The sequence below is a fragment of the Serinus canaria genome, chromosome 3 (genome assembly GCF_022539315.1).
Source record: "Serinus canaria isolate serCan28SL12 chromosome 3, serCan2020, whole genome shotgun sequence".
Taxonomy (NCBI): domain Eukaryota; kingdom Metazoa; phylum Chordata; class Aves; order Passeriformes; family Fringillidae; genus Serinus; species Serinus canaria.
Genome location: NC_066316.1, coordinates 73,385,973 through 73,530,151, shown reverse-complemented (window position 1 = coordinate 73,530,151; position 144,179 = coordinate 73,385,973).

Genomic DNA, 144,179 nt, shown 5'->3' with positions numbered 1-144,179 from the left:
GAATAAATGTTTAATCTAATAATAATCACCGGTTCTATCATTCAGGTATGGAGTTTTTTGCCTGAAACTAGGAAGCATTCTAATTTTTAAATGAAATATTAGACTCATTCAATTTTGAGACAAAAAGCTTTCACGGTCCCTTTTTCAACATTAAATCATCTGGCTTATTGGAAATAAACTACAGGTCTTACCTTTCAAAAATTATGGTAAACTTTGACCTCAGTCTCCAAGTGTTGATTGATTTATAATCTTCAAAATTTCTTTAATATACAATTATCAGTTGCTGTATTATCAATACATAGACACACTAATAATTGTTGATTGATTATCTCCTTAGACAGAAACTTAGTTATTGAAAAATATATGAATAAATAGATGGGGGAAAAATTTCCCTTATTTTGAAATGCAAGAATCTCAAAATTTCCTCCCCTTTTCTTCTCCACTTTTTTCTCCATTTCATTTACACCTTTATCTTTCATCCTTTTGTCAGTGTTCTCAACTGCCCCAAATGTTGATCAAATCTCCTGAAATTTTGAGAGTGTCCTTCTCCTGAAGCTCTAGGAATGCCTAAGTCCAGAATACCAGAGATGCTACACTCTGTCTTCTAAGAGTGCAACAAAAAAGAGCAGGGTGTGTTCCTTTTCCTCACCTTGAATGTGGAATTGAACCTTCCCCGTTAAAGCTTAAAAATTAAATTCTTCATTTTAAAAATGCACATTTTTTGCTAAAGATATTTTTGTATTTGGGGTCTGTCCATTTTCACGTTTACAAAAAGCAAATGACCCAAGCCCAAGAGTATTTCTACTCTCTGTGAACTTTAGGGAAAAAGTTAAAGCAAGCCATGGGACTCATTTTGTGGAGGCCAGCAAGTCAGGCAATCACAGCCAACCCCACTGGCTTTAGAAATGGGAGGTACACCAAGTGCTCCAGAGCACAGCAGCTTCTTGTAGGAGTTCAGCTTCAGCGGCTGCTTCTCTTTTCAGGCACCAACTTATTCTGAAGAAGGAAAGGTCTACCAAGTCATACTTTCTGCAAGTGAAATAGAGTAAAGAGATGCAACATTTGATCTCAGAATTTCTGCCTGCCCAGAAAAATGGAACTTCTGATGACAATTGAATCTCTCTTCCTGAATATAGAATGTTTTTCTTGCACAGATACATGAACCTAATAACCATATCAATCAGGGTTCTTGAAAGCAACGCAATACATTCCACTGAAGTGTCTGAGGAGACGCTGAGGTTAAGGATATGTTTGAATTTCTGGATGAATGACAAGGTTGTTTTTGTTTCGAAGTTAACTAGGAACATGAAGAAGCTGTGAAATACTAGGCAAAGTATACTCAGAGAAGGAGCTGAAGTTTGCAAAGAGAAGGAAAAATCACTTACATGGAAGACCTTATGTGTCAAGTGCGCCTGAATTCACACGTACGTAGGCAAGTCTATGTAGATTTATAACAAGGGTGGTATGAGTGCAGCAGTTGCATTGGTATATTTGGAATCAAAAATACAGCAGTAGCAGGAACACTGCGAAGTTGTAGCATGTTCACGAGCTGGGGGCATAGTTCCGATGTGCCATTACTTCAAATCCAGCAAAGAAACTGCACCCTGGGAAGAAAAGAACCTGAAAGATGGAAACAGGGAAAGAGGTAGAAAGTGCCAATTTAGGTACAGTCCTTGGCTTCATTAGGGCTTACAATGATTCTTGGATAATAAAAAGAAATTTAATTCAAAATTAAATAAATTTAGCCTTTGGCCTCAAGTTCCTCTAACTAACCCTGTGATTGCTTGATATTTCATGCTCATAATTTTCCCCTTATTGTGAATGTGGAGCATCCATTTTCCTGGACTTTTAGTTCTTTTGGTGAATTTTTTCTTCTCTTTCAAATTCCTTGATCAGAAGGGTATAACTCTCCCTGCATATTTTATTGAGTTACTACTAGAGACAGACTCACCTCAGGGTAAGTCTGCACAAGAATGTTGAACATTTTGAGACAAAACAATAGGACCATTTAGGCTTCAGCCTCCAAACTTTCCACCCAACAGGTTCCCCAAAAATTAAAGTTAGTAGAGTGCTCAAGTTATTTGCAGCTTTTACTGCCTCAGTTTCCACTTGCAGGTATTCTCTAAAGTATTTCCCTAAGAACAGGTGTCTCTTCAGCATTAAACTGTGGAGGGAAGAGGATAGCTTTGCTTTCAAGGTCCTGCAGAGTGGAAGCAAGTAAAAGTTGCTGACCTTTACAAAAGTCTATTCACTTTTGTGTTGTTGCTTGGATAAGAGCTACAGATACACTGACAGTGAGCATTTATCACTCAATCTTCACAAAAGTGTAGAAACTCACCACTGATGGCTCTTCCCGAAATGACAGGCGAGCAATTGTGCAAAAACTGTTTTTCAGTGTTTGTTAGCCCAAGAATGAATAAAAACAATTGATGATATGTCCAAATTTGAGAACACAAGATCCCAAAAGCTGCTTTCTTTTAACTGCCACAAGCAAAAAGTAGTGAAAGACAACAGCTTGTTGGAAGATGAATACCTGGAGAAGGTTGAGGCACTGGAGACCAAGGTAGCAACAGAGCAGAGCAACTGCAGCAGAAACTGCTGAGTCCATACTTCTGCTAGCCATACCTGGAAGATCACACCTTTAGTCTTTCACACATATATACATTTGGACTATTTGATGGCATTTTTCTAGAGTAAGCAACTGTATTTTCCTTCTTAGAAAACCAGGTGTTGGTCTGGATTTCACAGCAACAAAGAAGAAAAAGATTGGGCAGAGGTATGGGCAGAGGTAGACAGATGTGGGCAGAGGAAAGTGCTTCCAAATGCTGCAACTTAAGCAAGGACTGGGACAGTGCTGGGCTTTCAACAGACTTGGTTTAAAACCGGGAAACAACAAGTCGGATCCACATCTCTACTTCAGATCTATCACATGAGAAAGCAATCATCTCTTCCCAGCCATGAGCTTATCAGGTGCATTCCTCTGGGTTTTCATCAAAAGCTCTAGACACAAGCTCATTTTAATATAGAAAGAGAAATTTTCAGATGTGTGAAAAATATTTGTGGAATGGTAAGTTTTCCCACTGGAGCTTCAAATTAGGTGCCTTCATGCATTTTCCATACTAAAATAAGTGTAAAGCAAATAACCTTTTTTGTTTAGATAAAGGTCTACAGAAGTGTTTGATGTTATGAAAGATAAGAATAAACTTTGTGTCTGTTCACAGGTTGCATTCCTTACCAGCCTCTCCCAAAATCTAATCTGTAAGTAGCCAATACCATCATATGGTGGCCAGTGGCTATGTCTGTCAGCGAGCTCAGGCAGGTGCTGATGAGGTCCTCACACTTGTTATATGCATTTCACATCTTCTACTTCATTCAGTATCTAACCTGGTCCCCTGAACTGAACATCCCAACCACACACACCATTTAACACTCCTCAGAGAAGCAGGCACTGGAGTTTCTCCTGGTGACTCATGCACTGAGACAGAGTTCTTCAAAAATAAAACAGTTCACTCATCAGGAATGATTCTGTGAAGCAAAGCAAACTTCAGTTAGCACAGATATTCAGAAGATTTATTTCAAAACTAGATTTCTGCTCAAATCAAAACATTAATGCAGACACAACTTGCATGACTGTATAGAAAAGCTGAATATTTGAGAATGCGAGCGTGAGTCTTGAATTAAACATTAGCACTGAACACAATTCATAACTTCCTGAATTTGAAAGTGTACAGAAGGAATTAGAATGTATTTTTAAAACTTTAAAGGAGCAACAAAATTTCAGCATGCTCCACACAAACTCTGTGTTGGAGATTAATAAAACACTTTCTTGGGAAAGTGCCAAAAACAAAGTAATGACAATTTGTCTGTGTTATCTAACTTATTTTGAGTGAAAATTTACAGGAGTGCCAAAGGTTTTTCCTCTTCTCTGACAGGTGTTAAAAGGGTAGTGATTTTACATAACATCTTTGTCTAAGGCTGAGTAAGACCTTTGTGTATTTTGAGATCAGGTTCATTTTGAAAAAGCACCCAAAAGTTCAAACATGCATTTGAAGCTCCAGAAACCCTCCCAATCCAAACCACACATTTGTCTTTCTTCCCCATCCAAACAAGTCCATGACTGTTACTTCTCCTTCAGCAGTCCAAATTTAAAGTACCTCTCAGGACATCTTCAAAGAGATTGTCTAGGCTGATAACCTTATCCTCAAGAAATGGTCAAAATGCCTTTTCATCCTGGTCCTTTCTGGTAAGTTTGACACCTCTTTCTGCAGACCTTCCTTTCTCTCCTTGGCATTTTCTTCTTAGCACACCCATAATTACTCCTCTGGGTCTCACCATCATTCCTTTCAGCCTTTTAAGTGACTTGGTACACAATATGGTGTGCTAAAATTACCTTCTCATACAAGACTGTAGAAAGAATTTTCTAAACCTTTCAAACCAGAAAAGTTAACCTGATATAGAGCAACTAAAATGTTGTTCAATGTGTTTATAAATTGAAGGCAAATAGTTTGATCCTTTCCACACACAGAACAGAACCCCATTAAAATCTTTTATTCCATTCAAGGAGCTGCTGGAAACCTGACTGTTGTGAACATTAAGGCAGTACTGACTAATTTTTCTAACAAAAGAGTCAGATGTAGGTTATACAGCATTTGCTCTATTTACTATTATTGTAGTATATTTTACTTGTGTTTAAACCAGAGACTCAAGAACTGATGTTTTTTCCTCTGTATCTTTCTTCAAAATCCTAGTAAGTTTTGTATTGGCAGGTTTTTCTTCCATCAACCCCTCTCTGTTACTATTTCTTCAGCAGATGATGAGAAATGCTGAAAACTCTGTACTGCCTGTACTAGACATAGAAAATTCACACAAACTGAAAACCAAAATCTGCATTCTGACACTTAAGTATTTCATATTTGCATTAAATAAATCAGATATCCCCTTCATCTTAGGTCCATATGTCTCATATGGAGGAAGAAGCAAAAAATCTGTAATATTTATTTCCCCCAAATTTACTGTAGGCTGAACTTGCTCCTAACAAAACAAATGTGGAGTTTCTAAGGAGTTCTGTTAAATTGCTGAAAGCTTCCACTGAAGTTACATAAAGAAAGGAGCAGGAAAAAAACTAATATCTTGATGTGATTTTATCTGGCCTTAGTGATCTCTGAGTGACAAAGGACTGGAATGGTCTGCCCAGGGAGGTGGTGGAGTCACCATCCCTGGATCTGTTTAAGACAAGACTGGATGTGACACTCAGTGCCATGGTTTAGTTGAGGTGTCAGGGAACAGGTTGGACTCGATGATCTTGAAAGCCTCTTCCAATGTTGTGATTTTGTAATTCCGTGATTCCGTGATCTCATGAACTTCCCTGTGCAGCCTTTAGCTTGATATAATTTGACTTTCAGATGCTCTTCTTCATGTGTCTACCTTGATTCAGCAATATGAAAACTGTTTCATTAAAAAACAAAAAATCAAAGATGTGGCCTTCTAGAACAACACTGCAACATCTGAGTGGTTTAAAAAAAAAAAATTGTTTAAAATCTCCTCTGCCAACATGCTCACATGCACACATGCACATGCTCCCTCTCATAACCTTTAGGAGATGGGAATGTAGTTTAAGGAGTACCTGAGGGAGTGAATACAGTTTTGGGCAGACTATGGTACTCCTGCAGTTTCTTTTGGTGATAAAATTGCAAACACCTTGGTGCAGCCAGTCCTGAGATTTTGTGCAGTGTGCTGCACTCCTGGGCCGTATGGCCTGAAATCAAAACCCTCCTATTGCTGGATTGTTTCAAGTAAAATTTGACATAAGTGGAAAACTGTTGCTAAAGATGTTCATTTTGTTCTGCCCTTTGTAAATTTCTTGTGATGTTATTCTTGTTCAAATATCCTCTCTGGGCTATAGCTAATGGAGAAATAAAAAGAACTTTCCTTGGCTTTTTTGATTGGTCTTCCTGGTTTTCATTCATGGACATCTTTATGATTCTCCTGTATTCATTTTTCAAGGTTGTCTCTGCAATTATGACACATTATCAAGGCAATTCAAAATAATATATAGACTTTTTAGCATTTCTTCTCTACTGATGGCTTCCTTGTCCTTTCTCTTTCTTTTTTTTTTCTTTTTCCCCTGATGATGAAACACAGTTAAAAGCAGGCTGTGCTTCTTCAGTTTTGTCCATGTTCTCTGACTTAACATCTCTGTATCATTCTTGATTTAATGAAGTATAGGATGCAAGGCTGTTTATGAATATTTCTTTTTACAGTACACAAAGAGGAATGAATATCAAACCAGAAAAAAAACCAGTCAAAGTTACAGAAGGCTGTGTTTCTTTTTTCTTCCCTATTCTTATGAAAGAGAAGGAACCAGCTCAGCTGGGTATCAGTCATCATAAGATTCTGGTTTGATTTCTGCAGGTGGCAGAGGTAAAAGACTTAGCTATGCAGAGCCTGGGGATTCAAAGAAAGAAATTGATCAGATGTTCTTTTACTTCATCAAATTCTAATGGAGAATGAGTAAAATTTACCAGATTTATTTTGTCTCTCATTCTTTCTCTCATTCTTTTGCAACCTAGAGTATTATCAGATAATAGGAAAATGCTGACCAAAATATCCAAACTGAAAAGCCTTCTGTTGAACACGTCTGTGCTTGCTAGGGATGCTTTTGACGTGCAAATCCTGAAAATCCTGCCCCCTTTTTTTTTTTTACAAGAACCATAATAAATTCAGCATCTCTAAAGATGCTTTCATTGCTCCTATATGAAACTAATGAAACAAGAGGTTAATTTAAAGAGAGATATTTAAATGTTTTCTTTAGAAGACAAAGAATCTTTACTTAAAAATAACATCAAGAGAGGCAAAAGAGGACCTTAAGGTAGATATTCCTATTCACATGATGCACAATCTTACAATCCTGAAATTATGACAAATATATACAATATTTTGTGAAATTATTTAAATTGGAGTCATGGTAAAGCAAAACCAATATAATTGTGAAATATCTTCCTCAGAAGCTGAATAGTAAGAATATCACTTGTAGTCTGGAAAACTAAGGGGGATGAAACTGATTTTCTCATTATTATCTTTGTAAACATCTTATTCAAATTTTTAAAAATTCACAAGTGATTCTGCAAAAAAAACCCTGAATTAATGCAAATGAAAAATATATGAACTGTGTTATTTCTGCAATAAACAGCACATGTTTGAGGATGGGGTGATACGCCTTCTGTCTTAGTTTTTCCGATAGCATTGCAATTTTGATATTTATTTTAAATTTACATGTCACAAATAATCTGATTTTTTTTCAATTAAGCATGATTAACCATTACCTAATGTTCAGTTTGACTTCTCAAAATGCCTTCTCCCTTAAATGAAAATAATAAGACAGAAGGCTAAGAGGAACAGGAGGCAAGTGATTGTGAATCTTTTTAGAAAAATTTCTATTAAAAAGAAATCTTTCTGATACTCATTCCTCACATAAAAAGAGGATATGGACAAATGTTGAAAATTGTTTCCAATTTATAAGGCCCATAATTGTTTAGCACAGTGAAAGGTTCAAATCTGTTTCATTATTCACCTCTCTGCTGTTAGACCTAGGCTTCTGGGGTGGAAGTGCAGCAACTTAGAGTGACACCTACCACCTTTCTCTCTGCATTAGCTCCTGGAAAAGCCTCAGGGTTGTATAGAACTCAACAGACCCCAGAATTATAAGATGGAACAGATACTCCATTAGCCATGTGCTAGAATTCTTTCACTGCTTTAACATATCTGTGTAAAGAATTTGTTGTTGTTATTGTCTAGCCAACAATTTTTTAACTAGGATCTGGAAAGGATCTGCCTGCATTATTTTCACTTTATATTCCATAAAATGTGAACTTAAAGTGCTATGTCTTGTACACATATCATTATTTTAGCACTTGTTTTCAAAAAGTCCTTGTATTTCTTTTTCTGAGGAACAAAAGGGTCTCTTTTATCCTATCTGCTTATTTAGGAGTCAAAGGAAACAGTACTCTTTCTAAATGCATTTATACATTGTCCATATTGCAGTGCATGTCCGGTTTTAGCTTCTTCAAGTCTGTTGAAATATTTTTTAGAAGCTGAAAAAGAAATGGGTTTTTTTTCAAGATTTAGCAAAAATTTTGAAATTGGTAAACCACGATGTTTCCTTACAGATGTCAGTGATTGACTTCTTTGTACTTATAGAAAAGAAAAGGAATCATCATATTGGAATGACTTCATTACCTATTTTCTACCTTTACAGTAAATCTGGATTTATATCCTAAAGAATATCTGATGGTGGTTTCAACTGCTGAACAACTGTTTTTCTCCTGTTATCACTCAGTTTTCGCCTGTTGCATAATGTCACATAAAATATTGAAATAACATATGCTAGGACAGATCCCCTTAATGCTGGGATCTGGGTTTTATTTTTTTTTTAATTTTTCAGGACATTCTGAGATACTATCCATCTTTATTAGCATGTTATATTACTAATTTATGCATGGAACTCCAATTAGCATAACTGGAGCATAGCTGAATAGTAAGTACAGTACAGGAAAGTAAAATATTACAATCCAGCACCAACTTTTTAAATTATGTGAATGTTGACAGATATGAGATAAAATTTTAAGCTGGAGAGAAAACTTTTGGGGATTATGGTGTAAATTTCCTTATTTATTTAGTAAATCAGTCTTTTAGCTTTTAATCCTTTGCTTCTTGGATGCCCTGCTGGGAAATTCCTTCACTCTTCCAGGTTGCTCAAATCCCCATCCAACATTGCCTTGAGCATTTCCAAGGATGGAGCAACAACCTCTATAAGGGTCTCAACTACCCTTGTTGTAAAAAGACGTTTTCTTTATGGCTAATCTGAACCTGCCCTCTTTTCAGTTGAAAACCATTACACCTTGTCCTCTCACCAAGGCCCTGATAAAAAGGAAAAGGAGGGCAGAAAAAGCTAGCTCCTGCTTCTTACCAAGAGTGAGGAATCATCATTATTCTGCCTGGCATCAGGAAACAGGGACCTCAGTAATCTCCTCACTGTACAATTTTCTTTAGGATCTGCAGTCTTTTCATAGCAACTCTGCACTCTGCACTCAGCCACTCTTTGCTACTGTTTTAGAGGTGTGAAAATCCTGGAGAGAACCAAACCTTAAGGCAGGAGACCTTTATGACCTTCATCATAGACATCATACATTGTACCTATTCTTAGCAGTAATAGGTGGTACTGTGCTTTCCCTCTTTTCTGCACACTGTGCAAGATTAAGGTCATGCAGAGGTAAACCATAATAAATTAAGGGATCTGTAATGGAAAACAGTTTTCTAAGCAAGAGTCTAAAAAGGCAGGAAATCCTGAACAGTGGCTCTTGCTGTACCTACGTTTCTCTGTTTCTCTGATGAAGAAGTTTGCATTCAATTAATCAAAATGAGGACAAAGATTCCTCTAAGCTTGCTCTTTTTGAAAAAGCAAAGATATTAAATACTTGGAGAGAATTGGGATAGTCCCACAGCAAATGGAAATGCTTAGAAAAGTAGATCCCACAGTGCAGATTGCTGTTTCTCACGGCTGCTGAGTAAATGTGTTGTTTAAAAGCTTCTAGCAGATTACAGATACAGAGACACACTGTCAGAAGAAGAAAGCTGGATAGCCATGCTAAAAGGCACTAGGAAATTGCAAAGTTGTAGCAACAGAAGCAAGGGTTGTCATCTGCTCAAATTTTGTTCAATAGAAAGGTGACAGAACTCTCATGGAGAGATGATATAAGAGATTTTTAGATACAAATAACCAAAAACTCTTACAATTCAAACATAAGTGCAACAAGAATGGCAACAGTGGTAACAAATAAGAGGCAAGTCAGAAGATCTGTTCACGAAAACCCCAAAGCCCAGAAGGTAAAGAAGCAATGAACATTATTGTAACTATATTTTTTAGTTAGGTCTCAGACAGGAGATACCTGCATCTTGAGGCATGGCCAAATTTGGGTTGGCCTTGCATCAAGATGCAGCTCAACCAGAAATAACTTCAATGTCTGACATCATTTTTTGTATTTATGAGGGCATTTTTAGGTCTACATAATGACAATAGACATTGGAGGTGCTACCTGAAATCCACATTCAGCTTGGTTGTTAGAATATTTCAAAGTATCCTTAAGTCTGCCTTATGTTGATATTGATTCTTTGCTATTAAGTTTATTTAGGAAAGGAGGATGTGAGGAAGTGAATCTTTAAGATCTTTCTAAGACAATTAGGGTTGGTTGTTTCTTTGTGTAGAAGCTGCTGTATTATAGATTATTGATCACCGGACTAGATAAAGTAGACTTGATGACTGAATAATATGTATGGGTGTAAGACATGAAAATATGAAGCCATGGTAGGTGGAATAGGTAGAAACAAAGAGCAGCCAGTGAGCTACAGAAACTGGAAGCTTCATTCAGCTGCAGATCCTTGTTTTCATCGCTCTAACACCCCTCAGTAGTTTACAGAATGGTTTATTGCTGCATTTTAAGTGCAGTGCCAGGTACTCACACCTACTTTTGATTTGTATGACTGAAATGTGCACAACTCTTAACATGCATGTTAAAGGTCAGGCCATAATTCCTTTCCTCAGTGTTTTTATTTGTACCATCAACAAATAGCATTTCCTTACATAATTCACAACTATTTTATAAACCTTAGAAAAATGCAGGAAAACCACCAAGGAGATGAAAATCACCAGAAATTTAACCCTACAACAATGCAACTGTGACATGTGTATAATTTGTAAAGAAAATATAAATAAATAAATATACCTGAAGTTAACATGCATATAGAAAGACACACAAAAGTGCAGGTTCTTTGTTTCATAACAGGTTTTTTCTTCCCCCAAATTCTTCGCCCTCTGATGATTCACCTAGGCAAAACTGCCCCCAGCTGTGTTCTAAAAATCAGTGGCTATATTAACCAAGAATTAAATTAGTCTAGCAGGAAAAAGTCTATCTTGTAATTTTATAGGAAAGTATCGTAATGAAATCTGAATATTCTGCTACTTCTAAGATGTTTGTTGATGCAATAGTGCTGAAACATTTTAAAAGAGAAAAATGAACACTTACTCTGATTTAACAGTGTAATTTTATTGACTACCAAAGAGCTATTTCTGATTTATACCACAGAGATGAAAATCAGATGCAGTTCCTCTATAATATTCTTCCTAACATCTCCTGTATAGGTGGAAATCTAAGTAAGATTATGGGGTTTCATGCACGCATTTTTGGCAGCCTTTTCGTATTTATTGGTGTAGCAAATATCATTTGAATTTGGTGGGTTTTTTTTGCTAAAGAGTCAAATAAGTTATTTGCTGTATGAATAAGTATTTGATAGCAGATCAGACAAAGATAAGGCGTGAGGTATGAGTTTGCAGATGCAATAAAATGACTAAAAGGCCAATTCATCCCTCATGTAACATCGCTGAAGTCAATGAATTTGATCTTTATGTTGAAAATCCAATTTCACACTTAAATAGATTATTTATATCAGAGTTGTTTGTTTTTTGTTTAGCACTAGCTCTTGTAAGGATCCCCTGCAGGATGAAACCAGTGATATTCACTTGTAACTTTTACACGTGCAACAAGCTGTCTGTTTTTTTCCAAAATATACCCCCGCAACTCATGTCAAGGAAATTCCAATGTACTTGCACAGTACATATAATTAGTGATCATTAGTCCAATTAGTGAAGATTAGGGATTTAGATGAGATATGACATTTGAGCTAGAGAGAATTCAGAGAAATCAAAAAGCTGAACTGATATCAGGAACTGTGAGGAAATACAGTCTTGAAATGGAAGAACCACAGGATCACTAAAACAGTGGGACAAAACTGGACTAAGCTGAAGGCTGGAGGAAACAGTATTTGAGCAAAGAACAGTGGCTGTTCCCTAATAAAGATATAAAATAAGAACAGTTTGTGCATTTGTAAATCAGCAAGATTTAGGAAAAAAGGATGTGCAAGTAGAAGGAGCAAATTTTAATGATACAACAACAATCCCAGAGGTACAATAATGAGCCAAAAGAACATGCAGAAATGGGTACTCATAGAAAGTGGTCAGTCTTTCTATTTTTGCCCCTGGACTCCTCCTTTCCACAGAGAAAACTCTGAGCGGCTGCAGTGTTCCCAGATTCTCAGTCTCCAATGCTCCTGTCAACATCAAGACTCTTGCTTCTTTCTTCATTAAATATTTCATGTCTCACCTCAAACTGGTCCTTCATTTCCTCTTGAGCATCTTCCTCTGACTGTTTCTTCCTAAACAATTTCAAGTAAAGAATTCTTATGGACAACAGGTAAAGCACGTATCTTGGATTTGTTCAAGCTTTTTTAGAGGTACAGGATTTGGAGGTACCATCTCTAGCAATTCCTGGCTCTTTATATCACTTTTAATGTTTATGAATTTTAATCAGAGGTGATCAAAATACTTCAAATTAAGAGTGAAGATTTAGGGCTCCAATACCAATCCCTCTATACACTCAAAAATTTTCTGTCAATCTTCATTTTTCAAAACTTTTTTTCAAATCTGATTAGAATTGGCCTTACATCTAAACAGTAACCTATTTTAGAGTGCTAGGACATTACTCAGAACTAAGGCTTTTAGAGTGCAGGTAGGTTTTTCTTGTGCTAAAAAGAAATTGCTTCTGCTGTGCAATCTGTATTTGTAAAAAAACAGCTATTTAAAAACCTTACTGTCCCCCAAAGTCACAAACACCTGATTTCTTTGAAAAGCTGAGTGTTCATGTTTTGGAAAAATTCCAGAAGATGAAGTTAGGTTCATCCTGCTTTGCAATGTTTGGAAGCTTGCCACCTGCAAAATAACTTGTGTTACCACATGCACTATTCAGTGGTGGGGGTTTGTCTAACTTCCAGTGTCTCATCAGAGGTTTTCCAGGTGGAAAATTCTACAGGTTTGGACTGGGATTGTAGAAATCATTTGCCCAAACCTAAGCAAGTATCTAAGTTCCCTGTAGAGAGATGAGAGAGAAAGAGGAACCTTCAGGTGGTAATTCATCTGAAATATAATTGATCAAAATTATAAATTTTGGTTTTTGCAACTATGTCTATCATATTAATAAATGCAGACTAATGCATGTGTCTGTGATTTCTTTGAAGAATTTTTGCAGCACTGTTCTTCAACTATAAAATTGGTATTGACTCTTCTTCTTATTTATCCACACTATCTCTCCTCTTTGCTACAACTTGAAGTAATTTGCTGTCACAGACTCAAATAGTCTGTACTCTCAGGTGTCCCACACATCCTTTAAAAGCACACATTTGTAACTTGTCTCCCACCAAGGAAATTTAGGCAATAATTTGAACACATATCTTACCTCAGAGTAAGTAATCTAAGCATTTCAAATTTCTGCTAATTTAAAAATTTAGGATTAATATTTTTATTGCAAAATATATTAAGCTGGAAGTTTTGTTTCCTGTTGTGGAAATGTTATTCTTATTTACCATTTTATATTTCTTCCTTGCCTGTATAGCTGGTGTACCCATTGAAAACAGGAACATTTGTTTTATTTTGGAGGCCTGTCTGGATTATTTTTAATCCTAACTGCATCCAAAGTAATTAACATTGTGGTACTTTCTTCAGCCGCTCTCTTTTTACATGTCTACACATGAAATATTTGGTTTAACTTCCTAACCAGGCAAGACTAAAAAGAATTTTGAAATGTTTTACTTTATCACTGTTCTTACTGATTCAATTGGCTTTATCCAGTGAGTTCATCCTTCTACTCTCCCTAGGATGATTTTCCCAAAATTCCATTTTAGGTGATTGCTTCCATAACAAAGTCCTGCACACGTGACCATTTATCCACTTTTGGTGTAATGCATTCTCTTTGATGTTGTCTGCAAAACTAGGCAGGATTTTGGTGACTTTGTCTAAACCACCTTTTGGCTGAAAATACCCAGCAACAATTTTGGTGTTCCCTTCATGCAGTCCCAATTGCTTTAAAATCCATGTTCAAACTGGTGTCATCCTCAAAACAGAAAACGAAGAGACAGAGGGTATGGAAAACATGTGTAATTAGCAGGGAAATTAACTTAATGCTGAGAGGCAACAGGTGCCTAATCGAGCATCCAAGCAATCTCCTCATTTTTAGTTCTTCAGGGTTTTTTTCCTTGTTAACTGACAGATGAGAGGTAATGATGATACTGATGAAAAAAGTAGCTATAAAACCTGAGGAAATCCCACAAATAAGCAAGAAATGTCTGAAAGACTGGCAAGCCTGCTCTCAGCAGCAATCAGAGAAGGATTATCTAAGGTGATAAGCAACAAAAAAGGGAGAGAAAGACACCATCTGTCTTTACCCTTCCCACAGAAAGGTCAGACTCCTTTGCTTTGGAAATACCCAGCCATGCACACACCAGCCCAAGGCGACCCCAGAGCAAGAGCCCTGAGAAGCAGGCATGTCTAGACAAGAAGCTTCCAAAGGTAAGACATTTTTTTCTTATTTATCTCCCATGTTTTAGGGCCAAATTTTGGTCCTAAAAGAAAAGACTTGTCCTCATAATAGTAGAGTCTGCTGGTAGAGCCTGCTGGTCCAGTCCCCTGGCAGTTTTTTCTCCCAGTTGATACTCAGCCTCCTTAACCTGTGAAGAGCACAAGCACTCAGAGGAGACAAATGTTTACTCATTGCAGGCAGAGTGCAGCAATGTTTCTAGTAAGGATGCCATTTAAGGCTTGAAAAAACATGGAATTTTCAAGCCATTTGAACCATTTGCACTTCCTACAAACCCCAAGTTTCGCATTCTTCAGAATGTACCCTTCTTTGGTGAGTAATGATTTCGGAGCTGTTAAATCTTTACATTACCCCAACAACATGTCAATTAAGGGAGGCATTTTATACAGATTACAAAGATTTGTCGGAGGTGGCCACAGCTTTGTTAAAGCTGTTTTGTGGACATCTTCATAATTAATGGAAAAATCATTAGGAATTCAGTCTTTATTAACCCCTGTAGCTGCAGGGGCCCATTTCATCTTAATTGCATTCATTTGGCACTGGCAGTATTATACAGCATAATCACTAATAAATGATCTTTTAATTTGTACCAATCAAGAGAGCTTGCTTTCATGCCAATATTCCTGTTTCTTTGATGTTGACCTGTCTTGATTTTTGATCATTTGAACTTAAGATGATTTACTGGAAAATCAATATCAATACCGAATCTGCCGTATTCATACATCTGTGGTTAAGTTCAATTTGACTGTACTTTGATTGAAGTAAGTAGAGCTTGATTATCCATTCAGATTTCATGAAATGATCAGGTTGGGAAATCTAGTCCTGTATTCTTATTCAAAGGCAAATAATTAGAAACTGTAGGAAAACTGCAGAGCTGGGACAGCATTTGAAGTAACACTTCAGATCCCACTAATTAACCAACTTTGTCTGTAATCTCCTAGAGGCCTCCACCAAGAGAGTAATATGCTATTACCCATTTAGCGAGGCCGACAGGGGCTTTGGCTACAGTTGTTAATAAGAAAATCTGAGACACTTTCTCTCATTATACCCCCTGTCAGCACTGTCTCTGCAGTATAAAATAGCCAGCATTGTTCTGTTGGTCAGTTAACCAGAAACCAGACTACTGTAAAAAAATACTTTACAACTAATTGAAAATGACTGAAACATCCCCTTATCAACAAGTTGCTTTGTGTTATTTGAAGAAAATATAAATGTTAGTGAAGGAGGGCAAACACAAAGTTCAGTCTCTTTAATGAATACCCCCTGCATGAACTAGAATTACTGACTTAGCTAAAGGATAAAAAAAACCCTTTCAGCTATTACTTCAACCTCATGGTTATGAATTAAAGGAAAAAACACCCACATGATCTCTTTCCTAATATTATAGCACTTACTCCCTAAGTACTGAATTAATTTATTGAGAATTTACAAGTAAATCTGTTTAATTACTATGAGCAATACGGGTCTTGTCTAAACTCTTACTGAGCTGTTACATTGCGATACAGCTCCACTACTGACTGTGAAATAAATAAATAAATGATGTAGCACATTCTGAGGTGGGAGGGAATGAGCTGGACCACGGCAGCTGCATCATGGGAGGGATTGTAAGGGTTCCTCCTGTTCCTGGGTCACTGCCTTGACCTTCACTGTTTTGCTTGCAGAAACTTTAGTGACCTCCTTCCTTAAGTCTTTGGTGATTTAGGGCAACCCAGTCTGAAACAATCCCCAGCTGCCACAGGGGGATGAAGTTGGGAGTGAGCGCGCGCGCGCGCATGTGTGTGTGTGTGTGTGTGTGTGTGTGTGTGTGTGTGTACATGCAAGTTAGATGACATTTTATTTTACCTCATTACAATTTTCAGTGTAAATATTAGAAGTCCATGAAATGAATAAGCAAGATTGAAGAATTGAACTCAAGTTGTTGAGATACATACATGAGGGAAGCAAATAAAGCAGTTTTAACACTGTCAGGCAGTGGTATTGCAGAGAAGACTTTCCAGGTTTGGGGGACGGAGAGGAATGCAGAAAACACTTTAATGTGAAACTGCAAGCATGAAATTGCTTCCATTAAGCTTGACTTCCTGATTATTGTGTAACATTATCAAAAGGCACACTTAAGGCTGTTTTGATACCCTAAGTGTACATTACCATTTCTAAACAAATTTAAAATTAATAATGACTGCCCTTGATGTATAATGCCTGATAGTTACTGTGGTTTGGAGGGGTTTTTACAACAGTTCTGTGAAGTCATCTGTCCTAAAAGATGGATCAGTATTCTCACCTTCAAAATTGTTATACTACAGCTACTTATTTGGGAACTTTGGTGGAAGAATATTTATAATAGCAGCAATTCAGCTTTTGCTGCTGCTGGGCTGGTTTCCTGCCCCCACAAAGTTTTACATATCATCTCTGTAGAGGAAGGAAGACAGCATTCACTCCAATAATAATTATTCACATAGATATAAACACACCAAATTTATTAAACTACAATAATTGGGGGTGGGGGGAGGGGAGGAGTGAAATCACCTTTATGTATAAATTCTGTAGCTCATAATTACTTACATCAGTTTGGGCAGTTTTTCAGATTCCTAACTGAAGTATTTCTGTATTTTCTACCCAGACACCTCTGATTTCCCTTTAAGCGTGGGGCAGACAGCTGATTTTTCATTTTCTAGCCATGCCTTTTAAAAGATCAAGCAATAGCCTCTAATTTCGTCTGTCTATGCACTGATCTTGGTCGAACTGCTTTTATTTGTCTTGTTTGTATTCAGAAGAGCTCTTTTCTCCAACTGACCCCTCTTTGTCTAACTCATACTCATCACACTTTTGTTCTGTGCTCACCTCAGTGAAAATCCCAGACTCTTGCTAACTTTTTAATACCATGTATGTAAAAATCTTTCCTTGTTTGCTGACAATCTTTTGGATAAACAGTAACATATAGAATATGTCACCACATATTTTATACTGTCAAATAGACTCTCATGGCAAGGCTCGTGCACAGTTTGCTTGTTTACTATGACATGTATTGGACATGCCATGTGATTGGACATATTTTATTCTGAACAAGACCATTAACAGCTTCATTGGGACTTTTTTCCAGCATTGAATATACACATACACAACATTCCCTTGAAATCTTTGCTTGTCTTATCAGAGAAGTCTTTGGTATCTCCTCTTTAAAAATGTGCAATGTACAAAATATATTCACTTTTATGGTCACTCAAGAGAATAAAAATATCTGTCCTAAAGGATCACATGCTACTTATTGTATAGAGCTACATATAATTTTGCTTGATTTGGTTCCAAAGGGCTTTCTGGAAAAGCATAACAAATATTCAAGATAGAATTTGAAAAACTGAATAAAAAAGACTGTCTTCCATGCCATTCTCTGCACGAAGTTTGCTTTTAGCTTTCAGCAAGCTTGCAACCTCATAATTCTCACCCCTAAAAATTATTTTTATGTAAATTAGAGCAATGAAGGCTTATGAACTCTAAAACTATTTTTAAGTTGTATTTAATTTTAATGACATGGAAAGATGAGCAGAGTGATTTTATTCACCAGCACATGCCTCTACTACTTGACTGAAGAGCAGACACTGCACATCCCATCAGAAAAACTCCAATCTTTTTGCCTCAGATCCTTGCTGGCCATGCCAATTTTTTGCACATTTATTATCCTCATCATGGATGAGTGTTTATATCCATTCTGAATTTGTTCTCCTCTAACTTCCTTTTATGTTCCTCTTGTCCTAGCTTCTTGTGCTGGTCTGAAAATAGGAGCTCATATTGACATTATCTATTCCATTTAAAATTTTAAAGACTTCAATTAAATCACCTCTTAAGTGATTTTTCTTTCTAGACTTCATAGATTTAGACGTTCAGCTTGTCCTTAGAACTGATGCCTTCAACCTTGCCACCATTTCAAGAACAGCAATATCACATCTATAACACGTATCAAAGGTAACATTTGTGTTAGAGTGTTGTCTCCACCATTCTTAAAGATATCTATTCTGCTGCCCTGGCTGACTGTCCTAGATAGCATGTCTTTGGAATCACTTCTAAAAGGGTCTTGTCAAAGTCAACTGCATTACTTATATCCTATTCACCTTTAAATGTGCTTTATATTTATGATACCAGTGCTCAGCACTTTTTTTTTTTAACATTAGTTCTTATAATCATGTAAATATGCATTTAGTGGATGGGGAAAAAAATTAGAATTTACCTTTAATGTTATTCATTACTATTTATTCTCTATATTTGGAATAGCCTTTCTTAATGTGCTGTGTTCTTATAGAAACCTACCCATTTCTAATTAGTGGTTCTTAAACTCATAGTTACACACTTTTAAATTCTTTTTATGCTATTTCCAAACCAGACACAAGTCCCCCAGTAAATTAGCACTACAGGCACATTTTCAGATTTTATAACAAATAGTTTATGCAGAATGTAATTTGTAAAAGTACTGTAATAAATTACAGGTCTATTACAGACAGCTACTTCCAGTTCAGTATCTAACCAGCAGAGGACTGCCTAATTTCCATAATGTCGAAAAATTCAGAAAGATCGTGGAGGCAGTCTAAGGACAGCAACTCATCTGTGGAGAAAGTGTCAAATAGAAGGTAACTGAAGTGCAGACGCCTTCCCTTGGTGTGCTGTAACTACAAACATGTCCCTCACATGCTTCTATCTTCTGTTCATGCCCTGCCCTGTGTTGATACCAGGGCTTGCCCTACCCAGGCGCAGCACATTACATTTGGTCACATTATACTCCATGACATTCCCATGGGGCCACTCCTCATCAGCTGTGTCAGCCACACCACCCAGCTTGGTGCCACCACCAAGTCTGTGAGGCTGCACTCAATCCCTTCATCTCTGACATTAATGAAGATATTTAATAACACTGGTCCCAGGATGGACTCTGGAGGGATATTACTCATCACTGATGCCCATTAGGACACTGAGTCATTGACCACTGCCCTCTGGACGTAACCATCCAATCACTTTCTTATCCAACACTTCACTCATAAATCCATCTCTTTCCACTTTAGACAGAAGGATGTTGTTGAGGACCATGCCAGAAGTTCAGATATGCAACCATTCCTTTCTCTATTTATGCAGTTACTCCATCATAGAAGACCACTGGTTGGTCAGGCAGGATTTGCCTTTCATGAAGCCATGCTTACTATCTCAAATCACCTCCCTGTCCTCCATGTGCCTTGGCTTCTAGGAGGATCTGCTCCATGATCTTCCCTGGCAAAGAGGCAAGGCTGACAGGACAGTAGCTCCCAGGGTCACCCTTTTTAAAGATGAGTACAGTGTTTTCCCTGCTCCAGTCACATGGGACTTCACTTGACTGAAATGACTTTTCAGGTATCATGGAGAGTGGCTCGGCAACTACATCAGCCAATATTCCTTGAAAGGGAGAAGCTGCATTTCCTGATTCACCTTTGTTGCCCTCCGCTGGACTCACTGCAGTACCTCTATGTCTCTCTTGTCCTGAGGACCTCATAACGGGACATAATGTTCCAGATGCAGCCTCACTAAGGCTGACTGGAAGGATAGAATCACCTTCCTTGACCTTCTGGCAATGTTCTTCCTAAAGCACCCTAAGACACCGTTGGCCTTCTTGGCCACAGGGACACACTGCTGTCTCATGGACAGCTTGTTGTCCACCAGGACCTCCAGGTCCTTCTCCACAGAGCTGCTTTCCAGCAGGTTGGCCTCCAGTCTGTAGTGGCACAGGGAGTTATTCCTCCCCAAGTGCAGGACCCTGGATTTCCCTTGAATTTCTTGAATTTCAGACAGTTTTTCTCTGCCCATCCCTCAAGCCTTCCCAGGTCCTTTCCAAGGGCTGCACAGCACCATGGGGGATTGGCCGCTCCTCCCAGCTTTATCTCAGCAGTGAACTTACTGAGGAGGCATCTGTCCTTTTCATCCAAGTGACTGATGAACAAGTTAAAGACTGGCCCCAGTGTTGAGCTCTGGGAATGACCACTAGCAACAGCACTCTGGTTGTGCCACTGACCAAAACCCTCTGGCATTTGCCATTCAGCCAGGTCTGAATCATGGAATGATTTACATTGGAAAACACCCTTAAAGTCATCAAGTCTAACCATTAGCTCAGCACAGTCAAGTCTACCACCTAAACCATGTGCCTGAGCATGCAGCCCTGGCAGCAGAGCAGCCCCATCAGCTGAGACACACAGCTCATTAGCACAGGTGGAATGCCTGGCTAACAGCTTTGACTGTTTCCTGGAGCTCAGAAGGTTTCTTTGCAAACTTTTGCTGTTCTTCACAGATGTACCAGCTTGCTGAGACCTAGCATGAGACCCATTGCAGAGTGCTGCACTGTGCAATTTAGGCACAAATGTCTGACCCTTAGATAAAGGTCTCAGGGACCTTCACTCACCCATGGTGAACATCCAACCTCCATCCCAGCTTAGAGGAGCCCTGAATATCAGAAATTTGTCCCTGGCTGCCTTGAGTCAGTTGGTAACTGGGTCTGTTAGCCTCCCTTTCACAACATCCTGCTTCCTCTGTAAGCTGCTGGAGACACTGCACAGAGACAGCCACAAAGTTCCATCACCACAAATTCTCTGTGTAAAGGAAAAAGACTCTGTTTCTCAGCCTCAAGTTGCTCAGTAAAACAGATTGAATGGAGGGCAGAATCTGTCCCTAAAACACGTGGTTATTTCCTCCTCATTTGAACTAAATATGGAGGCAGACAGATTTACATGAGAGTGAATTTGAAAAAGGGATAAAATGTTCAGAAGGGAAAATGTTGTTGTCATCTAGTTCTACTGCCTACAAAACAGATGAGAGATTTTGTTTTGTGTTTCTCCTGTGACACTCCGCAAGACACAGCAAATGTATTGGATTTGTTTAAAAGTTGCAAATGCATGATTTGGAAGTATCTTTTAAAACTCTTTTTAAAAAAAGGGGATCCCATCTTACAACTAGCCTTCACAGTGTGCTCTTGGGCACCTTTTTTGGAATTGTGCTGTCACTGCATTTGATTTGCTGTCTGCATGTGATGTTATGTGCCATATTGTCACAACTTAGGAAGAAGCAGTAAATTGAAGTCGAGTCCTCATTGGAATGAAACTCCCATTTTAAGGAGAAATTCAGATCTATTCAGTTTGACCTTGGAACTTGAATTAAATCTTTAGAAACTCAACTTTCTCAAGGGAAGTATGAGATTTGTATGAGACTGGGTATATTAAAAGCTTGTACAGCTCTGGTATAGTGCACGTGCTGGGATGGTTAATTTTTGATTTTAGGAGACAGTGAGAAAATCAAAGGGTTTCACCTGAACTAATTTTCACAGAGCTAATTTGTTATACTCAAAGCTGGTTTATAAGCATTTAACAACCCATTAAAAGCAGTATTAAAACTCAGTTGTGATTTTTACTGAAACATTTTTGTATGTTTAACCTGATTTCTGAATGGATTTTTTATAGTTTGGGGTGGTATCATAAAAATTCACATAAGTCTAGGCTGGATTCCAATTTTGTATTGTAATAAGCAGAATTTTATGTATGGGTCTGTATGCACATTCAACAAATCATTCAGAAAGAAAAATCAAGTGGACGTGGTTATTGAAGATAAGGATGGCATTTACCTGCTTGAAATTTGATGCATATAATACATAAGGAGCTGTCCTTGCTTCAGTCATAAAACTAATCCATTTAGATTGTCACGTCAGGGAGTTGGGCACAATAGGTTTCTGCAAGACTACAGCATGTCACCACCTCAGTGCAGCAGAGCAGCACTCACAGTGGAAAGGACACTTGCTCCTGCCCTACCTGCAACAGGGTGCTAAATCCTCTCTCAGGACTGGGAAAGTGTACTTGCTCTGCTCCCACACAGAGAGGCAAACCCTGAGATTTCTACCAATGTTTTTCTCCTGTTCTCTATCATTGCTGAGTAAATGCTGACTTATCTTCATTAAATCTGCATGCAGCAAATCAATAAGAAGTTGGGGGGCTTGTTTGTAGAAGTATCAGAAACATTTTGGCGTGCTGTTAACATGTTGATGACTCATTTTAGTGTGAATTCAGGAGTTGCCAGGAAATATCACTAAGGCTATCTAAGTCTGGCTAATGCAGAAATTATAGGTACACTGCAACCCATGTGTCATAGTAAAAGAGAAGGAAAATAAAAATCTCCCTGTGCTTACAATTCCTTGAATTGCAGTAAGACATGAGGCTTTAGTCTTAACTGCATTTTATACCTGTGCTTTTCTAGAGGAAAAAAATGGACCAGTGTATTTTTCTCACAGTAAGGAATGTGGTAGTTTAACCCCAGAAGTTCCTCCAGTTCTCCAAAGTAGCAGATGCACCATTTGTAATGTGTGATGCTCTGTGAGTGCTGCATTTTTGTGCCCTGGAGTGTAGGAATATGACAAGGAGAGAAGCTACCCACAAGGAATGAGGAAGTGGAACAAGATGGAAGTGGATGTGTTTGGTGCAGGATGCACAGTAGATGGTTTAACAACCTGGGATAAGTCACTCAGTATGGCCAGCCTGGAAAAACACTTCCTAGAAGCATTTTGTCAGGCACTTTTTCTTTTTTTTTTTTTTTTTCCTTTGGGCATAATGCAACGTAGATTATGGATTTATCTGCTAATCGGCAGAAAAACATTATTTTCACCAGCATCAATGGCCATAGCTCATCAGCTCCATAATTCATAGAAACATGAAATGGTTTAGGATAGAAAGAACCTTAAATACTAACTAATTCCAGCCTCCTGCCATGGGCAGGGACACCTTCCAGTAGACCAGGATGCTCAAAGCCCTGCCCAATCTGGCCTTGAATCCCCTTCCAGGAATGGGGAGTCCACAGCATCTCTGGGTAAAATGTTCCATAGCATCACCACCCTTTCAGTGAAAAATTTCTTCCTAACATCAAAATTCACTTCTTCTCACATTATTGCCTCTCCTGAGCATGGAAGGAGTTCAGCATTGGCAGCCCCTCTCCCTTGGATGTTCAAGACCATCTGTGCATGCTAATTGCAGTAGTGACTTTCTTATGTGGATTTTCCAACAGGCTCAAAGATAAAGCATCAGAAGGGTGATACTGAACCAAGGACCTAAGAGCTGAAGTTTCTGAATAAAATCTAAGTAAGCTATCCTCCTGAGTTGTTTCCCTCTTACTGGAATGATAGTATAAACACAAATGTGCAACTTAACATATGTGGATTACCCTGGGACAAAGGAATTACTGTTTGAGACTTTGGAAGTTCACAATAATAGCCACAGGACCAAAGTATTTCTAAAGGTCAACAGAACTCCAGTAATTTATGCAACTCTCTTCTGAGAAGTCATTATTAAATGATCATTTTCATATGTAATTACCTTTTTCCTTTTTGATGATTCACCTTTTAAACCCTTCATGCCTATGATTGGGAAGCATCACCTTGCACATAGAGAGGAAGAAAAGATATAGTCAAACTATATATCTGATCTATAAGTCTGATCTTTTAGTCAATAGAAGCAGTTTCTGATCTTTGTCACTTGCACAGGGAGAGGGAAAATTCACTGAAACAACCAGTGATTTTTTTGTGATGGGAGAAAAGTCAGAAGGGGGTGGGGTAGGACACTGAGAATAGGAGCCTTTGTTCAGTGAAACAAATGTTAACACCAGAATACAGATAAAACTTTATGTATTATTAAAGAATACATTTTGCTGTTGGAAAAATGTAATGCAACCTGGAATCATTTATTCAAACTGGTAATTCTTTTCATGTTGTCACATTACAAAAAAGTCTTGATGTGTCTTGTGTCTGACTGAAAGTATAAAACACTGTGGTAAAGGCAACTAATAAGAAGGACTATATTTTCTTTATCTTTAACACCAATGCAGAAAGACATTACCAGGAAAAAAAAAAAAAAAAGGAAAAGCCCCACATAAATTTATGGGAAAGGAGAAGGAGGAAAAAAGCAAAGATATTCTGATAGGTCATTTTTTTTTTAATACACGAGCATTTAGCCTACAGTAATCTACCAGGACTGTCAAATTTGATTGAAAGATAATGCAAGATTTTTTTTCTTGACACAATTTATAGCATGTATCCATTAGGAATAATTATGGTTGCATGATTTTGCTAGCTGTTATCTCTACAAGTGTTACTAATGGTTTTATCAATTACTCCCTGTCCAATAACTGCATGGTTGTAACCTAATTTAAAGACACTCTATCACTAGGCTGATTTGTGTAGTAGTAAATGACAGCATTTGAGACACCAGCCAAACGACTCACTTCAGTGACTTAGTTAGTCTCTAATAATTAACAATTAGTAGGTACCTAGGAAAAGCTCAAGAGACTAGAGCTCCCATCTTTCCCTTCCTTATCTAAATACAAGAAGTTACCAAGACAATCTCCTGTAAACATAAACCTTTAAATAAATTCTCCTTCTGCGGCTGATAAAAAATGTGCTTTAATAAAGGTGAAGAGTTGAGGAATAAAACAGGACCGAACTTTAGGACCCATGGTTGTAAGACACAGTGACAAACCAAGGAGGAGATACAGAATTATACTTTGAGGTTTTGCTGCTAGTGCTGTAGTTCAAAAGCAAAGCCAGTGTGCTAAAAGGGGAATAGTGCTGGCAAAATTGTGCTATTTCCTTGAACTTTAGAGCAAAAATGCTGGATATGCAGAAAGGAGCACTTCATTACAGATCATTAGTGAGGTTTTATGTACAGCTCAGAAAGGTATTGCCTGCTCAGAACAGACTGGAAAGAAGTCTATTTTAAATGAGTGTAAAAGATGGTATTCCTCCAAGGATGTTATCTCTGAGGATTTTAAAGAAATTTTCCATTAAAAAATCACTCTTCTTAAATAAGTCTTTGAACTTTAAGTTTAAAGCAGGATCTTGTACTCTGCAAGAAACTATTTCTATGTAGGCACAAAGTTATTTAAAATCACAGTGAGTGTATAGGGGTTGAGATTTTTACAGTGCACGGTCCTTTGCACAGTCCATTAGTATATATGAATCTAGCTTGATGGGCAAAATTGCCCAGAATAATTCATCATTTGGGTTATTGTGTCAGATCTTAGTACATCATCTCTTTCAGATTATCCGAGATCCCAACATAAAAACCTTTCCCTAGGAGCCTTGAGGGTTGTATGTTTATAAAATGCTGCACTTTACCCACTCAACAGTCTGATGACATTTTCAGCCTTACATGCAAAACCAATATCTGCTATGAAGCTTGCACATTCTTCGTAGGAACATAGGAGCTGCCACAGTGGATTAGATCAGTGATCCATCTAGCGTGGTCCCTGTCTCTGACAGATGCCAAATCCCAGCTGCTTTAGAGGAAGGTGTGAGAAACCTCATCAGAAAAAATCTCTGGAAGCACCTGCCTGTAAAGGGAGTTGCTTCTTAAGCCCTTAGTAAGTGACTGGTTTATGCCCTAAAGCATGGCTGCATATATGCTTTCAAAATTACAGGGTTTTTGTTATAATTACAGGAGCTGTCACTATCCTTATAATATTTGTATTATATTCTTGATCTCAAGGCTGTGTCTAGATTCCACTGCACAGTCCCACTTGCCTGATCATTATCCAGGTTGAGGGCTGACCCAGACAGGCTGTCGTTTGCTTTTAGGCAGTGCGGTCAAGTTTCTTTCTCCTGGGATCCGAGTCCTGCCCAGAGATGGGGGAGATAAAGAATGTCTAGTTCCCAACCTGACATGGGCTCTCAGATCACACAGTTTAAAATAGTCACAGAAACCAAGCTGCCGTTAATTAATTCAGTTGGGTTGGTTTGGATATTTTTTAAGTCTCTTCTGTTGCATTTAAACTTTCTTTCTTTTTCGTTGACCCCATGCTTAGAATACATAGAAACAGTAATCAGCCAGCCTTTTTTTTTTCCCATTAAATATTTTTTATCTTTATTGCTCTTACCATTTTCTGTCTTTCACGCAGTCTAAAGCAAGACATTTCCCTCCTCTTTTCTTTTTTCTTTTCTTAACATATATTCATCCATCTAAGCATTTCATTCCCGTTTTAGAAGCTCTTTATTTTCTGAGATGCACTACATAGTATGCTGAGTGTAACATTCATTTATCTACAGTCATGAAAATAATTTTAGTTCTGTTCTCTGCCTCCAAATGTATCCATAATGTAAATATTATTTAATAATGTTAAATGACAAAACTCATGCCTCTGATTTTAGCTTAATCTGATGACAATATCCATCAGATAGCAGAGCATTGGTCCATTCAGTGAGCTGATAAAATACTCTTAAGTCTGGGTTGCCAAAGACAGAGATGGTCTTCAAAATGTAGTTTTAACCTCACCCACCCTTCCTGGTTCATCTGCATATTCTTTTGAAAACCACTCATTGAGTATCTGTAGCCCAAATGATGTCATCAGGCACAGCATGCAGCCACTACAAGTGGGACAATTATAATTTTTGTAGCTGATTAATCATCATGAAAAAGTAACAGTCAATTGACTCAATCATACATCCATGGTGATTAATCACACTTCACTTGTGTTTTTTACAAGTATTTTACCGACAGTGCAGATGTTGGATGATTTTTCTCCTTGAGCCTTTTCCTTGGTCACAGATGTTAAGTAATCACCTTGTCCTGATACTTGACTTACCTAATTTTTTCTTTTTCAGGCCCTTAAAACAAATGTGTTTCTTATATAGAAAGAAAATGTTAAACTAGTTATTAATTTTTTTACAGGTCAATCAATGTCTGAAATCACCGCAATTGTCATTTGTAGTCATAGGTGTTTTCAATAAGCACATAGCTCTTAAATCTTTTCTCTGTTATGCATGCCAGCAGGAGTACTAATAAAACCCTGACAGCAGCAGGTAGCAGAGTCCATCTTATTTTTAGACCACAGTTAGAGTTTCTAATCCAAGTGTATGAAGCTCACTTGATTGTAACTAATTGGCATCCAGGCACACAAACAAGCAAACAAGAATCTTATGACACCAAAATATTGAGTTTCAGAGATACCGGCTGGTAGACTTCAGTCTTAACCTTGGTTAGAAAGGTAAGGGAAATTGCTGAAATGCCGCATCAGATGAAAGTGTAACACACAGCTAAAACCCTACTAATGATATTTTCCATAGAATTACATCTATACTGATGAAGCCATGAGAATTTACAACCACTGTCTCTCTTATAACCATTATATTCTATTGGGACATGTCTCATGTGCATATAGAGAGATGATTTTGTTTTAGGGCGTGCAAGTCAATTTCTAGGTGATTTTCAAAGATTTATTTCAGAGGACCCCTTATAGATAAAATCTATATATTTCCCAGGCTGCCCTCAATACTGCAAATGAAAATGTGTAGGGCAAATAAGTTGTATACCTCAAACAATGAAAGCCTAAGTGACTCTAACCATGTTTCATCCTCCAGAAAAAGCCAAAGATCCTCATTCTATTTAGAAAAAGTATCATACCAACCTCTTTGCCCGGCCTTAGATCACTGTTAAGATCAATGCATGCACTGGAAATTGCTTTCACGAAAAGATGACACAGCTGCATTGAATCCTGTACTAGACCAAGCCTTGATACTGTTAATAAAGAGCCTAAGGTTGGGTATAATTGTTAATACACTAATTCTAAAAATCCACTCAAATGTCACTTATAATCAGGATTTTCTACTGTGCTAGGACCCCTGGGGAAACCTTTGAAGCTGTGAATGGTGTGCACGATGACAGGGATGAACATAAGAAGGTAGAAGGCCACCGATGTTGTTTAGCTTAGTTGTATAAAACTATCACGTATAGAGCAGCTTAGAAATACTGGCAGCTAGGAAGATGGGAAAGCAAAGTGTGAGATGGAGGAAACACACAGATCCAGAAGGAAAAGCTTTACACTAAACCCAGTTATATCAAAGCATTAGGGGGAGAGATGAAGAAACTGTATGGCTTGTAATTTACAGCAGAAGGACTGAGGCAGAAAAGACATTATAAAAGCATTTCATCAAGAAGACATCCATGACAGAAAACTATTTAAAACAATAAATCAAAAAAAATTAGTCATTTTATTAGCAGTAGAGATGAACTTTACAGCAGATGTGAAAAAGTGGGATGGCTGTGAAACCTTGAAAAGTAAAAGGAGAGTAACAGAGTAAATTAATAAGTAATATCAAAAAACCCTTTGAATGTAAATCAGAGATTGCAAATTAATTGGCTCGTAATTTTATTAGAGCTGCACACAGATTGTCTCATTTTATCACATCTTTGATATTATTGCATAACATTATTATTATTATTACTATTATTATTATTATTATTATTATTATTATTATTATTATTATTATTATTATTATTATTATTAATCCATAACATTTTGAAATGTAATTTTGTGTACTTCCTCTCAGTTCTTGTTTCACTTTATTTATGATTACTGCTTGGGCTTGTCTGAAGAGAATGCATCTCCCTCAATAATGAAGTACAGAAGAGTTAGACAGACTTTTCAGAGTCACAAGACCTGTTGTACAAAAAATCCCTCATGAATCTTTCACAGCTATAAGTAGCCCGGCACAGGTAATAGCTCTACTGCTATGGGAATTTTGACTGAAAATATTTTTTAAATCTCCTGAGAAAAAGAAGGTGTCAGGATACATGTGTGGTGGTGCTAGAAGAAGTTGTTTTCATCAAGGGTAAGTTTTCTCAGTTTTTGTTTGGAATAACTGACTGCCACAGATCATAGCTGCTTCCTACTTGTAGTCATACAATCACAGAATGTTCTGGGTTGGAAAGGACCTCAGAGATCCTCTAGTCCCAACCCCCTGCTGTGGACAGGGACCTTTCAGTAGACTTAGAGCTCTATCCAACCTGACCTTAAACATTTCCAGGGATGAGGCATCCACAACTTCTCTGGGTAGCCTGTTCCAGTGCCTCACCACCCCCACAGAAAATATATTTTTCCTAATATCTAATCTGAACCTACTCTCAGTTTGAAGGTCCTGTCACTACATGCCCCTGTAAAAAGTCTCTCCCCCTCTTTCTTGTAGGTGCTGGAAGGACAACACAGGGTTTTCTAATTCTTCCAACAATACTGTTAAATTTGAGGTGTAGGTTGCTCATTACTCCTTGCATGGATTTCTGCAGAGGGAAAAGGAGCTGGGTTTCAAGCTTCTCTCCCAAGATTTCTTTTTAGTTAGAGTGCAGACCACATAGGAGATTTCAAACCATTTAATTGATGGCAGAATATGGCAACAGCAAAGAGAAAGATAAACCGATGGTGGAGTAACAATTAATGCCGGAATAAAAATTGGATGAGGAAGAGGAATTTTCCCACTGTACAAAAGTACATGAAGAAAAACAGACTGGAGATTAAGAAAAGCCAGGAGGAATGAGGTGGGACTTGTGAGGGCATGAGATTAGGACAGGAATAAGACACTCAGAGAGTGGCAAAAGCCTTTTTCTGAGGTGGAAATGCAAATGAGGTTTTCTGGATGTCCCTGCTCCTCTAGTCTTGGTGAGTATGTAGCTGTGAAACTTGCTGCCAGTGTGACCGGTTCCCTTGTAGGATCAACACTCTACTGACCAAGGCCATGGTCAGGGGCAATCCTACAGCTCACAAAGTCAAGAGGGTCTGAGCAGAGGGTCACTTTACAGCCCTCCAGACATCAGCAAAATACCAAGCAATGAGACCTTTTGATGTAGACTGAAAGGGGAGCAGGATTCAGTTTGTGTTTAAGCAACTAAACAGGAGAAATTTAGGCAAGTAAATGCAAGCTTTCCAGAACCCGGTAAAACTGTAATTAACTCTACTTCCTTTACAAGACATACCTCTACAGGTATGGCTTGTAACTTTGGTGCAGCAGTTAACATGTCTGAGGAGCCAGTCTGGAGCCTGGACCCCTGAGACTGTGTAAGAGACCCAAGCCTACCTTGTAAGGAGGTGAATGAATCAGCAGGGGCCAGGCAGCCTGTTTAGCAACAGTCTCTTGGTTAAAATTCTCACGTCGACACAGACTTTTTTCACTTTCAGCAGCACAGCATTTTCCAAAAATGTGCTGATCAGCTCTAATTATCAAGGTTACAAACTGAATCACTCAAAAGGTAAGAAATGCCAGAATCTGTGCTGCCTGGGTAACCTTGCTGCTCACATGCACACCCCTTGCACATGCCTTATGATATAGTCTATAATTATCTGATTGCTTGTTATTTTTGCCCCTGTATCATTGGAGGCATGGGATGCACCTGCAGCAGGGATGAATCAGAGTTAAGTGGTGAAGGTGGTTGCTCTCCTTAGACATCCTGTTTTGGTTGGTGTAAAGACATGTAGGCTGAAGACAGTGGGGAAAGAAAGTTTAAGGCACGAGTTGTGGCAAAAAATGCTGGTCAGAAGACCTAACTCTAGCCAAATCTCCACCACAGGATTCCTCCAAGGTTCTGGTCAAATCACTTAAGCTAAATATTGGACAGGTGATTCTTCAGAGGAGACCCAAACTACTGTGAAAAGCAATGCCTCAGAAGGAGGTGAAGGAGATTTATGAACCCAAGGAATACCACCTTTATTTTGTGCCATCTGTGTACCTCGGTTTAGACCTTGGGTTTTGATTTACAGAGCTTTGGAGCAGTCACACCTGCAACCAAAATCAATAACAGGAGCTGTAGTTTGACGGCATAAAGCATTGTACAGTGCAATGCTAACATCTCTGGGGGGAAAAACATCCAAACACAGATCCTAAACACGACTAGCTGGCAACTCAGAGCTAATGGAAAACCTGGACCTTCCTGTCCCAGTACCCTGTTTCCTCACCTAGACAGTTTGAATATAATCATACCCCTCACACACCAAGGACATAATGAAAATAAATTTTATGTATATCTGAGAAGCATACAGACTGTAAAATAAAAAAGCCACAAGCAAATTAATAGCTTTGTCTTCAGAGCAGAAGAGGCAAGGGGTAACCAAGGCACAAGCCAAGAAAAGCAATGAGGAGGTGCCAGATAGCTAAAGAGCTCATTACACAGCACCGATGCACACTGCACCCTGAAGGAGAAAGGGATCCCAGGGAAAAATAACAGTGTCTTTTCATCCAACTGAAGATTGCATCAGAAGATGGATAGGGAGAGGTGATGGCCAGTGTTTGATGACACAGTAAATCCAGTTTAAGGCTCCTTAGAATTGGGAAATAGGCACAGCACCTTTAGGTGCTTTAGGTTTTTTCAAGTATTATACTTTTACTGAAGACAACGTGGAAAGACAGGACTGACACAGGCTTGGCACTGAGTGTTCCACCTAGTTTAACATTAACAGTACTTGGTTTGGAGTTTGAAGTGCTTGGTGTGCATACATTGCACTGCTAGTGCTTCTGAAGGAAGCACTAAACAGATTCTAACAACCCAACACAGATTCTAAAAACCCAACACAGATTCTAAACATTTGCTTGTCTTCGTCTACTTGACTTTGAAAATATAACAAACTTAACAGACTTTTCCTCCACTCTTCTGTCTGTTATATGGAGGCTAGGTAGGGTTGCTTGAAACAGTCCCCAGCACAGGGGCAGCCAAATTTACCTACTTGCATCACTGTACTCAGCAGATAGCTTCAAATCCATTTTTACCCTACGTTTGAAACATTTGTATGCAGAAAAATAGAATACAATATTCTAAAATAACTTCATTGTTCTACAACTTCAGTTAAATGATTACTATTACCTAGTATAAGAAATTTTGAAAAACTTGAAAGATACAATTTTATTTTACTTTGCTGATGGTTCTTTGGAGAAATGGTTTTCTTTTGTTCCTTCTGAACTCGTCCATTATTCTGAATAATCCTTTGGATCAGAAGAAAACTTGAGTGTGAGGGATTTTTCAGAAAACTATTTCTTTTGCAGATAGCTAGACTTAGAGCAGAAAAATTCTGAAAACAACATTCATTGTTATTCTTGCTCAAAATCTTCAGGTTTTTCTTTTTGCCAAGTTCAAAATTTTCAACAACAAAAATTCATTTTGAAGCCTGAAATACTTTTTTATCATTTCTTTTCTCATTCAGTACAGAACTGCTCTGTGCCAAAGATGAATTAAATCTCCCCAAAGCCAAAACTTCGAGTCAGTTTTTAACCACATTGCACATTCAATCCTTGAAACAGCAAAGACAGAAACAGAACAGCATTTCAGTAGGCAGTTACCATCAGGACGTTGTGGCACACTCTAGTTTGTTGAAAAAATATAATATAATATCAAACTGAGGCAAAATCTGTTCAGTTCCTTGGCTGCATGAATTGCTGGATTAGACAGTGCAGGAGGGATGGAGGCTCCTCTAACTTCTCTTGTCGCTTAGGTCGCTTCCCTTGTGCCTGTGAACCAGTACAAACTTAAACATAATTAGCTAAACTTTATCTTTTTCCCTGCTAAAGTAGCAGTAATTTTGAGCTGCCAGAAGGGTGTATCACAAGAAACAGGGTGGCCATTTGATCTTGTTGTAACATCATAGTGCTCTTCAAATGGGACATAACTTTAATCTAAACCTACTCTACAGATATTTCTGCTGCCAAGCAGGCAACAGAAGCTTTCATTCCAAGGAGAACCAGGCCCAGAGTGTTTTTCCTCAGTAACTTCCGGAGGCATAAACTTATAAGGCTTTTACTGCTCTTCCTAAACAACACAAGCAGTGGGCACCCATTGGCCAACAAGCGCTGAAGCCCAAGCAGCGCCTAGAAGGCTGCCAATGGCTCCAGGGAGGCAGGGCAGGAGGACAAAGGCAGTGCTCAGTGTGCAGGAAAACAAACCTTGTCTCTAAAAAGCTGGAGCACATCCATCCATGCTCCCAAAAATCCCTTCTCTTACTCCTTCTGGGCACATAAAGCCAAAGACCACCACATAGAACTTTCTTTTGAAAAATGTCTTTGTAAGTAGTGATCTGTATAGAAGTTTGTTTTCATGGTTGTAGTGGTTTGAGAGCTCAAACCATGACAATGGTGTTGATGTTTTCAGTCTAAATCTTTAATTGATGTTTAATTTCAGTCTAAATCTTTGTTGATGTTTTCAGTCTAAATCTAACTGAAAAGCATTTCAAAGCACTTGGTGATTGCACTGTTAAAGATCCTCCCACAACATGCTAGCATCATTCCTCTTCAGGATAAAGACTGTTCTCTCAAATAAATTGGTTTCTTGCAAAATATTTTCAAACTTTTTCGGCTAAAATAGTATCCCAGTGGAGGAATTTATCAATTTCACTCAAAATCAAGCACAAATGTTTTTAGAGTCTATAAAATATCAGTTTTGTGCAACTCCCTCACCAAAAATGGGGAAATGGGGCTCTGACAGTGAAATTTCAAGGCTTAAAGTGCTCAGTACAAGTAACCAAGTTCAGGGCCTGAAGTGAAGGAAGTCACATGAAATAAGCATAAAGAATCTTGCAGATAAACATCCGACTGAAATTTCTATTCTATTAACCTATTCTATTCTATTCTATCCCATCTTATTCTATTATTCCATTCCATTGCATTCCATTCTTTTTAATTCCATTTTATTTCTTTCTACTCCATTCCACTCCATTTTGTCTTTCTATAAAAAAAATCTTCATGGAGAAGATTCACAGAGGAATCTCAGATGTCAGTTAAGTAGCTTTCCTAGTTTACTTTTCATTGTCTCATGATCTCTACTATTGAATTTTATTTGTACAACTTATATGCATTAAATTCTTATAATCAAGTGTTAATATGTGCCATAAGTATGTATAAAGTCTTTGTTTCTTCCATTAGGTTTTCAGTTCTAGAAACTCAGCAAGAAAAAATTCAGAACTTTAACAACTGACTAATTTACTTGCATTAATATTCCTTTGTATATATTTGGATTTACACTTTGTGTATTTAATTTTTGCTGTGTTGTTTTGCTGTGTTGGCTGGAAGGACCCTGCTAAAATTCACCTGCCATTCAGTTTAATTTCTTGTGTTTAGGGCTGTACAACATTCCATGTAAAGTTAATCAATACAAGGATTTATGAAACATCGAAACAGAGCAGTCTAAAGGAGGAAATTATAGTCAGTTCCAGTTATTAAAGATTTCCTATACTAAATTTAGTAGAAGAGAATCCTTATATATCTTCTTTTAGGGTATTTGTCAAGTGCATAGACTGAAGAAACAATTGTTGTTGGTTCCACTGCAATGTGTCTTTATTTGTTGCTTGCTATTTAATGCTAGCTGGAAGGAAGCAAACCATGTCATGTGGAGGTGAAATACTGATTCGATTTTAGTCACTAGCAGCTCTTCCTTTAATTTCTTCTGAAATTTACCTGATGTGCAAAACCCTGTGCAATGGAAAAAGAAACTGCAAATTTTATAAAATGAAAATAGGATGAAAATATACATGACTCTGCATCCTTCCTATATTCAACTGTCTCACATTGCAAGCCTGCCTTAGGTACATCTATATATACATATTCATACATATAGGCATCTACAGGCATTTATATCAGGTATATATAAGAAGAAACAGCTTTGTATATAATTACCTAGTTTAAATGCAGGATTTGTAGTCACAGAAATACATTGTTTCTTTCCAAGATTAAGAATACATTTGCTAATCTTGTTTACCTTCAATATTTATCAAAGACTTTTGCCTCTACTTTCATTCCTCCTCATGACTAATCAGAATGCTTTATACTTTATACAGCAAATTTTATGAAGATATTTGTGTCTCAGAACACTTTGACTACCTAAATCTTCTAGACATTTAAATACTTATTTTGGAGGAGTTGAAGACTTTCACAATTTTGGGTTTTGTATTTTAGTTTACAGACAAAAAAATACTTTAAAAAAATGTCACTTTCAAGATGAATTGTCCATCTACATTTTATATATACATATATATACATATATATACATATATATACATATATATACATATATATATATATATATATATATATATATATATATGCATGCAAATACATATATTTTTTCTGCACATATGCAAGCACATACAAACACATGTACTCCATGAAGTTTGGTTACCTTATAATATATTAGAAGTATTTATAACAAAACGCTTACCTATCACAATGAACTCAATCTGTGTCTTTCATAAACCAACTTGTAAAAAATATTTCAATATAAGAACATGAAAATCTCTTAAGAACTTTGAAAAAGGAAATTATCTGCACATGTCAGTGCAAGTTGAGTTACTTGGCTAATTTGTCCATTTCTGTAGGCATTGACCTGAAGTTAAAACACTTCTTTTTTTTTTTTTTTTTGTTCTCTCCAAGTTTAATCTGAAATCTAATGAGTTACTTGTTCTGCTTTTTGGAACAACTTCTCAGACCAAAAATCATTGTCTGGCTTCTATTGTTTCTCTCTCAGCTGCCTAGCATGTCTCTGGTACTCCAGGATACTTTAGGAAGTGAGTTACTTCTGAGTCATTCACGATTTAAAAATATTTTTTCATGAAGTTCTGGTTTTCAGGAAGCTCCTCTTGCCTCTTGTCTTTCCTTCACTTACAAACTGGAATGTGATGGGACCTGTAAAGAGAAAATAATAAACCATAAAAAACAAATCTCATTGACCTACAGACCACACAAAAAACTATCTTATGCACAAGGCAGAGTGCTCAAACTATATGTTTTCTTTTCAACATTACAGCACTGCACACTAGTATTATTAACCAAAAAGTTTAATAATGCTGAATAGGATAACAAACCACAAACAGGAAAACAAGGTCTGGTTCAGTTTTTGTTGTCACTTGTTTCTATCAGACACTGGTCAGCAGGCAAAAGGCAAGTTTTCAACCCTCCCAGTTTGCTCACATTAGTACTGCCCCTGTTCCTCAAAATGACTCTTTGTTTTACAAGAAGATTCTTTGGAAACAATTATCAACTACATTGTGGAGATCAGCTTGTACACAGAAGAGCAAAACAGGCATTTTATCACTGCAATTCATATATATTTAGAAGTGGAGATGGCCTCCCTTTAAGTGCTCAAAACAGCTTAAGATAATAAAATATTTACTGTAGCCAAAGCTGGATTGTTTGTGAAAAGGAATAATTTTGGGGTCAAGCAACAATCTTCTTGCTTCAGTCCTCAATGAAAAAAAAAAAGTCCAGTCTTTATCTTGCAATGTTTCTATTTTCAAATCTTTATATTTCCTCTTGGGACATATAATATGGGTACCAGAGATAAAGAAAACAACAATAAAAAGAAAAAGATTATATGGTAGTGAACATTATCAGAGAGTGAAACTGCAGAATAAGTTGCATTGAAATCTGTGTCTGGTGACATAAGAAATATGCTGAGAAGTACTTAAAAGCATTAATAGGGATGACACCCTGTCTTTACAGCTGGATAGGATCAGGCTCCATTTTGGGCTCACTCAGTATGTGCTGTAAGTATTCAATGCCAATATTCAAGACACAATCCTGTAATGTCATTACAAGGTCCCATCACAGTCACTTGTACATTTCCTTTGGCACAGCAGATTTTTTTTTTTTTTGATGGGGGACAGGGTCAACAGTCAAGAAATCCCTGCCCTCTAATAAGACAGCAGGAGAGAAAAACACTTGCTAAGCACTTCAGCTGTTCTCAGATTCATAAAAAACATCATGTTGTGGAGATGATAATGTTTCTTTTTCCTGTTGGTTAGCTGCTGGGAAACCTTCAGGAATTTGCTGGGTAAAAGCTCCAGAATCTCTGAGTTGCTTCTTTCACTCACCTTGGCACAGGAGTTATGGCAGAACTTCTAGTGCCAGACACACCATCACAGGCAACATTTCTCATTATGCTGGAGGGTGGAACAGGAGCAGCAGTCCTCTCCCCGACATTAAAACTATTAAGAGCAATAAGGAAGCTCTTCAGGTCTTCAGAATGCTGATGGAAATCACAAAATGCATGACAATGTAGGCAGTGGCAAGACACTGATTCCCCCAAGCAGGGGAAGAAATTTGGGACCAGAGGAGACAAGGCATCTGAATAATTCAGTTTGGAAGTTTGGTTTCAATTTGTGCTCACGCTCAAACCTGCATCCCCTGGGAATCAAGACAGCACATTTCAGTTTGTGTGTTATGCTAAAGAAAACCCAGTTCTGCTCTTTCTCTAGTTTTGCACCTTTCACACTGCAGGAGAGTCTTTTTATCAATCTTAGTCTGTATCCCAACCTTCTTGCGTAAAGGTTAAAAAGAATGTATTGATTATACTGTGAAGTGTGCCAATGACATTTCTAAGGTTGTGTCGTACAAATCTATAGATAGCTAGGGAGTGTTCATGCTTGATCAAGTTCTTGTTATTACTGGGAGAAGCTCAAACCTTAACAGATGAAAGATGTTTTTCAAATTACCTAGCTCTGTAAAATATTTTTCCTGATTCAGAGCATTTTAACTTCCCCTTGCTCTTAATGTACAACAAATCACAGAGGAGTCTACAGAAAGGAACTGTGATGAAATCCTGGTTATGGGAGATCTGTCACTAGCTTCAAAGTGGTCAGTATTTCACTTCAGGTTCTTGATATAAACAAGGAATATAAATCTTCACTTCTAAGCAAACATTGATCAAGGTAGTTGTGTCAGGTCTGCTCCTGCACCTTTTCTCTGCCTGTTTTGCAGCTGTCACATCACCCCTGAAGCTATTCTCCTCTCTGCTTCTGCAATGGGACAAGGAATTCTGGAGGTTAGCACCCTACTGCTGTCTTACTGGGCATTAGGAAGTCCAGGAAAAGTAGATTTGGTGAAGCTTGGCTTCTCATGAATTTGCATCTGACCATAGTCAGATCTTCCAGTGCCTCTGTGTGGAGGAGCTGTGACTGATGCTCTTCATGCCACTGAGGCATCACAGTGCTTCTCCTCCCAGGCAAGATCTCTTGTTTGACAAGGATTTCACTGCATTTGAAAATTTTCCCTCAGGTTGACAGAAGAAGGTCTCCCCTCTCCCAGCAGTCTATTTTTGTGAACTTTTTAGGAATCTTATGAGTATTAAAACTGCCAGACAGCTGAAAATCTTCTGTGAAACTTGTCTGGTCAGATAGATACATGTACAGAGACTGGCAGACACAAACATTTAAGACTTGCTTCTGTAGAAAGACAAGTTACAGAGATTTAGACTTTTAGCACATTTGTGACAGGATTCCTCAGCAGGCTTTAGTCACAGGAGCTCAGAAAATTCCATCAGCCCTATCCACCCTGGAACAGCTCTGTTTCAGGTTTTTGTTGCTGTTACAAGTCATTCTGAAGCCTACTGACAAAAGGAGAGAAAAAATGCAATAAACCTTCAAGGGAATAAACAAATCAACCTTCCAGTCTCAAATGAGTGCTGAGACACAGGTCTCAGGGCTGACACTTGAGCTCCAGACTTTAAAATCTGCTTTGCCTGTGTGTCAGCTGTGGCTGTGAATACCGAGAGGCTGAATGGCTTTCTTGCCATCAGGAGCTGAGTACGAGAGCGGTTCAGTTCATGAGTCATTGGCTAAGCAGATGTCAGAAGGCATGATATCTAAAGTTGATTTCTGATGGAAATGTCAAAGGAGGTGTCTCTAATGCTGAAGTCACTTCTCAGTGATGGCTTGCTACTGGTTCATAACTGCTTTCTGCTCTGCTTCCATCTACCATGAAAGTTGCCGTGGAGCTACCTTGCATCTGTGCCCAGACAGAACTGGACTAGATCCTGTTAAATGAACTGGATAAGCCAGTCACCTAGCCAAAACTGATGGCACACTTAGTGTACTGAAACTATCCGTATAGCTATTCCTTCTTCGTGGGCTAAATATAAAAGCTTGGAAATGCAGAGTATGCTTTACACATAGGAAGGAGAATCCATGCCTTGTGATTGTTTTCCTAGCAGTGATTCTCTCAAAAGAAAATGAGGTCACAGATATAAATTATTGGCCTTATTCCTGCACCCCCATCTCAAAATATGATGTCACAGAGTCAAGTTCACTAAGAGCCTGCTATTAGGGAGGTGTACACCAAGCTTTGATCCAGGACAAGATCATGTCTGCAAGATTTGCATATAAAGGAAGTGCTTTTTCTTCCCATCTATTCAATCTCCTGATCTTTTGTTGTCCATTTTTAATTTTTTTCTGTCAAATAACTAGGTACTACTGCTAAAATATCTGAACCATTCAAGTAATAATAATAATAAAAATAGTAAAGCTGTGGTTTGATTTCAGACTTGTAGCTTGGAGATCTTGAAACACTTCACATAAAAAGATTATTATTACCTTCTTTTTATACATTTGGAGTCTAAAGCATAGACAGGAACTCTTTCAAGCTAGTCTGCAGAGGTAAGAATGTAACTAAATTTTCTTTCATCCTCATTCCCCACACCATCCTAATTCCATAAAATATTGGCAAGTTATATGACAAAACATACATAGATCTCATGTTCAAATATAGAAGGCAGGAGTAAACAAGCTGAAAGAATTAAGAAATGCTTCTCAGTAAATTTTATCTCACATGCTAGGATCTGTGTCAGCTCTACTAAACTGTTTTCTCTGCTGTCCACACAAATTTCCGTAGCTTAAGATCCTTCACATTTCTCTGTACTCAGATCCCTTTTTAGAAATTCACATATTTTTATCTGTTCTATCTGGAATTTAATACTGTGGAGTTTTTCCTCTTTCTGAATTTATCAGTTCATCACCTCTCAAAACAGCCACACTTGTGGTATAGTTATCACTTCATCTTGCAGAATGTGCAAAATGCAGACTTTGCTAGGTCCCTCATCAACTTATTCCCTACAGTCCAGAATTTTTATTTTTTTTAATTGTTTCAGCTTTTTATTCAAATAAGTTTATACATTTACCAGTATTTTCCAAGCTTCATGACTCTCCCACAGAGACTAAACTTCATACACTTGATGTTCTTAGAGTTATGTCCTTTCATCTTTCCAGAACAAAGCCATTTTGAAAATCTCTCAGGCTTTTTGTAGCTTTTGGTAATAAATCCAGGGGGATTTTTTTTCTTCCCAGAGGCTCTCAGAGGGGTTTCAACTTGTGTGAGGGTCTCACATGCATCGAACAAACTGTCCCTCCCCTCTCAATTAAGGCTCACTTTACTGAGGCTCAGGCAACATCTTTAGCTTGTTTTAGGGGAATCCTTAGTTCAGTGCTGTGCAGGGCAGCTGCCTGGAGCTCAGTTCATGTGCTCATCAGGCATTGCTTCAGGATAAGAACTTCTGCATGAGGTCTCCTGGAGTTGTTAATTAGACAAACATTTTATTGCCTGCCTTTTTGTGAGGTAGCTGCATACCGAGGGATCAAGGTGGCCCACTGCTGGAAGAACAGTCTTGTGATATTTAAAGTTCCCTGAAATACTTTGGGGTAGATCCCTTGTTGCCTTTCTGCCCCCACTGGTTTAGAGTCCTTTAAACCAAGATTGTAGAGACAACACCACCAGGAAACTGAAGCTACTTTGCCTTTTTGCATTCACTGTTACTACATACAGGCATTTCCATCCCTAGAAGGCATCTACCTCTGGCTTAAATGACAAGGGTATGTGTTTGTGAGGTACACACACAAGTATGTAGTGAGATCATGAGGCCAATGATGACTCAATACAAGTATGACTCCCAAAAGTCATGCCATAAAGTGATGTTACTAGCACACCTGTTCCTGATGACCTTCACCAATGTGGCTTTTATGTTCTGTTTTACTGATTTTGTAGGTCCTTTTTATTTTTCTACAAAATGGACTTGAAGGAAGACTCAAAATATACAAATTCTGCATTCTGATATGTACAGAGTTCAGGTCTGCATTTTGGTTGCATGAGCTGTTCATGGTCATGTGTGCTGAGTTGTTCATTTAACTGCTTACTTTTGCCCCGTTAGTTTTCTTCTAATCTTGATTTATTTATGACTAGCTTAGTGCTCAATACCATGCAGCATTTACTGTGTTAAAGACTGAGTTTAGAATAGGTATGTCATTATGGCCCAAAAATGGCTGGATCCCTCACGAGGATGTCATTGGCAATATTAAGACTTTGCTTTATGCAAGAAATAATTGAACTTGACGAAGTCCACTGGGGAGTTTGGGTTTGAAGAGACCATTAAAGGTTATCTAATCCAACCCCCTACAAGAAGCAGGGACATATTCAACTAGATCAGGTTGCTCAGAGCCTTGTCAACCTGTCCTTCAGTATTTTCAGATAGATACCCTTCAGGGGTATCTATCTTTTTTCTGGACATCTTGCTCCAGTGGTTCACCACTGAGTAAAAACTTCCTTCCTCATATCTAATCTAAATCAATCTCCTTTTAGTTTGAAGACATTATCCCTTGTCCTATCACAACAGGCTCTGACAAAAAGTTTGTCCCCATCTTTCTTATGAGCCACCTTTAAGTACTGAATGGCTGCAATATTGTCCTCCTGGAGCCGTCCCTTCTACAGGCTGGAAAATCCCAACTCCCTCAGCCTTTCCTCACAGGAAAGGCATTCCATCCCCCTGTTATTTTTGGGGCCCCTCTTCTGGACTCACTCCAACAGGCCAAGCTTAATTAAGAGCAAGTCTGGGTCTAAGGTCTGTCTGCTTCCAAAATCTCTGCATAAGTTTAATAATGCATGTATAGACTTTTAACCTCTTGGTACCTTACATGCTTTTAACATACAACCAGGTTCTATGTCTTCTAAACCAAAAGAGTGACAAGATTAACAATTATCTTTATCTAAAACTATATGTCATGGTAATAGAGACCTTTTTGAGAGAGCCTACTTTCAGGAAATTAGTGATTTGAGTGGTCATATGAATTCTATATATTTTTCCAGCTAAACTAAACATCTTGATATCTTAAGGACAGCAGATGATTTGAAGGAGAATATGAGATTTAAATGAGCATGAAAAGGATGAAAGAGTGTGACTTTCCCTACACAAGTGTGTGAGTAATGTTTTAATCAGGGGAACATTTTTTTATAAGCCCAAGTGTTTAGTGTTACTAATTATACCTTTTCAAGTTTAGCCAGCAAGGCACAGATAAAGGGGAACCACAGTACCCTAAAAGTCTTTTTTTTTTTGCCCATCCCATCAAGTCCTAATCAATATCACAGCTTCAGTACAAGAAAAAAAATAAGCTCCCAAAAAGAACACTATAATTTCCCCAGAGGACTAAGGAAGGAGAAAGACCGCTGTGACTATATGGCACTGATTATTAGGAGATCCCTCCAATATAGCTGCAATTTGGTCTTCATGTATGGTTAGGGGAGAAAAAAGCTGAGTCAGATAAATATTTTCCTAAAGTGTTAAGCATACAAAACCCCAGATCAGAAAAGGGCTGGAGCATTTTTTGCAGTGCAATGTACCTGACACATATCTAGGCCATTAATTAGATAAAAACTCTTTTTATTACAGTTGATTATAGGGTCTGGACATTAATATACTTTGAAAGTCATAGGTGGAAAAGATCTGGTGAATTGTCAGCTTCTTGCCAACCCATGGTGCTTCTGAGCTAAAGGATGTAACTGATAATGGATAACCTTTTCTAGGTTCTATTCTTATTTTCCAAATTACAGACAAGGAATAGAAAATAAGACTTGAGATGACATTTGAGCCATGAGTCTTAAAAAAAAAAAAAAAGATTATTAAAGACAACAACTGTGTCGTGTGGGAAAGGTCATGATTTAATTGCAAGATTGTGAAATCAGGATGCTAAGCACTAGGATAACAGGTTTGAGAGACACATTCAGTTAAATGCTTCAATAGAATAGAGGACATTATTTTTCATTTTCTGTGTAAAATAACCTTTCAAAACTCTTGATGAAAATAAACCAAACCTGATTTACCTGAATAAATCTGATTTTTTTAAGTGATAAATTGCATCTATAAGACTCTTCAGAAGAAGATTCCTCTTATTTAAATTAACTATTGCAATATGAAGCCCTCAAAATCTGATCCAGAGATAGTTGCCTTATCTTGATTTTATCAGAATCAATTGCATAAAGAAACCCAAGTAATTTTAGCAACAGTAGCTGAAGTGAAATAACTGAATAGCATGAACAGGGTGATTGTCAACAAACATGCTATTGTTCAAAAAGACAATGCTATACCCGTAATTATGAAAGAATAATATATTCTGAAGAAAGTAATATTTACCGTACTTCAAAATGAAGATAAAGGAAAAGTCTCAAGATAATCTCTGCATTTAGGTAACTTAAAAATGTAAATGGCTTATATAGTATTGACTTGGTCCTTTACTGTAGGTTATTGCAAGGTACTTTTGTCTTATAAAATTTATTTCAGACTTGTAGAAGCTGGATTGGCATCACATGGGACTGAGATCCTCAATTTATCCAAATTACATATATCTTGAAGGCAGTGCAATTTTCCATAAGCTATCCTGTCAACATGTCTCAACCCTGACCTACTTATGGCACCCCCAGAGAGGAGCACACTTTTCAGCCTCCATGTTCATTCAACCCCTGGCTGAGCTTGCCAATTAGTGTCCCTGAAGAAGAGGGAAGGGGAGCTGTTTGATCTGGACACCAAGTGTTGGACCACCAAGTCATGCCCCAGAGTTGTTTGCATTAACCAGCCAACACTTACTCACAGTTTCCTACCGTGATGTCTGACATCGGTTTTGTCCCTTCAGCTACGATGACGATACGAAATCGCTGAGCTGTCTCGCATTCAAACTCGTGAAAACTGTTGGCAAGTGTTAATGTATGTTTTCTTAATTATGACTGCCATACACCTCCGATTAGTCATTACATAATACAATCTGTTCTGTATTTCATTTGGACTAACAGATTCTACTATTGTGGACATATATACACACCTAGAAAGATGGATCGGCCCAGTGCCATGGAGGTGATAGACTGCACAATCCAACAGCAATCCCTGTGTCATTCAGTCTCCTGTTGAGTGTGAATTTAAATCACTTAAATCCTGAATATTTCTGTCCTTTGAATATTATAAAATTTAAATCCTTTGAGAATTTTTCTTTAGAAAAAGTATATTAATCAAAAACAAATTATAGGATTAATAAACCAATTGTTCACTTGGTTTTAAAAATCCATCATGAATTTTCTAAATCTCTAACTGTTTAGTTAGGTTTCAGTTTTCACACTTGATGTGCTTGATCTTAAATCGTTCAGTAATAAAATAGAAAAATTACAAATCAGCCTGGTTAAATTAGAATATTCATAAAGTGAGGTGCCGTAAGAGAGTCATTTACTATCTCAGAAAGTTCACTTATGCAGTTCAAACAGATGAAAAATACTCCTTAATAAAATATAGCGTATATATCAGGATCAGCACCAAGTCTTTTCTACATCCAAGGGATTTTATACATCTCTGAGTATGGAGACTAAGCCTCTACTAACACCAAGTTCCATGAAAGTCTTTTAAACTTCTGGACAGGATGACTGAGGGAATAGCTTCTCCTGGTCCAGCCCAAGCCAGAAGAGAGGCTGAGCAGGCAAGCTATCTGCAGTCCTAAAATTAGAGTGAAGCATGCCACCATCTGTCATTTTCACATTACCTTACGGATGTTAGGATGATTGACTCTTAGAAAGCAAGTACTGGTCCTGAGTGGGACTAGATTTAGGAGTATTTTAGATATTTACACCTTTCAAAATTGTTGCCTTTTAAAATTAAACCTTTTAGTTCTCCAGATTCACTTTTGCATGGCTAGATGTAGGACAGACTACAAAATAATATCAGATAACATCAGGAAATGGATGGAAGAAATTGATAGAAAGCTCAGAGTTTCAGAGGATCCATTACACCTGTTTGATGAGGAAGCCGTGCCTCTAGGACTTGTTTACATTTGCTCTGTGAAAGGCCTTTCACAAGAGTGAACATGTGGAGGATTTTACACATCTCTGATCATTTTATAAAACCCTTATTTGAAAGGCAAGAGAGACATAATCCTTGTTGCTCTTGGTCATTTTTTTCTTCACAATTGCAGTGATTTTTATTCTTTTTAAGCATAAAATACACAGAGGAAAACATTAATTTTTGAAACCGTGGAAGCAGCTCAATTAGTTCAAACTAATAGGGAATCCTTAGACCAAAGGACATCACAATTCTGTTCAATCTTCATCGTTTTCAAAGTGTTTATACACACCAGACTTCCCAGACACTCCTTTATTAGGAGACCATCATCTGAAAATAGTAGGCTATAGTACTGTTATACCAGACTTAATTTATCTTCCAGAAACTTTGCTGTAAACAATAGCACAAAATCTGGTGGAACACAGACTGACCATAGTAGGTGAAAGTGAATATAGAGACCTTTTTTTTTTCTTGTTCCCTCTAACATTCAGAATTTAGCTGAAATTTAAGATTCATCGACAGTGGAGTCAGGAGGAAGGCAACTTTTGCATCAAAATAACTTGAACTATGCTTTTAAGTATTCACACTACAAAAGTTCAAGCTTCTAGTTATAGGCAAGACAAATCCTGAAGGTCTTGAATAGCTAAACTGAAAGTTACTTTCAAGTTCAAACAGTTCATAAATCAACCCCTTTTTTCTCAGCTCTTTTTCCAATCCATTATGGGTTGGAAAATGAAAACCATCTACATCAGATTTTGTGAGAAGATATTTTTGAAGTCAGATCTCACCTGTTTCTTCAACCACTCTGTATCCCAATCATCAAACTTAGAGTATAAGGACAATGTAGTTTCATGAAAGAATACTTATTATGGTTTCATAGGTTCCCATTTTGGACACCTTGGAAGCCTATTTAATATGTAGTTTGTCTAAGCTTGTGTTTTCATTTCAGCTTTCCCATTTTTAGAATGCTGTTTAAAAAAATGAAAGCACTGCTAACAACTCTTCATCATTTTTAAGAATGTCTTCATCCAGACATCAAACAGTCCCTCCCTTTCTAAAACACCCCATTTCCATTTTATCTATAATTGTGCATTTAATTTTCATTCTGCTAATTTAGTTTTCATAGGTTATACATCTGGGTCAGTCCATACCTCAGTCCTAAAAGACTGATTTTGAGAAAGTTTGTTGCTTCTAGTAATCCAGTAGAAGAGGTAAGAATCAACGAGTATGCACATTGTGGTTATTTAATCACTGACCCTCTAACGTGTAGCAAGGAACATGAAGCAGGTGCTTAATGAAGGTAGTGTTACCTTTTGGGTTATGCTTTTGTATTTGGAATTTAAACTAGAACTCATAAACAGACATCTAACAGAGAGGACAAATTTGTATCAGAATAGTCCTCTTCTCCAAATCAACATTACATGAATCCAAATCTTATTCTGTGTGCAGTAGGATAAAGGCCAGAGTATTATTTGAAATGAGGCATCACACTTTTTCTATATCATTAATATATTTCACCAGTTTTTTACATTTATTGTTTTCTTAGCCTAAGACTACATAGTTTAGGTTATTAACATGTTTCCAGAAAGGAAGTGCTGTTATTTCTGAAAAAAAAAAGTCTAATATTTTTGTTGTGAGTCAGTCTACATATAGCTGAATAGTATATACATAAAACTGCAATGGAAGAGGAGAATATCTTGCTTTTACTGTCTCTGCCTCATACACACACATAGACATGCCCGTGCATACAGACACAACAAAAGAACACTTTGGCCTCCAGCTTCCCAAATTATTCTTTTTTTTTAGCAGAAATGCCAATAAACTGAAAAACCCTATGGCCACAAAAGGATGCTATAGCAGGAAAAGGGAGAGGTGAAAAGAGGAGTATCTGCACTGTGACACCTTACCTGGGAACACTAGGGTGCAAAATACAGTCTCACACTGTGAAAAGCAGATCATCGAAGCAGACTCACTAAATCACCTTCCTCTGGTAAGGCACAGGCCAGGCACCCTGGCCCCACGGCAGCCAATAAGCACCTACCTATTTGTAATGCTGCAAACACAGTTAGCAACATATTTGTTAGCAGGTGTCACTGTGATGAGAAGAGCAGACGGCAGTCAGCCTGTAATTATTGTGTGAACCCAATAGGCGTTACACACTTCATTTTGGAACACATCACAGAATTCTTTAATAGCTGGCCTGATTATTAGGATCTTAAGTTAATTTGTGCAGAATGTTATAAAAGTTAAGCAAGAAGATATTAACATTATACAAATGAGCACGGTTCTGCCTGTTAGCTTGAACATACGGCAAGAAACAGAATGACACTATCCAACACTGCGAATTTACATTTAACAAAATCGCTAAGTAACAATTTTACAGTCATCTTAATTTGCATCACTAAAACCTGGCAGCATTTCACCCAAAATGCATTAACAGGAACTATTTATAAGATCAGTATCAAGGTTTTCATATTAAGCCAGTGAATTAATATGATTGTTAGAACAGTGCTTACATGGGTGATGCCTAACTTCCCTAGAAAAGTACTGTTACGGATCACCATGAACACTTCCTCAAACAATTCATAACCAAACAACTGTGAAAAGGTAAATTTTGGTAGAAGGTGACAAAATATAATCCAGCTTCTGAGGGCAAACAAATATCATCATATTGTTTACTATCTAGGGTGTGAGCATAAGCACTTCACAGTAGGGATGTTTTTAATCTATATTTGCCCAACATGGTACAAAGAGAAGCCACGTCTTACATTGATCTTGTCATTGTGTTTGTGCAGCAGGTGTGAACCAAGAGAGGCAGGGTCCTGATTCCTATTTCTCTCTTCATGGCAGGAATCAACCTCCCTTCCAGATCAGGTCCTGCTTTTCTCACCAGAGCAATGGGAAAAGAAGGAAAGAGATTTTGCAGACCTAGGTCTGAGCATGGAACCAGACCACAGCACAAGGGAGTGCACCAAAACTTGGAGATAAGAAGCCTTTCCAGATCCTACAGTTTAAGAAATATATTAGTATCAATAATTGATTTATTTAAAGAAATTTACCTAATCTGGCTTTCCTTTGAAAGAAGGATATATTCCTACAAGGCCAAAATTTCCTCTCAGAGCTGCTCCATAGATTTTAATTACATTAATCTACTATACTGACATACGTATTTTCCTTTATACCAGTTGGGAATTTACATACTTAAGAATACCAAAGCAAACTGCTATCACGTGGATTTAAAGAGAATTTTGCCATCAGACTAAATAAAAAAACCCAAAAACTCCATGACAAAAAAGGCTGAGTTTCTGACAGAGTACACCACTTGTATGCTGCTTTATATAATATGAATAATTTATATTGCTAAAAGTGCTTCCCCTGAAATATGGGTAGAAGCGGGTAATTGCCCATGGATAATACTTTATATATTTTGTAGGAGGAACATATCTCAACCCAAGAAAATACACTGGCACTAGGGCACAACTTTCAGATATGAATGACTCAATGAATCATGAATGACTATGATTTTCTTGGGACCTAATGGTTTAACACACACTTAAATACATAACAAATGCATGAAGAACCCTAAACAATCTAAATTGTGTAGCACAGAGTGGACTGTGAACTCTTCTGTGCACTTCATCTGCTACGGGTTTAAACAATAAATGACTATATAGGTATGGGGGCAGCTTTTATCTGGCTGATGGTGGCATCCATCTCCACTAGAAGTTTATAAATCTTTCTGAAATCTTTCTCTATTGCTCTGTCTTAATAGTGACATGCAGTGGCTGCAAGGTGCAACAGAGGTTTAAGAGAACAGTAGAGCACAAACAAGAACATTTAACACATGACAAGATATCAAATTGTTATACCACACAGCAAGTTTCTACAGACATTGTTTTTACTGGTATTTAAGCAGAGTTACTGCTCATTCACACCTCCATGCAATTGCACTCTGAGAGTACTCAAACAAAAACCACATCTTAACTCTGAGGTTTTTATGGACTACGGCATAGAGCTGCCTGTGTTCCAGGATCCAGCCTGGCACAGAACAGCACCAGAGAGAAAGCAGCAGTCAAGGAACATTCCAGGAAATATGTGATGGTTTTGTATACTGAATATCAGCCTTTGAATGAGGTGATCACTTTGCAGTTGGGCAGGGAGTGAAGTTAGCCCACTTCTTTGTGCTGAAGGTTCCCCTCTCGTCAGGTATTCCTCTTTCACAGTTACTCCACTCATGCCTGCTGCTCTTGCTGGAGTTGTTGTCTCATTGCCTCTGCTTTTTTTGACATAATCATCTTGGTAAATCATGTAAAATTTCATTTTGAAGAACTTCTGAATCTCCTGTGGAATTAGCCCAACAAACCTACAAGGGTCTGAAAATTAAATTGATTGTGCTGGGACTAACCCCTTTAAATCAAGGAATGCATTATGCATTAGGCTGTTTGCTTTGTTTGCTTTAAGTACCAAACTCTGTCCAAAACATGAAACTTGATCAGTCTTTATTCTTCCCTTTCCTGTCCCAGCAGATATTATTTCTCTCTAGTTAATGATGCTTTGTATTGACTCCCAGGGCTTGGCATATAAACATGAGATTTTCCTCTGGACATGTGTTCCTTCCAACATGAAATGATATTTAAACATTATTGTAAAACTTCATGTCTATCTGGAGCAAGATAAGGAAGGGGATGAGCTGCAAATAAAATAACTATTAAAAGCTTGAGGAAAATAGGTGTTAATGAGTTGATTATAGTCCTAAGGAATTTGGAGCAGCAAAAAAGACTTAATTAGGGGCATGCAGTCCAGCTAAGTCCATCTTCTAGCAACAAGAGAGAGCAAAAATAGAATATGCATATTCATCTTTAGGAATTATTGTCAGTTTTACTGAGATTAGAAGTGTGTTATCTGATAGTCATATCTTCCTGCACTGTGCCACTATGAAACACAGTTTCGTTGTTTTGTTTCTTAATTTTTTGATGCCATTTTAAAATGCAAATAATAATTCTGAAATTCCTGTGGCTATAACAAAAATGCACTTTTTACTTTTGTGAACCTCTTATTTCTTCTGTGCATCTCCAGACATAATTTTTCAGGTTAAAGTGGGAAAAAGTTGATTTTGTTTTCTGTGAAGAAAGTGTATATTCCAGGAGCAGAACTGTCATGATTGATACATTTTGCATCCATCAGTTGGGTTACATGGACTATGAGTCAGGGTATAATTCTGCCCTATGTCAGCATTTTCCTTCCCAAGTGCTTGAGACTGTGCATTGCAGAAACATGCTTCTGGGGAGAATACTTCAGAAAATTCTGCTAACTCCTTGGTTCCTTCCATCACCACTATGTCATATTAGGAGGCACAAAGTGACATCTTGATATATTGCTTATAGCCTCATATAAGGTAAAGTCTTATTAGAAAGTAATAAAAGTGACCTCCTGCTTTTTTGTCCATAATCTTGTATTACGTTAGGATGGAAAATCAGAGCTGGTTATGTTTGCCATTATTTTGTTGTATTTAAAATAATATTGTGCAACACCAAGGTTGGAGTTTGAAGAATGCTAAGAAATAATACTGTCTGGAGCAATGTATAAAATATTGATGAAAATAGAAATGACAAACATGCTTCCCCATGGTTCCTTTTGGGTGTGTCTGATGAAGAAAGCAAATAAACTCTCTGCCTTCCTTTTCAGTGTGTTTCTGCTTAAGTAGGCACAATGCTCAAAACACTGTAGTCTAAAAAAAAAAAGATCAGGAAATATTGTAAAAATCAGTTTAGTTGGGAGTGAAATGTGGCATGCAAGTTATTGTGCTCACGGCCTTCATAACACCACTAAGAGTAAAGGTATTATGTTAATACCTTTAACAAGTAGTTAAAGAAGGGGTAAAAACCTTGTGCCACCTTAAATGAGCTTTCTCTGCTACGGAAAACAAGTAGTTTCTTTGAAGGAAGGGTTTGATTTGGAAACCCATCAGGAAATACGACTTAAAGTGAAACTTAAATGAAATATTTTTTACCTACTTAACTTCAGAAATGTCTATTATTATATCTATATAGGACAAAAATATCTATTTAATTTAATGCAATTAAAGTTTAGTTTGTCCTATGATAGGGATGTTACTCTAGGGGGAACAAAACTGGTAGCAATAGTGAAATTACAAAAGTTGTTTAATGTCACATTAGTTAACATATGCAAGCTTATTTAACATGTGGACCACAAATAAGTGTAATTATATTAAAACAAGGATCTGTAGCTCAGAAGCAATAAAAATAGACTAGGTTGTATTATTAATTCTTGTGTTAAGGGTTTTGAGCCATGTTGATTGGCCTGAATTTTTTGATTTTGTTATGGTACAAAGGGATTGTTTGAAGTAATTTGTCCCCGAGAGAGGCTCACAATCCCAAGCGGGTTTCAATTCAGCAAAGCAAATCTAATTTTGTTTGCTTTATGCAAACCAGAAGGGGCTGTGGTTCATTCTGTTTTCACTGGAGGGGAAAGGCGCACTAATGGGACCTGCTGAAATGCATGCATTGCAAACATCATACCCCTGCATATATTAAATTTAGCTATGTGATGCACTGTGTTCATCATCTCATTGTGTACACAGATATGCTTTAGAACAAAGCCTTTAATAGTACAGAACCTTACTACATTATGCCAACACACTATTGTATTTATATTTAATGCTACAAGTGGAATTTTTTCCCTTGGATAAAGCGTATTGATATGTCGTCTTTTTTTCCCCTCCTGTTACTTGTTGTAGTAGACAGTATACTGAGGACATTACATGCTTGAGCTTCAAGCCATCTGAAGATTAATTATATGGAGGTCTCATAATGGTTTTTAATTTTCCTTTTTTTACAGCCCAGAGTCAAATAGGAGACATGTTCAGGATCTGATTGCCAAAAGAGCAATAATCCCCAATCCATCAGATCAGGGCTGGAAGATAAATGACGGGGAATAGCACCTGCAAGACAGGTAATGCTCCAGACAATAACCACTGCTTTGACAGATTGCTACCCTCTCCTCAGAGTGGCTCCTCTTTAGGCTTCTCAAATGTGGTATTTATATTGCACAAAGAGTACACCAGATCTGAATAAATGCTGGCTACAGAAGAAAATCCATTTCTCTAAGAGCCAAAGGAAATGTTGCCATTTATTTCACTGGGAGTCAAAGTGGGCCACTAAAAAAATTTTTTGATGGCAAAGTTGAAGGATGGAGAAATTTATTTGCATATAAGTCACATTATTTATTTATTGAATTTTCATAATGGTGCTATGGTTCACGTGGTGTTGCTCAATTTTTTCCAGGGTGCTTCTGTTTTGAAAACAATTTCAATATTGTATAGAGACAGACACATCTCAAAACCCTTCAATTTGTCATTAGACATTTGGCTGCTTGCCTGTTTTGCTGATAATATTGCAAAACTACATTAATTTATTGAATGATTTTTGTGAATCAGTTCACACAGAATTCAGAATGATACTCGTCATGCATCAGATGATTAACTATTAAAAGCATAGGTTTACTTGTTATGCCTATTGTGTGGTACAGTTCAAAGTTTGCTTAAGTGTGCAATTTAAATTCAAAGATGGCTTAGGAATAATGATTCTCTTCCTTTTAAAATTCCTTCACAAAACACTCAGGAATATTCTTCCCAGTTGTGTTCTGTGTGGCCACCTACCATTTTTAACAGCTACTATTCTTCCTCAACTATTTGTGAGATTTGGAAATCAAAAGATTTTCAAGACACTAACACAAATATCTCAGTCTCCATCCCAGGACCCTGAGCACAGGCAGCCTGGATGGGTCGATGGGTCTTCCTGCGCAGAAGGTCTCCTCATAAGCAAGTCCAGCTACAGTGGCTACAGAGCATGGGATCTTACACCTACACAATTCAAAAGGTGTGACTGCACCCTTGATAGAGAGAAAATACATGCCAATATTTCCTAATCTTGTAAAGCCACTCCGAGGTAATGCAGACAGGTAAGATTTTGTTTGTGCGCTATCACAGAAGGGATATTTGGAAATAAATATATTCTCCATCACCTGTACATTCCTTAACACCTAGATGAACACACACAAAGGTTTGATGCATTCTCTTCTGCTAAATTTAGGCAAAAATTGAGATGTTGATGTAGAATTAGGTTCTAGACAATATTTTAATGGGAGAGTTCCCTCTCTCAAAATGGCAATTGCTCAATTAACAAAGTAAATGCTTGAACTGAAACTTCTAAGAATGTAAGAAAATAAAACTCTAAAAGGAAAAATAGCTGAGAGGGTTTTTTAGAAGATAAATCCTTTTGAAACTGGAAGAAAGACAGTGTTCTGCTCTGCTCTTATGATAACAGAGAGGGACTGGGCCAAGATATTTCCATGGTGTAAAGCAAGACAGGAGATCTGAGCAGCATAAATAAGTACCTGCAGGTCAATAATGCTCTTCAGAGCTTCACACTTTGACAGAATGACTTTGAAACTTTTATTTACTCCAGATGAGAATATGGCTTACAAAAAGAATGAGTACAATTTAAATGGTTTAAAAAATAAGTGCTCTGATCAAAGTACTTTTATTAGCTGAGGTTATTGAGCAAATATCTGAAATAAAGCTTAGAATGAAGAAAGAATGTTTGTCAGAAGAGTTTAAATTGAGATAATTTTACAGAGGTGGACTGGGGAAATGTTGAAATTGCCATCAATTACAGTCATAAAGTATTTTCATGGCTAAATATGATTTATTACTTGCTTTTATTTTTTATCATTTCTCATTTATATTGGACTAACCACTTTACAAAAATTAATAAAATAGTGCATACTTTTAGAACCTTAAAGGCTAACTGAGATGAACATAAAGAGAAATGAAGGGAAGGGATGCAATGTCACTTCAATAATGCAATACATATAGCAAGAGGCAATCCTTGCTCCAAGGGGTCTTCTGTATGAATAGACAAGGCAGATAAAAGAGCTAATATTAATTCCTCAGTTTATGGAGAGAGAACTGAGGCACTGAAAAATCGAGGGACTTACCCGAATTGACAAAGAAAGTCTGTCTGAGTAGACACTGAATCCATTTCCTTCATGCTCTACTTCAATACCTTTCCCTCCCCAAAGGCTGATGTATATTAAAATAACATAAACTTTATACAGTCTGAACTATTCATCAAGATCATCTGGGGCTGAACCTATTTCAGCTTATTCTTAGTTGAGGGTCTGCCAGAGTAAGATGCTCTATTAGTCCCTGGAGTGAACTGATCTGGACTAAAACAAGTGTTAGGGTCCAATTCTGCAAATGATAACATAGTCTAAGATATCTAGAGAGCCTTGTTGATATTTGATCTACAAACAGGCTTACAATTAAGTTCTTATATATGTTTTATTTATTAGCCATTTTTTAAGAAATTATGATTTATTACCAGTGCAGGTCCCACAGAAAATTCTGTCATATTTATAAAAAATATATTTTCAACTTTTAGAGGGGCTTGAAATACAGAAGAAGCAAAAGCTAAATTTCAAACGTTTCTTATTTGTGGAAAAGGAAGTTTAAAGGTAGGTTTTATTTGAATAAACCAGTAAGAACTGTTCATCTAGAAGACTTCAGGAGCCTTAATCAACTTAAGGAATGTTTTAATTCTTAAAACAATTAGAAGAACATAATTCATTTCTTTTCTGTACATTTTCTCTTACAATGTAAATAAAAGTTGGAAAGTTATTGTAAAAAAAATAGTTCCAACTTTATCTACATCAGATAAAAGGATTTCTATCTTCCGGGTACATCTCAGGGTTTATATTTCCCAATATTAATCTGCTAATATTAAATATTAACAGATATTTAGAAAGTTTGTCAATATTTTTCAATATTTTTAAAAATACAAACAGCTCATAGCATCATCATAGAATCACTGAATGATTAGGCCTGGAATGGTCCTTAAAGATCATCTAGTTCCATTGCCCCTGCCATGGACAGGGAACCTTTCACTGTGCACCTTCCATGGTGCACAGTGCCCCATCAAGTCTGTCCCTAAACATCCCCAAGGATGGGGACTCCATAACACCCCTGGGTAAGAGTTCCAGTGCCTCACTGCCCTCACAGCAGAAATTTGTCCCTAATATCTAACCTACTCTCCGTCAGCTTACAGCCATTTCCCAAAAAGATGAATAAAAAACCAAATACAGATAAAGAATCTAATTAGGTAGAAATGACTGCATATAAATATTTTAAAAAAAACCCCTCTGTGCATATGAGTTCTCTTTGCTAGATCCTCTTTTTATGAAAAAAAAAAAAATTTGTTTCTTTTACGAGCAATAATACCTGCTTTGAGTCTACACAAAAAAAAAAAAAAAAAAAAGATTTTGCTGCTGATGCCAAAGCAAAATACAGAGCTTGTCTGTATTAATATATTTTTCATGCCTATTCTTGCTGTTCTCATTGGGAATTCTGGTACAGAAAGTCCTTCAGAGTAAAACCTTCAGATTTTCTGGGGAAAAGCTTCTATGATGCCCTAACTATCAAATGGGAAAAAAAATTCCAAATCCTCTAACACCGTATTGCATAAGGAGTTGGATCAATATTTGGCTTTTTTTCTCAGGCTTTTAATTTAAGATATTTTGGGTGACATTCAATGAAGTATTGCTTCTACAATACCTACGTATTGAAAATGATAAAACCATAAAAGTCAAAGAAAGGAAACAGCCCAGTGCAAATACATGCTTGCTCCCTGTGTTGCAGCTCCCATAGAACAGAGCATGAGCAATGCCATTAGTTGACGCAGCTAAAGGCATATATATATGTGTCTGTGAGTATATGTATATATATATATCTATACACAAGAAGCATAAAATAAACCACAGCTCTAGAAGATTGCTTCAGAGGCCTGGCATGTGCCCAGTCAGGACTTGCTGAGCCATTGTCACAAAGTTTGTACCTTGATTAAGGCAAGCTCCTGACACAATGCCATCTGTTATATTTCTAAATAAATTTGATTTCGGGAATTTTTTTTTTTTAGTTTGGAGGTTTTTTTCTTTTGTTTTGTTTGGCTTGTTTGTTTTTTGGGGTTTTGGGTTTTTTAGGGGGGAGATTGGGATTTTTTGTTGGTTTTTTCTTGTTTTCTTTTGTATTGTTTTATTGGTTTTTTGTTTTATTTTCTTGGAGGAAAGATGCTGAAGTGTTTTTTGGAATATCTGCACATTGTTAGCACAGTCCAAGAGCTAGTGGTGTTTGTACTGTATGTGCAATGTACTGCATTGGATTTTATTGTAGCAATTATTGTAGTTCATTAACTTTATTACAGCTGGATTAAAATAAAATTTGGTTTAACAAACTATAAACTAATAAAACCTATATTGTTTATTCAAAATAATAACTCTTTAAGAGTCAAACCCTGGGATCATTTAAAAAGACTGACAAGACTAGGAGAAGTTAAACTGATCTTCAAGAAATGCAAGAAAATGCCCTCCTCAAATGGAGGCTGCATTGCCTGACATTCCTTATAGCACATTACCTTGTTTATGCAAATATTATGTTCCTGCCTTAACACTGTCTTCAGCTCCGTGCTATCCACTTAAGGACTCCAGCTTCTGGAGATGATGTGAAGTACTGCTGAGCCTCATTCTACAGGACTCCACAGAGATTTGCATGTTCCTGCCAGTTAGAACAGGGATGAGGAGATCAGACAGCCTGAGGATGAAGGCAGACTCAGCGAGCACCAAGTGACTTGAAAACAGACAGAATGCAGAACAGTAGCAAGGGACCTCACTGGAGTGATGGGGAAATCACACCTGCTTCTTTCTTTTCAAATGTGTCATTTAATCTCTTGGCTTTGATTGGTTTGAGAAGTGGACTTGGAGGGTGATCAGACTTAGCAGCACTTGTGCCAAATTCCTCACTTGGCACTTGCCTCCTTAAGGCTGCCAACATTCTGCTGAGGCTCAGCTCTGTATGCGTACCCTGGAGCCCCATGGGGTCCTCTAGGCCTAATCATTTCCACTTATGCTAAGTGTCTGGGCCAACTAAAACACTATCAATGTCTTCTCCAGAGCCTTCTGTATGGGTGCACAGGAGCAACAGGAGATGGCAGCTGGGAATACTTGGAATGAGCACCCTGCATCACACTGGAATATCTACAGAAAAGGCAGCCACTTTCTTTAAACAAATATCAGAAACATCAAATCACATCGGGGAGTTCACCCAGTGGGACACCAGAAAGATGTTCCAGATGTCAGAAATGTTGCCCCTCCAAATGCTGGTGGAACACTGTGTACAAGGTACTGCATGGGGCCGCCATGAGAAGGGCAGGTGCAAAATTAGGGTGAGGAAGCAATATCTTTCTGATAGAGGCTCAAATCTTTGTATATTTTTATATTCTCTACCTGGAGTATTTTTCAAAGGTCTGCTCAACCTCTGTTCATTTTGACTCCATTTTCAGTGTGTATACAATTGCTGCTATATTTGGAGTAGTGGCAGGAAAATACTGTGATATTCAGGGACCTCAGGATCTGTCATATTAGAAGAAAATCTAAGATCTCAGTAAACTCAGCAAAACAAAGCCCAGATGACTGGCTATATACACATCAGGCTGGAACATATCTCGGAGAGTGAAAAGCTATTTACAGAGGTTTAAAGCTATTTTGAAAAGATTGACACAAGAACAAATAGGTATAAACTGCTGGTGACTAGCTTCAGTCTGGAAACTAGGGGATTTATAACCAGGAATGAGGTAAACATCTGGAACAGCCATCTTCTGTTATGGGAAGAAAAAACATTATAACTACTTCTAAGCAGCAGCAGTTTGAAATATGTCTTGTCTTACCAGCAGGTACGGGATGGATTTAAGAAGCAGCAAGTTTTGCTTACTGACCCTCAGATTTGACACTGCTGTTATCTGAATCTTGGAAGCACTGTGGCTGGTGGCATCACTGATAGAGATGTTTTAGCATTTGTGGCCACTGGCAACAAATGGTATTTGATATCAAACTTTTTTAATAGTCAGTAGAGACTGTTTTGCTGACCAGGATGTCTATAGTGAGCATGTCTCACTAAAAACCAAAAGATTCTCTAAATGTCTTTCCTGCATTGTGCAATTAAATCTGCATACAAGTTGCCCTTAATATAATTTGTTGTATGCAAATATCAGATCCAATTCTGCCAGCTTTACTTATGTTAAGTAACCCTCAAACAAATAGTTTCTGTGAAGCCCCAGTGGGATAACTCACATAAATGCTGCTGCATGTGACGAAAGGTGTCAAAGCTTGGCTAGAAATGAACGTACATGTTGCTTCTCTATTATTTTCAGCCTCCAAAGGAATGTGACACAAACATCATTTTACAGCTGATTGTCAAAAAGATTTTTCCTTGGATTTGGATCACCCCAATAGAAAGAAATGCCCCAAGTGCGTGCGTATCTTATTAAGCAAATTTAGAGGCTTATTCCTTGATTTTCACTGTTAAGGCAGGCAGTTGCAAGCCAGCTGTGGGACAAAGGCAGACCAAGCAACAAATTTTGGAAGTTGGTTAATAGTACTTTTCAAAACCTCTCAGCACCAACAGAGTAACTTCCTTGCATTATATCCTCAAAGCCAACTCTGGCACTACCAATCATTGGTGCGTTTTGAAAGGCATCATAGCCCTCTAGCAGTGAATTATGGATTGCACACCACCTTCCTCGGCAGCTTGTTGAACCAGAGTCATTTATTCAGTTGGTATTGAGAGTCTGGGGGCATGACAGTACATCTGACCCCTTTTGGGTAAAATTTGATCTGGCATTTCATTTCACGGGCTCAGCCACCAGTCTGTCAAATCTTCATTTTGCGGGTGCCCAGTAGAACTGCTGACGCTTGTCTCTAACTCCTGGTGCTTTCATCTTTCAGCGGCAATAAACATGTCACACTGCTGAGGTGAAACACAATCTGGAATTAAATTTACTGCATATAAAATATGGTGCCCTCTTTATTGGTTCAAATACTTGTCACTCATAATTTATTTGAAAGTGTATGGCATTCATGAGGCAAGAGTGCTGCTGGAAATGGAGGTGGGGGGAGCTGCAGAACTCCAAGCCACTGCAGTCAGCATGAGCCCTTCTTCTCCTTTAACACCCATTTCCCCATCCCTTGCCAGTCCTGGCTGTTATAAACACATCAAATATGATATCAGTGCCTCAGCCAATAAACAATATGTACCTCAGTAAAAACAAGCTCAGGTAAATTTGGCTCTGCAGCTGCACATCAGTTGCCAAGTGGCTGGAAGAGGGTAACCACTGTTGCCCTCAGAAGAGCAAGTGTGTAGATGCTCATACCTGTACATCAGGGGGATGAAGGGTGGGAAGGATAGGAAGGAGTCAGATTTAGTCCCATTTCAAACTCACTCACCATGCTTTTTCTTTCTGGCACTCAACTTTTTCATGATTTATTCCAAATACTGTCTATCAGCTTTAACTAATACAGTTCTTGTATGAAGCACCTCTCTAATCTCTTCAAACACAGATGTGGAAGCGCGGCTTAGAGCATGGAGGCCAACAAAAGCACTTTGCCTGTACCAGTGATTAGCTTTGATTGACATAGTACACTTCTGCTTTCACAGGCATACTTTAACACCCATAAATGATTGTTTTAAAATGAGAAGCACTGGGTAGTGCAGCTCTGGCTTTAGTAAATATGCAGTACAAACGTGGTAGCAGATAACTGAGAGAATACAAAACACTTGATATTCTTTTCTGACTTTTCTTCTCCTTTTTCAGTTGTGTTCTTTTGGGTTGTTTTTAATCTAGCATTAATTCCTAATTGTCAATGAAAAATTATGGTAAGATGTATTCTGCTAAAACCTGGACTTTTGATCCTGCTTTATGTGCATTTCACAGTTTTTCATAATAAGGCGCAATGGGAAAAGTAGTCTGGTTATGAATAAAATCAAGCAATGCAGAATGTGAGGGTTTTTTCCTGTTGCAATATACAACTTTATTTGTAATAAACTGAAATGAAAATAAGGAAGGATTAGAAAGAGGCAGATTCAGGATGTGTAAAGACATCCAGGCTACAAAGCACAGGGTGCCAGCAAAAGAATGTCAAATATGTGCAGTAAAAAGCATTTGCAGACACAAGTTCTGTTCTGTTGTAATTGCTTAATTGCTAATTTTTTCTAGAATCCTCTTGATGTATTTATGAATGCAGTCATGTGATGCTTGAATACACACTTAAAAATGAAGCACTAAACCAGAGATGATATCAAAAAACTAAAATAACGTCCACCCAATAAGCATTCATAGCCCCTTTATCAATCAATAATGCTCATGCTTTCTTTTCCCCTCAAAAAAAAGCCGAAGTTTGCTCTATGACCTATCAGCCAGGCAGCCCACATTCTGATGGGACAGTTAGGGAAGCAAGTTACAGTTTCCATCCCCTTCTGCCGATCTCAGCCTCCGGTCACACATGAAGAGAGAGGTGTTTTCTTTGGGTATCAACAAACTAAACCATTTAAAAGCACACAAATTTGAACCAGCATATAACACTACACTTGAAAATGAACTGGACAGAAGGGCAGAAAATGGGCCACAGCTGTAATGAGATCCTGGTGAGAAACACCCATTAACAACTGAATAGTCACTGTATGCAAGAGGTGAAATTTCCAAGCGATCTTAAGATGTAGATTTGTATAAAGTGTGTTACCAGTAATCAGTAACCCAATAAGGGAGATACTACTGACAGAATGGGCTCCCAAGCACTCCTGTACTTATACTATGATATAAAGACCTGAATGTGCATTTTAGTTACATGGTTTCATGAAATGATGACACACAGCCTTCTTTCCTTCCACTGAGTGGGATCTAGTATCAAACCTAATTGTGAGACTCCTAGTCCGGCGTGTGAGAGCCAGCAGAGCACTGCACGTAAATACTGACACTATACATAGTCAGAGCGAAAAAAAAAAAAGGAAATGGAAAGATAGCTGATTACAGTACCTCTGCATTCAAAAGGATTTATTTTACCCTTATGAAGATGAAATTTCAAGTAATGTACACAAGCTGGGAAGTCACACATTTGTGGTAATAATTTTATGAGTCTTTAAATGTTTTATACATAAAGCTGTCATTAGTTGGGTGATAAAATCTGCATTCCAAGTTTCCATCTGTGTGTGTGTGTGCATGTACATTCCAGCATTTTTGCAGGTATGTGCACATATGTATTCATGGCACAAGAGAAAAAAAATCAGACAAGTAATTTCTGCTGAATCCAGTGATTTTAATCTCAGTGAAAAAAGACTAAATAAATTCTGAAAGTGGGGATGTCTCATTCTCTTCTTTGTGGAACAGGTTTTTGGGTTTTGTTTTTTAAATAGGCAGTATTGCACACCAGGTGAAAAGGGAAGGTGCAACTGAATTAGTGCAGATGCTGGATATTCATGGTCAAGTTAAACAACTCTCATAGGAATTATCTACACTTTCATAAGAATCTAGACAGGTTTTATATAGATTTACATGCACTTTTCTTGTACTGAGCATACAGTCACCACAATTCAAAAAACCACAAACAGGACCAAGCATCCCCCCTGCAGAAAACAAACATGAGTTCTGCACCTGCAAGGTTCACAGGAAAAAAATCACTATGGCAAATTTTGCAAGAATAAATAATGACCTTTTTGCATGTGGAAATGTTTCCATTCATTCTTTAGCCTTCCTGTCAGACTCCAAGGATACTCTGGACTTCCTGCACTTTGCACTTTGTCCAGAAGCAGTTTGGTTACCAATGCCCCTCAGAAAGTGAAGTCTTCTCGTGAAAACAACATACAATTTGGCTGGGGAGAGAACAGAGGCCTGAACAGCTCTTTTCTGAACAAAGGATTTCTTAAGTGGAAGAAATTCTCTTCGTCTCGCCTGAGTGGCTGGGCTGACATCCGGGGAAAAAGAAAATCCTATTCCCATTGTATGCTGCTGATGGAGAGCCTTGTGCAGTCTTAATTGTTCTCTGTCTGTCTGCTATCTGACACCTTATACAGAATGGTACATTTCAAGTCGTCTTCCAATTTTTGTATTCTGACAGGGATAGAAAATGCCTTTTCATATATACTCTTCCACATTTAAGATCCATGGCGACCCACTTTTCAGGAAAATCAGCAAGGTCCCTTCTTCAAAATCCCATGCAGAGGCCCACAGATCTGACTGTCTCCCAGCCAGATTCAAAATTGTTTCCCCTTGGGTCAGTGCTTTGTGTTGTCCATGACTGGAAAGAGTCCCTGGGTGGGTTTTCTCCAGTCATTTCTTTCTCTTGTATTTATTGCAGCCCATCCATTTTACGCCAGCTTTTTCTTTCATCATCTGTGCTTGTGCTCTTATCTTTCTCCCTTCTCTTCTCCATTCATGGTCTCCATCCTGCAATTTCCCCTTTTTTGCATGCTTTTTGCTCTTGTCCTATCCCTTCATATCTCTCTCCCTTTTGTTCTGTACCTTTATTGCTTCCTGTTCTTTTGCCCTTTTTCCTGCAACAGATTATTAAGAGCCATGAAACCTGTAGCCACAAGCTGTGTCTGACTAGGCAACCTGAAATGATAGCTGATATGTTATTTAAATAGAGCTGCAATCCTCAGCTTTACTTTCTGTGAATTGAACAGAAACTGGGTGTATTCACAAGCAGTCCCTATTAATGGGCCTGGGAATGTCTTAAGAAGCTTAATCTTACTCCCTTGCCTTGAAAATTTTGGTCATTGTCTATCCTGCATAAAGACATTATAGGTATGAAGTTTTATTGGCAGGGTGGGGGGGAGATAGATCTTTTATTTCAATTCTGTATGCTAACTAGTGCTAATTTACATCCCACAGGATACATCAAAACATGACTGAGAGACAAAAGTAACTTCATGCACTTGTCCACATCAACCTTCAGGAGACAATGGAGGGAACTCTATGCCACACAAGGTTTATTTGCAAGCACAGAGATCTCCTAAAGTATTGTCCTAGCTGAACAAACACATAACTGTTGAGGCAATAGGTTGAGAGCAAATCCTTACTCCAAGTCATTGTAACTCTCTCCAGCTGCCACACAATTGGTCATAAGCCATGTTATTTTGCATGACAGGCTTCTGTCATAAAATGTCCTACCCTTGGTGTCAAGTCTGAAGTAAGCCATGTAAAAGGACCCAATTCCTGCTGCACAAAAGAAGGAATGGTAAAATCTGCAGTGTAAACTGAGAGAAAGCTGAATATCGCCTTTTGAGGGTTTAGTGCTTTCAAGTTTTAGATTTGCTAAAAATTCTGTCATGTCACATATCATCTATTTCTTCCTCTTCCCCAAACATTTTGCACCTTTTTTGAGGCTTGGGATTGATTTCTGCAATCCTCCAGGAGAAGCAATCATCACGTTTCTGTTTCTTTTATTAGCATTTGTCTTAAAACTACTAGCACATGTCTAGTTCTCTCTCTTTTTTCTTTTTTTTTTTTCCATATTCCCAGATGTCTATTTTTGGCTCCAGCAATCTGTGTTTCAGAGTGTTTGTCATGTGTCAAGTTAAGATTATAACTTCGTCCATCTAGAACAGAATAATTTTGATCCAGCATTTGCTAGAGAGGACAGGATACTTTTTTTTTCAGAAGCAGAAAAGCTATCTGGCACATCCCCAGCCCCATCAATTCCCACCTTCCCCACAAATAGGCCAGCAGAAAGACTCTGTGCTGCAGTGGCAAAGAAAGGAGATCCACTGGCATCATGCTCATATTTGATGTTTCACCCAAATCTGGCTTGGACATTCTGGAAGAAGTTTTGAGTTTAGACAGAGCTGGCAAGTGGATCTATTGTACCTCAGTAGCCTTCTGTGGTCAGTATGAAATGCAGAGTGTAAGGCAGACCACAACAAGAATTGTTGACAAAACAGAGTAGGAGATTCATGAGCAGCCTTCAGTGAACATGGACTACTCAGTGTATGCAGACATTCCCTATGTTTTTGTGGTTCTATATTGTTTAATGCAAACCTCATCACTTAAAGAACACACTATTGTTCTTCTAGCAAACATCTGGCAAATATTTTTTAACAAAATACATGCATTTTACAAGACTTTAGATCTACTCAGCCTCATAATACCCTCATGGATGATACCAGAATATATACAACAGCAGTGTGGATAGAAAGTCACATGGATACTATTACTTATATTGTCTTCAGTTAAGTTTGCACATGTAGTAGTGTTTAATACATGGTTAAGCACACTTCACTCCAAACATAAATTCCCACTGAAGGTCTGTGGTTTCCTCTGGCACATGCTGGAGTATGTACCATGCTGAAATAGAGGCAAGCCTGCCTTCACTTGAGCCAACCTTAATTAACCAGATTAAATCTAGCCAAATTAAGATTATGCTACTCAGTCATGAATCACATTACTTAAATGTAGCAGCTCTTTAGCAATACGTAGCAAAACAAACATTTATGTATGTCTGTAAGCGTGTGTGTCTGTAGGGATGTGTGTATTAATGCATGCACATGTGTGTCTGCATGTGTGTGTACAACACAGCAAGAAGTCAAGGCATTTTTCCCCAAGGGAAAGTACTGGAGTGACTGGGTTAAATCACTTTCAGTACTGGTCACCAGGTTGCAGCTGTGTTTTAAAAGCCTGGTTGTTTTTTTCATTGACCTCAGCCTGGATTTTAGTTTTTATTTCTGGACTTGCTCCATGTAGGAATGAGATGGATGTAGGAAAAAAAAAGTAAATTCCAAAATTGTTGCATTGCCTACAGTATTCTTATAGCATTTGCGGACACGGATCAAATCTAAAGGTTCTATTAAAAAAATGACACCGATTTTTTTTTTTTCTTTTTTTTCAGAAAAGGGGATAAATCTTAAGAGAAGATGATCACTTAAATAATCATGGATGGGAGGAAAGTGAGACTAACACCTAGGAGTTTGGTGATTAAGAGAGAACAGAATGAATGACCAGATAGCTTCAAACAGTGCTGGGCAATTTTTGCTTCAATTGAGACTGATGGCAATGGAGAGTCTGTGGGGCCAAACCTGTGTCATGCCAGCCCATGCTTTCCCTGAATTAGCTGTCATCCTGTTGACTCCCACTTCTGGCACAACCAGTGTACACTCAGCAATGCATAGTGCCTACACAGCATGTAGCCCTAACTGGAATAATAAAAGCAGCTTAAAGCTGAGCCTTGAATCATAGAATCATAGAATGTTAAAGGGTTGGAATAGACCTTAATGACCATCTAGTTTCACCTCCCACTGCCCTGGACAGGAATACCTCCCACTAGACCATATTGCTCTGGGCCTTACCTTGCTTTGAAGGATGCCAGTGTTGGGGCATCCCCAATCTCCCTGGGGTTCAGTGTTTCACCACCCTCACAGTTAAGAATTTCTTCCTAATAGGTAACTTAGATTTTTTCTCTTTCAGTTTGTACCCATTCCTCCTCGTCATATCACAACAGTTCCTGATGCAGAGTCCCTCTCTGGCTTCCCTGTTGGCCCCTTCAGATACTGGAAGGTTGCCTTGAGGTCTCCACACAACCTTCTCTTCTCCAGACTGAACAGCCCCAACTTTCTCAGCCTCTCTTCATAGGGGAGGTGCTGCAGCCTTCTTGTCAACTCCAAGGCCTTCTCAGGACTTGCTCCAACAGTTCCATGTCCTTCTTATCCTTGGGGGCACCAGAACTGCGCACGGTATTCCGGGGGTATCTCATGAGAGCAGAGTGGAAGAATCACCTCCCTAACACTGCTGGCCATGCTCCTTTTGATGCAGCCCAGGACATCATTGGCTTTCTGGGCTGGGAGTGCACACTGCCAGCTCATGTTGAGTTTTTCTTTAATCACCCCAAAATATGTCTCCACAATGTGACACTCAGTCACTTCTCCGTGCAACATGCAGGTGCGTCTGGAATTGCCACAACTCAAGGGCAGGATCTTGCATTTCACGTTGTTGAACTTCATGAGGTTCACACAGAACCACCTCTCAAACATCTCAAAGTCTGTCTGGATGGCATCCCTTCCCTCTGAAGTGTCACCTGCCTCACAGAGCATGGTGGTGCCAGCAAAATTGCTGAGGCTGCACTAGATCTCACTGTCCATATCACTGGTGCCACCTGCACTTCTTCCAATCCCACCCATTAGTCATCTCCATGTTTTTCCCTATTATGACCTGTTTCAGCAACAAGACCTAGAGCTGTTTCTGGCAAAGGATGGAATCTACAGCAGGGTTTTCATGAGACAACTGTCACCCTGTTTACAGGCTGTGTATTAGTTAATATAATTAAGGCATTGGTGCTGTAAATTAAATAGTATGGAAGACATTTTTCTGGCATAAGATCTGCACAGAATTTTCTATATGCTTGCTTATGAAGAATGAAAAATGAACAAAAATATACAAATTAGAAGTCAAGATGCTAAAACCTTCTGCAAGGCTTTACCAGTACTCTGTTATTTCTGTTCTGAGGAACTTTCAGGAGATTTCCATAATGGATGGTGATGAACTTTTCTTCCTTCTTTGCCTTCCCCTTTTTTAAATGATAGCTGCCAAATTTCATAAATCCTATCATGTTCTGCACTGTAATTTGTTTGGAAGCCTGTAATTGTTTAAGTTTAAGCCAGAAGATAAAGGATGCCAAACCACTTGAGCAGAAAAGTTGTATTAATGGCTTTGTATTATCACTTGCTGATTTATTTAATCTCTTTTGATCAAATTGTGATTCTCAAACAAAAACAAGAAAAACCCAAGCAGTTGTTTTTCACCATGAGGAGGAAATGGGCGGAATGGACACACACACACACACACACACACACACACACACAGACAACACACTGAGACAAAAGGGCTTTTGTGGCTGAAAGGGTGCATCGACAGTCTTGAAGGTCAGTCATGATTCAGAGGAAAATATGCTGTGGGAAGAGTTATATTCAGTAATGACAGCTAAAAATTATACATTTGGTTACAACCAAAAGACTGGCCCTTGTGTTTCTGCACTGTGGTATCCCAGGACATCTTTCCCAGTGTTAGCAAAAACTAGTGCACTTGTTCTAGTAATCAGAACTACATCAATCTGCACCATTTACAGCTATGAAGTGTTCATGTCTCCCTTCATATACAGATTCTTCCTATGCTTTCATAACTGGAGGAGCAAGAGTTTAGCACCAGATGTGAGAAAAGTTGAAAAGTGCCTTGAAAAAAGAATATGAGTCTTTGTTGGCATTTTTATAAGGGTTACAGCAAAGGTCCTTTTCCAAAAGAGTGAAGATAAAGTACTGGAGGGGCTCATGTTATTCATGGTCTACGTGTTGGTGTGCACCATTTACATGGCGGTGCCACTTAGATATTGTGTTATCCTCTTGTATAAGATACTTCTGCAGTAAGCATTAACAGAGGACAGCTCAACACCATGATATAGGAAGCAGTCTATCTAGCTGCTGCTCATCTTCAAGGAGTCAACATTGCATGCTAGGTGTAAACTCAGCTTAAATGTAGATGCGAAGAAACAATTTTGCTAGTTTTAAACACACTCAATTTTCACAAGAGATACTATTATTTGGTTTTATACTTTGTGCCAGACAACCCTGAATGAATGTTTTTTGGTTCCAATGCCACTTTAGCCCATCTCTGAACTTTAAAAATATGGGAGCAATTTCATTAATATTAGATTACTTTCTGCCCCTGAATTCATTACTTTCTGAATTTCCTTAATGGATCAAGGCCTCTGTGAGAAGAAAGTTATACTAAAGGTTTGACATCACTTACAAAGAGATAGTGCTATTTTTATTGCAGACAGCAAGAATTATACTCTCTTTGTATTCACTTTTTAGGGGTGGCTAATGTCAGTCATTGAAGGAAACATGTCCCTGGATTTGCTACCAAAGCTAAAGGAACTTTTCCTTGTAATGGGAGCTCATGAGCTTTAAAACAGTTTACATCATGGAAACTGAATTTTTGTAAAACTGAAGGACAGGTACGTATTATTTCAGATTTCTGGTATTTTAGGTTCTCAGTCATTGATTTTCCATTGCAAAATGTTTTCACAAATAATATTCTCTCTCCTCTATCCAGCTGACATTTGTAATCAGTACACTACCCTTTTGATAAAATGTGATTTTGTCTCCTACATTCCTATAATACATCTCTTAATCTCTGAAAAGCATTTCAATATCAATGTCTTCAGTACAATTCATATTGTACTTCTGGATAGGTAGAAGCATTACAGTATTTCATTTTAGTAACTCAGCTTAAGACTTCTTTAATGTTGAAGTCCTACCAATAAGCTGATTTGAAGACTGATACACAGACCTTGTATAAGACCTTCTGCCTCAGTAGACTCTCATCCTTTATAAAAAAAGTACATGATTCTGGATTTCACATGCAATTAGATAGTGCTTGGCAAACTATACCATATTGCTATCAGGAAGCAAAGCATTAAGTACATGTTACACAACATTAAATTTATGGCATGATATAGATGCAATAGAGAAAAAATTTAATTAGCTGGTATAAAATGTGAAAAAGGGCAGATGCAATGTAACAGCACATCAGGAGATTTCAGTAGACTCTGTAAATATTTTTGATATCTAATCATAAAGACATAATTATCTTCTGAGGGCCAAGGACCACAACATTACATCTTTTAGCGCACAGAAAGAGAGGTATGGGCTAGAACAGGGAGCAATACTCCAAATAAAATCAAAATACTGAGATATGGGAGTCATACATTCTTTGGGCAAGAGGCTGTGAAGAAGTACAAGTCCAGACAACACACTTGAAAAGCTTTAAAATAAGGATAAAGGTCTGATGTTGGGCCAGGTCAGCAGCACCCAAAACCACACAAGGTACAAAGGCACAGGAGATTCTGCACACACAATGCACTGTGGAAGTCAGAGCAGGGCTGCCATTAACACTCAGCCAAAAAAAAGATACACAATTGATGAAGAAGTCCTACATTTTGGTTTGCATTTTGCATTGCAAGATGATTTGCTTTGCTGTGGTACCAGCCAGCAGACCACATATGATTGCTCAGCCTGGGTAGCCACAAAAGGAGTATCCTGTACAAAATGGATACAAAGCCTAGATCATCTCCAAGCACCAGTTCTCATGAATGTCTGTTGATTTAATTACGATTTAACGACATATACTGACATTTACCTGATATTCTGAGGTTCCCTGTTTAAGGAAATTTTTTTCATTACAATGACTAAATTAATTTGATAATGTGCAAACAAAGTACTCTATTTGTAATTATGTGTGTGGGAAACTTTGTTATTTCACTTGAGCAATTAATGCTTCTCCATATGATCCTGCTCTTAGCATTGATTTTTTTAGTACATTTTGTACTGAGCCATCTGAAGAAAACAAATTAAAGGAGAGGATTTATGAGAAAGCTACACAAAATCCCAAAGATGATATCGTCCTTACTGAAATCAGGTGGTATTCAAAAAAAAAAAAAAAAAAAGAGGTGGGGAATGCAAAAAAAAGAGAGAGCACAAGCTCAATTCCAGAAAAAAAAATTAATTACTAAAATCTTACAAGCCTCAGGGGAGACATATGCCTGTAATCAAATTCTGGGAAACAAGCCCCTGCAAACTCTCGCATTTCAACTTCCAACTCACTACCATTTCATGTTCATTTTGTGGCAAAATGTGACTCTTATAAAACAAACAAATAAACAAGCAAAAATCAGTTACAAAATTTCCACTTTTCCATGCAACTGAAAAATCTCCCAAGTTCAAAACAGAGCAGCGAGCTGCCATCCAAGCTCTTCAGAAATGAGGTAATGGCCTTGCGATTTCATTCCTTTGGCTGGAGCAAAGAATAGAAGCTGGGAAAAGAGAGTCTCAAAAAGTGTACTCTTTATCCCATCCCTGTTGGTTGCCTTCTGCAGCTTTCAGCCCCAGGAATGCAAGGGATGATGTAGTGCAGCCGGTATGTACGGAAGCACTTGCAAACCCATTGTACTTAATGAGACTTGGAAACCAGTCAGGACCAGGGCACTTCTTCTTGTGATGCTTTTCATCAAGACCACAAAGAGGGAGAGAAGAGAGGCGTGAAATGTTCCGTAGGTTTTGTAAATATTTAGGGCAGGATTTTTCAAAACTAGCCAGCAGATATCCAAACATCCTCAGCTCCCAGAAAGCTCCTGCTGAAGATCCCATTCCTTTCAAGTATTGTCTGTGCTCTGTTTCAGATCTCAGCCTTGAGGACACTGCTACTGCACTACCAGACCAGCAATCAAGCAGTCAAGGAGGAGATGCAGAACAAAACTCTTTTCCACATAAAAGGAGAGTTAGTGGAAGAGTGTGCTATTTTGAAGGGTTTGGATGTTATTTTCTGTTTTACACTCAGCTCTCTGTGCTTGTCAATTCTACAAACATTTTAATATTCCTGACTTCACAGTTCTTCACAGTGTAAACTCTAACACTACCAACAAAATATGTAGCCTTAGATTACATCAAAAGCCTCTTGTTTGAAGAAAAATGGGTCAGGGGTGTTGTGTCCAGACCTTGCAAAATTGTGAAGTAGCCTGAGCCAAGTCCAAGGTGAAACAGATGTAGCCAAGATTTATGGCAAGTACATAGGCTGCCCAAATAGTTGTCATCCAGCATTGTCCAAAAGCATATCTCCAAAGGTCCACCAAAGAGATAATTCAGGCTTCAGGTGTGCTGCATTTCATTTAGTAAAGGGCACATTCATACCACTGTGCATGTGGATGTGTTTGTAAATATCTGCATCTATAATTTATGAAGCCACCTATTTAAGATTCTAGTCATTTATCAAGATGCTTTTGAGACTTGATTCCCTATTTTGCAGACCAAATGTTAACATTTGATTGAATTTATTAACTCAATTAAATAAGAAGTGTTCCACATTAGAAAGCATAATGTCGGAATTAATCCCCCAAAAATGTGGTGATGCTTTAACTAATATCCTGTGACCTCTTGATACTCTCCAACACTGTCCTGATGATCTCAGTATAAATAATCACATCAGAGGTTTCCCAGGGGTCTCTCTCCAGAGGATATCAGATGTCTCCACAGGGGCATGTGTGCGTCCCTCTTTTGGCCAGGAGAACTGCAGAATGCACCCCCTGTCTTTTCCTAGTCCCTCCTCCCTCCATCCCTCACAGTCATTCCTTAGCAGAACAAGATGCCAAATACAGCTGAAGTGATCTTCAGGAAAATTGTCCCTTTGCTGACTTTGATCCCAAACAGAAGCAGGTTGCTGGAGGATATTAGAAGAATATTTGACTAGGCCACAAAAAGAATAAGTACCTGGGTATAGAAATCCAACCAGACACATACAACCTGAAAATACTTCCTTGTTATTAGTGATCCAGAAAAAGAATATATTTTTGATTATGGTAGCAAACAAAGTAAATGTCTATTCCTTTGTCAATATTTGCCTGGTGCAGATCGATTTTGCACCATCACCAAAAAAACAACAGCACCAAACATATGTGGACAGACTGCCTCAGAATCCAGTCAAGACAGTACAACCCGTCACTGACATCTCACCACCACACTGTCTGCTCTGCTCCTCACCTAGTAACTTGAAGTCAATTGGAAGTGGGACCTTCATCACCAAGCTGACAAAATCATCTCCCATCCCAAGCTCTCCTTGTAGTTAGGCTGTTCTAACAGCCTAACTACAAGGAAATACACTCATTAAAAGCAGTGCGTGTAACAGCTTTCCTCAAAACCACTGCAACTTGTAATCCAGTATGACACCAAAGGCGAATTTTGCTGTGCAAGAAGAAATAATCAGCAACCTATTCTCAGGCTGGCAAAAAAAGTTCTGGAGCAGTCACACTGGGCAGTGATAAATGTCCGGACATCATGCCAGTATAACAACAAACTGTTCCCCCCCATTCAATCACTGAATAACATGAATGAACTTTCATTCTTTTAATTAACATTTTCATAAATTAATTTTCATTTATGAAAATGTTCATAAATAGAAGAGCAGAGAATATGAAGGATCTTTATTCTGTGCCTAGAAAAGAAGATGAAACATGCAGACTCTGGACTTTACCCTTAACATAACCTCACTGAGCTAAAGAAGGCAATTACAAAGGTGACAGAGCACAGGACACAACCATAACAGAGCTCCACAAACACCCAATGCAATCTAATTCCCATTTTGCATTTTAAGTCCCAGAAATCCTTCTGGTCAGGAGTTGAGACACCTTTGGTGGAAAGAGGTATGCCCACTATCCTTTGGAAAGATCATGTCTCAGCTTCTGAGCCGTTTCAGCACCATGCTGGACAGCAGTTATCTGCCAGGTGCATGTAACTCTATGACACACTCCTCAGCCCAAACACACAAACTATCCACAAAAGAATAATACAACAGAGATATGCTGTAGGAAAGGGGTTTTTGTATAATCTTAAGGATTCACAAAGGCCTGGCTGTATTCTTGTTTCTTTCCCTGTTCTGTTATTCCACAGACATCTGATAAAGGATAAAAATATTTTATCAAAAATGTTTTTATACTTTGAAATTCTTACAGAATTTGCCACTCCAAAAATGTATTCTTCAACTCATAATTTGAGGTTGTTGTTAATATCAATTACGTTTGCAATTTCTCATAAAAAGAAAGCATGCTTTGTTGATGCTTCCACCACTCAAGATGAAAGTAAAAATTTCATATTTCCCTTCACATTTTAACAGAATGATTCTTACACTATACATACTGTATATATAAATTATATCTATTTATTTTATATATACTATATACATAAATCAGTATTCTTACAATAATTTCTGTATTTTATCTCACGTAATCTGCCTGCCTGATACAGCTTTTTCTAAATCCTGAAAGACTACTATCTCCTTACGCACTGCTCCTACTCAGACAGAAGGAACCAAGTATATTCCCTATTGTCTTTTAATATGAAAAAAACCCTAAAAATTGATAGTTAATTGTCTCCCAAAGACTCCAACTTAATTTTCACCACTGTCATTGTGGGTGACTTGGAGATGTTTTAGGGGAGCCACTGTTCTGTTGCAGAATGAGTCCCAAACGTAGCTAATGCATTAACTGACTGTCACGAGAAACACAAGAGCAGCTCCCATCAGCTTTTAGTGTGTATGTCCCTGTTTAGTTTAGTCTAGCATCCAGGGTAGCACTTAACCTGATTAGACTATATTTGCATGATAGGTACTTATGATGCTTAAAACATCTTTCTATTGTCATGGCTATGCTCTGGCTAGTCTTTGACAGAATCGTCTCTTTTGTTGAAGAATGCTCTCAACATTGCACAAATAAAATAGATCCTTCTGACACAAGCCACAAAGTCCTTCATCTTGCTTTCTTATTAAGCTTTTTTTTTTTTCCTAGCCACCAACAGTGACTTAAAGTATCATTGACTTTTTAACTTTCCCCTGTTTTCTTAGAGAACTATTTACTGGCTTTCATTCCTAGTGAAAAAACCTCTCATTTAACAAATGCATCATATTCTACAGTCAAATCACTACCAACTCTTTTTACTTTTATCATTTGGCTTAATCCAGAAAATGTCATGTTTTACATAAATCACTTTTTTTTTTTTACTCGAAAGTATTCCTTATTGAATAAACTGACTAAAGTGTCACTTTAGTCAACAAAAATAAAGTACAAAGATCCTAGCCCTCCTTTGGTAGTTTACATTATTTATCCACCTGTAAAGTGGTGTGATTCTGGTGCAAATGAAAGACATTTTTAACTTACATTTTCTCTTCTAATAGAAAATTACTCCAGAAGGCTAGAAATGTTCCTATTTGTGTAAGTGAACTTTCAATTACTGTAATCCCACAAGAACTGTACATGTATATATATGCCTATGTTCATTCAGAGCTCTAGCAAAATTGAACCCATTAGGCAGTGCTTCACTTTGTTCTTGTTGGCACTGCCATCCAGGTGCTTTGATAAAACAAGCATATCGAGCCCTTTTGGGATGACAATTCAGAAATGTTCACTCTCAGCTTTTAGCTTGGATCCAGGCTGAAAATATGACACATTGCAAATCACACTGAGCCAGATTTATGGCATAATGTAATAGATGATTCACCAATACTTTTGCTTGTGCCAGACTGAGACACAGACCCTAAATCAGCTATCAGTGACAGGTTTGGAACTGCATTGTCTATCTTAAAAAAACAAAAAATGAAAACAAAAAAAAATGTCTCCACAGGATATTCCTGTGGTTGTGGAGATGCAGAAGGACCATGATACCAATACTAACATGGAAACCTTAATTTCCATATTTATGTAAATTATCTACTGTAGCTCTGGGACTGTTAACACATATGGTTTCCTTGAACTCCCACATGCAGCCTGAAATACAGACAAAAGGTATCAAATCCTACCTTATTTTATTTTTGAGGATCAAAGCAAAAGGTGTTTTCCATGCAAACACAGTAACTGCTAAACTGTAAACTGGATAAGCAGTCATAGTACTCAGTGATTCACATTTTAAGCAACTGTGTGTTTGAGTTTGCCAATAATATGTTCTGAATATGTTCTGAGATACTGGAAGTGTGTCCCTGTGTGTGTGTGTGTGTGTGTGTCTGTGTGTGTGTGTGTGTGTGTGTCTGTGTGTGTGTGTGTGTGCTGTCATAACCTATCTGCCCAAGCATGGACTGTCTTGAAAGATTAAGTGCACCTATTTTGAACTGGAGGCTGCATGCCATAATTTTTAGCTAACCCGTTTCCTTCTTAGTGAAAACAGAAATAAAAATATATTGTGCACACTTCATTGCTAGAACCTTTGACCTCAGCTGCCTGTCTAGCTGAGACTGTGATGAATGCTTTGTGTCTCTTCATTTTTAATTGCTCATAAATTGTTATCCCATGAAACACAAAACTAGCCTTGTCCTCATTTTAGTAGGGGTTGGAGGTCAGCCTAACAGTAATACAATTAAGGAGTGTCTTTGTGTGGGGGTGTGGGAGTGAAGAGGGCAGGAGGGTTACAGAAGGTTGTGGTAGTGAAAGATGTATTCCTTTCCAAGGCAATACAAAGCAAATTCCACACATTCAAACAAAAGTCTTTAATGTTCAACAGTGTTGAGAAAAGCTTCTGGGAGGGCATTTAGAAGGGCAATAAAGTACACATCATCTTCTACATCTGTATAATCATTCTTAAACATACATGTACACATGGCTTCCTATGATAGCACGATCTTCTCTTTGCAATGGCAGACTTAATCCTGAGGGTCAAATTTTACCCAGGCATGCATGTTCTGATTTGCTGGTTTCAGAAAAAATAAAAGCCTACCTTTTACTCTTCTATAAAATAATCTAAACCACATCTGTGGAGATAACTCTGCAGAGTTACTTCCCCCTGCATAATCTTCCTGTGGTTGTCACACACTTCCTTCCTGTTCTTGAAAAGCTGGACTACTCTTAATTCAAATAATATACAGTTTACCACAACACAAAAATATCTTTCACTTTCAAAATGCCTTGTGATAAATAACAATAAACTGTTAGCTCAGTGAGATAAGGGATCTTTCTGTGCCCAGTAAGGGCATAAGGGATCTTACTTTTGATTTTGGTTGAATTAATGTAAAAATAAAGGAAGCTTACTGAGTTTGCTTTTACCTCACACCACACATAATTCTTTTTAACAAAAGATATTAAGCTTTTGGTAATTGAACATGTCTTCAGATTCCTACAGATAAAACCATTCTGTTAATACTGGGTTCTTGTTGAGATTACAATAGGCATTTTGTTCCATAACAATCCTTGTTTCTTATTTTGTGGTATCTGTTGCAAAGCCACCACATTCTCAGCAACCTGTCACGGAGCTTAGAAACAGTCTTCTCCAGTCCTTTAGGCAGGCTAATTCCAACACATTTTGTTTGTATAAAACACAAATAATATAGCATTTAGCACCCAGTGGTGAATTCTACCTGGAGGACAGAAAACTCCACCACTCACCCATCCAGTGTGGGTCTCTCTAAAGTCTCACTTTAGCAGATTAAAAACATATCAGCATGTCTAGGATTTGGGGTGGAAAAATATATAGTTCTCTGATACATGAGATCTATCATATTATGCTGTAATGTTTATCATGACTTCTGCAAGATTTATCCTTTTACTTTAAAAATCCATTCCTTAAGTCTGATGGTTTTATGAGATTCGTTGCTTCCTTGCTCAAAATGTAAAGGCATGGTACCATCCCTTGGCACCCAATATCAGTTGTGTCCCATGAAGTCCTTCCTCCTTGAGAGGCTGGACAGCTTGCAGTTTAAAACTGAGGAAAGCACTGTGTTGATTTCCTTCACATCACATTCAGTGGAATTGCCAAGAATAATCCCTCAATATCTTCAGAAATGCCCATCCTTCCTCATTCTTTATGTACATATGTATTTCCAGAAGTACTCTCAGGTCTTCCTACATAAAATTTAAGAATATCTTTGTCCCAGATGTTTTGGTCAGACATAAGCTGAAGCTCAACTTGCAAACTCAGGTAAGCCTTAAAATTTACACAACCCTTCTATACTTCTATAGACTTAATTGGAAAAAGCCTAGTATCAGCCAGATAAAAAAATCAATGTGTATGTTTCTGATGTTTTCTCTATTAAAACTTATCCCAGGACAAATGAGAAATCTTGGTGTTCTTCTTGAATCACAACATGCCTTACAGCATTCACACAGAAAATGGCAGACCAGTTACTTTTGTCTTAATAAAGTCTAATATTTCATTCTACTAATGGAGAAGGTTTCTTTCAACACTGTGTACAAAATCTCTCTAAAAATTCAGTAGGGTCAGGTCAGGTGGGTGTTGCTGCCAACATCAGCCGCTCAGCAGGAGTTTGCATCAGTGGGCAAACTGAGTAATAGGAATTCAGTGGGTTCTTCCTCCTAATTTTTCTAAGAAAACTTTGATTTTGAGTAACTTTGCCACTAAAGATACTTTTTTTCCATAATGTTTTATGTGTTCTGTTGTTCAATTTAAAGTAAATATTCAGAATGGAGATTGAATCCTTGATACATTTGTACTGGATAATAAAGGGCTATATGGTGTTTACTGTGAAAAGCCACCTGACATTGAAATCAGATTGAAAGCCAGTTAAATCCTAGAGATTATGTGGCCTGTGACTGGTTTTCACAATGCTGCTGATAAAAGACTCCATCATCTTTTTCCCCTTGCAAGTCCCTTACGAGGGAATGGTAAGGGACACAGTAGCAAAGTCTTCTTAGTCTGTTACTCGGTAGAGGTATGGGATGGAGAGCCACATGGCAGCAAGGATACAACAGTTATTGATGTGCAAGAAACCACAGAAGCACTGGAGAAGGTTCATGCAGGGATTACACTTTCTCCCTCTGAAAAGGGAGCAGGATTGTCAACCCAGCTGAAGTACCTCTACACTAATGCACACAGCATGAGCAACAAAAAGGAGGAAGTGGAAGCCATGCTGCAGCAGGAAAACTGGGACATAGTTGCCATCACAGAGACTTGGTGAGATAAGTCACAAAACTGAAGTGCTACAGTGGATGGCTATAAATTCTTCAGAAGGGATAGGCAAGGAGGCAGAGGCAGTGGGCAGCCCTATATATTAGGGACTGTCTTAACTGTCTGGAGTTTAATGATGGTGGCAATAAGGTTGTGTGCTTATGGATAAGCATCAGAGGGAACTTGTCAGTGCTAGGGTAATCATTGCATGATCTCTGGGGTCTTTTCCATCTCACTGATTCTATGAAAGGCCAGCATGATAGGGTGACTGCTGATGGCAACACTCTGCCAAATATCACTGAGAGAACGAAGGTTAGAGTCTATGTCTCCCTCAAGTAAAACAAACTGAACTAAAAAGACCAGTTCTAGATGAGTTCTTGAAAAATATGTTCCAGGTATGTAACTCCCAGGTATGCTCGTAAAGCAGCTGTTTGGCCAAAAAATATTCCTGATGCGTCTATTCCTTTGGTGCTGGGAAGCCAAACATTTTCTTGTCTTTCAAAACACCACCTTTTAAAGAAAAAAGTCATCACCTTATGACAATAAGCCTACTTCTGTACATCGTAATTAATTTCCTTTTTAAATATATTTGAGCCTCTCATTTGCAGAAATTCATGCCTAGAAATAGTGCATCATGTGTTTTTAAAATTATTTAGCATTCACTATATACTACAAAGGTCCCGAGTTTATGAGATATTTTTCTTTAGGGTCATGGATTTTAAACAGGATGTTTCTCAAAGCAAAGGAGAAAACTAATTTGAGGCTCCAGGAAGTCAGTGCCAGGGCCTGTCTTCTCCAGCATGTGGCAGCTTTGGAAGAGAGCAATCCTGGACAAAAGCTGTCCCCTTTGAGGCAGCAAATTAACTCTTTCAGAACAGAGAACTCAGAGAGAAGAGTTGTTTAGGAAGCAGGTTATGCTTGGTTAGGATGCCCATTTTACAGTCCTAGTGTCAGAGGGCAAGAGCAGTCAGGATTCCAGGGCACCTGCCTCTGCTTGGAGACAGAAGCACGCTGCCACCTTGTATTTTCTCACCAGTCTCACAACGAGAACCAGGAGGGCAGTGAAAGCTGTTAAATGTAGTTCATAATGCAGCCATATCTTTGGCCTTAGCTCCAGCAAGCCCAGATGGGAAATAAGGGTCGTTTAGAAACAGAGCACTTCCCACAAACTAGAGAGAGAGATGTAAAACGTACTCACCTACTCATAATTTTCTTCCTCTGAAGTGGATACTGGGTCCTCTGTGACCCATTAGAGCTGGATTATTCTTCCACTCTAAACAAAGAAGCTATCTGATTTTTTTGCAGGCTTCTCAAACTAGTGCCAACTGCCCAAAATGGGGAGACAAACTGCAAATCCTAATGAATAAACATTTTGCAAGATTAGCCATCTCCAAGCAGGAGATGTTCGCTTTTATCTATTTAATTTATCAAACAAAAAATGGAAATGAAGATGGTACAGCAAGATACCAAAATGATGGAATAGAAGGATTTCTCCCTTAGCTCTCAGCAGGAGTGCTTTCTGAGGGACAAAAGGATGATTAGAGACATGATGCAAATGAGACAGTGTTCTGGGTGGGGTCTCTCCACATCCACTGTCGCAAAGGAAAATTCCAAGCAGGAAAATACATTTTTGCTTGTTCCCTTGTGGGTGTCTGGTGCTCAGTGATGCATCACAGGTGGGACATATCAAACAGTAAAACAAATCTTTACAAGCATAAGAGACATTTAAGATATCAGGAAAATTGAACCCAGAGGAAAGAAGATCTTTATTTGAGAGCGGCTGTGTGTTTTATTATGTTGGGTTCTTTTATTTTTCTTTACTGCCTTTTCACAGCATGGATAGAAAGCTTTCTTTTAAAATGAACAAACAAGTTCTCTAAAAACTGCAGAATTTTGTGCCTACAGGTCATGGTTGGTTTAAACAGTACATAAGGGAAAGCATAAAAGAGCAGGTATGCATACAAGAAAAGAAGCACTGACCTGCTGTAGCCTTTTCCTTGGCTGCTGCCCAGATAAAAGCTGGTCTTAAGTAAACAACCTCGTGGACTAGAAAACTTCTAAATTTATACATCAGGAAATAAATATTAGATGTGCTTGTTTCCCACCCCTTCTTAAAGTTGCCCACATAATCCTAAAATTATATCTGATGTACTTCAGTGATTAATTTTTGCATAAACAGAATCTTTTGTGAGCAGAATCTTTAAGTTCCAACTACTTAAATTCCATCTTAAGTGCTAATATGTATAAATAACTGATCTTCTGGAAATACTCAAGAGCACAGGAAAGGAAAGAAACTTCAAATGACAACTTAAGCATGCTAATATGAACTGAAAATCAGTCAGAGAAGGTGCACACTGTTATTGGAGGTGGAGAGTGGCTTCACCAGCTCTCCTAAAAAGCAGTAAATAAAGCAATAATTCAGTGTAAGTGACAAGAAAAAAATCTGAATAATAGAAAGTTTTATAAAAAGGTTGCCATTTTTAAGGCACCATTAACAGGATTTTCAGAACTCTGTGTAACACCACGATACATGTGCTTGAATCCTGCATATTCGAGATGTGGAAGGCAGAAACTTCTTTTGTTTTCAATTTTAAAATTATGAGAAAGTTGAATAATATCTAGAAATAAACACATCTATTGGCATTCAGGACTTTTAAATATTCTGAGCGAGTACAAAAAATCATGTGAAAGACTACTAGTTACTTCTACCACATGTTAAAGAAACCAGTCAACAATTGTCCATGGAATTCGCTTCCTCCGATTACAACTGCAAGTTACATGATGGGTCTCACAGCTGAGTCCAGAGTCCATGGGCAGGAGGACAAGAACTTCCAGAGAGCAATTCATTTCACACTTAGTACTTCCTCTAGCACTGGATTCAAAATTGGGAAATACATAGCCATTTTCATGAGCTGCACAGGGGTCTTAGATACTAGTCTGCACCACCCCCTTGCCTCCAGATGACTATAGTTTGGCAAAGTGAGCTTTAGCAGTCATGGGTAACTTGCACCTTCACTCAAATCACACAATCATATTAATGTGATTTATATTTTGAGCTCATTAGAACAGAAACTATGCCAAGGTCTGAGAAAGAACTCAGCACTCAATATTTATTTACTAACATTCACTATCCCAGAAACAACTTTACTTTTCTTCATACTACATTTTCATTGAAAATTTTCACTTCCAGCTTGTCTTATGAACAGCAATCAAATGCAGAGTAAAAATATTGGAGTAACTAACACTACCCTTTTCAGTATTAGAAAGATGAAGAAATTTTAGCTTTTAATGTTGTCTATGATGTCATCTTCAATGACTGGAGCCTTTTTATTTAAATTCCTCTGCAATTCTCTACGTAGTCATGTTGGACCAAACAAAGAGGTGTGTTGCCACCATTTCAACATCTATGTATTTGATGTAAGAGCAAATGATCAAGGAATTCCTAAGGAGAACAACAGAAAAATAAATGCACAAGTTGTAGAATGCTTCCTTGGGAGTAGAAATGGTTCCAGTGTTTAGTAGAGCAGCCAGGTATTGGACTCTATAAATATAGCTGGCAAAATTGTAGAGTGACAGCAGCTGAAAAGTCTGGTCAGCACATACACAGATCTTCTACAATGAAGTGTGATGAACACCAGCCAGTGATCTTGCTGTCTTCTGACAAGAAAAGGGCTTTGATCAAGACTAGAAATAGGCCCGCAACAGTGCAAAGCACCCGAGGCACTTCTAGCAAAGCCAGCAAATTGACATGGAGCTCTTTCGTTATACACCAGAGTTTCAAGAAGAAATATCTGTCTAGGTAAAAGTCCTCTGCACTGAAAAATTGTAAAAATCTCTTTTTCCTACCAAGAATATTAAAGATGTACTAAGCGAGCAAGTTAATTGAGGAGAGGAGAGGAGAGGAGAGGAGAGGAGAGGAGAGGAGAGGAGAGGAGAGGAGAGGAGAGGAGAGAGGAGAGGAGAGGAGAGGAGAGGAGAGGAGAGGAGAGGAGAGGGAGGAGAGGAGAGGAGAGGAGAGGAGAGGAGAGGAGAGGAGAGGAGAGGAGAGGAGAGGAGAGGAGAGGAGAGGAGAGGAGAGGAGAGGAGAATGCTTCAGAGAAAAGCTGTGGCTCAGCGACAGAAGTGGAACATCTAAATCTTTTTCTTCCACAAAAAAATTATTTTTATAAAATAAGAATAATTTCTTATTTCATCACCACATTCTAGTGAATCATCATACATTCATTTATTATTTTCTCTTACCCTTCCAAAATACCCTTCTGAGTAGAGACATTGGAAAGTGCTCAGGGCATACAAGAAACATAAAGGGACCTTACTAAGGGACCTGACAAATTTGTGAGCACATATGTCCTCCTAGCAGTGGGAAAGCAAGTATTTCAGTGAGATGTTACACTTTCTTTGTTGTTATTTATTTGTTTGAATAATAAATTACCCTTAGCTGCTTACCAAAAAACCTTTTGGGTACTGTACTGTTTCTATACCAGCAAGACAGCTTGCATGGAATTTACTGAAAATCAGATCAGTCTCTGAAAGACAGCCCCTTGTTTGCTTAGACTGTCCTGCTCCACAGTTGTAAAGTTTGTGTTGTTGCTACATCTGCAACATTGCTGCTGCCTCAGCCTGTGAATTGCTCCTTGATGAGACAGGGAATTCCATTTAAAAAAAAATTAAATAAAAAAAGTATATTTATAGAAGCAAGGCTGACAAGGGGAGGGGGAGGGTATGGAGTGGAGAACAGGGAACAAGCACTCATGCTTGAAACCCCTTGCTTGTGCAATAATGAGCTTGAAAGCCTTGCTGAAGTGGTTTTACAGCTGTGCAACAAAATGGTGCACTCTCCTCCCTTAATACTGACATTTTAATGTAGGATCACAGCTATTCAGATTGTCCATTGGAGCTGGCAGGCTGATGGTGTGAGCAACTACGCACTCTCATCAATGTCGCTTGGATGAAAGCTGCTGTCAGGCTCAATAAAATGGCAGGCTAGGCCAATCTGGCACACATGAAAGGAAACTGGAAGAAAGGCTTAATTGCACCTCCAGCAGATTCCAGTTATTCTGCTGGTCTGTTAACAACACGCAGCCTGGCACGCCAGTCCTGTCCAGTCCGCTGTGCTGTGCTGGTAGGAAAAACTCCTTGAAGGAATGGCACAAATGTGGTCTGGGTTGGACCACCATAACCCAAGCCAAAGAGGTCACAAGTCTTCTCAGCTTAGCAGCAGCTGCTGCATCCAGCAAAACACTGAGAACAGAGAAAGGATCCCTAAAACAAAGGGTTACATTGATTCACGCTTAAGGGACCAGCACAAGATCCACCAGGAGTGGGGAGATGCCAAGATGGGCCGGGCACTCTTCTGAGACATCTCAGGGAAGATCCAGTAGGAAGAGTACACATTAAAGAGGCACATTAAGCCAAAAGAGAGGGACAAGCATGACTGCTGAAACTGAATACTGTGACATTTGCTCTGAGCAGAGTGCTGGGTGGCATCAAGGATGGAGAAACTAAGCATTTGAGTCTTTCATCTGATGGCAGGAGATTGAGGAAGAGCAAGAGACTGGGTTTTATTAATTTTCTAATTTTTGTTCAGTAGTCATGGTGATCATGACCTATTGTTGGAATGTTTGTGAAAAAATGTTTTCTGCTTGTGGGTGGAAGGAGACAAGGAAGAAAAAGGTACTGGATACAAATATCTTTCCTAAAGATAGGGAGCAACAAGACCTTGAAGCCATATTTTACCTCTTAAATGGGACTGAGATAATGGGAAGTAATGAGACAACGCTGGATATCTCCTTTTGCTAGCATCACAATGTGAAACTAAGGAATGAAATTCTCTAATTTAAAAAAAAAAAAAAAAAAAAAAGAGGCTTCGTACTTGCAAGATGAGGCAGAATTACTCTTTTTTTGTAGATCAACATCAGGTGGCCACAGGGTAAAAGATTTAGTCCATCCATTCAGTCTGTGTATGAGGATTACATGATTTCTTAGTATTTTTATTTCTTGCTATTTTTAAAATTTTACTTGCAGGCATGTTCAAGGACCTCATATAGCAGATCCAAGACCGTAATTTTATTACTTTTTGAAGCATGATAAAAAGGAATTACACTGAACAAATATTAACATTTTCTATAGAGTTATTCTTTTGTAGCGCAGTCTAGAATTACTCAAGAATATTATGTACTGTGATACGCTGAGGAAAAAGAATATATCCCTGTCTTGTGATAAATCCAATTTCAGTTGCACAAACCCTTACATTTCTAAATCTGATTGGATCACAACCCTTACTGTCACCTATACTTTGTGTTCTTTTACTATCTAGGAATGAATGGATCTTCTTGCTGTTAGGCACCCAATACCTACACAACCAGGTAGGAGAGACACTGTGGTCATCAATATTGAAATTACCCCTATTTCTGGAACCCTCTGCATAGAAAATTTGAGCAAATGAACTCAGTAGCTCATCCATATAATGGCCTGCCAAAAATAGAGAGCACAGTAACTTCCCACAGGACACGGATAGCTAGAAAGCTGCAAATGCTTCTTCTGTCAGCTTGACAAAAATAAGGAGAAATTCTTATTCCTTCCTTAAAGAGCAGCCTCTCTGTTTAAGTTGGAGTCCCCCATGCTCATATATTAAAGAGCCAAGTTGCCTCAGCTTAAGGTCACAGTCATAAAAAAATTAGACCAAGGAGGCTGTGATTTTTCAGCACTCAGTAGCAGAGTAGGCAGTTTATGAGAAATTTGTTTTGGCTAAGTAATTCTTGTAGGGCACTAGTAACTCTGCCTGCCTATTTACTTCTCCAAAGTACATTATGGCTCCCCAGATCAAACAGTGAAGTCATGCATGTCTCTGGATCTGGGGATGCTGAAACAACACACATTGCCTTGAGAAAATGGAATAGTGGGTTCTACTGCTTCAAAGTGTACTTAACACTTGGGATAATTTCTCAGAAATCCAGGCTTGGAATCAGTTTTTGAGGGCTTGGAAATACACATACCAGAATTTTTGCAGTATGCTTGTGTCTACTGAGGAGTTTAAAGCTTGGCAGCATTGCAACAGATATTAAAAATACATGAAGCTTCCTTTAATGTAAAGTCCTCTGATGGTAAAGTGGATGGGCATTGAAATGGCCAAAGTTGTTCCCTTCAGATGATTTCAGGAAAGAAATGCATCCTTAACTCAGTTGCATATGACACAAATATTCATCATCCTAAAAATGACACAGGGATCAATAAAAACTGAAGGAACTTCATAGACATATCTTTTCCTAATTGAAAAGCTTAACATGACCATTTCAACAAGAATAATATACCCAGATCTGACCTACTTCAAAATTTAAAAAAAATTCATTTTATGGCTGCTTGTGTCACTGTATATACTTGTTTCCTTGAAGATAGCTTTTAAAAAATATAAATATTCCTTGCCAGCATTTTGATCCAAGAGAAAAGTTTCATCCTTCAATAGTGCACATAATAGATTTGGTCAGATTTGAAGCAAGGGAACACTTTTTTATCTTGCATCTTTAATATTTTACAGTTCGGGCAACAGAATTTAACCAAACCATTGGAGATATAACTAATAAGCTCTCCCCACAACAAAAACTTATAGTATAGCCTTAATTTTGTTTCTTGCTTTCCCACTTTATGTGTAGTAAAAACATGGTTTAAATAAGATATAAAATTTGCATTCTTATTTAATTATCTTCTGAAACAATTAATGTCCCCAAAAAATGTCAATTTTGACCACAAAACAGATTTAATAAGAACAAGAATGGCAGCACTAAAGTCAAAAGAAAGGTCTATTAAATCAGTAACCCTACTGATTTAAATAGAACTAGGACTGCACCCTGTGACTTTATGGATACTTATCAGGCAAATTTCCAGAACATCCTAGTAAGCTTTTCATCCTAAGGCACTTACAAGGTCCAGCCCCCAACAAACTGTTTCCTGGAGATGCCCATGTCAGTCACACTTAAACCTCTTCTCTATCCTAAATCTACAGGGTTCTAGAACAAGATGAGAGCTTGGATCACATAACACCACTCCCAATCCTTTTAAAAATATGACATTATGATGCAAATTTTAGGAAAATGGGTTTGTTTAAAATATTTCAATGGTACCTTTCACTATTCCTATAGCAAAATATTAATTTTCAGTCATAAGAAGTATCTCTTCTCAGAACGTTTTTATTTTGATTTTCTATGCCAACAACATCACATATATTTTTCTAACTCACAACATGCCCTGAGGTTCAGTCTTCAGAGAGACATTGAGAACCATACATTATTTTATTTCTTTTTGGTAGACAAAACTCCCTTATAAATAGAGCCACCATGACTAAGAGGAAAGTCCTGTGAAACCAGGTGATAATGAATATGGTATTTTAATAGTGTGGTTTAAAATGTTCTGTGTTTTAAGATTTGTTTAAGATAATGCTAGGAACTGACCAGTCACCAAATGTAACAGGCAAGGTAAGGCAAATGAAATGTAGAATTCAAGGATGTACAATAATCATCCAGCTAAGACTCATTATATGCAAAGTTAATGGCTGAAAAATTAGATGTACTGCTTAATCTAACTTAGATTTCCTCTAAACAGAAGTTTCAGCAGGCAATTCTCCTCACTCTAAAATGGCTTCTGATCAATTGCCTTCCAAAGTGCCAGTCTCTAACCAGTGACTACTGCTGGCCTTGAGACACCTAAGTTAGAGTGGGCATCTATCTTCTGACCAGCTGCTGACACCTCCACTCACTAAACTGCATGGCAAAGCTAGTAGGATACAACGTATCAGTAGGAGTCTGGACGTCCAGTTTCTGTTTAGAAATGCCTGCACCTCTAACAGAGACACAAATGCTGAGAAAACCTCATGAGCAGTTCTCAGGGAGTTTTGATGAGAGGCATTTGCAGTAGCTGGCATGTGATTTGGCTGACTCCAGTGATTTGCATGTCACGAAAGTATGTCATCCACAGGTGACAACCAAACTGACCCAACAGGTAATCCCTGAGAAAACGTATACTTCCAGCAGGGAAACAGGACAGCAAGGAAAACAATTTTATTTTGCTACAGGATGAGCAAAGTTCCTCAAAGTTGTGCTGTAACCCCTTCAGTTTCCTCCTGTTGTTCCTACCTGGAAAATCAGTTTCTTCTCCGGTAGTTTCCTGCCTCCTGATGACAATAGAGAGAACATATACTCGGTATTTAATGACGAGAAGCTGCAGCGCATACTAATGGTGCCATAGCTTCTAATATCATCCAATATCCCCTGCTGGCTTTGCAATTACATACACATGGAGCAGGGAAGTGGCATGTGGCACTCCCAGTGAGGATAAACAGGTGTCTAGAATTACCTACTGACATCTCTCAGAGGAAGAAGGTAAGTGTGAGTTAAGTGACCCCACACACAGCTCTGAATGCCTTGGGGTCCCTAATGGCAAAGGCTGATGTTGGAATAAGGGGAGTCTGGTCTGTGTGTCTGAGTGACTACCCTAAATTCCCTTCCCCCTCTCCTGGTCAGGAGGACACTCTTCATACTCAAGCCAAAAACCAATGTTTTGTCACCCACTATTGCACCTGGTGTAAAGGTATTTAGTCAGAACATATTTAACAAAAATAATCAAAGCATATGTAATCAGGGTCTTCATCTTCAGTTTGTGGTATTCCCTTCCACTGAATTATACATGTAGGAGTATGTAGTTCAGGAGAAACAGAAGTGTTCTCACCTTGGGATTGGGAAGATCATTGTATTTCTCCTGTGTACTTTTTACCCTAGACAGAAAAAAATCAATAAAAAATGGACAGAGGACAACTTTTTAAAGAAGGTTTTAATTGTTTCTAGGGTTAACAAACCAACAGTATTTTGTGTCTCCGCTGTTATTTAATGCTGCAACCTGTACTAGATTAAATTACATGGCAGGGTACTACAGTGTATTGGACAGCAGGCAAGGAACATCCTACGCTCTACTCATTACTGTGCCCTTGACTAAGTATGTGAATTTGAGCGCACCTCCATTCCATAGAATCCTATATCCTATAAAGAATATTGATCCCTGTTTAGAGACTCAGTTATCAAGACCAGGCTTCTCCCTTAATTGTACAAGAAAATACATGGCTGGGTCACTTTTTTTCTTTTGGTTTTCATTGGCAGTCAAATCACCTTGGGTGGTTTTTTGTACACTCTCAGGGCCAAAACTGTTAGCTTTTTAGATTTCACAGAAGAAAAATTATTGACAAAATTAAGCTATTTTTTAAAAATCCCATAGATTTTAAAAAAAATTGGCTTTTGTATTCATAACTGAAATGGGCTTATTCACATACATGCGTGCCTATATGAGTGTGCCTATACAATAAGTGTCACTATTAGAGAGAGAGAGAAAGGGAGAGAGAGATGACAGCATGCCTTTGGTAGTCATTACTTCTGCATTACTCCTTCTGCATATAGGCATCACTTTTACTCCTGAAACTGTAAGTTTAGTCAGGGAGCCTCAAATTTCATTAAAGCCCGTGTTTCTATTTTGGCATGAGAGCAGGAAAACCAAATCGTGTATCCAAATCCAATTTGTTTGGATACATCTCACCAAAGCGAGAGCTGGGGATCTGTCAAACCAGCGAGTGACCTGGTTGTTTCCTGCTCTTCGAGCTACAAGATTCTCTAACTCTGTTAGCTTTTTAATTCCTTTATGTTTTGAGTCCAGGGAGGGAGGAGGGGGTTTGCAATTAAAATAGGCACAGGTCACTGCGTTGAGATGAAAGACGTTGTTGAAGGGAGGCACCTGCCCGGGTGTTGGCGCGGTGATGGATGATGAATTGAACACTGCCACCTTTTGGCTGTGGCCACGGCCAGGGAGTTGCGACGAGGCGATTTTTGCCAGACTTCCTTCTAGAGCGGGCTGGGCATCTGGCAAAAGCACCCTTCCGTGCCAACCCAACGCTGGCTGCACTTCCTAGCACAGCCCACGTTAGCACACACCATGTTACCATCACGTAACTTAGATTTCGCCCCTTATCTGTGAGGTCCTCGGAACTGAGAAGATGGGCTAATAATACGAAGAGCTGTTAGCTTTACTAAACACTAAGTGCAATCAAGTTGATGTAAACAGTCACTTCAGCCTGACTGTGGTACACTCTTCCTGCCTCAGGAATACTTGAGAGTATCTCGCATTGTGTTGTGCTGAAATAGTGTTTTCTCAAGCGGTGAATTATATACAGTTTGTACTTCAACCTCTTTTGAGCACTTAGCTGTGAATGTTTGTATCAGTGCCAGTGAGTGTGAGGTGATCTCATTAGAAAGAGAAAGAAAATACCACCAGCCACAGAATTATTTCCCAGTGATTAAATGACAAACTCTTATCCACGTGCTAAGTCTGCACTTCTTACATAGGTGTAAAAAAAAATTAAAAAAAAAACCACACCAAAACAAAAAAAAAAAAAAAAAAAAAAAAAACCATAAAACATTCGCTTTTAAGAGCCCAGGGTCTGTCCTGCCTCCCCGGCGAGTGTCGCACGCCGAGGTGTCCGCGGCTGGCCGAGGTGCAGAGCGCTGGCTCGGTGCCCCATCGAGGTACGATCACCGCGTGTTCTCCCCACGCACACCTCACCCACACAAGGGTGTTTGCCTTCGCCTCGCACCCTCTCCCTCCCCCGTTGTACTATACGGGCAAAACCCCGTTTGCTCGGCGGCTGAAGAGCTCCGGGGGAGATGTCCGTCCCCGGTGACCTTAACGAGGCCGGGCCTTCACCTCCACTTTCTCACCGAACTCTTCACCTTTCTGAACCTAAAATACGCGGCTCCGAAGGGGATGCAGGTGGAAGGGCATTCCCCGTGCGTACACCGGGCGCTTCCTGAAGCCCAGCGCGGCCTGGCTCGCGTCCCGCAGCCCCTGCGGCGGCGCGCGTTGCCCGGCAACCGTGAGCCCCGGCCCGCCCGCTTCCCCCGGGGCGCGGCGGCGCCCGGCCGGCGGGAGGGAGCGCGGGCCCCGCTCCGGCTGCCGGTCGAGCCGCGCCGGGCCGGGCGCTGGCCCGGTGGGAGCGGCGGAGAGCCGCAGCACCCGCGCCCCCAGGGCGGTTGTCGGGCTGTTCCCAGCCTGCTCGGCGGGCTCCCGGCCCCGGCCGGGCGGGGCGGGCGCGTTCCACCCGCGGCCTTGCGTGCGAGTTGGGCGGCGGGCCCGGCCGCCGCGGAGGGGTCCTGGACTCCGTCCATGGGCTGGTGTGCGAGGAGGGAAGACAAAGCCCCCTGGCTCCCCTGCCCCTCCTTGGCAGAGCCCAATGCCCCGCTGCTTTCATTTGTTTTTGATCTGCCTCATTAAAAGACTATTGATGGCTTTAACTATTGTCCTTGTTTAGGTGCTGATTTACAAGCGCTAATATCTGACTGTGCCGAGATTAATGGGAGCCCGTGAAGTTTACAATTATCCGCAGGTCCCTTGACCACACATGGAGGGGTTTGGGTTGGGGTCACGCACTCTTATGAAAAACTCCAAAGCAGGCTTAAACCTGGGAACATTTTAATAGGATTGAATTTGTAATAGGATTTGGCAGCTTGGCCTAAACTATAGGGTAGGGGGGTTTGCTCTGGGTTATTTTGGAGTTGAGTTTTGGGGTTCTTTAACCTGGTGTCATAGCTATGGCACAACAAGGTGTGGGTTTCAACATTGTGGGTTTATTTTTTGTGAAAACCTAAGCACAAATATCTTTGATATGGAATATTAAGGAATAACAAGGAGCCCTCTATCTGAACATAGCATTTATGTGATGTGCTCCAACATTACGTATTGTTTGATGTGTATCTGCATGCTTTATATGAACTTCAAATTACTGACAACATATATGGCATCTATTAAAAAATACAAATGTGTTACTTAAGTGGAGCAATAGTTCTGTTGAATAATAAATCATTCCCATGCCAACTCTTGCCTTATTCAAAAAAAGCCACGTTAGGAAATAGTAACTGTGCAATAAATTAGATTTATTGAAAGTAGTGCTACAAATAGAGGGGAAGTTCCATGGGAAGGTGGGAGAGAAGCTAAAAGTGAATCATGTGAGCAATTAGTTCTCACAAGTTGACAGCAGCGAATTTCAGTTGGTAGCACTGGCTCTATGACTGTTATTTCATTCTATATCACTTTGTGCTAGGCAATGATGCGAATATGCTTCTTATGCTACTTGGATTGTTGTGAAACAGGATCTTATGAATCACCTCATTATTAGGCACCCTCATTTAGTAATTCTGGGTTTGTGGCTTACTTGGGTTTTTCGTAGGGTTTTGGTTTTTTTAGTAACACAGCTAAACTGGAAATACATCATACTTGTCCTCAGGGTCATGAAAGTATTTCCTTTCAGGACATAAACTGGAAACCCTACTGCACCAAGGGAAATATACAGATACAGTTTGCTTGGCTTCAAAAGTTCTAGTATTGCCAACTTTAGGGAAATGGGAGCTTATGAGAAAACAGCAGCAGCAAATCCTGCACTAATATATGTTCCATGAAATCTCAGAAAACGCCATTGGCCTTGCTGGAGTAGAATCAGGCAAAAGACAGACAGAGTTTCCCTTTAAGCTCCATTTTTTTAATTTAGGACTGACTGAGGAAAGTGCTTGTTTCAGGGGTCTGTATGTGTGTATTCTAGCTGCTCACTCTTTTGCATTATTGTGATCGCAGATGCTGTGCATCTTTCCTGTCCTTATAAAATCAAGGACTTGAATATTCTGTGCCAAGGCTGTGGGCATCTGCTCCCCCCCCCCCCCCCCAGCCAGATTTATTCATTTCTATAGCACTCTGTAACTGCTCCTTGGAAATTCTGAGACAAAACAAGCAAACAAAAAATAATGCTTCTAATTAATTTAAGTATAATAATAATTCCAAAGCCTCTGTTATTATTCCATGGCTCTGTTATTTGCTAACTTTATTCTAGTGCTGATTTTCAACAGCAGCTATTCATAACTGCAATAAGGGATTTGAAGATATATTGGATATAAGGGTTTCCTGACAAGTGGGTGGGCATTGTGTTTCAAAGTAACCATTCCAGTCACCGTATAGCTGTAGCCTTATTAGGAGGATTAACAGCCAAAGTAATTATGATTTGAAATGTGCATCATTTCTTTTAGCCTTCAGGAGTGGAAAAAAAAATGTGGAAATGAGTGGAACAGTCCTCAGCTCCCTAAGAAATGTTGTTTTATGCTACTTGCAGGTCCAAGAGGACAAATCTGATTCAGCTTAAGTTACATTGGATGGTTTAAAAATCTCATCAGGACTAATTATATTTTGAGTATTTTCAAGAAAACCTTGTAGAATCATAATTTTGAAGCTACTCTGAATCTTGTGGCGAATTCAGTGGCCATGACTCTACAAGAGACATGTAGCCCAGTATATAATAAAAATTTTGAGACTGTTTTAACCAGGGAAAATGTTTTCTGCTCAGCTATTTTCTTTGAACTCAGATTATGCTGTCTCATTAGCAGTTCCTCACTGTCTGACTGAAGTAGGAATCTGGATGAAAATGAACTGACAGCGACTTAATCTAAACAAGTAGGACATGGTAATTGCTCACAGAGAAAAGTACTTTAAAACAGTTAGTAAAAGCCTGTGGGGTAGGAAAGGAGAAGTGGAGGGGTGGGGGCAGGGGGGGAGGTGTTGCTTGTGAACTAAACAGGTAGGACTGACTGCTGGTTTGGTGCTGTACTACATACAGAGATAAGGCTTTTTCTAGCATCAACTGGAGCTTAAGGTTGAAGCCCTTCAGGCTGCCCAGTGCTCTCTTCTCTATTTCTTACCCCTACCTTTATTGATAAGAAGCTCCTACACTTTCAGCAGCAACACTGGTTCTTCATTGTGATTCAGACCAGGAGATAATGCACCCAGGACTGGGACAGTGAGGCCAGGTGTAAACACATTCATTGTCACTTAAATGTGTGGCTCCACAGACACTTGACATTTGCTAAAGCCAGCACTGCCACCAGAAGAAGCCTGCCCTGGCCCCAAGTAGGCTTTTCCATCCATCCTCCTCATTGCATGCTCATGCACTATCATACCAGCAGGCACAGGTCAAAACACCTCTGAGGGCTGGCCTTTGTAACCTACCCCGTGGAAAGGTGTGGAATGGAAGTAGAAATCCCCACCATCACTCCCCACAGTCAGTCCCCTGAGCCAGCTGCCTGCGGGGCTGCCGCAGAGGGGCTGGGGATTAGGAACGCTGGATAAAGGAGATGATTGCTATTTTTGGCAGTAAAGTCAGTGCTGTTCTCTCTGCATGACATAAAGAACTGGCACTCCTAAAAGCCTCTCAGGGGTAATGTTGGGGTGCAAAGCAGAGTACAGAGCGGTGAGACGGCAAAATTGAGCTTTATGCCACCATGATTGTGCAAAAACTTGTGAGGACCAATGGGGCCAACACAAGGAAAAGGAGAAAAGTGCCTTCTGAGACTGATGGATGAGATATGGATGGAAGAAAGTTAACAAGCAATCATAAGGATTAAGTCTGTGCATCCATGAGCCCATTCCAGGAAGTACTACCTCTCTACATGTATCTACTGTAGCAAAGCCAGGTTCTGCAGTTGCCACAGGGAGGGCTGACCTTTAAAGAGCCAGTGACAATGGCAGCTGCTTTCAACTGTGCACCTGTGAGACCTTTAAAACATCTGGTTGGATAAGAACCCAGATTACATATTTGAGCATAGGCAGTTGCCATGTTTCTGCAGTTATTACTTTGTCTTTCTGGTATGTCAGAAATTTAAAAGAAATGCATGCATTTTTAAATTATGACAGGGAATATAGACATCTGGTATGGCATTGCAATTGTTTCGAGAAAAGGTGGTTTAAGATGTAAAAATATTATGCAACTTTTATTCAAATGACTGAAGCTTTTTTGGGACATTTTGTTATTTACTTACAATATACAGAATAATTTTTAATCTATTTATAATGATTGATTTTCACTAATAATGAAGTTTTACTCAACTCAAACTGGAGGGAGGATCTCCTCCCATTATTTAATGTTTTTAATGTGACACCAGCGTTATAGACAAAAGCCTCATTATGCATGTATGTGAAAAGTGGATAGAAGAGAGATTGCAGTCACTTAATCTGTAACACACTAGTTTAAAATTAGAAAGCTATAACTAATTATCTCATTTCCAAAGACTGAGCAAAATCTTACCAAATATCCATGACAGAGTCTAATTTATCATGTATCTCATATGGTATCTTTTCCATAATAGCTAAATCAATGAGGCCCAAGTGCCAGTCATTGATCTAATGGACAGATGGTGATTTCCATTTGATAAGGATTAAAGTTTTGGCAACGAGGAAGGCTAGAAGTATCAATTTTCTTGTGGTGAAGAGATTGTTGAGAATTGCCTTCAAATATTTGTACTGTAAATAAAGGTTGTGTTTTTGTATACAGAGAAGCCAGCCCTTCTTCTCACAGCCACTGCTGCTTGTGCTTGTCAAGTCACCAAGCCACAGTGAAAATGCTCCACATTCAGCTTTGCACAAAGTGCACAGTGGGGATTAAGGTGTTTGTTGTTTACATGGAGCAAGAATTTGCTTTCTGATGTGCTGTGTAGGCAGGTGAGAGCATCTTTGAAAGTTGGCAACATCATGAGTAGGCTTGATAAGTGTTTTCTCAAAATGCACTTTGTTGTTTGGGCTCTAGTCTTTTCAAGACACCCCCTCTGACATTAAAGGACCACTGAGGACATCCCAAGCGTCTGGATCCATATTACACAGAGGGCTGCTGCACACTGAGGAGGTAGCTTATCACTGAGGATTTTCAGCCAGGCAAGTAGATGGCTCTGTCTGGCCCCAAGCATCTGTGTGCAGGCCCTAATAGGAATTTTCTCAGACTAAAAAATAAATCTTGAGTGTCCCACTAGAAAAATATTTTATTATCTCCACCAACTGATTTGGTTGTGCTGCCTGGTTGGATTGCAGCATGGAAGCCCACAAAGTGAACTTACAGTATTCTTTTGGAGGAGTCTTTCACTGAGGTTATTGGTTACAGGCGCTTTAGAGGCAAAAAGTGCTTGTTTCTGAGTCCTTGATGTGATATGTCCCAGCTAGCATTTCTCTAGGAGATGAAGGAAATCATGACAGTTTCTTTGCATGATTTCTCACAAGAAAAAGTAAGAAATTAAAAAGAATGGGAGAAACTGCTTCACATGGTATTTTGTTTCCTTCTGCTCTTACTTTCAAGTTTCTGCTGCTTTTGCTGCTGTAAGTTCTCTCAATGACTCTGCTCCCTGTCTTTGGGCTTTAGCCATGAACTGGGACAATGAAAATGGGTCCACCTGGACAAACACCTGATGGAAAGTAATATTAGTTAAAACAATCCTAAAATGTTCCTGCTCCAAGGATATTATAACCTGAGAAATAATATACTTGCTGTGTTCTCTTCCATTGAGGTGCTAGCTCAAAATTATGATTGTGACTATGTGTTTTTCCACAGAGCTACAGGGCAAGCTTTCTTTTTGAGTAGAGGAAATCTAAAGTGTACCTATATTTAAAGAATTAAATAGGAGCTAATAATAAGTACACAATGACAAGTGAGTAGAGTTAAACAATAACCTGATGTCTGCTAGGATGGTCAGTCATGTTCAAAGTACTGTTCTGTATGATAATTAATCTTTAAACAGCTCTGGTAAAGTCCCAATTTAAATCCAAAGAAGAACAAGCTCAGCAAAGAATCTGTAAGAATTCTGTATTACACTGAATTTGGGCAAAGAAAAATCATATATATAAAGGCTGGAGCAAACATAGAATTACAGTTACTGGAGTCTGTCAGAGACTGTGTGGCTGTAATGTCTTCTGAGGCTGAGGAAGCACAGCTGGCACTGACAGCAGGGTCACAGGGTGCTGGTATTTATTATATAGTGAAATCTGCCTTAATTGAGTACGCAAGGAAGCAGTAGAAAAGATTGGTTAGCAAGAAAGACCAAGAGCTGGACAAAATTATACTTAACTTGGTGAGTATTTTAGAGAAGCCTGCTCACACTATGCCAGTCATGCTGGGGGGTGTGCAGCAACATCGGTTTGGAGGGACAGTCTAAGTGCTGTGAGAGCAGCCTAACCAGTTCATGGTTATATTTAGATCCTGACGTTCATGTAAGTGGGGGCAGAAGATGCAGGCAGGGAAAGGAGGACTGTGGCCAGGAGCAGGATGGATTTCCTTTTCATTTCCTATTCATCCTGTTGCTAGCTTTTGTGCTGCATCTCTGGGTTAGGATGAGAAGGAGGAGGAGGAATTTACTTTATCTTCAAATAAAGTATCCCAAAAACATCTAAACAAAAGTCAGTGTCTGATTTGACTAGTGGAACAGCTTAGGTGTAGAAAGCCTGGATTAATTACTGTAAAATGAAAAGGAAAACTTAATAAAGGCATCACTACAATTTCTTGGGGGTGCATTTCTGTGTTGAGAGCTGACCACAGAATGCTGCCGTCTTCTTGCCTTCCCTTTTGCTCCTGCTGTCAAGCCCTGTTAACCTGGAGGAGTCTTGTTTCCCTGTCACCCCTCCCACTGTTCCCTGAAAAAGGGATTATAAACCCTGAATTTCTTCTCCTACTTCACCCTGCCCTTCCATCTCTTTTGAGGACACTCACTATTAATGTAATTTCTACTGTGTGTATTTCCAAAATTTGTCTTTTTAAGAAATCCTAGGCTACACAACAGGGTTGAAGTTGTTATTACTTGGAAGAGCAAGTGAAAAGCATTTGGTTAGGTACAACAGTATAGTGCATGTAATTTTTTCTTACCAAATATGCAAAAGAACACAAATTGTCCTGTGAGTATAGAGCTTATAGAGTTTGATTTCCTACAGATTTGTATCCCGTTTCCTTCCCTCACTCCCACCACAATAGTTCTGTCTCCCTCTGTAAACCCTCTGACATCTGTCAGGCAAGAAATAACACATACCCTGGCTAATCTGGAGCCATGCATATGCAGATTGGGCAGCTGGCTACTACCAAGCCACATAACATATCACATCCGAGTTCTTCCTGCTCTCTTTTCAATGGGGTTTTCATGCTGAGTCTCTCTCCACTTCCCAGCTGCAGATTTTTAAAAAATGCAGTTAATTGTCTCTAAGACTTCTGCTTCTCTTTCAAATTGTAGTTAAATTGCCTAACAGACTAAAAAGTTGTAAAGGAGACTTACTGGCAGAAAAGTGGAGAAGCAGAAGGACAGAGGCTCCATTTCCTTGGCAAGCCAGCCTGAAATATTTCATTTAGATCATTCTCTTTAAGGATAATACAGTATTTTGCTTTACTCTCCTATGGCACAAACAGAAAATGTGAAAGGCTGAATCCCAAATCAGCTGCAGAAGATGGAATCTATGCCCCTTTACCCCAGGCTATAGTCACTTTTCTCTGTACCAGGAACCAAGTTTCAGCCTCTCTAGGGAACAGCAGTTGTTTTAGGTAGGGATTTCTCTGCTTCATCATGTTGACACTTTCACTCCAGACTTGCTGAGGTGTCATTCAGTGAGTCAGGAACTGATTCTTGGGTGATGATCCCTGTCAGCATGCCAGAGAAACATAAACTGGTATCACTTTGGTAGTATTGGTATCCATTTCAGTATTGAAAACAAAAGTCAGACAGCACTGGCAGGTAAGTCAAGTGTAGATCATGCCAGTTGTTTGAAAACAGAACCACCTGGATTGTCTTTCCTTCTTTGCCTACTGCAGGTTTGAAGAAGGATCCTGATCCTCTTCAAGGTGTTCTGGCTTTTACACTGAAAGCCAGAGCATAATCCTTACTTGTCTTTTAGCCTAATTTGCTGAGAAAGTCGTGGGACTAGAAGTTTTGGATTACTTTCTTGCTATGTCTTAGTAAGGATTAAAGTGCAATGTATTTAATAAAGTGCAATACTATCCAAAAAGCATCTAGAGAACACATGAAACCTACATACAGGTTTCCTTCAAAAGCTCTATTTTTTCCAAATTCAAGCAAATTTTTAATGGGGACAACAATAGATACTTCTTTTACTCCCAACAAATTGTCTCAGACAAGCATGAAGTACCTGCCTAAAAGTTTACATAATTGAACTATTTTTAAACCATTGACCTATTTGACATATAATAACATATTTTTCACTAGCATTCTCTTCAGAAGTGATTTGACAGTTTTAACTGAAACCTAGAAAAAATATTTTGACTCTCCAGCATGGAAATTTATAATCACATACAGTTTAGAAAAGTTACTTTAATGAATCTACTACCGTAATATTGAGGTGTGACACACAGAGCAGCCAGCTTTACATGTATAAAGGCCTGGTGATACAACAAAAATCTTTGAATCTTACAATGTATTTTGCAAAAGCTGATGCTCATCTGACACTCCTATACAAAATTCATCCTACAATGAGACAGTCCTCAGGTTTAATACTGACTAAAGAAACTATGATTCCATACCCCAAATATCATAACAGAAGGAAAAAATGGCAAAGATCTAATCAGAGCCAGTGCTGAGATTTTCCCTTATGTTTGTACACCTAAATTTAAAACATAATTTTAAAAATGTAGAGGATCTGAAAAATATCCTCATTGTTCATAAGATTATTAATCTTACACTTTAAATGTGTTTGACCATATTTTTTCAACTACATTTTCCTATCCAGAATAAATAAAGGGAAAGGTAAACAAAGTATTGGGGGAGAATTAAGGGGTATTCCAGCTTCACTGGAAAACTGGAGAGGCTTTGACATGGAGGCTTCATTATCACTTCCACTCCTTCCCTGTAGGGATTCATTAAAATGTCAGCTGTGTGAAGGTATACCCGTAAATATATAAATAATACATAATAATTCCATTTGCAGATTCCACTCGGGAATACTAGCCCCAAACCATTTTAGTCTTGCTTATACCAGGGAAAATCATAAGCATTATTCTGCTTCGGCATGACTCCACTGGTAGTAATAATGTTGGTGCTGCAATACAAAGTGGACACACGGCTTTTCCTTCAGTATCCTCACACCGAGCTGACATCCTGTGGTTTGGGACCCCTGTGGACTTTGTTGCCTTCCACATCAAAAAGTTAAGAGCTGTGGTCTTGAAATAACACCAGCTCAATTACATCTAATGGTGGTCTCCAGCTGATTATCCCTGCATGTTTGTACTGGGTAGATGAACTTTGGGTCATCCCATAGCCAGGTACAGGAAGGCACTGTTGTTAAGAAAGTACAGTTACATGTTTGTGCAGGCCATCTTAGTTATGGTGTTGCCCAAAACTTGTGTGCCTAGCTTTGCCCAGACTATGAGAACATGGCTAATTATGTGTGTTCCATATATGTTTATCAGGATCCCTTTGTCATGGTCTGCTTTATGTTTGGGCAAAGGTGAGAGAGCTCAGCCTGGCTGCAGAGAGATGTCACCTGATAGATGACTGCATCTCTCAGGATAACAGTGCTAGCTAGTATGGAGAAAACATTAACAACCTGGGGACAGCTGCTTGGCAGTCTGTGTGAAAGGGGTGGATGGTCTCAGCCTTGCTCATGGCAGCCAATTGGCTGATAAAAACTCCCTTGAATTAATCAACACCCAAGCCAGCAATCAAGAGAGTTTAGGAGCTGAAATACAGGATTGTTTTGGTTGGAAGTGACCTTAAAGATCATTTACTTCCAATATCTCTAACATGGACAGGGACACTTTCCACTACAGGTTATTCAAGCACTGTCAAAACTAACCTTCACAATTTCTTCCTATATTATCTAATCTAAATCTACCCTCTTTCATTTTTAAGCCATTTACCCTTGTCCTATCACTACACACCCTGGTAAAAAGTCCCTCTCCATCTTCCTTGTAAGCCCCCTTTAAGTACTAAAAGGTGCTATGAAATCTCCCTGGAACCCTCAGTTCTCCAGAGCCTGTTTCCACAGGAGACACGCTTCATCCTTCTGATAATCTTGATGAGCTCCTGAAGAATTGCTCCAAAAAGGCCACATCCATCTTGCATTGGGTGCCCTGGAGCTGGACTCAGTCCTCCAAGTGGGATCTCATGAGAGCAGAGGGGTAGAATCTTCTCCCAAGTCCTTCTCCACAAGACTGCTTTCAGAACATAGAGAACATAGAGACTGGTTTAGCCTCTTGACCTTCCCAGTGGCTCTCAAAGAATAGGGCTGAAGGCAAAATGCATGGACAGCACCTTGGGAGACTTTGCCTAACACAGTCCCCATAAAACCCATGCCATGGATTGCAGTCTCCAGGGCTGCCCAGTCAGTATTTTATAAAGCAGTAAGTTGCCTTTTAAAAGATGTTAAAAGAATTTTAAGGAAAAAAAAAAACATAATTACTATAAATGCAAGTTTTCCATTGGGTCATACATCTTCATTTAACATAGTGATTTAGTGATTCCTAAAGGAAATTATAATAGTCCTTTGTTCTTAAACAAATAAGTTGTGTTCTTTATCCTCCAAAAAGCTGATAATATGATAGGTGTAGCTCTAAGGAATAATTATACTAAATGGCCGTGGATACCTCAAAAGACAGAATACATCTATTATGCAGAATTCCCTACAGAAATCTTAGAAATCTTATATGCATTGATTGCTAGTTAGCATTAGAAAGACTTTTGCAAGTTGACTTTACCAAAGCAGCAACTATTTGCATTAGCAAACAGGCAACATCAGCCAGCTGATAAGAATACAGTGGAGTAATGCAATTAATACAGCTATGTCTGTTAATTAGTGTTTGCTGACTGTCAAAAGAAGATACTGTTAGGAGACAAACTTATTTTCCTGATTAAAGAGTAGGGCCCATCTTGTTGAATTGAGCTGGACCCACTTTTGATCTAATTAAAGCTAACAGAGTACTGTGCGCTGGAAACTTATGCCACTCTGACATAACATTTGCATATTCATAAGTGAGATAGATTGATATTTTGCAATTAACATGGGCCAATGAGAATAAAGCCTAATTAGTAAACATGCTCTCTTTATTAACTTTCAGGTCAGGCCTTTGTCGTAGTATAAAGTAATAATGGAACAGGAAGTCCGTATTAGAAAAGGACCTTATGTCACATATAGTTCATTCCCTTCTCACTCAGGCTCCATCTACTTGTTACTCTACTACTGCTGAGAACCACTCAATTCATGACTGGGATGGTACTAGGGAAAAGGAAATGTATAAGAGTGAAGAAGGAGTATGAGGTCAAAATACAAGTGGAAATGTTGGTAGATACAAGACTCAGCTATAGACAAGTTCATTAAAATGTGCTACTTTTTTCTTATTTGAGTTTACTGATTTCAAGTCAAATCTTCATGTTTGGAATGTTCTCCCAGATCCTCAAACGACAATATGAGACTATAACATGAAGATGAAATGTGTGTGCCAGAAGCTGGAGTATGGGAAGAGGGGGCAGGGGGGAAGAGGTTAAGGAGCTTGCACAGCTCCATAAAACATAGAAATTGTTAGATTTATATATAAATTATATTTGTATATATACAAATAATTTTAAAGATCAGATTGTGGAATAATGATCTGCTCAGAATGAGCTGGCAAAATACTTAATAAGCAAAATTTAGCTCTGCATACAGCATACTACACATTTTCTAGAAGTCTCACATTCCTAACTAGTGTCCTCATTATGATTAAGTAAAATTAATTCTGTATGTCAGTGTTTACAAATTCACTCAATCTAGCCTTCATTTTTTTTCTATTTAAAATACACAAGGATAAGGCATTTAACTAGATGTAGCACATCAGAAAATGTCTCACAAACAAATAATACACAGTATAAACTCCCATTAACTAATAATGTAGTTGACATTGATTGAAAGTGATTAACTCTAGTGCTCTTTTTCATGTTGTTAGTTAAAATAAATACCAGTCTATAAGGGGAAAAGTTGGCATCTTCTCATTTTGCAAATGGAATGAACAAAGCTGAATTCTTCCTCATATTGAGTTAAACTAAAGGATTAGTAGATGCATTAGGGAGACAGAGGAATCCAGGTAAAGCAATAATAGTCAATGAGGCAGTCTCAATCATTCACCTTTCCTACTTAAAAGAGGTTAGTTACCTAATGATAAAATTTCATGGTCAATTTGGAATGTGTAATTAAATCTGATTGTAAACCTACTGCTATTTCTCTCTTCTTCAGAGGTCAGCACAGCAGTATAATTCTTGACCCCTGTCCATGAGCATTTCTTATAACTGGCACCAAATATTGTTTGGAGGAGATATCTCTTTTCCCTTGCCTTCAGCTAGCAGCTTGCTTCTGTGTGGGAGCTGATAAGTCGGTCATACAGATTCCCATCCCTAAATGTCAGTCATGAGAGGGGCCCATCACAGCAGCCCCACTGGGAGTTTGGTGCTGGCTTTGCTGGTCTTCCACCACTTGCCTGTCTACAGGGGGCTGGTCATGAGCATGCCTGAATATGGGGCCCAGTTCAGTGACGTGCTGTCAGTGCTCCCACAAGGTGCAGTCAGGCATTTCTTGGAATGGTTGCAGTATCAGTACCTGCACTGCCTCTACAGGGTGCCATGTGGGTGGAAATCCTCAGGCCGTGGTGAGAGCTGTATGTGTTGTCCAGCTCCACCAACCCTCTTCCCATTTACAAGTTTCCTCCTTCCCCCTTCACCTTCTCACTGCCAGATGTGCCTATCAGTAAGACAAATTTAGGACTGCTGTGTTTCCAAAATTCCTGAGAGAGGGCAATAATCTTGCTTGCTTTTCTTGTCTTCATACAGTGATGTTTTCACATCAACAGTGATGACTGGACAGGTGATGCACCAGACCTCCCCTATTCTCCTTTGCAGCACAGGAGTTTCCCAAACAGTTTTCTCCTTTTTTCACCATTCCTGCACCAAAGCTTCTCCTTTCTGACCCAGCTGCAGGGATGGAGGAGCCAGGTATGTACTGTAGATGTCCAGTCTTCTTCTGTCTCCTGCTACCACTGTCCCTGCAGTGCTGGCACTGCCTAGTCCCGTAACTGTGGTTCTACCCACTGCCTTGCTGGTTTTTGTCAAAGAAAAAGAAAAACTTATGTACTGGCAGGGACCAAAAAAAATGTCCTGAATATTGTTTGCAGTCAGGAGAAATTTATTATGACAGGAATGAGGATGCCTATGATGAACTGTAAGTGAAGTTAAGGCAAATAGTGATTACCTGCATGATAGCACTGTTTCAAAGGCTAGAAGGAAGATGTCCTAAACTCTGGAAAAGTGTGGAGCTAGCTACAGGTAGGGTAAGATGGAATCTTATGAGGCTGAAAACAAAATTTATGACAACTTCTTGCATCTGGGAGCAGTCCTCTAAAGAGAAACTGACCTGGAAACTTAGCTCAATCTGGACTCTTAAAGAAAGAGGCCTGCTCTTTGGAGGAGTGCAATTGAGTGTGTTTATCTCAGATCTTGCATGAAGTTAAGAGGGAGAACATCTGGCTTGTGGATGATGATAGGCTTTAGGTATGAACAAAGCATCTGATTGTTCTGCCTTGGCAATATTGAGGCACTTGTGAGAAATGTAATTGTGAAAAATGACAGACACTGTGTTTTCTAGTATTTCCAGTGTTAGGTAATATCGCAAATGAAATTTTCAGAAATGCAAGTTTAAGTGTACTTTAAATACCCAAGTCATTTTCTGTGGCTAGCAGTTAGGTTAAAAGGCAATTTATTTAAAAGTCTTCCTTTTATTACCAAGCCCTATATCTTCCAGGCACCCATCTGAAAAATCACAGTTTGAAGCCTAAATCATTTACTATAGCTACTATTCTTTCAAAATGTCTTAGGTGCTCAGATGAATAGTTCAGTGTTAAAGCTTGATAAATTCAGATTAGTGAGGAATTATAATTATCTAATATCAAAAGCATTTGACCACTGGAAGAACTTATTAAGAACTGCTTTTAATTCAGCATCTCAAGTAGCTTTTGATTCAAGATTAGATTTTTAGAAAAGGAAATGCTGTAGTTTAAACAAGTATTAAATATAAGAAGTCAGTATTGTCTGTACTCTTGTTATATCACAGCCCAGATTAGCTGCCCACTATAGTCTGCCCTGAAACCTGAAAGTTAATCACTGACTTAACATAACCTTAAATTGGAGGGGGGAAATGGCATTGATCTCTACTAGCTAAGAAAAGCAAAACAAAAGAAAATGAACAAAAAAAATTTCCATAGGCCTTTCATGATCCCACGATCATCTTCAGGAGGTGATTAAGAAAGAAGAATATTCTCCTGTGTAACTGTGGCCTCAACAGCATTAGACTGGCCCAGAACAAGCAAATGAGCAGTGGTACAGGTCAGCTGGCTGGCAATGACAAGTAGAAGAGAGCACAGAGGAGAAGGTACTAAGTAAAAAAAAAAAGGGATAACAAAGATGATCTGTCAGGTCATCTGTCCTGTTTTGAATGCAAAATAACATAGGGGCTGGGAAGGAGACTGCAGCTCCCCTAATTTCCCAATCCTTCTTGAAATGTCTCGTTTTCACCAGAGGAGAAAAGTAATTTTGTTCCTCCTCCTCAGAAAAGACCTAAAAAATGCAGGCTCCTAATGCCCCTTGAGCACTGACGTTTCATTCTGAAAAAAAAAGTCAAATTAAAAAAAAAAAAAATTAAATAGCATTTCTCTTTCCAGACTCTCCTGGGCATGATGACAAGGGTGGAATGAAGTCTCTGAGCAAACACAAAGTATTGCAAGACAAAAGTGCTGAGTAGGAAGCAAGTGGAACTGCGCAGAGATGTTAAATGTCTGAAAATCATGTTCTTGTAGACTACAGAAATATTAAAGACTGCCTGAATATCCTAGCTTCTACAGCAATTATGAAATTACTTTTCTATGTCCTCATGCAAAACAAAACTTCTGTGAGATTCATTTTCTTATATGACTTCATCCATCCCCTCCAGGACTGCAGAGACCTGTAGTGGGGAATGAAACTTTTTCTTCAACACCTTCTCCAGTACACTCCTGAGTAAGGATTCCAATACCAACACTGTAACCTACTGTTTTATTTATAAAAATCCCAGGTTTTTAAGGATCTGTTGTGGTGTCTTTTTTTCTTTTTTTCTTTTTTATTTTTTTGGGGGAGGGGGCAGGGGCACTTCTGCCATCTCTTTTACAGTGAGAAGGCCCAAGATCTTTGACTTATTTCATAGTTCTTTCCAATTGTAGATTCTGATCCTACTTTGTTTCATCAAAAGAAAAATAAAGGACATTAGATACATTTCTACTGTGCTACACTATTCATCTTGCATGAAAAGACAAAGCAAAATGGCTGCATTGCATGCTGCAATTGCACTCTGAATTATTCAAATGCTTTTTCTTTCTCTTTTCATAGTTTGATGGTGCCTGAATCAACTTAAACAAATCAAAGTGGGTAACAAATTGGTAGAATTTCCCATCAGTCTTGCAGAAAATCTCATTCAAAATAGCTGCAGGTTGCAGCTATTTTGAATATGGATGCCAGTCCATCACACTATGAAGACTTCCAGGGTGATGGGTCTGATGCAGTGAGCCACCACACTTTTGTACTGGGTCTCCTTGCACTTCAGGGCTATTTTGTTGCACAAGGGTATTTCAGATGAATCTGTGGTCAGCAAGATGTCCTTGTTCAGAATGGCAATAATCCCATGTATTAGTAGAATGCAGCAGCATATCTTTACCAATATTGTGAATGTAACACTTTTAATTGTAAGATATTTGACAATCTCATATCATGTTGTATGCCAAAACTCTCTGTCAGAACCTAATTACCATATGAGTTTTGATAATGATATAAGCATGAATGGAATCTTATAAATGCAGAATTTATAGTTTGCACTTGCCATGCTATAGAATATTCAAAGTATGTGTGTGTGAGGTATAGTATGTGTAAGGATCCTACATTTTTTAAAAGCTTGCCAAAAAAAAGATGCAAAAATAAAATATGGACCAGTGGAAATTTCCATGCCAACCAAGTGCTCATCACCTGCTTATGGATCAGAGACTCTTGGGAAGAACAGCCAGCTGCCCTAACCTGCTGGAGACAAATCCAGGTATCAGAGAGTTAAAACACTTGCTCATTGGTTTTCTCAGCTCCTATTTTAATTTGCTCGCTTTTTTTTGGACAGCTCTGTGAAGGCAGTCTGGTTCGCTGCTTCACCATACTAATGAGACTCATCCATCTGCCTCTGTCATTGCCAGGCTCTCTTTTCTGCTGGAAGTCAGAGATGAACGCTCAGGACAGGTCCTTTCTAGGCTGCAGTACTTAATCATTTCTAAACATGCTAGATGGCCTCAGGCAGTGAAGGCAACAAGCATTTAACCCAGGCTTGGCAGCTCAGGCTTCCACATAGGCTGGCTCTAAGCCCTGATAATGAAAAGTAGCTGTGCTTTTACTCTCCACTTAACCAGATGCTCTTTGCTTCTTGGGGCAAAAGGTTAAATAGATATAAGAACCCATGCTAGTTTTGAAGCCTTTTATTAGCAGTCCTTATAGATGTGAAGTAGAGCATTCTGCTCCCCTGACTACGTCTCTCTCAGAATCCTGTATTTAGGACTGTGTCCACTAACTAGAGGAATGTAACCTCCTCACCCAAAGCTCATTTCTTGTTCAAGTAATAATAAATAGAACCTTAAGCCCACTTTGCCACTTAATTATTTAATGCTCTATTTTCATAGTAAGAATGGATGAAGGAGACATTACTAGTTTTGTTTAACAGTGGCAACACCTTATATTAACAGTGCAGATAAAGCACTTTTTCCACTGTGGCTGGGACAACTGATTTATTTTTCCACTCCATCTACTGCTCCATATGTCTCTGGAATCTGCCTTTTTCCCAGAGCTCATGTTAGTATAAAGCAATTGTCTGGGATGTGTAAGAATTAAGTATCCCATCATTCAGGCTAGACATGCAATTAGAAGAGTTGCACTAATTTCCACTGCTGAGACCCTGTCACTTTAATTTATCCTTACTTTCCTGCATTTAGGTCTTCTCTGGTTTGAGGCCAAGGGTTTTATACAGTTTGAGGCAGTGGTTCTGTAGTGCCGGAGGTGGGGGGGGGAGAAGTTGGTGGATGTGGGTGGGAGGGGTAAAAGAGTGGACAAGAGGAAGTGTTAAGGGCAAGAGAAGAACAAGAACTGGTTGAAAAGAACAAAACTGACATGTGCACACTTAAAAGATCTAAGGCATGTGCCAAAAAAAGATGTGTGGAGCAGCTGCAAAGAAAAGTAAAGCTTTCAGAGAGGCAGTCTTTATTGAATTGCAGCACTGGGCATGTGTCTCACAACAAATTATTTTCTTTTTGACATAGATGTTTAGCATTGAATTTCAGCACCAGGGCTGGGTTCAAATGGCTCAGCTGAGAGCATTGCCAAATCTGCCCTCTGCCCTGCTCCAGGTTTCCCAGGGGACAGCCAAGGGTTCGGGAACATCAGCTTCAGCTCAGGTACCATCTCCCAACTCCCGCTGGCTCCGCGCTCAGCTGGCGGAAACCCTTAAAATGACATAAATCTGCCAGTGCACCACTGGGTTCCTGGACTCCTAAAAGTCCAGGACAACCTCCAACAAGATTTTTTTTCTACATCTAGTCTTTCTTTGCACAACATTCCTGCCAAAGTCAGGATGAAATTATTCATAAATCCAGCTGGTAAAGCTTGGAAAAACCCTTCAAACTTTCCAAGCTTTCATGCAATGGAAGTTCTCATTGCATACCTCTATAGAAAACAGTGAATCACTTTCTAATTAGGAAAAGTTTTGTATCAGGTTGTATGTATGGAACTGTCTGCATTGATTTGTATGAGTGTGCGTCTGTCCAGCAGAAAGAAATGCTCAGAAAATAATTGTTAATATTGGATGATAGAGAAATACAGTGCTACAGTAAGTAGTTCTCTTGCTCCCTTGTTTTTCAAACAATTATTTACAATAACAATGCAATATACTTCAGTAAATTTAAGGAAAATTATAAGTAAAACAGGCAAAACCACATCTATACTCATTAAGTCTTTTTAGTAGGGTAAAGAAAATAAAGATATAAGCTGCCGTTCTGGACTTGCATCTCAGTGCAACATATTTGCAATTTGGTTTCATGTTTTCTTACTACTGGGGAATATAGGATGCTACTAGGAATACTTGTTACTAATAAAGAGTTGAAAAGGACTAAATAATGATAAACTATTCTTATAACTTAATTAAGTCAATTGCTTCCTGTAATAATATCCACCCATTGGGATGGGACTCATTCAAGAACAAAATCAGACATGTCAAGGAAAAAGCTCAAATGAAATCTAGGTGGATCCTGGATTGATAGTGTAGATTCTAGAAATTTATTTCCATGTTCTTAAACATATTTGGTAAAATGGAAGGGGAATTGGGCAACAAAGTGTCTTTGAAGCTCAGAGTTGGTGAGTGAGATCTCGTGGTGAGAAGCCTGAAAATTAAACCATTCATTGTCATTATAATTTTATGCATTTTTAAATTCTAAGAAAAATGTTTTCATACTGCCCATGTGCCTATCAACTGTAATTGAATGGTACATTATTATTAATTGGGTTTATACACTTGTATCTGGAGACCTGCCAAGAACAAGACCCTGCTGCTGGCCCCCATACAAACACAGTGACACTTTCTAGCTTGGGAGTTTAAACTCTATGGACAAAATAGAGTAAGAACAAGGGAACAGAAATGGATGAGGTAATCAAAGTGAATGTAATGATGGCTTGAAAACACCATAGGAACATTGCAATCTTACAGAGATTTGCTATCTTAACCCTTGCACTAGGATGAAACCAGGGCAACCCAGATTTCTCACCATATGAGCAGAGCTGATTTCCATTAACCATTTGTATTTGGGGAAAGCAGAGAGGGAAGAGATGAAAAGCCATTCAAACTAAGGTCTAGAAACATTAAGGGGGGAAGAAAATGGGTGTAGAATCAAGTAGATAATTTCCAGTATCTTTCCTCAACCCTGTATTCTCCAAGGTTTGCTACTCCTCCCACACTCACCCTCACTTCTAACTTTTATGTTGTCTTCCATCATGGGCTTGATGAAGAGAGCCACCTCCACTCAAGATTCACATGGGTTCCTCGCCATGTGTTGCAGACCCTGCCTGGGTCTTCTAATGACAAAAAGAAACTGGTGACTGTTCTCAAAACAAAAGTCCTCAGCTAGTTTGGTCTCACCCCACAGTGATTTAGGCTGTATTTTGTTGGATAGTGTGTGTGAAAGTTATGCTGGACACTGTGAAGATCTTACTGAAGTCAGATTTGTGTTTTGATGGGTTGTAAGCAATGGCAAGTCTCCTTCTCTCTCTGTTTTCCTGCGGAGGCTGTCATTTAAAGCGGCTCAGCTGATCCCATCTGTCATACCAGAGATCAGCTGGAGAGTGCAACTCTAATGCAGCCAAATCTTTTCTTATAGAGACCATTTTTGTAAATACTCTGTGAAAATAAAATCCAAGCCTCGGATAATGTAGACCTGTAAACTCAGTATTCTCAAGATGCCTCCACAAAATATTTAAGGAATATGTGAGCTTGATTCGTGGTCTTTTCTCCTCTATGTTCCATACTTGTTGCTTGTGTTGACAAGAGCAAAATGAGAATGTCTGCAGACACAAATAAGCAGTATTAGCAGGGCAATTCTTCAGAAGAATGCTTATTCTTCCAAAGGCATTTGCATAATAATAAAGGAAAAGCTATATAAGGTAAACTACAAATCAGCAAAATTGTTTCTAAAACTGAGTGCTTTCCAAAGTTTTCCAAGAGGCAGTGGGAGCTCTTTGAAATCAATGAGGTAGTGAAGTGGTAGAAAAATAGAAGAGAAAAAAGAATAAGGATGAATATAGTGCTGTTAAATTCCCCCTTGTCCAGGGGCTATGGCATTTACCTTGAGCTTGGGTTTGCATCAATGCACTATTAGAGTTTCCCTATGGGAATTTTGGACATGTAAGTTCCCTTTTTGTGCCTCATCTTACTTGTAAAGCAAGAACTGCAGTATTTTCCTAATTCTGGGAGATGTAATAAAGGTTTTAGAGAAACACAGAACAAGTTTTCCAGGGATCCTGTAGATTTAGTAAATGAAGTGACAAGGTCCTTCCATTTCAATAGGACTTGTTACTATGTAGTAAATTTTATTATGTAGTAAATTTTACTAGTAGTCCCTATCTAGAAGGGAAAACTCAGCAGGAACTAGAAAGAATAAATCAGGAATATTTGTTCTGGGGCCCATTACACTGCTCAGTGGTCCTTTGTCATGACAGCACATGAGCGCATATATATACATACATATATATATATATATATATATATATATATATATATAAATTTACAAAGATCAAAAATTTGCATTCACTGAACAGAGTTCTCTGTACAATGCATAATGTTTGAAAAGTGCTCGAATTGCAGCACACATTTAAATTTTGGTAATAAAACATTAAAGATACATTTTCAGTTGGGTGATTCCATGATAAACTGTCTCACACTGCAGGTAAGAATATAATAATATAATGGAGGGAATTATCAAAATTATCTGTGTCTTCCTGGTCCTGGCCCTGAAACCAATACCACTGTTGGCATCTGGAGGCTGCACCTGTCATGAGTTATGGCCCTTGTTTTTACAGGAAGGATAAAACTGGTATCTCAGTGCCATCCGTCATATGTAATAAACTCTCCGCCTTAGTATAAATGCATTTATATGCCACTATTGGAAACAAGTACAGGAAATACAAGCAGTCAACTGTATATGTTAGACAAACTTTTTGTAATACTTTCTGTTGCTAACAAAATAAGTCACTAGCTCTCTTCCAGGGGTAGTTTGGTAGAGCTGAAATCACAGGCTCCGTGTCATGAATAAGCACAGTACCACAGTACCCTTTTTGCCCTTTATATCTTGTAACAAGGTTAAAGCTTCAGCTATTGTATGGGCTCTGAATTGCCTGGCCAGAAACATGGACCCAGGGTTCATGTTATCCCAAAATAACACATTTTTTGGTCACACAACCAAATGTGTTCTGTTCACAGAGGCTGTCAAGATGTCTAGGTGAGATAAATATCTTATTTTCTGATGGTTTCTTATGAATTATGATGATGAGGGGTGGAGCACAGGAGGCAGCAGGGCCCCATGGACTGTATTTGTCTTTCATGCTCTTCCAACAGCCCATCCCATTTGCTGGAGCTCATTTTTGTACCAGCATTTTGGCCCACCACCTCTCCACCTCTATGCAACATTTGTTACAAGTAGGTAACAAAAATTAAGTTACCTTCCCAGCTAGCTTCTAGGATGAAACTCCATCCATTGCCAAGTTTCATCTTCCTAATGCAGGGAAATGAGCTTGTCCAGTGACTTTCCCTCAGTGAGGGGTAACTGCACTCCCTAGTTACAGGTCCATCCAGATGGGAAGAACATCTGAATTCTGGCAAGAGCCTCTTACCATGTTTCTGGCCATGATGGCCAATTACTCTTTAGAAGTTGGTTTGAAGGTTTAATTATCAGGTTTCAAATAATTAAACACCCCAGAAATATATTTTCAAACTATAGCAGAGTTGTATTTGCCTTCCAGTTATAAGTGTCAGTAATCATTAGTGCCATTAATTCTTTTGAATCATCTGAATAATTTCTGTGTCAGTAATGGGAATAACATGAATGCTGTAGTCGAGGATTTTAAAGCCAGAATAAGGCCATGACTAAAAAAATAAACTTTTTGGTTTATGTAATTCCTCTGAAACCAGTAACAGTTGCACTCTGTTACACCTCACAAGATGCCAAGTCATTTAAAGCATTGTATATTAACAGTAACTGTGCCAAACTTGGTTGTGCCAGAGGGGTTGGACTAGAGAATCTCCACGGGTTTTTTCCCAACCGTAACAATTCTGTGAATTTCTGAATAGAAAATAATAACACTACGGAAGGAGAAGGTGGTTTTTTCCTAATTCATACATATTATGTTCATTCTGTGGGTTCACATAGTAGATGGTGAAGAATAGCTACCTAAAATTCTGGGTTAATGCTTTTGCAGTGTAAACTTTTTATGAAAATAGCTTGGATATCTGTAGGAATCCTTATACAAAAACATAATGCCAACTAATAGTAATATAGACTTTCTGTAATATGGACCAATTGGAAAAATAAATAAATAAATGAAAAGGAGAGAGAACAGCAGTGCATTTTCTCATATGAGTTTTCTCATTTTCAGAGACTTTGCACCAAACATGAATCTTAGGTTCTTCATTAATTAGGCCAGAAACACTGTACAGGTATATCTGTTTAACTTTTCTAACACTTTTCTAATTGTTGTTTGTAGGAAGACTTTTTTTCCACTGTTGTTTTAGCCTTTCCTCTGTTTATTATGAAGGACAATATATATCACTTTTACTGCAAAGTGCCAGGCAAACCAGGATATTCAAATGAACAAACCTGGATGCTTTATGGCTTTTGCCCTCTTGAAATCAGATCTGAAAAATATAGGACCTAAATATCAATACTGTAAGGTTTTAGTTTTATATCGGGCATAAATCTTAACAACCCACACTTAACAATGAGCTCAGATTTTAACTTAATCTTTGGCAGGCTGAGAATTAAACCAGCACACACTCAGTTTTGTCTTCTCTCCCCGGCGGCTCCTTGAAAAAGGCACTGTCTGTGCCAGCAAGCTTAAAGGTTTTGTAGTTTGTGAAAAGCAGATCCAGCACTGCCATGGTGGGCCATAGGCTCCCAAAAGACAAAGAATTGAGTCTTGCACTCCCCAGCTCTCTTCTGCTTAAATAAAGTTGCTAGTTGCCTAATGAATGTTAGCTGTAATACTCCCTGTGGTCAGTGGGGCTGTTGTTTAATGAATTGCTTAATGTGCTTGATTACTGTTACTATGTGGAATGAGGGAAATAGCCAGAGAGATTTGAAAGACCCACTGGAGAATACGATGAAAATGAATTGGATCAATAAGAAGTTTTTGCTCATCTCTGAACAACGCATTATGTGCTTTATTGTTGGAGTTGGGGATAATGTAATTTTGTGGCTTGTTGTTGTTCTTTTTATAATTCAGAAATATAAATCTCATTTGACATTGGGTTTTAGGGCTGGCCTTCCTGGAGTTATAAATGTTCCCCTGACTCCAGTCCCGGTTACTCACATAGACAGATAAATTAATTAGGAAAACTTTTATGCCAATTACTTTATGCCCTTGGCTTTCATATGTTTCTGAAGAGCGGCAGCTAATTAAAGATATGATTCATAATTACTGGTCGATCGAGTAGTTGAGTAATGGAATCAGGAACTGTTCCAAAAAAATTATCCATCACATCATTACTAATTGTTACATAATACATAAGGATGTAGAATTCAAATAAAAAATTACTCACATTTGAAAGACTCATTCAATTAGTGGGTTTGGGATATTTTTTATAACAATTATAAACACGAGCTAGTTCTCACGTTTTTAAGGATCGCAGAGGTTTTATAAATATTTATAATTAAATAGGAGCATAATTTCCAGCGAGTAAAGGACTCAAGGGCCTAGCTGAAAGAGTGGGTTAGTACTTAGTGAATCTATGGAAGCTGGAAATCAAGTCTTTGGGTCAAATTAGGCCTCAAATGAAACGAGTATGATGGTGTCTTCCTAGTCCTGCCACAAAACTGCTCTAGTTTGGCAAGCATTGCAGGCTAATTTCTTGAGAATAGAAGAGCTGTTACAAGTTATAACTTGGCACTGAGCAACGCACAGAAATTTGCACAGAATTTGTCAACACTCATTTTTCACAGTCAGCATTTGCTGTCCCAGCAAGAAGATCATAACAGATACCACAACCTGGTAAAACTGGTGAAATAGTGAAAAAAAAAAATTCCTCCAGCTCTTCCTTGCTAAGTTTGCAGATGTTCTGTGTTATCACAGTTTATGAGCAGTCATGACACTTCATCAATAAAATATGTCTGGAAAACTTAAGTATGGGTTCATTCAGTAATTCAGATACCCCACAGGTAAGGGTGGGAAATCTCTTGGTTCAGTTTTCTACTGGCTCCTTAAAGCCTAAAGCAACCATCTGATGAGGTCCTCTATGTATGTCTATATGTGCTAAGCCTTCAGAGTAACCCCTAAACGAAAAAAAGCAGAGCCAGCAATACTTGCAGCATGAGCCTTCACAAAAGATGTGAAGATGTCCCAAGCTAGAAGTTCAAAATTTACCAAAAAGTTACCTCAAGAACCCAGAAGAATTTTGTCTGACTCAGTATTTATTTGAACTTCCTGGAGGGCCTGACCCTGCATATTCTTCATCTCCTACGCTTACTTAAGTAACTCAGACCTGCAGTATTAGCTACTTCACCTACTCTGCAATGCTTTTTCTACTACACTTGGTTGGTTGTATATGATTAACTTAACCTACCACTCATTAGACACATGGCATATGGTTTGGAGGAGGATTAATAAATGTTTTGCTGTATCTGAACGAGAGAGGGAAAATGAATGAAAACAAACTTCCACTTCTGCTTGCAGCTTTAAAAGGCTATTTAGCTGCCATTCGTCTGCAGGTACCATGTGCTGCCCTCCTGAATATCACCAGGGAACAAAGGAGAATTCAATTAACCATTTTTTATTCTAATTGACTTGGATTGCCATAGATATCTACAGCAGCTTGTAGGAGAGCCCAGCTGATGGATGGATAAGAGCATTCAGCAGAAGAATGTCCCTAAGACCTCAATGTCCACAGCAGTAAGACAGACAAAAGAGAGACAATGGGAAGAGGGACCAGCAAAAAGCAATTGGCCCCTTCTAAAAGTCAACAGTGTAGTCAAGTCTCCTGAAGTCCCCAAGAGTGCAGGAGTCTCTAATGAAACTTCTTCTTACCCTGTAAAGATGTTCCAGGGAATACAGATGCTTATTTATTATTTTCTTTTAAGAAACCCTTTTCTATAGTGCTACATCCTTTAAAATTCTGTTTTGTCGTTTCAGGAGACAGTACCTCCTGATTAAGTGAATAGAAAGGGTTTTTCTACTGCACCAGGTCAGCTGAGCACTTGGGGGAGAGGAAGGTGACAAAGTGATGCATAGAAGTCTGCAGAGGTGTTAAGGATTGCAGCTGTAGATCTAAGTGCTTTTAAAGCTTCAAAGTTAACATCCCAGGGAATAATAAAGTGCAAAAAACAAGTAATATACAATCATGATATTACATTAGATGGGAAATCAATACTGAACCTGGTAGTCTTATTACAGTGTGTTTCTGCCATGATGGTTAGTCAGAAATAGCTTTTTGGGATTAATGGTGACAACCTCTGACCTGTCAACATCCTTATCAAACACCTGCCTGGCAGAGGCACATATGCCCCTATCTGCAACAGCACCTCACTGTGAAAGGGCTGTCTACAAGCCAAATGAGAAAGACATTCACAGCTCTAGAAAAACCCCAACCCCTACACAGCATAACCTTAAATCACAAAACCCATTTAAAAGAAAAGGATTAAAAAAAAAATTTGAAATGAATTAAAGCTGATTTCTCTGCAGAAGTCTGATTTTTAAACTTTTAAGTTGCTACACTGCTTGTTTATGACATAGTATAAATGTATTTCCATAAATGGAACAGGATGAGGAAACATATTTGCATTTGATACTGTCAGTGGGATTAATGGAAGTTTAATTTCTTCTAATTTTAACATTAGAATTAGATGTTTCAGTTGTCTGGATGTTTGTGAGGAGCTAAAAAACACCGTGGACATATGTCAGACCTTCTCAATGGGAAGCAGGACACAAGAGCAGTCAGCTCTGAGTATCTGTTGCTTTTTGAGTGGTTTTCTTTCATTTTTTTTAAGAGAAGATAAGTCTTATGGTCTATTTCAAGACACTGTAGCCCATATTTTAGAAAAAAATTTCATTTAGATTGCTCAGTGTGTATATCGTACTTTCTGACTTCAAACGAGAAATAAAGGCTATTTTCATACTAGTTTTTTAATTATTGTAAAAAATAATTTAAAGCATAAAATTATAAAAGGAACTGTTTTGATTTAATGGGGAAAATTACATAGACTTACTCTCATTATGAAAATAGCCTTATAGCTCTTGGTGACATGGAGATTTTCCTATTTGGGGTAAAGTCATCATACCAGTGGTAAATGCTGCCATGTGGCAAATTCCCCTATATGTTATATATTTAATATGACTACATGAAAATACAAGCTTAAACTAAAAAAATCAAAACCCTTTCAGCCATGTTTAGTGATAGAAAAGTCACATAACCAAGACTAATTAATCTCCTGTGGTTTATCAGATCAAATCAGTAGGCGATAGATTTTTCATAAATATTTGGGGTCACAATTCATTTTACTTTGATACATTTAAGCATTTGACAACAAAATTTATTTCAAAATTAAAAACCTGAACTATCTTGAATGTCAAAGTGGAAAGCTTTCTTACTCTTTTTTTTTTTACACATAAATAAAAACAACAATATAGACATATACATACAGGTTAATTCAGTTGCAACAGAAACATTTTCAGGCAACTTGAAGAACAACTGATGGGATTGAGTCCATGATATTTGGAAAATGCTACATCTTCCCTGAATTATCCATAAAACTGGAGGTGTGCAGAGCTGCGAGAAGGCAAAAAGGAAGTGAGACGAGAGTTGAGAGATGGAACAGGGTACATAATTTCTGCATTAGGCATAAATTTGCTACCTGCAACCAGTGCCAATTAGCAGCACCAAATAATCATGAAACTGTGAAGGCCATCATTTCTGTCTCTGAAATACTTCAAACTTGAGAATCTCATGCAGTAACTTTCAGGCAAAGCAAATATTTGTCACTTCTTGGATTTCAGCTAATTATATGCTTTCACCGGGAAGGTGCTATTTATTCTGCATGCATGAACTTCTTTGTGGAATAAATATTATTTGCAAAAATGCAAGATAACATGGTTCATGCTTGTGTGTGTCAACTGTAATAGGCACTATTAAATGAGATGTACCCTCAGAGCACATTTAATCATTCCCACCCTTCTGATGTCAAAGCCAAATGTCTGATGTTGCAATGGATTCCAAATAATGTCCTAATGCACTTCATGTGCCACAAAACTTTCACTACCAGCAACAGCAGTTGGGTTGTGTTCCTACAACCAGTGAAATTCTGTAAGATTTTATGTAGTGTAAACATATTGTATGAAGAGAGGTAAGATCCATTACCTAAAAAGTGGACTAAACTGCTGTAGTCTCAGGGCTTCACCAGCTGGTGCAAATTGAGCTGAAAATCTACTAAACAGCACACATTGCTGTGACCCTTTCATCCTCAGACTCTAGTCTCAGAGCTATCTCCTGAGCACAGGCAAGCATTAACACATAGCATTAAGAATGTATGGAACAGTACTGCAAGATCACCCTGTCCGTGTCCTGACCCTCTGAGAGTTCTTCCTGCCTGTCTCAGCATGGTCCCCAGGGTGACTGAGCCCCTGGCACTCAGGAAAGTGAAAGTGCCAGAAGGCTGGTGAGTTCAACCAGCAGGACTTCTGCAGGGGCTGAGCAGAGGTGTGAAAGTTCTCTGAGGCAAGACCAGGTAAATGGCCATGGGATTCCTCACAAGGACAAATAAATGCCTGTTTATGACAGCTGTTCTCCAAAACCACCACACCTCAAGCACAAGCATGAGAGACATTCTTTTTCTGCTGCTTCCTTGTGCGTGTGATGAGAGCTGAGACACTCTCACAGTTTTGGCTGGTGGTGGCATACAAGTAGGTCAGATCAATACATGCTCCTTGCAGTAAAACAGGCAGCCTAAATTATTAATATTATTTTTGAAAAATAAGGCACTTGTTATCACAAGATTCACGCTTGAAGTTTTCCAAACGCTTAAAACAGAGTCCTCATGATTTACAAGTAAGAATGGATTATTAGTGTCTAGGAATTTTAATTGACTGCCTCCTCTCGGCCGTTGACTTCAGCAGTAAATTTTTTTCCAGTTACCTGCTCAAAATAGCAGCATCTGCCCCTCAAACAACTGGCACAATTCAAGGATGGGAAAATGTCGGTCCATTCTCACAAAATAAAGCAAAATTTAAGGCTAAAAGCCTCAATCTTGTAAAACTGGCACTGTTGGAAACAAATCACTGGACACCTTGATATCTCTCAGGGGCAAAGAAAAATCAAAGCCAATTTCTAATATTTTTCTTTGTAAAACGGCTCTCATTCTAAAATGAAGAGGCATGTGGAGTATTCGGGTTGAGGTGAAGGAGATGGGCAAGCACAGAAGAGTTTGCAGCACTGGGAGTCTGCAATGCCACACGGTGACTTTCTCTAATTTATTCAGCAGTGAACTGCAGCAAGATCTCCTCTCAGCCCTGTTTACACACATATGTTCTGATGTACAAGAGCCCTTCTCTCTCACATAAAAGCTGACACACAGATGTATAGCATGCACGCTGTACTTTCTGACTTGGCAACCGATGGCACATCTCAACTCCACCATGGAAGTAATCCCCACATATGTATAATTATTTTTAATGAATTAAGTCCTTGAAGTGTGAAGATCCATAAAGATCTTTATAGTCTCCTTTGACACTTGAAGGTAAATATTTGCATTGTGCACTTCAAATTATATGTGCAATGCCTGTTAAAAATAATGGAAGCTGGAAGTCTGGTCTGTCTAATGATTTCCTTCTTGATCATTGTGATAGTACAGAAAATACAGACAGCAGGTGCTTGAGCCCTCCTCTGCTCCCCTGAGGATGGAAAGATCTGTTGGCAAAGTCACCCCTAGGGTGGATGAGAACATCCTTTCCAGAGAGGGAATCTGCTAAATAAATGGTCCCCTTCCCTGATGCACCCTGAGTGATAACAGGCACTTTCAGTTCCCTCTGCATCACTGTGATACAGACATTTTGTCACCTACAGCTATTCTATAAATTATGCTGAAACATTTCTCAGGTCTGCTGTCAGCAGGCAGGAAGACCACTGGTGCTGTCACAGAGGAGAACACAGAGGCTCTGGGGTAGCTCTGTGCACTGGGGACAGTGTGAGAGCACCAACTTGCTGTGTTTATGAGCAATGGGGAGCATGGGGGCAAGGGGGCTTCCTGAGGTCTCCCAGAGCACTGTGCAACCCTGCTCACCGCTGTGCATTAGCCAGTGAGCAGCTCCATGCCAGGAAGATAAGCTAACCAATCTATGTAGAGCTCCTCACCAGGCTGCCTGGTGCTGTTCCCTTGCCTGAGCTTACCCATGTGGGTCTGTCCCCACCACAGCAGAGTAGTCTGGGCAGTCCTTGCCCTCAGATTTACATCCTCTTTGAAATTATTCAAAATTCCCAAAATTAATTGTGGGAAATGCATTTGCTGATGGGAAACTATCCCACAATACAGGGAAGGGACAAGTGGGTTTGGTGGTTGGTGCTTGAGACTCATCTTTTGCCCCAACAACCAAGAGACCAACTGGAATAGAAACAATTTGTCCCAATACAGCCCCAATCCGCCTGAGCTGTTTGCTTATCAAACAGCTGAAATATTCATCCCATTGAGGACCATCCAGCAATGCCTGACAAGATGGGGTTGCACCATCCTGCACTTAGTTCTTCCCAAGGAGCCCTTAGCTTTGGATATAATCATTCTTGCCCATGGCACAGAGGTGTGGCACTAGGTGATCTTTGAAGTCAGTTCCAAGTCCTTAGCATTCTATGATCCTGGGACCTTCTGAGATCTTAAAACCTATTTTGGTCATCTCTGCAGTGTATTAGGACAACTTCATTGTCCATAACTGTTACACCAAGGAAAAAGGGAAAAAAGGTACACATTTTTACAATAAGAGTCATGTGTTACTGAATATATACTTTAAAAATTGAAACATCTGGTGCAGTGAAATTTCTGCTGACCAAAATTTGACTCTTCTTGACCAAAACCAATAAAATAAACTGATAATTACCACTCCTCTATGTAATGCTTTTGAGTAAGTCATCATTCTATAGCCAGGATATCCACTGATACACAGGAATTCATTGACAAGTGCCTGCTACAACATACAATACAACCAATCCCCTACCAAAAAAGTAATAGAACCACATATAATGTACAGAATGGCTTGGAGCCTTATTGTGAGTGACTCTGGAGGAGGGAGAGTTAAAGAAATGATGCGTCACTCACTCCTAAATGTTGCTGTTGTCTGGTCTGTCGCTCTGATGCACTGGCTTTGCAAGCCTTTAGTTACCTGGAAAATCCCTTAAGAGCCTCCAGGGTGGGTGAAGAAGCCGGAGGAGGCTGGGGAAGGGAGAGTGGAAAGAAAGAAAGGAGGATTAAACTGAAGCACTCCTGTCAGTGCTACATTTCCCCTCCAGAGAAATCCTTATTGTGTACCAAGTATCACAAGTGTGTATTTTATTGAGGAGAGGGAGAAGGAACAATCAGAAACTCTGTCACATTGTATCACTGTGAAAAGTAGTGGTGGTTTTTTTAAAAGGAGGTATGTCTGGCTGGAGCAATTTCTCACTCCTTTTTAGGATTTCCTATGTGGTTCAGGATGTTAGAAGAAAAAAAGTCAAGCTACCTCCTGCCGACTGTGATGTGAAGGAGAAGAATATGCAGTGGCCTTTCTTTGACTATAGGTAGCTAAAAGATGCCACTAGTTAACTCACTCCTCGGCATAGGTTTACTTTCATGTCAGATTGCACAGAGACATCTGCTCAGGTCCAGTAGCTTCATGGATGTACAGGGAGAAACACATTATTATTAGCTCCCTCAGCCCTTCAGGCTTTCCCTTCAGGGTGATTTATTTGGGAAACCCATAAACCTACCCAATAGAGAAGTTTTGGGGAAAATCTTGGGTGTGGAAAGGATACTCACATCTTGATTTTTTACCAGCAAAGAGCAAGACAGGTATTTGATCCCTTTTTGACTTCACCAATTCAGTTGTAGAGGAATATGCAGGGTTAGTGAACATTACAGGAGAGTATTCCAAGACTTCATGCTTTAATAGTTTTCTTTTGTTTAACCAATTAGAAAGTGACTCTATTTTAAATAAAAACAGAGTCACTTTCTAGTTGGCTAAACACAAAGAAAAAGAGTTCTACTAGTCATGGATAATTATGCCTTATATACCACTTTGACAGTGGCTTTCTCTGAAAGCTACACCTAAGTTATGACTGAGCAAGGGATACAATTTTGATAGATCTCAATCAGGAAATACCAGAACAAATTGGGATGGAGTCTTCCATTGTGTCAGCATCTTGCTCTTTTTCAAACAAGGAATATGATGCCTCCAATTTCACTGATTACTAGTTTAAGTGTCAGCCTTATCAAAGCAATGATAGGCTCAATACAAATGTCCTCCTAATGTTATTTTCCCAACAAAAGTTGTACCTGACCCTAGTTTTAGAGACAGTGTAGGAGAATAGATCATATTTTTCTCTTGGCTCTACCTGGTTTTTAACTAGCTGCTTAATTTAATGTCACTGAGAGCTCTCATCCAAGGAGCTCTGCAAGACTAATACTGAGCATTTCACTATGCTTTTTTTTCCCTTGTGTCAGGATTAAAATTCACTTATGTTTAAGTTATTCAGTTCTGTATGTCAGCAAACCTGATCCTAGATTGAGCACTAAACTTTCTGAAGATATGGTTGTCCACTTTAGGACAGAACAAAAACATTGTGCCTGACTGTGTCTGGCTCTGACAAAGCTCAATTGGCCTTTTTATGCCCTCCAGTAGCAAGGTTGGATTCTTGCAAATGTGCAGCCACTGTCAGAGCTGCATAATTGAAGGACTGACAGTTCTCAAGACTTCATTATTATTTTTTATTAGGAAATCTGTTGGCACTGACAGTTTTTTCTCATACTTTTCAAATACGCTGGATACTGGCAGCTGAAGATTCTGCGTGACAGCTTGCATTGAAGTATCAGGGTATTTTTCATGTTGGTACAGAGAGAGAAAAACTGTCAACATGAACAAAAAACAGAGCTCAGAGATGGTTTTATATATCTAAGTTTATTTAAAACTTAGTGCTATTTTGATTTTTCATTCGCAAATTTTAATTATATGTGAGCAAAGGTTATTTTAAAAAATGTAAGCACTGAGAAGAATTTAATGCCTCTAAACAAATAGATAGTGAGGGCATAGTCAGCAAGGAAAGAAGTTTCCTGATTCATAGCTAGTTTCTTTTATTTAGGTCACCACTAGAATGCCTTTATCCAAGCTTGTTTTTTCTAATGGTTCAGTACTGAACGATGCCAGATCATGAATGGCCTTCTATATCCCGTCTTCATAAACAAGGAAGCAGAGCCTAGACAGACTGGTTTTAATTTTGATCTAAAGCAAAGTCTTTAAGAATATGTAGGGAAACTGCTACAGTTGTTTAAAGAGTGTATTTTAAATGCAGGAAAGTTTTTCCTTGACTTTGCTGTCATAAAGGATTGCGTTGAACATGACTAGCAACAAAACACTTGGCATACCGAGAGCAGGACTTTGAGATCCCAAACACCCAGCAAGGAGCAAATTGTGTTGAACACAGAAGCAGGAGATGTGGTTCCTTGGCAGACCTCATGAGCAGTGATGCCAAACTCTGAGCTGAATTACCAATAGGGAGTCAGTAAGTGTGAATAGCCCTAGATAGGGTTAGAGGTCTTCTTTTTTGAATGAGCACTGAGAGAAAATAAGCAATGCTTCTACAGTACTGCAGAGCTTTTATAAAATTGACTCTTCAGAGACACAGGTTGATTAATTAAACTCACTAAAGTGGATGTGATTAAAAAACATACTGTCAAAGCAAGACAAGAAAGATGAAGAGGAAGAAAGATTTTTATGCAAGAAATCATTATTTGCATGAAATAATTTTGAGTTCATGCAAAGGGTTTATTGAATGCACATCGGCCAAACTTATTGATGATTATGGATTTTCTGGATATGCCTCAAAAACAGCATTTTCACCCCTGCATAATTGCTTTTTTTTCTCCCAATCAGTTTTATAATTTTATTAGCTCTATGCTCCAACAGTGTAAGCTATTTATTGAGAAATTCTATAGTCACATCAATAAAAAAAGTATTATAAATAAAGTAAAATTTGTCTGATAGTTCAATTTGTATTTAAATTTGCTGGAGCTTTGGAGTTCTGTTTCTTTCTCATTACTAATATTGTAAAATACAAAGAGGTCTTAAGAAGAGGATGTACATGTTTAAGTGGTGCATTACTCTGTTAATGGTACTGGGGTGTCAGCCTACCCAAAAAATATTTGTTTGCCCAGATGAAGACTGCTCACTGCCAATCATGACTGTCCCCTTGATGGGGTCTCCATGATGACAGCCACAGAATTGGGTTCCAGGGCTATTTCCAAGTAAATACAGCCTTGCTTTCAGACCCACTGGAATCTCTCTCTCTTCGTGTCTATTAACTATGAAAATAACTCTCTGCACAATAATTGCCTGTGTTCATTTTCAGTTCTTGGAACAAGTCCATGGACAGAAGGTGGCAGTGGGTTTGTATTTAAAAATCATTACAGCCTTTCAGGATTTTAGCTATCTTTTTGATGAGATGCTTGTTCTAGTGGATGGGGCAAGGAATTGGCAGAGAGGAAATCTGCTCATCCCAACTATTCTGCTCTGTTCTGCAACAAGTTGTGAATCACCTCACAGCCCTGTTTCCTCTTGAAACACTCTTCATTCTTCACTTTTCATCAGTTTTGTATGTGTTGGCTTTAAGATGTTGAGAGAAGTAAATATTTTTCTGCTTGCTTGTAGGCTGCTTGGAGCAGTTATCTTTTTCAGTTTCTCTGAGTGCTAATGGAACTGAAAATGAATTTCTTTTTAAAGCTTGTAAAAATAATTAAGAAGGCAATTTAAAACTTTCCTTTGCTGTTCTTAGTTATTAAAATAGTCTTGTAAATTCTTATCCAGTGATATAAAGACCCTGCTGTGAACATGTCACCTGAGCTCCAGTCCTGAAAACTGGATTCACAGTGAAACCAGCAGGTCTGACAAAGGAAAGACAAGCTAGGCATACAGGTATGTATATGGATCAAGGTATTTTGTTAAAGACTGATGTACTGGTGTTGCTGTACTTGTTCTCTGTTTGATAGAAGGATTTCCCATTTCCATAAGCAGTAACAAAAAAACACTTTGTAATTCCACAAGTCTTTCCAGGTTCTTCTAAAACTTTATATAAAATTTTACTGCACCTCATTTTGACTTTTTTGACAGAAAACTAAGACAGTTTTTGAAAAAATAACAGGAGAGGACTAAATTGTACACTTCCGTTTGTAGAAGCCAATTCTTCTACATAACAATAAAATATATGCTGTACACATACATTCAGAAGTGCTCAGCTGTATGGCCAACAGTCAGTGTGCAGATAATTGTTCATCGGTGTACACGGTTCCCTCAGAGCTCGAGTTATGACCTACATATTCATTTTCAGCTCTGACACTCAGGAACTTTCTCTCAGGAGAGAGGTACCAGCATAATGGGATCCTGCATCCTGTCATGTGCAAGGCCCTGCAGTTGTCAGAGTGAGGGGGTGTGTGGAATTTGAGGAGAGCTCGATGGAGAATGAGCCTGCAAGGGGAAGGTCTAAGCCAATGCACAGACAGAGATGGTGCTTCAATGGAGATCAAGCTCCTAGAAGCCATGCAGGACGGCATCAGCTGCTGTTTGCAGACCCTAGATGGGGGCATAGTTTGGACATATTTGGCAGATTATAGATTAGCTTTTCATGCCAATGTGTACTGAATGGCATATTCCCTTTTGCAAATTCACTCTGGTTTTATTCATAATTCCCTTACAGGTATGTAGAGATGCATAAATAAGATAAGGTAAGATTCTAATGATAATTGTGATAAAGATAGATTATGAAGTGACTGTATATATATATGATTGCTTTGTAATGTATTTGTACATATATATGCAAAAAACAGAGTGAGAGAAAATCATAGCATTCCTGTATTATGTGCAGATTAAAATGCATCCTTTTGCCAACAGGTCTCTCCAGAATAGTTGTGCAAACAGTGTATATCTCTCTGTCATGCAACTATGGGTAATTAACATATGCAAAACACCACAGTCCTGCTAGAAGCTACCCAGCCCTCCCCTGAAATTTAGGCTCTATTTATTTACAACAAAATAAAGTGGACCCTTCTGGAAAGAAACATGGCTTTGTGGCTGCACCAATGCTGTCGCACAGATGCTTTAAATCTTTTATATCTCCCAGACCTCCAGGGGCTGGTGTTGGATGGTATTGAGCCAGGGCCAATAAATAATTTATGCTAAGTAGCAATTTAGTTGTTTGGCTTGGGGTAAAGAAATCCAAGAAATTCATAAATAAAGTTCCCATTTTTGCTGTGTTCCAAAAGTTAATTTATGTTACTCTGCAATTAACTAACATAAAGGTGAAAAAATATGACAGGCCTTAGGTAGAAAATAAAGCTCATAAATCTGCCGTATCTTAACTAGTGGTGCTTTAGTGATAGTTGGTGCTTGCACATGGTTTCCTGTTCATCTCATTCACCTGTATTTGCCTGACCCAGAAAAATGTAGTAATTAATTTCTAATATTTCCCCTTTGAATAAACAAGCAAACCCAACATTTTTTGCTTTGCTCTTTGAACTAGAAATTAGGTACTAGAATTTGGCAGGGTTTTTTTTCCTGTCAAAATAGACAGAAGAGGAAATGTATAATATGGGGATAAAGTCTGGTCATCAGATAGTCCCTACATTCAGTGGGGTATATTTAAAGCCAGATCCACATATTCATTAATGTCCTTTATGTATACATACCTATATATACAATGCATAGGATTTAATATAATAATTAAATCCTATGCATTGAATTCTTCCCCTTAACCTAAAGCAGATTTTTCCTGACAAAGACATGACTTTTCTTCAGCATCATTCATTATCCTATTGACACTGTGTGTACTGTTTAAAAGGATATTCTCTCATATATGTAAGCGTGTGATGATTGCATTCATCTCTATGTCAGGAAGAATAAAATTATATATACGCTGTATCTGATGTGCAAAATACAGAACTTGGGTAGACTGGAGGATGAAAGGCAAAAAACCAGATTCAGGTTGTACCAGGATGAAAAGAGTATGCATGTGTTTTCTGCTTGGATATTTGCTGCAAGGTCTTAACCATAATATTTAGTGAAATTTTGCAGGTTTTATTGCTGTGTTTAGAACTTTTGAACTGTCCCTCTTTCTCGTGAGGAAGGGTTAGGGTAAAATAGGGCATCCCACTGGTTTCACAGGTTTTGTTACTCACAAGAGGAATTCTGACATTGGGCGCAAGGAGCTTATTTCAGGGGGGTTGTCTGTTACCTATTTCTACAGAAATAGACCTGACTATTCATAAATAGAGAAAAAATTTGAAACATGATTATACAAGAGAGAATGACCAAGCCCTCTGCTTCTCTGCAGCAATGTGCAGCTACTGGTTTCTGTGAAACTACACTGATTAAAAGCAGTATAATGTCTCATATTTTCAATTTTAAGACACATCTGCAATTATCAATAGTCTGAACAACTGCATTCAATATCCTTTCTTTCAGGATGCAAAGAAAAGGAGGCTTCTTTCCTCCCCTCAGTTTCACTGCTGAAGTGTACTGTGTTGCAAACATCCCTCAACACAATCAATGTCTAACTTCAGAGGTGAAGTGGCATAGAAGAGTTCAGCCACAAATACTCCTTTCCTATTGTGAAAAAAATATCTCTGACCATGTTCCAAAAGAAAAATGGTTTTGAATGAGATTTCATTTGCTGTGATAATGGGACTAGAATATGGTTCACTATTCCCTATAATATCTGTTTTCTTTTTCTGGAGGTTTCTGCATGATGAAGATGAATTAAGCTCTTTATTTCCTGAGATAAAAAGAAAATGAGATGATTGATTTCTCTTTTAATTGCAATCCAGAATATCTTGCTTTCTGACTCTCACTTTTAATCATCTTCCCTGCAGTGCTCTCTGTCAATGGCACAGAGGAGCTCTGGGGTGCTGCCACATGAGTGAGCATGACCCCTTTTCCCTCTTTGGCTGACTATGGACCACAGGTCCTGGGCCCAGGATGAACAGTCCTAAACTCTTCTTGAGTCTACTTTTTAGAAACAAATTTCAAATTTGCCAGATAAGAGTTTGGAAAAGACCATGCAATTTATTTAATGGAAGACAAGGTGTGAATCTACTCATTAAAATTCATAATGAGATGCATCTGGCATCTTAACACTTCTTACTATTCTGCAAATAGACTTTGTTAAAGGCCATTTTGCTCTTTCTAGCAGGACTACATGGCACAGATAAAGGGTTTTGAATTACAGAAATGAGAATACGTTTTCAAGTCTATTACCTCCAATTTCCAGTCATTAAATGATTCAGTGGTAGAGTTCCTGTTTTAACTTTAGTGACCTCTAGCAGGGACATCAAGTCAAAGCGACTCATGAAGGAGACTTTTAAGTTCCACACTTTCATATACATTAAGAAACAAATAGAGGAATGGCAAAAAAGCAGTTCAGTCTGTTCCTCTCGGCCTGACTCAGATCAGATTTCAACCAAAATAATGCTTCCTCTAAATACATAGCAAGAATACCTAAGTAGCATCATTCCATTCTTTTCTGAACAGGTGTCCTGGGCATGGAGACAAGGGGGTGGAGCTGTCAGCTCTGTTTAGTCAAATACCATTTGATGTCATAGCCAGGGGATGGTTTCAGCATGGTTTGCAGCATGGTTTCATGTGGCCAGAACCAGAAGGCAGCCCATTTTGTCTGACTCACTCAGAAAAAGGGACTGGTGGACCCTGGCACCTCTCTCATTTACTGTCCCTCCCTTGCCAGCAGGGTGGAGTGGGGTGGTTTATTTGGAGTTCAGCTCCCCGTTGGTTGTTAAAAGCAACACAACAGGCCTCCCTCCATCTGGTAGGTGTTCATCACATTGGAGACTCAGCAAAGGAGCCAAGGGGATGCACAGAGCTTTCTAATTCCTGGAGTGAACAATCCCTTTTACTCCATCAAGGTTAAAGGATTTGGGTGAAGCAAGGCACATTTTCCATTCAGATATCTGGTTCTCACTTCTGCCTCTGGAGCTACCAGAGACTGATGCTCTACATTTTCCTCCTTTCACTGCTGCTCTACATTTTCTCTTTTAAGAAAGTCAAAGGGAAGTTAGGAGGCAGTTTCAGCCCTGAATAAAAGAGCAAAATGCTTTCACACTTCCACCCCTCCTTACCACAGAAGCAGTGGGGTAAAGAGGGCTCCTGCCAGCAGATGTTATAGTAGGGGTCTCCTCCATCAGCTTGGGCAGATAGGACAGGAGTGTCCCATGTCTCTTCCTCTGCTCTTCTATTACTCTCTGAAAAAGTCTGTTTTCTGAGTGACTCTGAACAGAGCCTAAGTGCTTGGTTACTTGTACTTTTAACACTGCACTACTGATGGAGTGTGTTAGTTAACTAAAATACAACCAGAAAGGTGAAGTAAAAAGGAAGGTATTTCCCCAGACACAGAATGCTCAGTAGCATTAGTAGTTAAGGAGCATGCATAACTAGAACTGTGTATGCATGGAATTACATACAGATACATAATTGTAAGAGCTTGATCTTGCAGAGCGTGTATTTTGTATTTTAAATGGATGCCATGTGGGATATATTTGCTTACAGTCTTAGAGATAAACTACATCTCTAACACATCTTTCTTAATTTAAGCATTTTCTGAGTAAATTAGAGGATTTATTCCATAGAGTGTGCTATTGGGTAGCTCATGCATAAATTGGTTCAAAGTTACATATATGCTATGAGTATCTCCAGCTGATTTTAGCAAGCCTGCTTTGTAGGAAATATGCCACCCATGGTCAACCTACATGTATAGCTCCACGTTAGGTTTACACAGCAGAAAACTATTTCTCAGAGTGTTATGATGTAATTCACATAGCAGATTTATGCCTCAAGTGTCCTCATGAACATAGGGAATTGAGCAACTGGATGTGTGGAGCTGCGTTGCCAGCTGGAGTTAAACCTCAACACTGCCATGACATGAGATTTTTAAAAATTAGCAATCCCTGTGCTGATTCTCAGGTCTCATGTTTCACATCTGCATACAGTAGATAAAGATTACGTATTTGTAACTTTGCTGTACTGAGCAACAAGAGAGCTAATGCAGCCAATTCAGGACAGGGAGAGGTTTGTGCAACATGCCCTAAACCAACTACCCAGTTACTGAAGAGGGAAGTGTACACATAAATACCAGCTGGTACTAGTAAAGGAAAATTAATTAGTAACATTAAAGAGTGTTCATCTTAGTAAATGTTCAGAAGTGCTTATGGTGCTTTCATAGCATCTGCTCAGGACTCCATTAGTAAAATTTTTTTAAAGAGTGTCTTTCTCCCCCTTTGAACCTTCTTATGTGATATTACTAAAATAATTCACAATTCCCTCTCAATGTGCACTCAGCTTCTGCTCTCAGCTTTTAAATAAATGCTGCATATCTACATACTCTCTTTGGTTACACCTCACCCCAATCTGCTGAAGATCTGCTGGGGCAGATCAGGACTGTACATCTGCAATTTAAGCAGAGTATTTTCTTGTGTGGAGACAACACATTTCTTGTGTTATGTTGAGCAGTGGTGTTTCAGGAGCAGGACATATATTTTTGAGGAATATTACAGGAGCACATTACTCATAGTTAGTCTTGCTGCTTTCACAGTGGTGCCTAGACTACTGAAGAAGGGTAGAGAAGAAAATAAACCTCAACTGCATGGACAGAATGAATTAAGATTCTTCCTTACAAATTCACATAAATGTGTTCAATTCTTATCATGTTGTTAGGAAAACAGAAATACTTTACTCCATGTAAGCTCCTGCATCCTATGGACCTTTCTTGACCCACCTGAATCTAGTGAAAAAAATCTATTGAATTAAGTAAAAATCACAGTCAGAATTTCATACATGGGGAAAAGCAATTATCTGCTAAGCCCTGTGTTACCATACTTTATTGATGAAACTTGGCATTTCAGACAGTTTTGCTCGTAAACACAACAGTAACTCCTTGGTATTTCTAGTGAAAACCACAATTTCAGATACAGATTTTTGCTCCATATTAACCATAGTCCTGCATTTCTTACGCTTGTATATTCTAAAATCAAGGAAATAATTTTTAAAGAACTTAAAGTACCCTAGCTAGTAAAATCTAGTAGTTTCAGTTTTTCTCTTCTGGGAAAACAAAGAAAAAGCCATGCAATATATTCAGTGATACAGAATATGACAAGTGTGTAGGTAAATATTAATAAAATGCATATTGTAAATGAGGCATCCCTCACAATTGCAATTTTACATAGATTCATTGATACGAAAGGTGTATAAGATCCCCAAGTCAACTCAACCACTTGATCCACTGTGCAAAATCATACATATTGAAATTATAATCTTTATCTGTTTCACTTCTTTTTCCATTTTTTCTAAATTACTTAAAAGCTAAATGGAGATGAGCAGAGGCTATGAAAGCAGATGGAAAATGTTCACAAAATAAAGATTTTCTCTAGCCCAACTTCAAATATCTAAAAGTTGGTTTTATACTCTGGGACAGTTAGTTTCTTGTGGGGAAAGAGTAATGACAGGTCTCTTTAGGCAATCATGCACACAATTCTTATGTGTGTGTCTAGTACCAGTGAGAGGAGCCACCTTCTCCAAGTCCCTTTCCATCTTCATGATCAGAAAGAGAGCTTAGATAGCTATGCTAGATCAGGTACCAACTCTCAGATGCCAAAATGTGGGTAATGATTATGCCATTGAGTGGTTTTATTTTCTGTTCAGGCCTTTTGGAAGTGGCAAATTTAAAAAAAAAGAACAATTGTAACAGTCCTTTCTTAATTTTTCAACTGTTTCTTCCCATGTGCATTTCAGGATTACCAGAAACATCTTCAAATGTCTCCTTCTTTTTTTTCTTCTTTTGCACAGTGTCCAAGTGGCTGTATAAGTCTCACACTGTTTTTTCATTTTCCATCTCAGTAATTTTCATCAGAGCCATCTCTCCAGACCATGGAGCCTTCTCTCAGCACTGACTGAGTGCTGGAGACTCTTGCTAGATCTGTTTCAGCTAGGAAACAGGTTGGGTTTTTCAGGACTATACGTAGCCAATGCACTTTAACTTGCAAAAGTGAGGCCTAAACATTTCTGCTGTGAGTCCGTTACTTAAGGAAAGACAGTGGGATTAAGAGATCCCAAACCAGCCATGTTCACCCAGGCTGTTTAGCTGTCTGAACATTAGACTCTGTCAGTGGTCAGTGGAAAAAGAGCAGCATCTCCAAGGGGTGGTTTATGTCTCACAAAGGTTGCTGTCAGAGGTGTCCATGAACCTCACTCAGCAAATCAAAGACTCTCTCTCTTGGTGCCTGATTCAAAATGAATTGCCTGATTTATAAAGGGCTGGAGATTCATTCCAGTGCCCAATGCAGCTTGACTTTCCAGGGTATGGACAGAAATGAAGTGAATCTCACTGCTCCTACACACTGACTTAACTAAATGAATCCCAGCTTTACTATTGGGACCTATTTATCTGCTATATTTGATGTTTTATTAGTACCTAGTACCTATGAGATTCTGACTGAAATAGGGGTTTTAATTTTATTAGAAAAGAATCCACCATGAGATTTTTCCTATAAATTTATGGCCTATAATTTTTGTAAAAAAATATATTGAGGAGCCCCTATAATGTAGTTGTGTTCTTCTAACAGAGCCAAGATAGCAAAATACAAATTATTTTCCAATATTTTTCCTATTTCAACTGCAGACACACACAGTTTATTACACAACTGGTATTTTAAATACCACAGGTGGTCCTTCAATATGATGTTCTATCTATTCATAGAGAGAAGCCCATCATTATTACCATTATTGTTACTACTATAATTATCTTTATTCATAGGTTAGCATCAGTCCTGAAAATTAAGTTCTTTTCCTTCGGTTCCTGCTGTACATGCTCAACATGTTGTTGATATTTGACATATCTTTTTGTAAATGGAAAGAGCCATGTCTTTCAACACACTACTTGCTCCATCGAAATTTCCTGGCAGCAGAGAGCAAAAGAATTCCTAATTTCCAAAGATTTCCAAATTCATACTAATTCTGAGTCTTTCAGCACTCAGATGTATTTGCTACCATTTCCCCACATTTCTCATAGAAAATTGTCCCCTTTTTGATATATTTTTTAGTTATGGCACATTTCAAAATTTGGGCCTTTTATCTGTCTGGCTTTTTCACTCTCATTTATCATCATTTTCTGCTATGTATCTGTCCAGTTATCTTTTTCTTTCCTTTAATTTCTGTTTCTTGGTCCCCAGATAGAGAATGAAATATTAGGTTTGTCAAGCGTATATCATTGTTTAAATGCCTGGAGATGATGGGTTAAACAGCACAATCAATGAAACAAACCTCCAGTGCATTGCAGCTACTGCAAATGATGTTCCCTCTGGCTGTTTAAGACCTACCAAGTCAATAACCTATTAATATCATACTCTGCTAGGGTCAGCGCCAAACAAGTCACACGTCTTTTCAAGGCATTCAGCTTATGAGGGATTAAATGAAAGGCTGTTGGTCCTTTGGTGGCCTTGAAAAAATTGTGATTTTTTTTTAATCTTCCTGCAAGATTAAACCTTGTTGACTGAAATAAATTAAAAATTTAAAATGGATCAGATAGTAGTTACTGTAGCTACACAAAATCATAGAGCAACACAAACTGCACCACCAGTAATTCACGTGGAACTATCACTCCTCTCTAGAATCTGATAATATTTTCCTGATATAGACTGCAAAATAAGTCAGCCAACATGACTTACTTTGCTCTCTGTATATATGGTGAAAAAAATCTTTAGTCTTATCCCTGAAAATAACAAAGTCTTCCGGTTTTATTTCCAAAATAGAACCACAGAGTACAAATAGGTTATGATGCCACTTTAAGTACCATCTAATATGAACACCATTTACAGTCAGTTATTTTTCATTAACTGAGGGCTGAATTTTACCCAAGGTGCACTTTTTAGGTCTCAGAAGGTCTCTACATGCATCTGGAGAAAACTTTTTCTGCTATATCAAGCTGTAATTCATTGCATGGATGGGCAGACTTCACCACGATTAGTGCAAGCAGTTAATAAATAGTATGACAACGTGAGAAAATGTTGTAAGACCTTCTGAGAAAGCAACATTTATTCTGAACTTTGTGATCACAGGCTGGAATGGTTCCAGCTCTGAAAGAGATGTGGCTCAAGAGAATGATTGTTGAAAATAATCCAAAACATATCTCAGAGACCTTTTAATTAAGAAGGACTTTCACTCTGAAATGATCTGTTGGACTATGTTGTGCCCAAAGCTGTACCTGTTCATTTGCAATAGCACATCTGCTTCCAGGCCTGTTATGTCCCATTCTGAACTACACCTTGACATTTTTCAAACTTCCACGTCATGAGCCTGTCCAAGTAGGAACACAAGAGACTTGAGGCAAACAACATAATGCCATTTGGAAGACATGGCCAGGAGACTTCCAAAGAGCTCCCAATGCCCATCCACACATCATTAACAACCCACTCAATTCAAGGTGGTTAACAGGAAAATAAATCACCTCCTCATGTGCTCTGGATAAGATTGAGAAACCAAGAGGCCTGGGCCATGGCACATATTCTCTCCAGCCCCTGTGGTCTCAGAGAATATTCCCACTGCAACTATACATGCAACCAGCATTCTAACTGGGACCTGAGGGAGTACTGTATTACTGGATGCAGGTGTAAGTCAAGTGTCCCATTCCAATCCTGATCTGGGACAAAAATTGTTTTCAAAGCACAAAAACTTGAAGGTCTCTCATTTGGTAAAGTCACTTTTCATTAGGAAGGTTGGAGGAGAAACTAATGAGAAGGAGGGGAGAAAGAGGGCTGATGATAATTCGTCACCCAGATCAGGGATGAGCCTGATCTGCTGCATCTCATGTGCCCTCAAGAAGAGTGAAGGTGAACGTATCAAAAGGTTGGGGCTCAGTCCTGGAAGATGGTGACTCATTCAGTTGAGTACAGCAAATTATTCTTTTCATATAATGTTTAATGCCAAAGAATAATTACACTGACTTTGGGAATGTATGTTGATTGAATGTCAAACCAGTGGTTAAGGTCTCCTTGTAAACATCTTTCAAGGCTCAGTTTCTAATTTAAAATAAATAAACAAGAAACCTGATCAACATGAAAAAATAAACATTACCTTCAGTCTTCTCCTCACAGAAGAATTTACACGAGGCTCAAAATGCATTGGCCCAAATTAAGTAGAAAAGAAAGAAAAAGTACCTATCTCATCCCTGATTATAAAAAAAAAAGAACTTCAGGGGCTCTCAGTAAAGCCTTCTGGCAGAAAGAAACTTCAAAATCTATCCTTTTTTTCCCTTAACTGAGAATCCCCCTTTGAAGTACACTGCAAAGGATTCTGCCTGTCCCCAGAAGCCCTGTGCAGTGCCGCTAGCCATCAGCTCCCACCACTTCTGAATTAACATCCCACAGACACTCCGAAGGAGCAGCACACCTACATTTCCTAGCAGATAACTTATTTAGTATACGAGCTCCTGTTACCCACCAGGCCAAAAGAAAAAGCACCGGACCCCTTTGGTATTATCCCTGATCCCCAAGAGGAGAGATCAGCTCTTCCATGAAACATCAAATAACACATTGCAGGCACAGTGGATTTGTGTGTGTGTGTGACTAGGTTGTGTAATTTCCACAACACTCTGTGGTAGAGTTTGGGGCCATGTTGCTTCACTTCTGGGGAAGGTTTGCTCTCTGCATCCCTATAAATCTTAGCATTTATGAAAGCATTACAACTGGCCAGATTTCTTCCCTTTTGATCAGCTTGACTGGAAGGCTGATCCATCTCTTCACACTTCCCTTTCTGGTTGTTAGCTGGACAAGGGCAGCAGCACCCAGTGCTCATGGGGACTCCTTGTTGTACTCCACCCAAGGGCCAGGGTGTCTCCCCACACCCACTGCAAGACCCTGACCAAGACCAGCCACAAACATGAGATGTGAAAGTGAATAAAGAAAATGGTTCATCTAGCCAAATTTTGTTTTCTGGAACAACCACTAAAGTAGATTTTGGGAAAAAAAAAGAGAAATACAAAATTGTTTGTATCCCAGGTAGTGACTAAATATCCTTCCCTGATGCAAAGTGTCATTTTAAACCTAGAAAATGAGTGATTTTTTTTCCCTGGCTTGACATTGAAAATAAACGTTACTATCAGTATAGCTAATTTACACTGACTAATACCAGGATGTATGCATGAACAATAAGCCATTTTTTTGAATCCCTGCAAGTTCCTGGCCTCAGTACCATCTTGAAGTAGAGCCAGTGGAAGTTTTGTCCACCCACCCAAGGGAGCATGGAAATCCTACTGCCAGTGCTGCTGCCTGCTGCACCAATTAAAGGAGCAGAAAATGTATCCTGGAATTCTTTACTGAACAGTCAAGAAGGTCAACTGAATGATGGCCAAGTCTGTATGACTGAAACTCTCTGTGCTCCTTTTACCCACATACATATTTCCAGGTTGCCAGAAGGACCAAATAAGATACCCCATTAGATGATCCTTGGGGATCAGAACCTTCACTTACCCATACCATCACATAGCAGATCAACACTGAGATATGTTAGATGAGAATCTGCACCTGAAATATTTTTACCTCTGTGCCGTGGCTGCCTTTGCTCCAAGGACTATGAGTGTGGGCACTGGCAATTGACAAAGATCCTATTGTAAATAAAGGCATAACTTTACAAATTCCCAAGTGCCATGTCTGAGTCTTTCAAGCACAAAAGAAAGGCTCTGTTGCTTCCTACTGCAACTCAGTGCTAAAGTCCCTCATACCCTCCTCTTTCACTCCTGTCTCCCAAAGAGCTGGAACCTAAGACTGCTCCATTCCCACAGGCTTTTGTAGGGATTTGAGTACAAAACCATCCCTTCAAATATCACTCCATGTTTTCCAAACAATGCCATGTTCCTTTGCTGGGATGGAAGCCAGGTACCTGAAAGCAGTTGAGATCTATTGCTCTGTCCCTTTTATATGTTATTTGCCAATTCTATTAACAGCAATTCCAATCAGGCAGAACTAAACCTGTCCTGAGCATGGTGATGTTTTCAGTAAGATGAAGTCAGTGAAGGATATGTTTCTATGTCCCATTCTTCTTGGTTTTAGAGCTTTATTTATTCTATTGGAGCTTCCCATCCAAACCCCACTTTTCTTCTTCAGTACCTGCTGCCTTCCCTCATTTTGATGTTGTGATGCCCCTTCCATGCTGGCTCATGGACCTTTCACTATAGAGCTATCGGGAAATATGGATAGCATTCAGAGAAACATTTAATCCCATCACTAAGAAAGTTCATCTTCTCATTAAAGTTTTTCACATATGAAAGATATGGTTTTTATACAGTTTTTAGGAAAATAATCAGTATGTAGCAAGGAAGTGTGGAAAAAGAGAAGCCCTTGAATTTAGAAATATTTAAATAGATCACTTTGATTTTGACCTCATTTCAGAGTTCTTTTCTTGCTCATTAGTCTTCTTTGTAACCCCCAGTATTGTCAAAAATTTTTGGGGCTTTTTTTTTTTTTAATCCATATAACAGCCACAAAAGTATGTCAAGGTGAGAGTTTGGTGAAGGGTCCACAAAATGAACATAGGATCAAATATTGAATTGATCAACAAAATGAATACTCTGGAGTTCAACTGAAGATATCTAAAAAATACAATATAAAACACATCACATTCTGATCCAGAATGGCTAAGTATGAATTCAACTGATAAGTGCAATTAGATTTGAATTGTGTTCTCCAAAACACACTTAAATGTTGCTCCTATGTTCTGTCTTTTCAGAAATGGCATTTTAAAAAATCACACATTTGCATCCAGTAAGTAACTTGTATCTAAAGTTTTTCAGATGTTCCCCAACAGTTCTGTGAGCATAAAGCAGGATTTCTAGAAGTGTTCAGTCCTTCTCTCTTTGCTGTAAGTGCAAATTTTACCATGTGTTCTTTGCATACCCAGTTCAACAAAACAGCCAGTGGCAAAATCTAGCATTTAAAAAAAGATGTAACACTGTTGGGTAAACAACCTCTCTTCTTTCTGTTCCCATCATAGCACACGGTGGGAACCTAAATGAAAGTTGGTCCTTATAAGGATGAAACAAACACAGAGAAGACTTACCTGCTCAACAGTATTCTCTTGTTCCTTCTCCAACTTATTATGATGTTTACAGGGAGAAGTTTTCTAAAACTAGTGTTCTAGAAAGCAAAGCAGTGGCAGATCTCTTTGTACGATAATCAAACTGTTTCCAATAAAATAAATATGTTTGGCCAATGTGTCCTCTCTCCCACCATCATCTCCCTCAATGACATTCACATTTCTTCACAGTGAAAATGGGGGTTTTATTCTGAGCACTCCTGAGGACTCCTGCAGTTACGGTTCTGCCTATTAGAGACAAACTCAGCTGGCAGCATTTTTACTAACGGCTTGATTAAAACTCATCTGGAAAAATACTTCTTGTATATAAAATACTTCTATTCAGAGGCAGGAGTCTTGGTCAAGGTCTTAGTTCAGATGTTGCTCTGTCAATGATGGCCAGGTGATGGTCAGGGTTGGTCCTGGGAGTCTGACACAAAGAAAGGAGGCCTCAGGTACCTTCTGCTATGTCAATTCAATGTGCAGCTCTGCCATTCAAGTAACATGGGAGGTTTTGTCCCTATTTATTCCTCTTGAAAATAGTAAAAATAGAACTTACTCCCAAGTAAATCTCAGGAATAAAAATTATTTAAGCATTTGTCTACTATTGGTCTGCTCATTTCAGTATTTATCTACAAAGAAAAAGGACAGAAATAGCTACTTCTGATCAAATATCTCATCAGGGGATTTGTTGCTGGGGGAGACATGGGGTTTCAAAAGAAGAAACCTTCCCACAGAAAAAAAATGGGTCACCTATCACAAGGGCTTAGGCAGCCAATGTGCCAAATGGATTTGCTAGTTCCAGCTCTGGACTTCTCATCTTCTCAGGAATGAACAAGAAGGAACCATACTTGGCTGTGTCAATATGACTGGCCTTTAGTTCACAGTGGAGTCATGGTGGTACATGCATTACTTAGGATTTTTTTGGTCATTGTATCTGCTGCATACATTGTTTTATTGAAAAGTAAAGAAAATTAAACAGAAGTTGTCCTGAATGTCTTTTTTGACAGCTATCACTAATGCATTATTTTAAAAACGCATATTTTTATTATGTGTAAGTTATGGTAGTATCACTGGGAAAAAGCCATGAACACAGCACTGGCTACAAAGTTTGGTACACCCAGCATTGTCTGGACTGTTTGGATTTTTCCTTTCTGTGGTTTATATTCAGCAGATTTTGATTATGATGTCCCGCATATATTAGAAAGGAAGCTATTATTGAGGGTAATGGGCATAATGACACCACTTTTATTGTAATGCAGAATGCATGGCTTCAAGTGTTTGCAACACTTTAGCCAGTTCCTTTCAAATTGAAAACAGACACGGAGCCATTCTGAATGCAACCTGCTATCTTTAGCCACCAATCTTGTAGCTGACATCTCTACAAACAGCTCAGCCTTCACCAAAGTTGAGGAAACTTCTAAGAGCATTCTTCTTTAGTGCCCCAAGTTTTAAAAGTAATGTACAAATGGTGATTTCTTTCATAAATCGCATTAAAGAAAAAGATTGGTTTTCCTAGGGAGAGAAACATGGTCATTTTTCACAAATGGAAAGTGTCTGGTCCAAAGAGAGCACTGCATTTAATACATCACTATTTTATTCATGTCATTTGTAAACAGAAAGATATCCTTGCCAATGTCAGTATTTTTTCTTCCTCTTTTACCCTTTAAAAAAAGGTTATAAGTTAAGCTTCCTTCTGCATCTGTGAGCTCAAACCTAATGGCAGAAGCCCTCTGAGGCAATACAAGGCACACATATTTCCCACCCAAACCTCACCAAGAACAGGTTGTAGAGACAGAGCCCCAGGAGGTATACACTGAATCCCATCCTTCCAGAGGCACAGAGTTTGTCCAGTGAAAGTATACTTGGGAACTCTCCCCGTCTCAAGTTTGTATTTCCTCTCTCAATGAGAGATTATCCATGGGGAAGAGAAATCTCCCCCAGAGGCTGAGAGCCCTGAGTTCCCCCACCTCAGAGCCAGGGGCAGAATCTCCGCCATCACCAAATGTCAACGCGTAAAAAGCAGCACTGTGACAAATCTGTGCAACATGTACTGGCTGGACCACTAAAGTAGCCAAATGTTGGCAATATTTTCAACAGAGTCACCATCCACTTGCCAGCTCCCCTGTTTCTAGAGACTCATGTCCAGACCCAGGAGAGGAACTAATACAAAAGAATGAAAAGGACAACCTCAGTAAGAAAGCTTCTAGAACAGTGCTGTCAGGATCTGTTTTCTGTTTATTGTCACTTGATACCTTAAAAGTGCTCTGGAAAAAAAGTAGGAATTTTTTGCAGTAAGGTTAAGTAGTGATTCAAAGTTGGTGCATTCCTAAATTAACGATAGAGGCAGGTCAGGTGAACAAAGCAGTCTGGATTGCTTGATAAACTAGTCCCCTTTGAACATCAAAAGTTATTGATATTCCAAACTTGATGTAACTCATCTCAGAACAAAAAAAAAAAAAAAATTCATTAATTTCAGACTCACAAGATGCAAATCCCTTGGCCCAGACTGCACTGACCCTAAAAACCCACTTAATGCTGATATTATGTACCATTGCAAATCTCCCAGTCCAGTGCTTTGGCTGTGAGGGACAGTAAATCTAAAAGCAGAGGAATATCAAACAGAGAAGTGAATTGTGTCTAAACAACACCACTGAGAACATTACTGGAATATTGTCCCCATCTTTCAGCCACTTCAAAACATATGTAGGAAAAATGTGAAAATAATCCAGAAAACTATTACTATTCATTAAGAATTATGGAATATTCCACTGTGTGGTAAGAAGTCAGATAATTCACTGTGTTCATTTTCTTCAAGAAAAGGGTAAGGGTAAATGTATGCCATATAAAGCTCTACCTGTTGAAAAGAAGGAATATTCCTGATAGCAGATGGCTCTGTAATGCCGAAGAGGCCTGACAATCTGAACCTGAAAAGTCAGTCTTCACAAATTATTATTAGAAATAAAGGACATCTCTTTAACAGTGCTATTAATTAACTAATTGAGTAATTTAAAGGATTTGGTAGCCTTTTGAACACCATGAAGTATTTATGTGTTCACTGCAGAAATTATTAATTAATAACTCCAGAAAGCCCCACACAGCTCCAAGGTTAGACAATCAGTCCTCTTCCATAAATAGATGAATCTCTTGACTCCTCTTGATGCCAAAAGAATAATTTCTCTTCATGCCACTGTGCATACCTAGGCATACTAATCTAGGCTCTAAGAGATACAGCATAAATGCATTGTTGTTGGGGTGGCTGGGGTCTGTTTTTATTATTATTTCAAAGTCATCTTACTCTGAAGACCCTTTAAAAATACAAGAATATGCTTTTTCTTAATATTTTAGGAGAAACTGAAGCCAAGGATTTGTTCAGGGCTGTGCTGCTCTGAGAGGAAAATGAATATATGGGATAGAAAACAACTGGCTTCTAGAAGATGAATAGTTGTTTACCTGGTCAGGTGGGGAAGAAGCTGTATCTCCCTAGGCATACAAATCCCCCTACTCCTGCTCACAGTAAATGTACAGGAAAGGCAATTGCACAGAGAGGAAAAACTGAGGGGGCTCTGTCACTCATTCACTTGAAAAGCACCAGAGAAAATCTTAACTCTGTCAGAGCACTGATGATGAAGGTTTCCTAAATTACAGCATTTGAGAAGGTGGGTGCAGTTGATGCAGCCCTGCAGTCCATTTAAATAATCTTTGAAGGTGTTAAAAGTTAGCTGTACAGTAACTGAGAGCTTGTCCTCTCACCCCTCTGCCCCACTCCCCTCTCCTCTCATTACGAGGAACATGTAAGACAAATTGTTGTAGAGAGACTATCTTTTAATCAGGCTTTGAAATCTCCATATACAGTGTGTTTGCTGGATTTGAGTTTGGGCTGCATTTGCTCTTCGCTCCATGAAAATACTCCAGGGATATCAGGTACCCACTCTTCAATGAGTTGGTTGGTACTTGATGTCACTGGTCTCAGAGCTATTCACTGTGAATAATGTTTGGTCCTTTTTTATTTTAATTGCTGGAATGGCTGTGGATATAAGTTGCTCAATACAAAAGGGTGACAAATAATGATGAAAGACACTAGAGTGCTCTCATGTGTAGCTTGGACCAGAAGGAGAAAAGAGATTATTGCAGCTGAACTGGTCGCATGGAATTTGCTGGACCTGCCTGCTCCAACCCCCTCCAGCCTCTCTCCGGGAATAGTGCTCTTACAAGCTAAGAAAGACACAGTTGGCACCAAAAAAGAAAAAAAAAAGAAAAAAAAAAAAAAAGGAAAAAAATACCATTAACAATGACCTTTAGAAATTTCAAGGACATAACGCTGCCTTTGTGAAGTGTAAACAGATGCATTGTCAAATAGTTAAAGAACAGAATTGCTCCTGGATCTGTCATTTACCTCCTCACGAACTCAAACTCCAAACTGTAAAGAGTCAGGAGGAAACGGCAGCAGCATGATTATACAGTTAAAGAGACAAATACTTATGTTGGTCTTCTCAGAGACTGATATTTCTATTATATTTTTAATTAACATTTTAATCCTTTAAAATCATTTTAATCCTCGGGAAGCATGTTACAGAGTGAAATCGTTGCTATGAAAAGTGTCAAACAGATAATGGCTAAAATTAATGGTTTTGTGATATATCAAGTTTTCAAATTGTTCTTTTATTAAAAGAGCCTGACATTTTTCATTACAGTGAGCAGGGCTTTCTGAATAAGAAGTAAGCATGTACCCCAGATTACAGAACATTTAACTATTTGCATGATAAAGTCTTCCTCCCGGTTTTCTGTCTGTTGAAAGACTTGCCAATAGACTAGATAAGTATCTTTTGTGGTGGCAAATCGAAGCCCAAAGGTATCCCAGATTCCTCCTCATGCTCTTTTTTCTTTTAGCTAGGGCTCTTCCTGGCCCCCAGAGCCCTTTGTGAGACCAGGGCTTGCTGGGGCTTTACCATGTGCTGGGCTCAGCTGATTGTCACTGCACACCCATGCCAGGGGCTGTTCTCCCTCCTGCTTGGCTTAGAGTGCCATTGGTGATTTTCTTATTTGAGCAGCTCAAGGCAACTTCTGAAAGGCTGTAACTCATAACAGGATCAATAACTGTGTGCATAATTGCAAAAACACTTCAGTAAGTGGATATGAGCTGCTGCAGACCTCATCTTTACACCTTTGCAAACACTCAGTTCCCTGTCTCACAGTCAAGCTCTTCCTTTCTCAGTGCTGCACACACAAAAGTCAGAATACATAAACTGTAAGTCCCCTACTTACTGGGAGCCATAAATAGCTACAGGTAGAGATTATGAGCCATAGGAAATGGGATCATTGTCTCAAAAATAAAATATTAAAGCAATTCCTCTAAGAACTAGTCTTTTCTTAAAATCACCTTGGTATTTGATCTTAAATATGTCTTCTTGCCAAACAATGTGCTAATTCAGCAGTGAGCAGAGTCTTCTCTTTGTGGAAGTCCTGCAATGTTTTACTTGGATGTGGTTACTCCAATGGTTTTCTGGGTTTTCTTCTTTAATGGAGAGCATTACCTGTGGTAGGAAAAGAATGGTGAAATGAGAGAATGAGTGATGCCATTAAAAGCTGTGGGTTGCCCTCACATGTGCTTTTAGGCACATGCTGGATAAAACAGGGCTGTTTGCACAGGTCTGCTTTTCGTGCTGGGGAGGCTCATGTAATGAGCAGTGTAATGAAGCCACAGGTATAATGCACTGCTGCCTGAGGTCACCAATTAAGGCAATGTATGAAACCTGAATGAAATGTTTCCCCAGCCCTCCCCACCTCTGTTTGGGTACACAAAGCTCAATTAGGCACTCAAGAGTTTGGAGATCTGTTTTAACAGAAACTTGCATAAATACCTAAATGCATCAGACTGACACTTCAGGAGATGTGGTTTATTACCTCTCTCTGGCACTAACTTGTTGAGAGCCCTGAATACCTCAGTTCCTCCTCTCTCCTTCCCAAAACAAGCATAAATGGCATTTCTCTCCCTGGGGACACCTCTGTTAGTTGTCACATACAGTCGATGTGAGGCAGGCATGCTCTGGCTTGCTTGCTTGCTCCCCTTCACACCCAGGGGATCCAGGCTCTAAAGGGACTGCAGCCCAGAAGGGTGAGGGCAGCACAAGAAATGCCCTCTTGGTGGGCACACAAGCACAAAATTGGAAGGACAAACAGCCACACTCATGTCTGTCAGCATTTCAAATGAAAGTCAATCATGACCACACCATACCCCCCAGATGTCAGCACTAGATCTTTCTTGGGGAGTTGCAGCATGCCCAAAACCTCCTGTCAAATTTAGCCTGTTTTATCCCTAACAGGGACCCACATGTCACATTTGTCCTTAAGTCCTTGCTGCCCAAGCTGTGTCAGCCCCCTGACAGCTTTCTGATGATGTCAGAGTTGCTGGGTTTGACCTCAGGATCCATGTCCAGTTTGGGGTGCCAGCAGCAGAGATGTCCTCACCACCAGTGGTACCATGGGAGCCTGGAGAGCAGAATCACCACCAAGGCTGGGTTAAACTGGGGAGTCAGGGGGAGGGAGGCAGCAGGTCTCTTTCCCTGTAGGCTCCTTGAGTCTGGATTTTGGTACCCCCTACCCTTTCAAGGTCAATGCAGTGACCTTGAGGGCAAGCTACAACGTCTGTTTATTTTCCCAGGCTCTCTCTTGCAGTGGGAGTGGGGCAGAGGCGTGACAATGGCAGGGAAAAGGTAGCATCCTTTGTGGGGGGAGGCAAGGGGGGCTGCTTGTGGCCATAGAGAGCTTGCACCTAGTGTACAAACTAATTAAGACACTTCCTGTATTAAAGAATAAACACCCACACATTGAAATCAGGGCACAAAATTTTTAGCATGGTAAATCCAATATTGTTAATAGTAAAATTCTTTTCTTTTACCTAGACAGAAATTATTCCAAAATCAAAATGAGGAAATAGTGACATGTTGGCTAGAAAAAAATAAACAAATCCATGTATTTTCTCACAAAAAGCCCATGTAAGCTGTAAATCCTGACCTGCATTAATTAAATTTCACTTTTAGAAAACAGTGGTGCAAATTCCCCTTAATCCACGAAGTCTGACTTAACTTGGGGGGTGATGGGAGGAGATTTCTTGATTCTCAGCAAAGATCTTTCTTGCATCCACTACAGAGCCTTAGTCATTATTCCATCGTACAGTGAAAGAAATGCAAGGGGGTTTGAATGCTGGGGAGAAAAAAAAGGCAGAGAAAAAAGAAAAAAAAAAAAAAAAGAGGGGAGAAAAAAAAAAAGCCGCCTTCTTTGTGTCCTTATCTCTCCCGATGCGTGTTACATGTTGCAGCAAAGAGCAGGGGCGCTGAAGCCGAGCCCAGAAATCCGACTGGATTTGACGACGCCCCCGGTAAACAGCGTGGCACAAAAGTCCATTGTGCTATGAGATAACTGCGGGGCTGAATGGGGGAGGCTGTCACGGGGGGGATTGTTGGGCCAGTCACCATCGGATCACAGTCGAGGCCTGAATTCCTTTATGGTTCATCAGGGCCTGTTGGTACCACAGAAAGTGTCATGATCCTTTTTTTCACTGGGGCCAGATGGTGTCCTTTTCTGAGGCCTTCCTAATGCCCGGTTT